The 141376-nt window shown below is 41.5% G+C and overlaps 11 protein-coding genes across 17 annotated transcripts in view; 5 read left to right on the top strand and 6 right to left on the bottom strand.

Moving 5' to 3' along the window:
- The window catches only part of rnf216 (ring finger protein 216), a 21311-nt gene extending 6733 nt beyond the window's left edge, over positions 1–14578 (bottom strand). The window contains exons 1-13 of one of the 3 annotated variants that reach the window (XM_018667680.2): positions 14449–14578; positions 13414–13561; positions 12256–12380; positions 10698–12065; positions 10474–10550; positions 9502–9610; positions 8763–8924; positions 8531–8642; positions 7936–8069; positions 6299–6349; positions 5506–5643; positions 4545–4693; positions 3560–3638 (exon numbers count right to left, since the gene is read on the bottom strand). In XM_018667680.2, coding sequence (XP_018523196.1) covers positions 3560–3638; positions 4545–4693; positions 5506–5643; positions 6299–6349; positions 7936–8069; positions 8531–8642; positions 8763–8924; positions 9502–9610; positions 10474–10550; positions 10698–12065; positions 12256–12380; positions 13414–13480 — 2571 coding nt within the window. In that variant the 5' untranslated portion in view covers positions 13481–13561; positions 14449–14578. Of the gene's footprint in view, positions 1–3559; positions 3639–4544; positions 4694–5505; positions 5644–6298; positions 6350–7935; positions 8070–8530; positions 8643–8762; positions 8925–9501; positions 9611–10473; positions 10551–10697; positions 12066–12255; positions 12381–13413; positions 13567–14448 lie in introns of all 3 variants that reach the window. The other 2 variants (XM_018667679.2, XM_018667681.2) reach the window with 2 other exon arrangements.
- A 950-nt stretch (positions 14579–15528) lies between these two features.
- Positions 15529–30523, bottom strand: smurf1 (SMAD specific E3 ubiquitin protein ligase 1). Its single transcript, XM_018667743.2, is given in 20 exon segments — positions 15529–17204; positions 17290–17365; positions 18674–18713; positions 18715–18768; positions 18770–18877; positions 18990–19110; positions 19242–19379; positions 19511–19689; positions 19796–19910; positions 20391–20494; positions 20824–21067; positions 21465–21611; positions 22104–22188; positions 22310–22521; positions 23105–23180; positions 23295–23360; positions 23499–23632; positions 23777–23885; positions 24463–24501; positions 30241–30523. Coding segments are annotated over 20 exon segments (2202 nt in total). The 5' UTR covers positions 30296–30523; the 3' UTR covers positions 15529–17104.
- Positions 30524–35186: 4663 nt separating this feature from the next.
- Positions 35187–52252, top strand: LOC108877679 (myosin-16). Its single transcript, XM_051073673.1, has 44 exons — positions 35187–35396; positions 35506–35649; positions 36419–36575; positions 37079–37106; positions 37203–37299; positions 37418–37510; positions 37641–37704; positions 37922–38020; positions 38941–39048; positions 39286–39420; positions 39727–39828; positions 39923–40089; positions 40195–40365; positions 40487–40663; positions 40843–41028; positions 41501–41588; positions 41790–41907; positions 42166–42286; positions 42551–42687; positions 42803–42884; positions 42985–43158; positions 43392–43472; positions 43738–43884; positions 44016–44120; positions 44214–44300; positions 44450–44595; positions 44804–44894; positions 45703–45759; positions 45907–45993; positions 46086–46331; positions 46433–46550; positions 46647–46774; positions 46985–47181; positions 47354–47486; positions 47750–47966; positions 48101–48237; positions 48368–48471; positions 49103–49295; positions 49403–49606; positions 49797–49922; positions 50097–50267; positions 50402–50602; positions 51322–51548; positions 51652–52252. The coding sequence occupies exons 1-43, from the start codon at positions 35187–35189 to the stop codon at positions 51517–51519; spliced, it is 5832 nt and encodes a 1943-aa protein (XP_050929630.1). The 3' UTR covers positions 51520–51548; positions 51652–52252.
- Positions 52253–53777: 1525 nt separating this feature from the next.
- wipi2 (WD repeat domain, phosphoinositide interacting 2) lies at positions 53778–60104 on the bottom strand. 2 transcript variants are annotated; one of them, XM_018667758.2, is made up of 12 exons: positions 59856–60104; positions 58936–59018; positions 58116–58285; positions 57856–57952; positions 57326–57423; positions 56924–57016; positions 56691–56761; positions 56436–56543; positions 56133–56297; positions 55768–55875; positions 55524–55621; positions 53778–55298 (listed from the first exon to the last, which is right to left on the bottom strand). In XM_018667758.2, exons 1-12 carry the CDS (start codon positions 59927–59929, stop codon positions 55186–55188), a joined length of 1278 nt encoding a protein of 425 aa, XP_018523274.1. In that variant the 5' UTR covers positions 59930–60104; the 3' UTR covers positions 53778–55185. The 2 variants fall into 2 exon arrangements, with proteins under 2 accessions (XP_018523274.1, XP_018523273.1); XM_018667757.2 differs by having other exon boundaries at positions 56430–56543; positions 59856–60102.
- Positions 60105–64303: 4199 nt separating this feature from the next.
- Positions 64304–80884, top strand: mmd2a (monocyte to macrophage differentiation-associated 2a). Its single transcript, XM_018667689.2, has 7 exons — positions 64304–64817; positions 71409–71490; positions 72106–72266; positions 73307–73381; positions 73489–73590; positions 73772–73841; positions 78759–80884. The coding sequence occupies exons 1-7, from the start codon at positions 64789–64791 to the stop codon at positions 78957–78959; spliced, it is 720 nt and encodes a 239-aa protein (XP_018523205.1). The 5' UTR covers positions 64304–64788; the 3' UTR covers positions 78960–80884.
- LOC108877600 (trichohyalin) lies at positions 73855–77335 on the top strand. 2 transcript variants are annotated; one of them, XM_051073683.1, is made up of 2 exons: positions 73855–75265; positions 75683–77335. In XM_051073683.1, exon 2 carries the CDS (start codon positions 75906–75908, stop codon positions 76557–76559), a length of 654 nt encoding a protein of 217 aa, XP_050929640.1. In that variant the 5' UTR covers positions 73855–75265; positions 75683–75905; the 3' UTR covers positions 76560–77335. Both variants share the same exon structure in this region, with proteins under 2 accessions (XP_050929640.1, XP_050929641.1).
- Positions 80885–80936: 52 nt separating the features above from the next.
- On the bottom strand, positions 80937–88476 carry ap5z1 (adaptor related protein complex 5 subunit zeta 1). 3 transcript variants are annotated; one of them, XM_018667684.2, is made up of 19 exons: positions 88327–88476; positions 87777–87914; positions 87226–87406; positions 86812–86962; positions 86539–86651; positions 86267–86441; positions 86030–86083; positions 85077–85175; positions 84545–84685; positions 84333–84370; positions 83781–83943; positions 83436–83614; positions 83167–83309; positions 82935–83053; positions 82239–82366; positions 82048–82145; positions 81804–81936; positions 81406–81620; positions 80937–81326 (listed from the first exon to the last, which is right to left on the bottom strand). In XM_018667684.2, the coding sequence occupies exons 1-19, from the start codon at positions 88365–88367 to the stop codon at positions 81074–81076; spliced, it is 2562 nt and encodes an 853-aa protein (XP_018523200.1). In that variant the 5' UTR covers positions 88368–88476; the 3' UTR covers positions 80937–81073. The 3 variants fall into 3 exon arrangements, with proteins under 3 accessions (XP_018523200.1, XP_018523201.1, XP_018523202.1); XM_018667685.2 differs by lacking the exon at positions 85077–85175; XM_018667686.2 differs by lacking the exons at positions 85077–85175; positions 86030–86083.
- Positions 88477–89947: 1471 nt separating this feature from the next.
- On the top strand, positions 89948–110167 carry card11 (caspase recruitment domain family, member 11). The gene is made up of 25 exons (XM_018667690.2): positions 89948–90255; positions 96654–96866; positions 97159–97296; positions 97563–97739; positions 99152–99300; positions 99464–99643; positions 100565–100711; positions 101243–101368; positions 101476–101685; positions 101831–101998; positions 102558–102627; positions 102732–102919; positions 103045–103151; positions 103357–103397; positions 103552–103669; positions 103767–103965; positions 104279–104405; positions 104488–104731; positions 105626–105710; positions 106446–106541; positions 106788–106905; positions 107778–107960; positions 108590–108711; positions 109208–109323; positions 109716–110167. The coding sequence occupies exons 2-25, from the start codon at positions 96665–96667 to the stop codon at positions 109918–109920; spliced, it is 3516 nt and encodes a 1171-aa protein (XP_018523206.1). The 5' UTR covers positions 89948–90255; positions 96654–96664; the 3' UTR covers positions 109921–110167.
- Positions 110168–111733: 1566 nt separating this feature from the next.
- chst12a (carbohydrate (chondroitin 4) sulfotransferase 12a) lies at positions 111734–121069 on the top strand. Its single transcript, XM_018667753.2, has 5 exons — positions 111734–112235; positions 114763–115449; positions 116430–116582; positions 116837–117016; positions 117633–121069. The coding sequence occupies exons 2-5, from the start codon at positions 115084–115086 to the stop codon at positions 118179–118181; spliced, it is 1248 nt and encodes a 415-aa protein (XP_018523269.1). The 5' UTR covers positions 111734–112235; positions 114763–115083; the 3' UTR covers positions 118182–121069.
- A 1107-nt stretch (positions 121070–122176) lies between these two features.
- On the bottom strand, positions 122177–127951 carry c1qtnf6a (C1q and TNF related 6a). The gene is made up of 3 exons (XM_018667752.2): positions 127834–127951; positions 125202–125405; positions 122177–124543 (listed from the first exon to the last, which is right to left on the bottom strand). Exons 2-3 carry the CDS (start codon positions 125395–125397, stop codon positions 123990–123992), a joined length of 750 nt encoding a protein of 249 aa, XP_018523268.1. The 5' UTR covers positions 125398–125405; positions 127834–127951; the 3' UTR covers positions 122177–123989.
- Positions 127952–132520: 4569 nt separating this feature from the next.
- il2rb (interleukin 2 receptor, beta) lies at positions 132521–140667 on the bottom strand. Its single transcript, XM_018667737.2, is given in 11 exon segments — positions 132521–134272; positions 134274–134512; positions 136343–136421; positions 136531–136633; positions 136857–137052; positions 138053–138186; positions 138456–138549; positions 138769–138835; positions 139008–139152; positions 139306–139403; positions 140305–140667. Coding segments are annotated over 11 exon segments (1689 nt in total). The 5' UTR covers positions 140310–140667; the 3' UTR covers positions 132521–133743.
- Positions 140668–141376: the final 709 nt, after the last annotated feature.

Below are 141376 nucleotides of genomic sequence, written 5' to 3'. Positions count from 1 at the left end.
ACACTTACAGATACACAAACAAACTATTGCACACATTCAGCTCTTGTTTGCACTGTGACAGCCTTCCAGTGGCCTACATATTACATTCCTCTGATTTCATGAAGTAATCATATTCAGGCCAGGACCAGGCCTGTCCAAATGTCCTCATAACCACATGTGGAATACATTAGCATCCGCTTGTGTGTGTGTGTGTGTGTGTAGGTCAGACAGAGCCAGGGGAGAGGAGCAGGAGAAAGGGAAAAGTGAGGGAGGAGAATCTGGGTCAAACTTGATCTGAACCACCTTTTGAAACGGAGGAGGAAGTGTGTCCGACCAGTGAGAAACCAGTGCGAGGGGAGTGGGAAGTGCAGCCGGCCAATGGGGCGGTCGTGTGGAAGAAGACGGGTGGGCTCACAGAAGTGTGTCAGTTACATAATGAAGCCCCTCCCTGCTGGGGAGACTGAGCGGGCTGAGGGGGCAGACTGTACAACAACTGTCTTCAACCATGCTTGTGCTGACGGGAACCAAGGAACCAAAAAAATAAATTAAATAACACACTCATTGAAGTTGGTCTATCTAATAATTATTTTCTTGTGATGATTTCGAGGGGGTTTCCACCACAGAGAGGGGGAAACACAGACTCTTCCAGTCAACACACACCAAAGCAGCCACACACTCACATCCTGATTCTTACACACATTAAAAGAGGAAGAAATTATTAGTAAAACCTAGTTTACTGATGATAAAAAAGAACATGACCACTGTTCCCTTTATAACTGAATGTCTCCACTTCAGAAAATACCATTTATATTGGCCTCTAACAGTTGACCTACATCTGCAGCTACTGGTTACTGCACTTCAGATGCCTGAGATTCAGAAAGGGAAAAGATATCTGGAGCATGTCTAACTTTTTTGTATCTTTGGGTGTGTATGAGGATGTAATAGGGTGCATATGTGCAGCTACACAGCAGGTCAGCCAATGTGAACCTCTGGCTCCACCTACAGGTGAATTGATGTAACTGCAAGAGAAAACACCCACATCTGCACTGAGTTTTTGTATTTATATAACCTCAGAGGTTTGTGTGCTTATATTCAGGGCCCTGTTCTTTCCAAACAACGGCTGAAATGACAATGTCCAACCTGATCATGGATATTATTGGAACGACAGAGAGCAGGTTGTTAATGGAGAAGCAATTACAAAGAAATAGGACTACTGTGTAGTCACAGGTTAGAGGAAGTAGAAGAGCCTGGGCACAGTCAGCAGTCCAATTACACTCTTGCAAACCAGAGACAGAAGATCTCTGTAAATGTAACATTAAACACCAACAAGCTAAAAAATAACACTGAACAGGCTGTGGCTGTGCATGCCCATCACAACCAGTTTCATCATGGAGCTGGGGCTTTATCACATCTGAATTATTGACCCGTAATACTCTCTTTGTTTTAAACCGGATAGTAAGCTAACAACAAAACCTAACTTTGTTCTTAACAGTTTCTCACCACCAACTTTTGACCAATCAAGTCAAGTCAGTTTTATTTATATAGTGTTAAATCTCAGGGTACTTTTCATGTAGAGTAGGTCTAGACTGTACTCTTTATAGTATTATTTACAGAGACCCAACAGTTCCCACCATAAACAAGGACTTAGCCTCAGTGCCAAGAAACAACTTCTTTTTAAGAGACAGAAACCTTGAGCAGAACCTGACCCAGGTGGGCGACCATCTGCTTTGACCAGTTGGGTTGAGAAAGAGAGAGAAAGAAAGAAGGAGAGGAAAAGGGAACATGGCACAATGAGATGTAAGGTAACTGACATGCCTGGCAGTTCCTTAACTATCATAAAGCGGTTTTTTTTTTGTTTTGTTTTGTTTTTATAACTGGAATTATCAGACAGAAACTAAATGAAGTCTCTGGTTCCTTTGGTTGAAACTCAGGTAAAGTTGATTAATTCCCCAAAAGGGTCTTGGTCCCTGGTAAAGTTCCTGTAGTGGAAATGTCCTGTAACACTGTAATAACTATGGCAGCAGAACTGGAGCAGTGAGGCACCGCCCAGCTCCAACTGAGGATCCTTAAACACAAATGACTGCATTGAAATTACAAAGAAATATGACTACTGTGTGGGTCCTGCACTGATGTGATGACTATTACAAGCAGTGAAGCCTGATGTCTCAGCACCATTATTGAAACTGTTGGAACTGAGTTTAAAATAGAGCTCCCTTTAATTTTATCTGTGACAATTTGACTAATACACATCTTTCTAAGTGTGCAATGTCTTGCCTGAGGACGACCTGCAGTTGGACTAAATGTTGTAAATTAAATTGAAAATAGGTGTGATTCCAAGTGTGCAACTACTCCTGATACAGCACCTCTCACACTGAGGTTTTGTGGACGTGCATATGAAAACTCACTTTGGCTGCAACTAACAATTACTTTCATTACTGGTTCATCTGTAGATTATTTTTTAAACTAACTGATTAGTTGTATAATGTACTGAATGTCAGAAAATAAGTAAGTATGTATAATTTTTCATATGATGACGCCTGACCATTTCAAAATCCAAAAATCCTGTCAACAGACTGTTTTAGCAACAGCGTAAAAAATGCACAATAATGAAAAGTATAAACAATAACTCTGCTGAACACAACATCAGTTATCAACCTCAGTCCACAGTTACAGGAGGGCTCCAGCTGATGCCAACAGGGGATATATGTATATATAAACATATTTGTTATGTTGGCATTTTGACACAGCATCATCTCTCTCCCTCATTCTGGGATAGGAGTGATAGGAGGACTGTGTGTGTGTGTGTGTGTGTGTGTGTGAGTGTGTTTGTGTTGAGTCATACAGAGACTGTGGTGAGGCAGGAGTGAGTGTGAGACAGAAGAACAGAAACAAAGAAGGAGACAAAGACACATCAGGAGAAAGAAGGGAGGGATGTGTTTGTGTGGTAAAAGACTGTAGGTGTGTGTATATATGTGTGCGTGTTTGTGTGGTGAGCGTTTCTGCCAAATAATGAAGATTTTCAACTGGAATCCATGTGACAGCCTTGGCAGACACAAAGCAACGCCTCCCCCCTGCATTCCTCAGACAGAGGGAGGAGGCCCAGAGATAAACAGAGAGGGAGACGGAGGTGGCGACCTCGCCAGATGGAACCGTTTCATCACCAAAAACTGTTCATCAATCTTTCCTCTCTCACTTATTTTGATCTCTGTCTCTTGTCTGGGCTGGACTGAGGTGATTTATGCCAAAGTGCACGCTGCACCACACACACACACACCACACACCACACACACACACCACACACACACACACACACACACAGCTTTCAGGCTTTACTGTCACGACGGACTGAATTATTCATGTCTCCTCTTGAATTCAAAACATGGCCGAATCTCTCTTTGTCAAGAATGATTTACCTCAACAGCCATATGTGATCACATCAGAGGATGTTTACACTGTCCAAGAGCCACAGTGTTAATCTACATGTGACTGTGAACATCTTCCTTTAAAGTTATGAGGAAAGAGAGCAGAAGTTCCACAGAAGTGTTTAATAAACTAGATACAGACAGGGAGCTGGACTGACCTTGCGACAGCGAGGGTTGGGACAGCTGAACAGAGACATGTCTTTGTCCAACAAGGCCGGGAAGTTGCAAAACGGACACCTGCGAAGGGTCAGAGAGGAAGGAGGGTGAAGGAGTGAAGGTGAGAGGAAATTAATGACACAGCTGAGACACAAAAAAAAACAGACAAAAACAATCCCACTGTGAGGAAACAGAGAGACATTATTTCTGCTCCCTGATGAGCGTTCACATCCCCTTCACACCATGAATTAACATGCTGTCTTGATTCTAAGTTCAGAAGGCATTACAACATTTTAGCTGGACAAACAGCTGGAATATTAACACACCGGTCCAAGTACAAGTGAGACTAATGCTGTGTCTCAATACAGGTACTTTCATACTCATATTTGCATAAGTGCGTTCATACTGACAAGTAAGGAAACAAAACCGCTAGGATGGTGCAGACAAAATGCTCTGTAAGTTGATTGTGGAATGATGGACACTTCTCAACCTTAAAGGTCGCCATCTTGGCTATCAAAAGGGGAGGGGCCACAAACCCATTTTGCTTGTTGGTGTTGCGCCAATGGCAACGTAATTTTCGTGTCGTGTGAAACAGGGGGTTCACACAAGAGAGTAAGACATTCATTTTTAAGTGAAGTGAGCAAAGCAGTCAGGGAGTATTATGGTGGGCGACAATCGTGGCAACACGATGCAATCACCATTTCAGCTCAGTGAACAATGGCCATGTTTGATTTGACACAACACTACCCTGTTGAAATTCATACCCTATGCCAGTGAGTATAATGTGTACAGAGTGAAGTATATGTAAGTTTAACAACTAATGTGAGACACAGCATAATCATGAATACAGCGCGTCATGAGGCATTAGAACTGCAACTGCTGATTATTCCCATTATTGATTAGTCTTCTGATTATTTACTTGACTTACTGAAGGGTGTGAGCACCAGCACGCCACACACACACACACACACACACACACACACTTACCGCACTAGTTCGTCAGCACAGGTGGCAGCGACCGCCTCCTCTGCCTGTCTCTCATAATATTTACACAGTATGTTCTCTGGTAGGACCTTCTCCAGCTCACACACTGGGTAGGAGCACGGGCAGCCCCCCTCCATGCAGCTCAGCTCCGACTGCAACAAGAACACACACACACATCAACACACACGCAGACAATCAGAGATGCACAGGTATGTTCACAAAGCACCTTCAGATGACCCAGTTCTCAGTCACACACATGTACACAGATACAAGTGATGCACATAACCTGAGTTATTAGATAGATTATTAGATATTCTTTCTCCTTATAGATGGAAATGGACAAAACATTACAAACAGCTTCTAATACAATCCAGTCTAACTCAGCCTTGAAATACAGTCTCATAAAGATGAAGCAGAAGCAGAGAGAGGATTTATTGCAGGACTGTTTTATAGGATTACATTAAATTATACAGGCGTTTATAACCTGACAACTCTGTGTATTTTACATGGCTATGTGCCATTTAAAACCTTATATTGTTGTTTTGAGCATGTTTTATTACAAATTGTGTATACTTTCTATTACTGCTGGCCTGTGCTCCATGAGACAGTGTTACACATTGAGGAATGAGATTGCGAATGTGATGCGAAAAATAGGCCCATAGAGACTCATAACCTGGACTGTACTAACAGAGTTTGACTGACAATATGTTCACTGCAAATTTCAAGGTGGTGAAACACATTCATTAATATGAAAAAAGCACAGAAGAACATGAGTCTGGTCTTCTTCGGCGATATGACTGAATGCCACAGCATTAACATTTGACTGTCACATCTAGACACTGGTTTTTATAGGAATAGTCATCTTTAGCTGTCCGGCTGCACTGGCAGGTTGGCCTGATTCACATCATGTGAGGAAAGCAGTGTATTGCAGTGTGTTTGTGGGAGTGTGTGTGTGTGTCTGTACCTTTCCGGAACCAAATACTGCCTCCTGAGCGTATTTGACCAGGCACTCTTTACAGAACAGGTGACCGTCTGAACACTGCGTCATCTTCTCAAACGCAAACTCCCCAAAGCAGCAGCCACACTCGATCAGCTGGCCGTCCTGGAGAAACAACGGTTTATAATCACATTTTAATGTCAGGCTGTCATGTTCAAACCCTTCTACAGTTTTAAGGTCATCTTTTTCATGAAATTAGTTGAAAGCATTAGTGCCTCAAAACGGAATAAGAAGTAAAGTTAACCTACACAGCAACCAGTCGATAAGTAAATTCCATTTTAGGGGCTTGGAAACTTCAAAGACAGGAATTATATTCAGCCATTTGACTTAACACTCATCATAACATACAGGATATATTTAAATATGGGTCCAAAAATGTAAGTTACTTAGTGGGTCCCTCATAAGTTATTTGAAATAAAAAGTACTTTCATTGTCAACCAACTGACTAGCAAACACTATCCTGACACACAACAGCCTCTATGTATTTGGTGTTTGGTCATTAACACTGTAATTGTTTTCCATCCATTAATGAGGAAAAAGGTCATGTTGTGAGTTTGTAGAGTAAGTTTATACCTTAACATTTTTATGTATCATGATATGGGACATTTTCTTTAAAATTCAATTGTGAAACCATTTATAGACAAAATGATCAGACATGGTTTGGTCAAATGAAGCTTTTTCAGCATGATCACCACCTACAGTATGGTCCATTGTGAAGGTTACATCAGTTTGGTTGAGTTACGTGTGGAGAGCTTCCTACCTTCTTATATTCATCCTCATTGACCTGCAGAGCCAGGAGGAAGTCCTCATGCTGGAGAGAGAGAGAGGGTAAGAGAGAGAAACACACAGGTGAGAGACTGTCAGACAGGGTGTGTGTATTCTCAATCATCTCCTCTGACAGCAGGAACATTTGCCTGACTGATCTCGCCCCTGAGACAACTATGTGAAGAAGGAAACAAATACATCTCCCTTCATTTGTCAAGTGCACTCAGACTGACCTATATTAAAAACACATAATAGCAGCCAATAAATCTACAGCAGTTGGGTTTGTAACAATATCAGATGAATTAGTATATAGGAGGAAGGTGTCTACTCTTGCAGTGATCCTAACCTTTGAGCTTTATATTGGAAAAAGTAAAATGATGATCACAGACTTGAGGAGAGGGTAAAGTGGGGAGCATGCTTCCGAAAGCAGCCGAGAAACAGTTGAAAATGAAAGTTTTTTTTTTTACAAAGTTGAAATTTCTTGGCACTATACTCTGCAAACTGGCAAATGGCAAAGCAGCGTTTACAGAACATAGATAGGTAGGCTGCTTATCTTTTACATTTATGCTATATGGTGTAGTTTAATATGTCCATATCTATGTGATGACTTTATTATTATGCTGTGTTGAATACTGTACAACCTTTCTGGCACCATGAGCCGACCAAGTGTCCAAGCGAACATTTTGTTCAGCAAGTTCGTAACAAAGTTAGAATTACAGTCTCGCGGTTGTACGCCTCTGCCAACCAGTCAAGCTGCAGGAAATATGGTCACAGTCTGTCCCTTTGTTCCTGAGTTACAGTGTTGAATAATGGCCAGAAAAGTGTTTTAGCAGAACATTATGATGTCACACTCAAGCTGACCTTTGACCTTATGGATATAAAATGTCATTACTTATCATTTTATCCTGTTAAGACATTTGTATTCAATTTTGTTATGGTAAAAAAATGTGTTTTGTGAGTTCACAGTGACCTCTGACCACCAAATTCAGATCACTTCATTCTTGAGTCCAAATGCTTGTTTGTGCCAGATGTAATAAAATTCCCTCCAGGCATTCCTGAGATATCACATTCACGAGAATGGGATGAATGAAGTTGAAAACATAATGCTAGCAGCGCAGAGGCATAATAAAATCAACTCAACCCAACTATACAGACAGTAGTAATTTTATACTCCATCCATCCATTATCTATACCGCTTATCCGTTAAGGGTCACTGGGATAGGCTCCAATCCATCACAGGGCCAACACATACAGACAAACAACCATTCACACTCACATTCACACCTACGGGCAATTTAGAGTCAGCAATTAACCTGCATGTCTTTGGACTGTGGGAGGAAGCTGGAGTACCTGGAGAGAACCCACGCAGGGAGAACATGCAAACTCTTCACAGAAAATCCCAGAGCTCAAACCCAGAACCTTCTTGCTGTGCTAACCACTGCACCAGCGTGTCGCCCCTAATATTATACTGGTGTAGCAAAATATAAACTCACTGCTGAGCAACAACAAAACAAAGAAAAAATACTATGAAGCTGGATAAAGGCTGTAGACTGTGAATGTAGCTGTGAGTGACCATTATGTAACATTATGAACAACTCTAAAGGAAAACAGAGAGGTGTGTGTGTTTTATACCTCTGCCCATTCCTTGGCTTTCTGCTGATAGAATGACAGCTCCTTCTGCACAGAAGCTTCCAGATTGCTGTACGTCCTGCAGTAGCGACGGTCATTCTCCAAGAAATACATCCTCTTGTCAAGCTTGACTGAGCCTGGTGGACAGAGGGAACGAAGAGAGTGAGAGCTGGATTATATTTAATCCTACATTCAGAATTTGTCTGTCCGTCTCAGTCTGAGTCTGAGCCAGTGCGTCAACAGCAGACTAAAAATAGTGTTTCCACAACATTAATCAAATTTCACAATGGTTTCCTATGATGCACCTGTGCTGTAGTTGGCAGTGATACCTTTGCAAATTAAAAAATAGAAGAAAGGCTTGATCAACAAATAAATGATTTCTAACTTCTTTACCCTGTTACATACACTAGTATGTATTCACACTAAGTAATGGACATATAGGTGGGTGCACAGGTCATATAATGTGGTGTATGCAGCTGCAGTGTCTCTCTCTCTCTCTCTCTCCTCTCTCACACACACACACACACACACACACACACACACACACACACACACACACACACACACACACAGAAAGACAGCTAGAACGTTTGCTCACCATGTTCAAAATGGAAATCAACGTAGCAGCGCTCAGAGGAGGCTCTGCTCCGTCGCCTCTTTCCTGAGGGGTCGCCTGAATCTTGCCACTTCTTCAGAGCTTCACATAAGGCCTGGGAGAGAGAGACAGACAGTGGGAGGGGGGGGCGCTAAAGAGGCAGATAGAAAAGAAGGCAAGAAAGCAGCAATATGGGAGACATATAGCGGTGTTCCTGCTGAGAGAGCACAGGTACCTTGCGTGTGATTGCATAGTGTCCCTTCAGAGCGTTGAGGGCCCATTTGATGTCCTGACAGCTGAGCATCCGGAAATCTGCCATGAGCAAGTCGGCAGCCTGCATCACAGCCTCGGGTCCCACGGTGCCCAGCTTGGAGTAGTCAAACAGGTCCTCTGTCACCTGCAAAGACCAGAAGCATAAACACAAACACCCAGACCCTTGGGTATCTGATTCACACATGCATACGGAGCTGTTGAGATTTTGCCACAAAGCTTGCTCCTGATTGTAGAGTGGGTGGGGGAACAGCTGAACAATCAGGCTTTAAGGCAGGAGAGAATGAGGGGGTCTGTTTGTATGCTGTCTGCTGTTTTGTGTGGACAAGCTGGAAAGTCTGAGGTGGGACTGTTGTTGCTCTCTGTATACTTTCATACAGTTTGTCTGTGTGTATAGTTACTGCTCCCTTTCCATGTGAAACACTCACTGTTCAACTCAAGTACAGAGTTATAACCTGGTGACAGACATCAAGAAAACATCTCTCTGCTAAGCTTGACTGACATAACTATGTAATGAGGACCAATCTCTCCTTCATTATTTATAATGATGTAACTGCTTATTGTGCACTGAACCACACCTTTATATTCCAGCTTAAGTAAACTCAAGTTTAGACTCTAAACATAAATCTTTCCCAGAGGAACTGCACTTATCAGTAACGTCTTTAACAGGTTTATACTGTTGTGGGTCCAACAGACAGACTCACCTCTGTCTGAGTGTCTCCAGACTCCAGCAGGATGCTGGTGGGAGCTGCTGCGGCTGCTGCAGTCTCCCTCCTTGGATACTCTGGGTTCTCCAACAGCAGGTTACAGATACTGGAAACACAGCAGAGGGGAGATGCAGCTCATGGTTAAACACAGTAACACTTTCAGTTAAAATCTTAAGTCAGGCACTTTTAATAGTTTAATGAAAATCAAAAAACAAAGAGACATCTAAGCTCTGAGAGGTGTAATTCATGTTAGTGAATTTATTACATGAATAAATCAAGGTATAAAAGACTCTATAACCACATTAGAAAAAGGACACAGGTGCAAATCTGGAAACCTTGTTATATGTTAAGCCATAACCTCTAGTTCAAACTGCAAATAACTCCATCTGATGCAAAGATAATTAGGACTGTATATTAACTAGGGATCCAGTAATGATTATTTTCATTACTGATTAGACTGCCAATGATTTTCTCTATTGATTGATTAATCATTTTGTCTGTAAAATGTCAGATATTTTATAAAAGCTGAATAGTGAAAAACAGTAAACCTGTGCTCTGGTAAACAGTTTACCAGAGCACAGGCTGACATAGTTATAAGTTTTGTTTAGTTTGACTAAAGGCCCAAAACTCAAAAATATTCCATATTTTGAAAGCTCTAAAAACCACTGAATTTTAAGTAATTTTTTGCTTGAAAAGTTAGTAAATGTTTCACAGATTAGAAGAATTACTTAACCACACTAAAGAATCAGTCAGATTATGTTTAAACTGGCAAAAACCCATTTTAAATCAATCACAATATTATGAACCAATGACACAGGTCAGAGATATACAACACATAAGTAAGTGTAAGTAAATCCCAGTAGTAGATCTATTATCATGGAGAACATTTTGACCAGTGTATGACTTCTTACTTTATGAGGGAAATCATTTTTGCTACAGTTCTATTTGAGAAAGGTAGGTGCTTCTTACACATTCAAGTCTTTCACATTATTCTTTTGGATCAGTTCTGCTACATAGGCGTCTTGGACATCTGGGAATAGATCCAGCTGTGGAGAACACACAGAGAGTTAAAGGGATGAAGACAGAAGGAGGGAAAGAGTTGAGACCAGTTCTGTCCAGAGGCAGTGTATTTTTGGATGTCCAGTACATTACAGCTCATGCTCTGTGTGTGTGTGTGTGTGTGTGATACTTACAACACCAGTGATGAGGGTCCTGATGTGGGGATGCTGCTCTGGTCTCTCTCGTGGTGCAGATGGACCAGGCCTTGCATCCTCTATTCGGGGAATGTCCTCTGGTGCAGGAGGGACCGCAACCAGACCGGGGGCCGGGTTGACCCTCTCTGGGTGTGGGGCCATAACAAGACGGGCCTCTCCTCCATTGTGGGGGACCGATGCTGTGGGAGCTGGAGGAACAGGGGGGTTAGAGTTCACATTATGAAACCTGATGTGGAGGCCACGGCCTGGCGGACCCACATTGGAGGCACCAGCTTGTGGTGGAGGATTGGGAACGGCCTCTCCAGGCGCCTGGCTCCCCAGAATGATCCGGTGACCTGCCTCTGGGGGTCCAAGTCTCTCTGGGGCTGCAGCTATTAGCACTGCAGGGGGGATCACCGGTATCACCTGAGGAGCTTGTGTTGCCTGGACTAGAGGCTGGGCAGGAGCCTGGGCCAGGGGCTGCGGCTCAATCTGAATGAGATTGCCCTGCATCCGATGGAGCGACACAGGCTGCAGCAGGTTCTGGGTCCTGAGCTGCAGCTGGGGCTGGGTTATCAGAGTAGAGGCTTGGATGCTCGGCTGCTGTGGAACAACAACCAGCTTCGCCTCCTTCACCTGGATGAGGTGGGGCTGTAGGGTTGTGGCACCACTGGACTGGAGCTGTGTCGATGTACCGGGCTGAGGCTGCGTCCGTGTGTGCGACTGTGACTGTGCAGAAGATGAAGTACTCGCCTGAGGATTGTCTTGTGAATGAGTACTTGTACTCGCCTGTTCTTGAGTCTTTGTAGAAGAACCTGACACAGTTGCTGCAGCTGCACAAGAAGAGTGTGCGGCGCTGGCAGAGGTACTCGCCTGGGCCTCTGCTGATACGTGTGCTGAGGAGCCAGCTAGTGGCTGTGTGAGTCCAGATGTGCTGGGCTGAGCATGAATAAGTACTCGTACAGGTGCTCTGGTTGACGCAGCGCTAGCCTTGGCATTTGTGGAGGTAGACGGGGTTTGGTCAGAAGAAACTGCATGGAGCTCCACGTTTGGATGTGCTGATGTACCGTGCTGTTGCTGTGATTTTATGTGAAATTTTGGCTGAGACAGTGTGTATGAAGAGGAGCCAGGTTGTGGCTGTGTGTGTCCAGAAGTGCTAGACTGCACTGGCGTCTGTGTTCGTATGGCTGGCCTTACTGTGGAGGAGTTGGCGTTGGCATCTCTGGAGGTAGAGGGGGCAGAGCCAGGGTCCCCTGCGGGAACCTCAGACGTTACGCTACTGTGACCTACAACTTGTATTAGGTTGTGAGAGGCCCCACTCCACTCCGCGGCTGGGCGAATCACATGTCTGCGTGCAGGAGTTTGTGGCTGCAGGAAAACACAGGAGACAAAAGAAATTGACAGATGAATGGAAACAAAGATGTTACTTCTGCAGCTCATATCACTGACAGCAATTTCTGAAAACAGTAAGAAAACACGTTTACACCTGTCTAAAGATTTAAACAGCAAGTCTCTGTGATATGCACAATTCTGATTTAAAACACTGTTTATTGGTCACCTCCAGTATGCTGATGTCATCGTCATCATCTGTGACTAAAACAGGACTGCAGGGCACCAAAGCCGCAGGCTCCTCATCTGAGTCGTCAGAAATAGTGATGAGCTCCCTCTGACGAGAACGAGAGCCTGCACAGGTACATGAAGGTGAGTTTAAAGCGGCATTTTCAGCACAGCGCATGACAACAGATAAAATCTAAGCATTATAAATATGTGTCATCTGTGGGTATTTATGTCTGTAAGGGACGAAGTGGGTGAAAGAGAAAAAAAAGAGAACATGTCAGGAGCCAGTATTAAATGTTTGTGATGAAATTATTTAAATGTTTATCTTTGTTATAGTACATTAAGAAGCAACAGACAGCCACAGAGAAGCACTTAGAGAACAGCTCCAGATCAAATGTATTTTAAAAATCTGGTTCCTTTGAAAAAGAAGTCAAAATGTAGAGTAGTGCATTGTGTGTATGAGACAAGTCAACAACAAGACCCACAGAGCACTGAAGTGGTGCTGGTATTTGCACAACTTGTCACAAATTGCTTGTTTTGTACAAATTTTGCAACTTGAATCAACTGAGTTTGGGATTTTGAACCTTGTCTAAAAAATCATTTTCGGTTTGGTCCTTTCAGCACAGCAATGTGAGGCATGCCAGTGAAACATTTTACTTATCTGAATGATCAGAGGAGATGTTTCACATGTCGGTGCCAATGTCTCTCAGAATAAATGCAAGCTTAAATGGTGATTGTGGCTTACACAGTCAGTTTACATAAACTATTTGAAATAAGAGACTTTTCAATGCAAAATAGGACAATTTGCCATGCTTTGATACAAAGATTTGATTTTTCAACATATTGTAGCTAACCTCCAGTTTATACAGGGTGCTGATAGGTTTATTAGAAAAGAACCAGGATTAGGTAGTGTTTGATCTTTTGTAATGCTGGTGGAAATATGAGAAGTGAGTTGGCCTCATTAAAAAACTACAGTGGTATGTGCGGCATACTGTAAGATGTACTGCCCCTGAATAGAGCCATTAGTACCGCTCACAACCTGGCAGTAGGATCACTGTTGATGATTAAACTGAGAGAAGGACAGTGCTGGTTTTATTTAACTGTTTACAGACTACGGTAGATACATGTATGTAAGTGTTGATATGACAGTACGTCTCACCTTGGCTGCGGTGGACGTTGAAACTTGCCAGGTGAATTACATCGTCGTCACTGCCTCCATCTGCCATTGTGAAACTACACTTACCAGCTCCCTAAAACCACCCACACACACACACACACACACAGAGTCACTGCTCAATCAGTACCATCTACTCTAAACACACACACACACACACACACACACACACACACACACACACACACACATACGCGCGCACGCGCACACAAACAACGTTAAAGTGATGGTAATTCCCGGGAATTTAAACAACTGGTTTCACTTTTTCAGTTTTTGATTAGTCATAACATTTACCAAACTCACGAGGCGTTGGACTCCACCCTATTACAATAAATGATCTGATCACACATGTAACATTATTGAACGATTATTCAATGACTAGCTCAACTGGCATGTCAGAGGAGAACTTAACAAAAAGGAAGCCCGTGAAAAAGCAGAAATGTAAAGCATGTGGAAGAGAGTTAGAGGACAAGAGTTGAAATCACCAACAACAAATAACATTAGCTAGCTAACTGAAAGTTAATTTGGTGTGATGGCTAACCTGATAGCACAACAGCATTTTTGCAACGCTGTCTTTATTAGCTTTACTTGCTAACCTAGCCCTGATCGTCCTGGATCAAAACAAACCAGGCATTAAATCAGTGTAAATCTATCGTGCTGTTTAACAGTAATGTTGAACGCTAACATTGCGAGAAGCAGGCAATGTTGACATTGTAGCTGTATGAATTTGCGTTTCATGCACTGTCTTGACATTAGCCTCTTCACTGTCATGTTAACCCGAAGTTTAAGATGCTGTTTGAAAATAAAAAAATGTCAGAGCAACAATCGATCCTCTTCGCGCATACACAGAACAAACCCCTGCTCCCATGCTAATGTTAATTAGCTTGGCTGGCTAGCTAGCCAGTGGGGTAACTAGTTAGCTCACTTCTGTCAGGATTTCTGTTCGTAACACTGCTTCAAGCCAAACAGCACAGTCTAAGACCTGTGTGTGACAAATATACAAGTAGGAATGTACAATACCGCAGCTCCGTGCTGATCAACCCAGTCCAAAACGCCTTCTTGGTGGACTGACAATCCGTGAATATCGAAACAAACTGCCAAAACAAGAACAGTGGCGACGTCACGTCGTCACGCGTACAGTGCCTTCCGCTGCGTAAGCCAGTGGTCTTCTGGGAATTGTGGTCTGACGGCAGACGGTATCTGCAGAATTGTAGTAAGAGTCAGAGCTTAGGTATGTCCCCACAGGGAATAGACTGTCCTTTACGAGCCACAAGATCACAGCTCTCCTCCCAGCTAAACTGTAGCATTATTGAGCTGTTAGTCACATTTACGTAAACAAACAAACAAACAAACAAACAAACATGAACAACATGGGTTATCCATAATTTCTGATATGAAAATCAAATGTAAAAATTATCACCAGAAAGTACAAAACCTGTCTCATCAAGAGGCACAGACCTATGTAAGATTTTAAATCCATCAGATATCAGTTACTGATGTGACAAAATATAAATGAACACACAGCTCTGATGGATTTTGGTTATTTTGGCTGCTGGAAGGTTGGAGGAAGACTGAACTACATTGTATGTAAATCACACCATACATGTAAATCAGACACCAATACTTCATGTGTATTATTACCATTTATATATAGCCAATATTTGTTGATTCTAGGGCTACAACAATAAGCCGATTAATTAAGTAGTCAGAGACTTAATTGACAACTATTTTGATAACCACCTGATCCATTTCTTAAAGGGCAAATTAAAAAACTTCACAAGGTTCAGCTTTTCAATTGTTACATTTTTTCTACGTATCCTTATCTCACAATAAACAAAATATTTTGGGGTTGTGAACAACCTGTGGACAAAAAAAAGGAGCTATTTCAAGATCTCATCCTCAGCTTTAGTAAACAGTGATGGGTATTTTTCCCTATTTTTCACATTAAAAACAAATTCCTTGACATCTTATAGTCAGAAGAAAAAGAAATATAATAGAAAATATAAAGCTTAATCAATAATGAAAATGATAAATTGCATCCCTGTGTTCACACTCAACTATCCACTGACAGAGAAAATAAAGCACATAACACAAGGCATGTATTTTCAATTTAATTTCTTTTAATATAATCTTATTTACATTGTATTTTTTCATAAATGTTTAGTACATAGTAAGTTACAATACTCTTGCATCCATTACACAGTGAACTCAGAACCTAGAAAACGCAGACTGAAATGATACTGCTTAACAGTCTTCAATCTTTAATCTTACAACGGATCCCAACATTTTCCACATTGACTCTCTCAACATTTAGGTTTTTGATTTCATTCACTTCTATGGAGAATTAATGACCGTAAAGAGACTTTGTTCATTCATGGTGGTCTTGAGGAGGATGACTACTTTTTCTAACATTCAGGCTAAAGAGAGATGGGCAGAGAGACATCCGGGCCACAAAGAAAAAAAAGTTGGTGAGATGGATGAAGAAACATGTACGAAAGGCTTGTGAGATTTTATTATACATGTCACATACAACCGAAGAATTCCTGAAAGCTGGCTCCTTCTTTCCATCCATCGTGGCTCATTTTGAATAAAATATCCAGGTCATGCCCTCGGTCCTGTCCGTAACGTCAGTAGAGTTAGATTTTAAAATTAGGCCGGGGAAAGTCAATCCCTTTCACTTCAATAAATGTAACATGGCATTTTAAACACCAACACACTAACAGTTTCCATACACTGACAAGAGTATTTCACCGCAATAATATGAATGTTAAAAAATGTAACGAAATTCAATAAAACCCACTTTGTGGATTACTTGAATTGCAAGTGAACTGACCCTTCGACTCTGGTAGAGGGGGGTTGATGAAGAGATTAGTGTCGGCTCTTTGTAGAGCATATAGCAGCTTGGTCGGTAATCACTTAGTAATAAATAATACAACATCAGAGTGGATCAGAGTGGTCGCAGATACAAACGGAAGAGACAAAAAGTTACCAAACAGAGGAGCAGGCTCATTTGATCTTTTTTTTTTTTTTTTTTTTTTTTTTTTTTTTAAAACAGCGTAACTGGGTGCCATGCCTGACACACACTCACACACTCACACACGCTCTGACACAGACACAAACATACTCTCGCCGCCTGACATGCACACACTCGCTCTGATACACGACAGTGGTTAAACATGAAGCATGAATACTAGTCAATCGATCAGCTTGTCAGACAGAAAAAAGACAGATCGGTCTCCGCCTTGTTTCAATGTCTCTGTTCGCAGGCTCGCATGTGATTGGCCGATTCTGTCTGGAGACTCGAGAGCGTCTGGAGTCGAATTTGCTGTGGTGGTTAGACATTCTGAAGAATGACATCATAGCTTGTTAAAACTGAAGGATAAAAATGCTTCTTCAAAACATTTGAAAAATTTTAAAATACTTTGCTTTTTTGTTTTTTTTTTTTGGTTTGTTTTTTTATATTTTTTCCCTCCTGCTGTGCTTCCTCCTTTAACCCCCAACAGTTCGGTGGTGAAGAGGTGGCAGGAGACTGAGTGTGTGTTCTTGTGATGCTTGGCCGCTCTGTATACTCTGTGTATACATGATATTCTGTTTATGTATGTATATGCAAAATGTCAAATAGTTGTGTGCAAGCACGAGTGTGACTGTGTGTATGTCGGTTCTGGTTGTGGATTCATCACTCCACAGCGAAGCCGCAGGTCTCCTCCACAGCCGTCAGCAGTTTCTCGTAAAGTTTCTCGTAAGACTCGTAGGGTGGGATGTCTATCCTGTTAAAACTAGAGACAGAGGAGGATCATTAGTAACTCAGTCAGACACAAACACAGATATAAGGAGGATTTTATTTCTTTTATGTGTTCTTACCATGTGTGAGCCTTGGGCAGGTTGTCTGTGTTGGCGTCTATCAAATGGATGGTAAAGAGCCTTGGTCCTGCAGAACCTGTAGAGCCTTACACACATACATTCTAGTTATCACTGCTCTACTCTGGTACACAGAGCATTACTCAGCATTTAAACAACATTTCTCATTAAAACCCAAACAAATTAGCTGATAATGGCAGAATCATTTCTTTACACTGGTATTTTACAAATGTATTTTATGTAACTACAAGTGCAAATTAAAGTGTCTTCTCATAATGTGTGGACGTGTCTTTGCATCTGAATTTCAGTATTTTGTTCATGCTGGGTGAGAAGAGAAATTCCCCAGATCCTGACCAAAAGCACCTGTCACAACACTGACCACCTGTCACAATGTGATTTTATACAAAACACAACAGGACACTACAGAGATTAATATCAGAAACCATCAAAGGAAGCTTATGATGCAGGATATATTGTCTTAATGTGAAGCCTTTTCTAACAGTAAAATTAATTGGATTTACAGACTTTGGGTTCAGTGAACAATGTGCAGCTGCAGACACTGCATTAGATAAGGATTCATTATCGACACATACACAACAGCAGCTGACTTGAATTTGAATTGGGAGTAAAAACAATAATCAGGACATTCATACCAGCAAACTCTTTATCTCTTAATGAATCTGCAGCTACAACTACTGATCATTAATCAATTAGTCAAGAAACAGAAATTTAATTGGCAACTACTTGGAAAACTGATTTATCGTTTAAGCAACTAGAAATACAGCCTTGTATGCCTCTGCTAGCCTGTGCAGTTGCAGTTAATTAGTATATGAATTCCTGAGTTATGGCCAAAACTGTGTTTTGTGCAGTCAGAGTGACCTTTGACCTGTGACCATCAAAATCTAATCAGATCATCTGTGAGTCCAAGTGAATGTTTGTGCCAGATGTGATGAGATTCCCTCTGAGTGTTCCTGCTGTCGCCAAACATTTTCTGTTTCCAGTTTCTCAAATGTGACAGTTCGATGTTGTTTTGGTCAGAAATGACAGTTGACTGAGTATCTTGAATAACTGAAGATTTCAATAATGAAATGAATTGTTAGCTGCAGCCCTACATGAATCTTGGCTGGAATATATATTAGGTCTGTAAGTATCTGTGCATTGACTCCATACCCTAGTTTTTCTTGTTAGGATGCACATACATGAGGTGCCCTCAAACACGAACCATAATTAGCCTCAAACATGCTACACAACAATCGTTTCCTGGAAATATCATCCAGGCCTCTGCTGTCAAATCAAATACACAGTAGCTGATGTTCGTACAGTATGTGTGTGTATGTGTGTGTATGTGTGTGAGAGAGAGAGATCTCTGAGCCAGTGCATGACCCACCCTGCAGCGCTTTGAAACCCTGTAGCGGGACCCTGGTGGAAGCCTGTGACAAACTGCAGCAGACGTCCTCTCCTCTCCTCGCTGAAAGCCTCCACCTGCCTGCCAGAACCACCGCACCACGTTGCTTTCACTTGTGCAGTGCTTCAGGCGGGTGTTCGTCTTCCAGTCTGCGAGGTCGATCTTCCCCAGGCCGCCGATGATCAACTGGACAAGAGGGAGAGAAAGAGATGAGGAAGAAGCAAAGGTGACCCAATGTAAACAATGTCTCATCATTCATTATGATTACTGGTTTATTGTTCACAGACAGCACATGTACCTCAAGTTCTTTATGGTCAAAAGGTTTGAGGAGGTGCTGTGGGATGAGCTCACTGAATCCCTTCTGTAGAGCCAGAAACTGGGCTTCAATTCCTCGCATAAACCTCCAGTTCACATAAAGTCTGAAAACACACAAACACAAATGATGAAGAGCAAATAAATGCACTGTAACAAACTATATATCGCTCCTATATTGTTTACATTGTGTATCTGGGCCACAGTTTGGAAAACATACTCGTCTCACTGTTCTTACCTCACATATTCTTTCTTGTTCTCCTCAGTAACAGGGATATTTCGCCCATTAGGTTTGAGTTCATGTTGTAAAAACTTCCCAAAGGCATTGTGCTCCACGCAGAACGTGTGGTCGAGGACTGAAGTGATGTCGTTCTCTCTGTGTAAAGAGCATTCGAGTAAGTAACAGTGAAACAGGGGACAGTGCACGATGCGAACTGAGGAATATTCATGATAAAAAGCTCTCCACTGTCTCATTGATTTGACTCCTGTGCAGGTGCATGCACTCACAGTATCCAGACGAGGCTCTTGTGCAACTCCGGGTCGGTGGTCTCCAGGTCGTTGAGCTGGATGGGTTTGCCTAGCAGCTGTTTGTAGAAGGGCAGCGTGAAGCTCCCATTGATGTAGTGACCGTGGAAAACTGCGAGGCCCATCACTCGACCCACAAAGTGGAAATATGACAGGTGGTCCTGACAGGAAAAAAAAACACAAAGACATGTAGACAGACAGAGAGTCAGGGAGAGTCCTGTTATTTAGCTCAGCTGTGAGGCGCTTCATGTGTATATGTGAACTCACAGGGTTGATGGAAGAGTCGGGGTTGATCTGTAGTGTGTAGATATTGTCTGTGGAGTACTGGAACAGGCCGTAATAGGGGTTCAACATTTCATGACACAGCAGGTACAGCCACTCTCTGCAGACAACCACCACATGGTTAACACATGTTCAAAAGTCACATGGAACAATCATCAATCATCAAAGAGAAAATGAAAAACACTTGATTATGTTGTGCAGTCTTGACAACAACTCAAAAGCTGACTAGAGTGTAAAAAGAAGTGATCAGACTTGTAGTTTCCTTTATTTGCAAGGATATTATGATATTTACCAGTTATTACAGCAGAGTAGTGAATGTAATGGGAATGCTGCAATATGATGCATTTTTTCTTTGTTAGTTTCACAGGCATCAACCTGCTTTGATTGCATTCAACATTTCCACTAATACCAATCGCACAAGTCAGACAGTTCAAGAAGATCTAGGAAAACCTGCTTATAGCCTGTGATTTCAGTGCCTGAGTGGAACCTCGTCTCTCCACCGCCTAACTGACACTTAAAAAAATCAATACTGTGAGTAGTAGCCAATTGAGCCAAACTGCCAAAGACAGTATGAACCTACCTGGCCACTCCACCGTAGTCCAGGCCCTCCTCTCCCCTGAACTTCACCATCAGACGCTTCTTCAGGTCTTTGGGCCTCATCTTCATAATCTGCCGATACGATTCCTAAACCAACAAACACAGCATTCAAGACATGCAGCAACAGATACACATTATCACAGGCAGAAGGAACAATAACACAGCTCTTTAGCTCAGTGATGTTCTGTTCAACTGTTTATTAATAGGCACAATCAGCGCTGCTTTTGTGTTCTTCCACAGAGAGAAGGACGCTATAAGAATAGTTTGTTGTGACTGGTGTAGGAGTCAGAGGGAGTGTAGATGTGACTGTATAAATGGAAACTTTCACAGTATCTACCAACGCTGTGTATAAGAGAAAAGAAAAGAGAGAAAGATGTTGTGATTTCTTTCCTTCCCGGCCGCAAACCTGCACCCACCTCAAAGATCTCCTCTCGGGACACCTCGATGCGACAGTGTCCTGCTTGAGGCTGCTGCAAGGACAGCTCGTGCCTGAGCAGCTTCAACTTATGGACCAAGTCTCTCTCGTAGCGTGCCGCCATGTCTCCGTCTCCTCCTCCTCCACCGCCCCCACCGCCGCCGCCCACTCCTCCACCTCCCCCCTCCTCACCCCCCACATCCATCTGGGGGGCTTGGGAGGACTCCTTTGCTTGGGATTGCTGGCTGGAGATGGGAAGAAGCGGGAGGGAGAGGAGGACGGGGGAAGAAACAACATGACAAGGGGGAAGAATGCCAAGAGAGAGATGAGTTGACAGGAAAACAGCGAAAAAAAAGAGCAGACTGTATTACTCACTGTGCGTTTGCCTGGAGCAGCTAAGCCTACATTTTTGTAAATCACACACAGTTCAGTATTATTACCAGAGCTGATGACTGTTACTGGGTCACGTTCAGATTCAGTCTGAGTTCAGCATTACAGCAGCGACAGATTAGATTAACGACAGATTAGTCTTGAAACCACTTATTGTGTCAGAGATGTCTGCCACCCAGGTGTAGACTGAGTCTGCCATTGGGGTGCACGGTGTTTGAGTGTTTTTCCATCAGTGTGTGTGCATGTCTGTACCTGATAATGGTGTGTAGGCGTGGGTCTGTGAACTGTGTGGTTCGGTTGTTGTGGTCCACAAAGTAGATCCGTCCAGACACGGTGCTTCGGACCTCCCAGCCCACTGGCAACGGACCGAGCTCCTCGCAGCTCACGCTGGCCAGGTCCCTGCACCAGTGACAAGTGACCAGACTGAGACAAGTGTGCTTTCAACCAGACTTCTCTCTAACACTTCTAATCCTACGTACTGTATGTTCTTAACCCTTCATACTGACCCAACCCTAGAAACAGGAGGCCCAAGGAAAGAACCTGAGAAGTTTCCTTTAATCTGTTGTGTATAATTAGTGCAGAAGAAAATAAGGACAACATGGACTTTCTGTCTCTTTAGTCTAAATACAAACAACAGGGAAGGATGGTGCATTAAGTGACAAATGAAGACCCATTCTCATACATGTCTTGACTTGAATGTGACATTTCACTCATAAAAATAGAATAATCTGTTAAGTTACACAGCATTACAAAGATGCTACTGTATGCTATATCTCATGTATTATCCTCTGCTACTGCAATGACCTAGTTTCTCAGCAGGGTTGATTCAAGGTTCATCTCATTTAAGGTTATGCTTAGACTAGACATAAGTGAAGTGGGGCGTGATCGTACCGCGGTATCCGAGGGTCGTGCCAGGTGCTGACGCCTGTCTGCGTGTGAAGGAAGTACACCTGGCCCTGAACTGTTGTTCGCTGCTCTGTTTTGACAGGAAAACAAAGAAAGATGTTTTGTCACTTTTCAATTCGGACGTGAGAGATTTAGGCCAGAGAGATATCCAGAGAAAGAACAAGAGTTGGTCAGAGAAGTGTCTGACTGACCGTATCCCTCTGGTAGGTCAGGTGGCTGGTGCCCGTGAGGTCTGTTCTGGGGGGTGTGTCCGTGGCCTCTGGAGTCCTGCCCTCTGATTCGCTGGGTCTGAAGACGGCTCTCCTGACTGGGCGAGTCGAGCCGGCAGTTCCCTCCCCCCGCTGCGCCAGTGGAGTCGGAGTAGGGCAGCGGCTCTTCACTGAAACATCCCTCAAACACAGGCCTACACACACATCGAGACAAACGCACACACACTCCACTGAAGTCCTGTTTTCTCAGTTTCACTGGAATCACATGATAGGTCAACTGATTTTTATTTTGAACTCACACTAACAAACAAACAAATAATGATCATGACTAGACTGAGATGCACTGATTGCTGCACTGACATTATACAAACAGATAAAACCTGAACCTGGATAATTAAATTCAGACATGACATTCCATAGGACACTGGTGGGGTGGGGTGGGGTGTCACTGACTGGTTTAATGAGTATAAAAATGACATGAAGTGTATGTGGTGGACTGTTCAATCCCTCATGAAAATATTAAGTATTTTGAAACTGACTAAAGTCTAGGCTGATATTTGATGGTCTTTTTGTTTTGTTTTTAACAGTTGTCACTTTTGCTTCATTAAGAAAAGCCCTAAATGTGACATTATCATTGACCAAAACAAGAATCATCTGAGGAAGCAATGCACAATAATCTGTGAAACATATGTAGACATTAAATAAGGTGACAATAACTAATGGTTTCTCTAAATGTTAGTGTGACTTTGGCAGCATAATGTCTGGTGACACACTCACCCATCATTTTCCAACAGTCCTCTGCAGTCCACCACAGGGCCTCCGCTGCCGATGCGGTCTCTTGTCTGTAAGCTCACTGGAAACAAGCAGGAGGTAAAGGTTAGAGTGATGACAGTGTGTGACAGAGAGGGGAGGAAGGTGGAATATGACAGAGTGAGAGACACATATTGCATCTGTGCGTCCGCCTTACCTACGATCTGCCCCCGTACTGCGTCGCTGTCCGAGGGGTTGAGCTTACATAGATCTAAACGCTGGTCTGGAAGGACAGGGGGAGAGAAAATTTTTTGTTTAATTTCTCACAAAACTGTGCTTATAAACAGTGCAGCTGGACAATTTGCAGCATCTATGAGCTTGTGTGCATTTAAGTCTGTGTAAAATCTAACAGAAAACTTACATCCTGTGTCTTTTAGCCTGCTGATAGCATTAGATAAAAGTCGTATGCAGCCCAGGAAGCCCGCCCCCTGTCGTTTATGGATCTTTTTGTGGTTCCATATACTGATAGTGATGGAGTCTGTCTTTCCAATGTAGCTGAAAGAGAAGACATATTAATTTATTATTGAGTTATTAAAACAACCTTTATTAAATAAGTTAATGCAGCTTAACATCTGTAATAGCATTTAACGTGTCAAAGAGAATCAAAGACTAGCTGTGAGTGTGGTGCAGGAGACTCACAGGTCGTAGTGCTGATTCCATTTGGGGTCCAGTGTGCTCTTGACTGTGTCTGTCGAGTGGCATTGACCTGATCCGTCCACCACAACTTTGGCAAATGGATCTGGCAGGCCTGCATGCACATAACTCAAATTAATTGTTTGCATCCACTAAATTAACTGAACAGAATGCTGCGTGTCAACACTCTACACAACAATGCTCAGATCTCTATTACTGCAGACATTAGACTAAACTTTATTCTTAATGATTCTTCCTGACACTGGCCTGCAAATATCTGTGGTTATTAACAGTACCTGGAGTGCACAGTTTAAGCACAGGATGATGATAGTGGTAGAAATGAAGACTCTGATTCTGGCGGTTTTAGGTGGACCAACTCCAATTTAAAAAAACAAAACAAATCTGGCATGCTCACAGAAGCTTTGAGAACATGAACAAACGCCTGATTGTGGGTCGATCTCTACAGTGTGAGCACAGGCTGGCCAGCCAAACCTGTTATTATGGTGCTATCACAGGTGGGAATGCATAGTACGATCACAGCACAGCAACTGAGCAACACCAACGCCAATTTGTTTACAGCGTTGCCTTTCATGGTGATCGCAGATCCTTAACGAAACACAAATCATCACTTCAATCATCATGATGTCAGATTCATGCACGCACGTGAAAGTGAGCACAATAGAGGTACTTACGAAAGAAGTCTTTCTTTGCGAGGTTCTTGGCACATAATACTGCAAAACAAAAAATCATTATGAACAAAATGCCACACACACAAATATGTAAATGATCTCACAGTGTGTAGGCTGCTACAAATGGATGCTGGTGCAGATAAAAAAAAAAACCTCTGAGGAGGAAGAAAGCTGGTTAGGATAATATATGAATGCCAGAGGATGGTAATGAGCAGGGAAACTTATGTGACGTGCAGGCCGAGTGAGCAGTAAAGTATAGGGCTAGTGTCAGCGCCATTGCGCACACACACACACACAAACACACACATACACAGGCCGCCCACAGTGAGAGTGGCAGAATGCCTTCTCTGCCACATCATCTCTGTGGACTCAAGACAGCAGAGCTCAAACTGACCAAGACTGTGAGTTTGTAAGTGTGTGCTAACTGTTTAGTTTATTGTGTGTGTGTGTGTGTGTGTGTGTGTGTGGTGTGTGTGTGTGTGTGTGTGGTGTGGGTGTGTGTATTTGTTTTCCAGACAGCCTGTGTGATGCGACAGCTGGCATATGTCACTCTAGGTTAGCTCTGCTGCAATGTTAAAAACAAACAACTGAACCACAATAAGCTAATTTTTAGAAACACGCTCATGTCCAGTCTGTCACAAATACGAGTCTTGATTACAGGGCAGCTGTGGACACATGGAGCAAAAACAAGCTGCTTGTTTGTATTCAAGGCTCATGTAATGCACTCAAAACGTGACTGCAACACAAGGTGACATGAAAACTACAAACAAATATTTACACAGCAGGTCACAACAGCCAATTCTTCAATTCAGAGAATTCATGTAAGCATTAAATGGCAGCAGATTTAGCTGTTTTTAAAAAGCAAAGATATTTCTGAAAGACTGATTCCTGAAGGATGCTGGGATTTCTTCTGGGAATCTGAAACCTCTTAGGCCACTAAGAGAGAACAAATTAATTCCCTTTAAAACTACAGAAGGTAACTGCCATAAAATAACTCTGACTGGAAATTAATTAAGATAAATTGGCATGTTTTGTAGCCTGAAGCAAGTGGGAGAATGCAGGCTCCCACTTTTGTTTTCAGAAATGCTTTTGGCCCCATTTCTCAGCTCCTCTCTTTCAAAGTAAGACAAACGGGAGCACATCTGAGCAGTGAGGTGGAATGTGCAACTATACCATGTCAATCGCCTGTATCCAGTTGGACGGGGGAAAGATCGGGGATTGGAGTGGGTAGAGTGTCTTTCCATACATTGCTTGACTCTATTTCCTCCTGTATTATCTCTTGAATACAATCAGTCAATACAATCAACCAATCGACTAATTATTCCACTATTTTCCTAATAATTTGGTAACTTGGAAAAAAAGTGAAAAAATGTGCTGGTTCCAGCTTTTCAATGTGAAGATTTGCTGTTTTTCTCTGTTTGGTATGACTGTAAATTGAATATCTTTTAGTTGATTGAATAAGACAAGCTGCCTGAATATGTAACCTCCGGCTCTGAAAAATTATAATTAACAATTTTCTGACATTTTAGATTAAACAATTACCAGATTAATCAAGAAAATAATCTTAGGATTAATTAATAATGACAGTAATTGCTTATTGCAGGCTAAAGTACAACCTATGCTAATTGAACAATGGTGGGGTGATCCTGGCAGCGATTCAGAAATGAAGATTTATGGTGTTGTCTTGGCGCAGAAGAACAAAAGCAATATCACGATCCGTTCAAACTGGTGCTAACTGATTTGCCACACTACTGAAACCGTTATCATAGCTTAGAGATCCAATTAAAATCTGGAATGATTTGCTCTGGCCCAGACATCCATCTAGGAGGTTAGTCAGCCAGCCGGTGGTTTCGGATGTGGTGACTGTGGTGGCGTAGATGTGTCTGGTGTAGCCTGCTCTATTTCCTGTGATTAACCCATGGAGAATGGCTGCAGGATATCCTTCCCTCTTCCTCATCAAACCCTTCTATTCCTCCTCCTCCTGACTCACACATTCCACACAGAGACCTCATCTTTTCTACACACACAATGAGAGAAACCCAGCAGCATAGAGAGAGAGTCGAGTTTCTAGTTTGCCCCTGCCTCCTCTTCCAGACTAGCAGGAGAGGACTTCCTCTGTCACTGTCACTGCTGTGCTCTCCTCCCCTCTCACCCTCCAATCTCTTGCCAGAGACGAGAGACACCCCTAATTTCATCCTGTCTCTCTTATTTTTTCCGCCTCTTGACCAGCTCCTCTGTGGCACTGAATGTGTGACAGGCCCTTTCTCTGCATCTCAGGAAATTCCTCATTCTGCCAAGGTCATGGCTGGTAAAGACACACACACAGCCACAGCTCAGCTGGTTCTCAATTTCCCCCACTGCTGCTTTCTTTTTTGGCATTTATGTCCTCTCTTTAAAAAAAAAAAAAAAACCCCGAGAGCTTGGGAGAGGCAGCGGGGGGACAGATTCTATTCATCCAATCTTGAGTGAACAAGCAGAAACAGTTCAAGGGAGATGATGAAAAACGGAGCTACTTCTGTACCAGGCTAGCAGCTCCTCTAGGAATCTGAAGTCACAGCACGTCTGTAGCACAATCAACCATCTCTCACAAATATTTCAAGGGTTTGCAATTTTGCTCTACTCTTGCACCTTTAACAGGGAGAACACTTGATATTCTTTAGCTAAATGACAAGAACCATAAAACTGTAGAAGCTTAGAAGTTCATTAAAACTTCTTAAATCACAGATAATGGTCAAGTGCTTTGGCAAAGATGCCAAGGAGCTGTTCGCTTAGATTAACAACCGGGGTCACACAGCTAGCAAAAACTGAAGAATACTAAAGTCCTTACAGAGCTGACTAGACTTTGCTGTTTTAAAATGCACTCATAGATTTACAAGTGAAGTAGAGTGACCTATTAGAGATTACAACAATGTTATTTCCTGCTGTATAACCTTTTTTATCCTTTCATTCTATTTTCCCTTTAGTTATTCCTCATTCTCCCACTTCTCTGCCCTCTCGCTACCTCTCCCCCTCCCTCTCTTGTGAGTGTCACCTGCTGTCCTGACATTGCCCTGTGTTGTTGCACGGATAAGTCAGTGTTCAATCCGACTACCTGGCACCAAACCCCCAGCTGCACGTGTTGCTTCCATGAGCAAATTAACATTATCCCACTGAATTTGTGATTCAGGCATTTTTCACAATAAAGCTCATTTATTTCAAAACAAAAACACCTTTTTTTCACTTATTTTTTTTTACCCATTTATTTCCTGCATTATGCATTGTCCTGACCATATCCCTGTATTTAAACCATACTGTTCACAAGCTCAAAAATCACAACCATACTGAGGGTGGGTATCATAGATTTTCTGACACCGTGCATAGATCAAATTTTGGCAGCAACATCAAAACATTAAATGTCAAATGTCATCAAATGTCTTAACACAAACAGATCTACAATAAATATTCCCTAACAACACAGCAGAATATATATTACATGACTTAGAATGGACAACGCCTTAATAAATAAACGGGACTAGGAAGCCGATAAAACATTTGGTTCAATACACCCTGCTAAACAAGATGTGCAAGATTCAGCAAGTGTTTCCCTAATAAGCCTTATGGAGTCTATTCACATCTCACTAGGCCGTAATACCTAAGGTAAAAGTGACACTTTTCTCATACCCGGGGCGCTTCTCCTTCAGCTATTTTAATCTTATCCTCTGAAAACTGAGGACAGAGTCAGAAAGACACAACATGGACCTCTTCAGTTAGCTAAACCACATCTCTATAAACACAACCCAATCTCTGAAATGTGAACCAATGTCAAACTTGCCTGGTCTTTGTCTGCGTCCCTGCCACAGACACACACAGGCCTTTCTGATGTAGGCCAAACAACCCCTCTCCCTGACAGACTAAACAAGAGCGCCCTGGCCAGCCAGCCAACACCGCGCTCCCATTGGCTCATCGCACATTCCTCACCCAATTAGAATTCCACTCATACCTGTGGGGGCGGGACACAGTCAGGGGCAATAACCTCTGTTTGCATCCAAGCTGAAATAATGAGTGACTGGTTTAAACACACACAAACATGAACACACACATTATTATTGGACCTATTATAATTGTGATAGATTAGAGCACTATTACTGTATTTAGTAATTGGGGTTTCAATGTATCAATCAATATATATTATCATTTCAATTTGTTCTACTTATTACTTTCTTGATTAATTGTTTGGTTTACACAATGGGATCAAGTAGTGAACACATTCTAAAAGCTCATGGTGATGTCCTCCAGTGTCTTGTTTTGTCTGGCAAATTGTCAAAACCCAGAAAGTCTATTATCTTCACTTCTGCCTGTTAGGACTTCTCAATCCGTTTGCCTGCCTTTGCATTTGTCTTCTGATGTTTTTATCAGTTGTCCCTTACTGTATGTTGTTATGTGTTAGATGGGAGTTTTCCTTGTCCTCATAGAGGGCTTAAGCTGGATCAGGAGCTGAGGTTGCAGTGGGCCAACTGAGACACTATGTGATACTAATATAGATAAACTTAAAATGAAAAGAGCAAACAGAGTGATAAGTGAAGAAATGCGTCAGATCCGTGAATCTAGCTTGTGTCAAATATGATGCCTGCTCTGCTATCTTGAAATCCAGTGTCTCAAAACAAGGAACAGAATAGAAAAATCAGTAACCAGCACTGAGTGGACATTTGTAGACAGCACTTCAGGGCATCAAGGACAGCACTTTTACTCAAAACACATCCATCATAATCATACACTTCGTGTGCCTTCCTACCCCTGGTTCATGCAAACCACATCAAGTCTGCCAGCAAGCAAATTTTGGTGTGTGTTTGCTCAGTTTTGAATCAGGAGAAGGACAGGGCGTCTGCCCAGCGGCACAGAGTGGTCATTACCATTTGAATAGAAGCCCCTGGATGCCCAGTGGGGTCACATTAGCTACAGTAAAAACCATTGTTCCAGCTGTGAGTGTGTCTGTGTGTGTATGTGAACGTGTGAGTGTGTGTGAAAGAGAGAGACTCCTATGTGCCCTACAGAGGAGAGTCTGACCCAAAAACGAATCAAAATGTTTGAGTTGCGAACAGTGTACACACAGAGCAAACGTGTCAAGCTTCTCTGGGGAAGGACAAGTTCAGTGAGTCAGACATTTGTCTAGCTGCAGCTGACACAAGCAGCGAAATGCCAATCAATACTCATGGGTAATCTGGGCTAGCATGTCAAATCTACCGACAGATCGATTTTCAGAGAGACTGTTGTTCGACATTTACTTTCATCCTTGGTACAGAGCTCGTCGCATTCAGGTCGGGCGATGGGTTCGGCTGGTGGTCAGCCCAAAAAATGGGTGTATCGTTAGCTAGCAGGCGTTAGCGGTCAACATTGCCTACAATGTTACTATTAGCTATCGCTAGCTGGCGAAGAGGCAAGTGTTAGCAGCTAATAAAGTTTCTGAACATGGCTCTCGAGTGCTGGTGTTTCCAGTGACCCGAAAACAGCTGACCAGTCAGACGTATGAGCACTGAAACCCACAAGACAGAGGACTGCTTCTTTACTGTCCTTTCGGTAATTTGGTTAGCATCTCGGCTAACAAGCTAGCACTTGTGCTTCTGTGTTTGCCACACAAAAACCGGATGTTTGGGCAAACGACAACCGACAGCCCCAAAGACACTTGGCGGTGTCTTGTTAGGTTTGCTGATATCAACACTTCACAATAATGGTTTGTGGGTAAAACATTTAAGCTCCGGTTAAAACATGCACCGTAAGCGCTTTCTTTCGGTCTCGTTTTTTTACCTGTCAGTCGGATTTTGATGCTGGACCCGTTCCTCCTAGTCCCAGGATTCGACATCACTCCGGGAAAAACGATCACACAAACTTCCCGTCGGAGTCTCCCAAAAACACAGTTTCACCACTTAAATGGGAACGCGAGTAACTTCAGTTTCAAATCATGCGGTTTGTTTTTGTTTTCCTCACGGGCAAAAATGTATTATTTCATGGCAAAGTCCTGCGCTCCTTCGAAACCCAACAGCACGGGAGAACATTTTCGGGCAGGCTCAAGCACGTACTGACGTCATGTTCTTAACGGGCATAACGTTACGTGCTCGCGTCTGGGAAGCGTGGGCGTGCCCGAGGAGACCAGGTACTTCCAATGGGACATTCAGACCTTCGGTTTTACTTTTATTTTCGATAATGTATCCTATATTACACCAAGAACAAAAATCCCCCTGCTTAATCATGTTTACTGACATTAACTGACAACGTCTGCTACGTTTTTAGGAATTAAAATCATACTATAAACATATTTTGACTGAGAAATCATATAATTTTAGCCTATAATAAATAGATGTGATGGGAAATCAATGATAACAATTAAATGCATTTTGTTTCTCTGTCATGTACATATTCACTCACACATTTCTCAAATATTCATTACGTTTGTCTTTTAGTTACCCTCTCCCTTTCAAATAACTATACCCTGCTAGCTTTTACACCAGTATTGCTTTGTGATTTCTACTTCCCAGCAATAACTTCTTTAAAATGACCAGCTCCTGGATATTTTCTCTCAAAAGGTCATAGTCCTAAAGATATTGATTTGTCTGGCCCTGTTCAGATTCCTCCAACATGACTAAACTGAATTGTAAAGTATTTTTATGTGAGAAAAGAAAGGTCTAGGATATTATATGTTTGTTTTTTTTTTAACAGTTCTTGTCCCACATAATCTTCAATAGTCAACAAATATCAGTTGTGTAGATTCTTGTCAGTAATCTCTCTGTTCAAAAGAGCTTGCTGTTGTCAACATTAGCCCTCCCACATCACCACTTTTAATTCAGTTTCCCATTATTTAACTGCTCAAGTGCAAAATATCAACAGTAGTTAAAATGGGTGGATGCCCTTAGAACACTGTTTGTCTCATTATTTAACTTTTCCTGGCAAGCTCCTTAAATATCCACCATTGCTGAAGCTTTGTAGACATCATCAGGACCAAAACTGATAGTAGTGATGCTGCTGGCAAAGTGAGTTCATTTGAAAACTCATCCATTCGTGTATTGAAGTGTTGGTGGAAACCTCAAACATACAGACTGTGAGTTTCCTCCAGCAGGTTTCTGATCTTTAAGATCAAAACAGATCAACTATAAGACCATGGGGACTTTGTGAAGGTTTGTGGGATTTTAGCAGCTTCTTGGATTAAAAGGTTGATGCTTGGTAGAGTCTGTATTCATATTCAATTTGCACAGAGTGATGAAATAAAGGGGAAGATGTCCAAAGGCAAAGCTGCTTTGTCTTTCCCTTTTCTGTACATTTATCCCCACCCAAAAATAATTTAGTATTTATTAAATCTTTGTTCCAGAACCTGTGTGGGAAAAATAGCTGATTGGACTGTTCACTTCTCTAAGCAGATGTTAGGTTGTAAATACGGTGCTATATTGCCAAAGGAGCCAACAACCAGAAATAAAGTCTCAACCTGCGGGAACACACAATGCACAGTTTACCAATAACCACTGTACTGCTTCTTAATTAAGTAAATGAGAAATCACATACAATAAAAACGTTAATGTTTACATAAAGATAGACAGATGCTGGAGCTTCCCACAAGCATGTGATGAAGATAATTTACACAGTACTCTGTAGTGACCTGCAGATATGAACTCAGAATGGTGGCTACATGGCAGTTGATATAAATTCTTGACTTTATCTAATATGATATGCTTTAAAAACTGTTTGTCAGGAATGTGAAGTATAGTGAACAGCGGGGTAAAACACTGGTACAGTCCGAGCTGGACAGGGATAATGGCTGGAGGGATTTGGCTCTTTAGCAGCACTGGGTTTAGCTGCATGGCTGCAGTATTAACTGCTGGAACAATGGACCCTCTCACCAGCCTGTTTACAGGGCACAGTAAATCCACATAAGCAGCGAAACAGTTTGCCGGACATTCAGCTAGGCTCACAAAATACACACTTTGTCTCACAAGCACAAACATGCAGTTTTAATCTTTGTGACCATTTTTGTCTGTGGACCTGTCTGAGTCTGAAGATGATGATCTCATGATCTTTCAGACTTTTTCTTCTTCTTCCTCTTCTTCACAGAACCATTTTTTTCTTTTAACCGATCCCTCTTTATAGTGTCTTCTTCCCATTTTTCATCTCCAACTGCACTACATCTGTCTAATTCCCTCTTGTGTTTGTATGTATTTGTATGTTTAGCTATGTCAACACTCCACAGGTGGCAGACACACACAAAAACACACACACTCACACACACAAATTAGTCTATCCCTCCAAAACGGTCATGTACAGCTGTTAGTATGATTATGTGATTATGTGTGTGGTTGTGTGTACGCATGCACATATATGTGTGTGCATTCTTGTATACATGGTGTGTGTGTGTGTGTTTTTCAGAGAGCCCCTGAGACCAGCTGAGTGTGTTCACCGCTACTTAGATAATTCCAATCATAGAGACAAACTTAGTTATACCCCTGGGAACACACACACACACACATACACGGTTAATGAAGATGAAGTCATGTACCAACAGTTGGCAAATACCATTAGGTGGTGAAAAGGGTTTTATTCTTTCACAAAGATATTTAAATAAAAGAAGAAGAAAATCTGCATAATGCCAGAAAATTCACAATGACATGAATATAGTGACAACTGTTTAGAAGGACATAAAAATATGGACTTATTATAGTCAAACCAGTCTGTGTCTATCAGTGCCCCCTTTGGGGAAAAGAAGCAACAGCTGCTTCAGTTCTAAGGAATCTACATTCTGGATAAAATCAAGGCAGTGACTGTGCAAAGTATCCAAACACATTTACTCAAGTTCTGTACTCAAGCACAGTTTCGAGATACTTGTTCTTAACGTAAGTATTCTCAGTTTTATGCTACTTTAAAATTATACTTCACTAGATTTCAAAAGAAAATACTGTAGGCTATTTTTACTTAACTATATTTATTTGACAGACACAGTTACTAATTATTTACAGATTCAACTTGTACATAAAAAACAACACATGATAACCTTATAAAATACAGTACTGTATTAAAGGAGCTATTTGTAAGTTTTGCTATTGCTACATGGCCAATGTTAGCATTAACAGCAGTTCAGTTTTCCAGTCTTAAAATGAGTTCAGCATCAAACTTCATTCCTTTACTTGCCAAATGCTGTCTCCAGTGGTGGAAAGCAACAGCAATGTTTTGCTTCCTGGCCCGGCCAACTGGTCTCATCACTTTCCAATAGCAATTCACTGTAGCATCCAGACTGCCCTTAAGAAGTAGACCTACTGCTGCTCAGGAGATGTATTCTATCTTCTTGTATTGTAAACACAATGATGACTGAAGCTCTTGACAAGCGTCCATCACCACCACCTGCTCCGGGCAAGATACCAAGTTCAGTAGCAGGGAAAACTTACAAATAGCCCCTTTAAAGTTTAAACTAGTGTTTAAGCCAAACCCTTACAAAAAATGTGTGTTTGGGCACATTGTTTCAGATATCTGTAAGCTGTCAGGAGTTCCACCAAAGGGTGATTTCCTCTTCAAACTTCTCAGATGGTTTTATATCTAGAACTGTTTGAGGCCAGGAGAAGTCAGATTATCTAATATTTCACAAAAATAAGCTCAGACAGAAGTCCAAGAAATTAATTTTGTAGTAGAACTTTGTTTTCTCTTTTTCCCTCTCTCACTCAACATCTCATGACCCTTTAGATTTATCGTGGGACTCTGAGCCCCAACCTCTTGGTTGAGAACAACAGGACTAAGCTATTGACATGTATACAAAATCACTACAAACAGCTCCTCCTTGACCAGCTGCTACAGTAAAATGCTGCACACACTGATACATGATCAGTAATCTAATGTCATTGAAAAGAATTAAACTGATGGGCAATTTTTCTGCATAACAAGAACTTTTACTGTTGATGGAGTATTTTTACATTGTTGTATTTGTACCTACAAGCTGTGGTGGAAACTTGAATTTTCTTCTCATCTTCTCTGTGTGATTTACTTCAGCAGGAATCTATTTATGTTTCTACCCTGCTCTGTGTAGTCCTACAAGGGATTATGTAATGACAACATATAATACACATGTCCTGTCATGTAGGAGGAGTAATAATTAGTCCTAAAACATATTGATTTATTCAACAAAAATTGGGATTGGAGTGTCTTTAGAGCAATAGATGAGGATTACTTTGAAAATGAAGAAGATATTAAGAGAAAAAATGCCCACTCTGTCTCTGTGTGTCAGTGGTTTTAATTTAAGATGCCTTACTCATCCCAAATCCCATCAGGCACACAGACAGACAGCAATTGGTGGGATGAAAATTGAGGTGTGGAGGGGCGAAGTAGATAGATTGAGTGCTGGGGTGAGGAAAGGAGATGGTTTCTGCCTGAGTGATGGCTTTCCAGGGAAGCCCTAAATGGAAAGAGGCAGACTGAAGAATTCCCAGATCCCAGACAGATCAGAGGGATGAGACCTCAGGGTGATGGCTGATTTTAGAGTTGTGACCATATCAGGAAGAAGACCTGATATATAACAGCATGGCCCCAACACACACACCCATAATCCTCCTGAGCGTACCTCTGCCTCCTGCATTGGTGAGTATCAGCCTGCTGAACCGACAACCACTGTTCTTCCTCTTGCTGCTTCTAACAACTTTTTTCCCACTTTCTTAGCCTCTCTCTGCAGCAGCCAGTAGGTGAGTGAGAGGGTCAGTTAGTGTGTGTTGGCAGCAGCAGTAGCAGCCATGCCGGGTGCTTATAAAGGGGAGTGCGGGGATGATGTGGACCCCATGCCGTTCCTGGTTCCCTTGGAGAAGGAGCGGCTGGATGCTATGAATAAACCATATGACATCAAGCGCTCCTGCTGGATCAAAGATGAGAAGGAGGCTTTCATTGCTGGGGAGATTCAGTCTGAAGATGGAGACAAAGTCACCATCAAGACCAGAAAGAACACTGTAAGACTAAACCAGTGCATTTTCTCCTAGATATTTTCTTTAACTGTAAGTGAACAATCATAATAATAATTAATAAAATATTGACTGAGTGATTATTTCCTCTGATCAGACTGTGACTGTGAGGAAAGATGATGTTCAGCAGATGAACCCTCCTAAGTTCTACCAAGCCAGCGACATGGCCGACCTCACTTTCCTAAACGAGGCCAGCGTCCTGGAAAACCTGCGCAGCCGCTATGTCAGCATGAGGATCTATGTAAGCCTGTTACCTCAACACAGACGACCCTAAAAACCTACACAAAACCATGTCCTCATGACAGCTCGAGGACAGTAGAAAGAACTTTGTTACATTGCTATCATGGTGCTTAGAAAGAAAACCTGGCTGGAGTCAGTTGAGTTATGTTTGCGATGGGTTATTAAAGGGGCATTTCACAGATTTTACACATACATATCAGTTTAATTGGCATGGGGAGTAACCTACTACTCAGCCTGTGAAAACAATCAAATAACGTCCTCTGTCTGTGGATGAGCTTTTTCAAGTCTGAGAAAATGACCCCGATGATGTCATAGTGACATCATCAGGGTTAACTCAGTTTATGGTCGTAAACTATAAATTTATAACAGACATCCTGAATTACTAATGTAGGGTATGGAGTTTGAAAGACAGAGACATTTACCATACAGGGAGAGTCTAATGAAAAGATGCTATTGAGTTGCATTGTGGGAAAAGTGGATTTTAAAATCTGTCTCTTATAAGTCAACAAACTATGAAAGTGAAATACTAAATCAGCAGATTACTCCTATAAAAGGCATTGTGGGAAAAGTATAATTGAGTCAAATAGAAGTGCACATCTAGCAGACGTAAAGTAGAAAATACACAGGAAATGCAGGATACACAGGAGGAAAGGGAAGCAATGACATTTGAAGGTGCCTATGAACCAGATGTGTGCTCGCATTACTGAAAGTCGTCTACATTACCCTACTGCCAACCCTTAGAACCTCTTTATTTCTTCCCTCCAACGCAGACCTACTCGGGCCTCTTCTGCGTGACGATCAACCCGTACAAATGGCTGCCCATCTATGGCGCTAAAGTGGCCCAGATATACAAGGGGAAGAAACGCAATGAAGTTCCTCCCCACCTCTTCTCCATCTCTGACAACGCTTACCACGACATGATGATGGGTGAGGAGAGGGGGCAATGGTGGGCTGTGGAGAATAAGATATTGAATCTAGGGCAATGAGGAGAAAGACACAGAGGGGGCTTTGAAGAGTAAAGGGAAGAGTAATCAGTCATAGGGCATTGATGGGTGAGGGGAGGGAGGTAAAGTTGGCAATGAGGAGGGGTAAGCATGCAAGTGGTATGTGGTGATTTGGGATACCTCCCTTGAGATGAGTTGCCTGAAAGTCATTACACAGTTATATGTGGAAAGAGGGAGTGGGGCAGTTGCTGGAGGTTTGTAATCAGTGTAGTGTGTGGTGATTTGTTCAGGGAGTAGAAAAATACTTTGAAGCCATTATGTGGCATCAGGGGAGAGCTGACAGCTGTCTGTGTTGTTGGTACTGCTGACAGGGAACATCAGCAGTCCTCTGATCTGCTCAGAGGGAAATCAGCAGTAATTATTCTCGTCTCACTCACACTCTCTGTTTCTCTCCCCTCCTGCCCTCTTCATGTCCTACCATTGCAGAGCATGAGAACCAGTCTATGCTAATCACGTAAGGACAGCATATTTTTTCCCCCTACAAATGATGCATACCATGTAACCTGAATGTCTCACTGTTATTAACTCCTTATTTGTATTTTTCCTTCAGTGGAGAATCTGGTGCTGGCAAGACTGAGAACACTAAAAAGGTCATCCAGTACTTTGCCAATGTTGGAGCCACTGGGAGCAAAGCCTCAGACTCCAAGGCAAGTGTGTTTATGCATGAGTACATGATTCATATGTTGCTTTTCTTGTCTGACATAAATCATGTACATTTCTCTCCTCTCCTCTCCTCTCCTCTCCTCTCCTCTCCTCTCCTCTCAGGGCTCTCTGGAGGACCAGATCATTCAGGCTAACCCAGTGCTGGAGGCATTTGGAAACGCCAAGACCATCAGGAACAACAACTCATCACGCTTTGTAAGGACACAATATGTGATCATGGTTTACATGTTAAATTAAAGAACACAAAAATTGTTAAAACCTAAAAAGCACCAGAACAAACATTAAATCAATAGGAATCACATTTATGTATCTGTCTCTGCTTCAGGGAAAGTTCATTCGCATCCACTTCGGGCCGACAGCTAAGCTGGCTGGTGCTGATATTGAGACTTGTGAGTGGATTTATTACTTTATTGCTTCAGTGCTGGTGAAGCTGAGGCTTTACCAATGCTATTGCACCTTGGTAGAACACCAAGTCTTCAAATATAGATCCGTAAAAACAACATTAGCCATGACAGGAAAATGATTTAAGTAAGTGGATCCATATTAATGTGTGTGTGTCTTGGTGTGTTTTTTCTGTGTCTGTTTATATGTGTGTTTGTGCATCAGATCTGTTGGAGAAATCAAGAGTGATTTCCCAGCAGGCTGCTGAGAGAGGATACCACATCTTCTACCAGCTTCTTTCTGGAAGGAAGCCAGAACTCATAGGTGAGTGACATAAAGATTCACTGTCACTGCTTAATATTGAATTAAAGTGAATGTACGTAGAAATAACAAAGTAGAGATCTTTTTCACTGCTGGAGACACCTTATTACTTTAACAAACTTTGTGTAGTCACCAAGTGTTGTGTTTCCTCTTCTTTGTAACACCAAAGACAGTTTCTCTCATCTGCATTTGATGAAGGAAATAAATTATTATTTGCATCGCATGACAATTTAAAACAAATTTTGTCTCAAAATGTGTTGAACATAAAAGAGGCTGGTTAAATACAGAATGGTGTTCTCTGTTCATTCCTCAATGTTAATTGAATCCCAACCAGGGTACATGTGCCTCAGCAGACAGCTCTGCAGCTCAACTAATTAGAAGAAATAGAAATAAACATATACACTTATGGTGTTAACTGTAACACCTGAACACTACGTGTTGTTATTGAGCACACTTGAAAAATAGTTAGGAAGAGAACAGGTCACAGCCGTTAGCTAAAAGTAATGGACTAACAGTTAAAACAGAAAGCTAAAAGAAATTCAAAAAGCTAAACCTAGTGGATGAATTACTAGGTAAAAGTAGACCATAAATAAATGATGGAAAATCTAATAGTAGTTGAAATGTTAAGCCCCTGCCACTAGTAATAGCTATAAATACAGTGAACATTTTTTTAAATTATTCTAAGATATTGACAAATTTTGTAAAATCCAGTTCAAAATCAGTTCAGATGAACACATTTGGAAAATACCAGGTGGTTGATGAAGCGCTGCCTGAGTTCATCGTACGGAGTTGTGGGGCTACATCAGGTACAGACAAAAAATGGTCTTAGCTGTTAATAAAGATAAACATCCATTAAACAGTGGTTTTGCTATCAAGGTGACAACTTATTGTCTTATTATTATTTGAAATGCTGTGTTGTCCAGAGGCTCTGCTGCTGAGTCCAGACCCCAAACAGTATGTGTGGGTGTGTCAGGGAGTCACTGTGGTGGACAACATGGATGATGGAGAGGAGCTGCTGCTCACTGATGTGAGTCAACATTTGCTCTCTCGCATGTTTTGATTCATAGCTTCTGTGTGTAAACTGAGTTTTCCATGCTGTAATAAAAACTGAAATACTTCCTTGCATGACCCATTAGAAGTGTGGTCATATAAATTCATTAGTCTGTTGATGGTGCTGTTGCGTCTTTTTGTGTAACTTTGATGTGCAGCACAGATCATCTCTTTTCTGTCCTCTTTCTCTCTCTCTGTGCTCATGTGTTCACAGGAAGCCTTTGATGTCCTGGGCTTCACTCCTGAGGAGAAGATGAGCGTGTACAAGTTGACTGGAGGCGTAATGCACTTCGGCAACATGAAGTTCAAACAGAAACCAAGAGAGGAACAGGCTGATGTGGATTCCACTGAGGGTATAAAAAAGCCCACCTCTCTTTCTCTCTGGCTATTCTCTCTATCAACATGCCTCTCTATCATCATGCTACCTCTCTCTACCCTGTCCATCAGGCTTAGTTCTCTATCTTTTTAACTCTCTTTCTCTTCTGACATTTCTCATAAAGCCTGCCCTTTCATTCTGGTGTTTTAGCTCATATTTTTCAAACTCCATATATTGTTTCTTCCATCCATTAATCCCTGTCTTACTTGTGTGTCCTACTCTCGCTGCATGCGTTACAAGACAACGTTAATTCCTTGTCCCCTCTCCTCTTCCCATCCTAAAGTGGCTGACAAAGTCGCTCACCTCATGGCCATCAACTCTGGGGAGCTGCAGAAGGGCATAACACGCCCCAGGGTCAAGGTTGGAAATGAATTTGTGACCAAAGGTACTGCAAAGACATCACTAACATGATGCAAAAAAAAAAAAAAAAATTGGAAACAAAACCCTTTGCACTTATCCATGCTCTTATTTGAACTCAGGTCAGAACCAGGACCAGTGTGTGTACTCCATTGGTGCTCTGGCAAAAGCCATCTATGACCGCATGTTCAAGTGGATGGTGACCCGGATCAATAAGACCCTGGACACCAAGATGCAGCGGCAGTACTTCATAGGAGTGCTGGACATTGCTGGGTTTGAGATCTTTGAGGTGAGATGCAGCTGGATCAGATTGGGTGTGATATAACTTCGTATTTCAGGTTATTTCATCTCATCCTCTCACGTCTAATGATCCAACTCTGTCTTTTGTCTCCAGTTCAACAGCTTTGAGCAGCTGTGCATCAACTTCACCAATGAGAAGCTGCAGCAGTTCTTCAACCACCACATGTTTGTGTTGGAGCAAGAAGAGTACAAGAAGGAAGGCATCGACTGGGTCTTCATTGACTTTGGTCTGGACCTGCAGGCCTGTATCGACCTGCTGGAAAAGGTAACACGCTCACATGTGCACAGTAGGCTTGAAGTACACAAACACGGATGTACAACATATTGTATGTTCAGTATATCTCATTCTTTCTCTTTCTACCTTCCTCTCTCTGTCTTTTCTCCAGCCTATGGGGATTTTCTCCATCCTGGAGGAGCAGTGTGTGTTTCCCAAGGCAACAGATGCAACCTTCAAAGCAGCTCTGTATGACAACCATCTGGGCAAATCCTCCAACTTCCTCAAGCCAAAAGGGGGGAAGAAAGGACCCGAGGCCCACTTTGAACTGGTGCACTATGCCGGCACTGTGAGTACTGGATTGCTGTAGGACCACTTCACATGCACATAGATGTTAGGGGACTGTTATGTGTGTCTGTTTGTGTTGTGTAGGTATCTGTGACATCCAGTCTCTATACAGAATTTATAACAGGACATTTCATTTTTATGTGTACACGGGTGCAGTTAAGCTCTTCATGCCTTTCACAGGTGGGTTACAACATTGCCGGCTGGCTCGAAAAGAACAAAGACCCTCTGAATGAGACGGTGGTGGGACTTTTCCAGAAGTCCTCCATGCCCCTGTTGGCTCTGCTCTTCAAAGAGGAGGAGGCCGCTGTAGGAACCAAGAAGCAGAAGAAAGGCTCTTCCTTTCAAACTGTCTCCAACTTCTACAGGGTGAGTGACAGATGAAACACATTATCTCTGCTAGAAAGTGAAAGTGTATTTCCCAAAATGTCAAACTTTAAAGGTGCTATATGTAAGTTTTTGTTATTGCTACATAGCCAGCGTTAACAGCTGTTTACTCACCAGTCTAGAGGAAATGCTGAGAGTTCATGATCAAACCTCATTCCTCATTCCTTGCCAAGAGTTGTCTCCAGTAGTAGAAAGCAATAGAAATGTTTTGCTTCTTTTCATCTAGTGATGTTAGCATGCTAACTAGCTAACGTCAGCCCAGCTGGCCTGTCTCATTACCTTCCAATAGCAACTTACTGTAGCGCAGAGACTGCCCTAACTTGAGTCTTGAGTCAAAAATAAGTTGTCAGTTAGATAAAAGTAATAAAACATGCCTATAAAACCACATGCTGAGGGAAATCTCACAATAGGCTCACTAACTCAGTGGTGTCTGTGAACTATTTATGCTCAACAGGAACAACTGAACAAGCTGATGAGCACCCTGCGAAGCACTGCTCCCCACTTTGTCCGCTGCATCGTACCCAATGAGTTCAAGAAGTCAGGTCAGTGGGTGAAGACAGAGTGTGATTTATTGTTAGGGGAGGCCATTATATGTTTTTGTGGAACAATGTATCTCAAACAGTAACAATTTGTTCATTATATTAAGAAAGTATGCAAGTATTCTTTTTGAGATGAAATATTCACAATTAACCTGGAAATGTTTGGCTTTGATAATCACTTTTTCTCTCCTTCATGATGTAAAGGTGTTACAGATAACTACCTGATCCTGCACCAGTTAGCCTGTAACGGTGTACTGGAGGGCATCCGAATCTGCAGGAAGGGATTCCCCAACAGACTACAGTACCCAGAATTCAAACAGAGGTCTGACTCCCATTCATTATTCCAGAAACCATCCCCATTTTTTAAAATGTTAATCTGTACATTTCCACATAGTTTAATTCAGTCCTGTGTGTTTTTTATGGCTTTTTCATTCTTTGTTTGCCATAAACAAGGACCTAACACAGAGATTATTTCCGAAGGTTGTTTTTTTGAGGAATTATATGAATTTTAAACCAAAAAAAAAGATCTTTGTCCACTTTTTCATGTCATCCTTTTTCTCTCCATGTTCTTATTTCCTAGGTACTATATCCTCAACCCCAATGTCATCCCTAAGGGATTTGTTGACAACAAGAAGGCCTCTGAGCTCATCTTAAGCTCTGTTGGCCTGGATAATATGGAGTACCGCATTGGCCACACCAAGGTACTGACAGTGATATTCAGGGGTGGAAAGGAACTAAATATACAGTATATAGTAAATGCTTCAGTACAGGGCAAATATATCTGAGATATTCCACAAACAGAATATTAAATGTACAGTCTGTCAGTATAATACACCTCTACATATGGTATAATATGTATATATAACAAACTAAATTTCAGCTGTAATTATCTCGTGCACAGAAGTCATTTTTCTTCCCTTCCTCATCTTCTTCCCTCTTTCACCTGTTTGCATTTTCCTCTCCAGGTGTTTTTCCGTGCAGGCGTCCTGGCAAAGCTGGAGGACATGCGTGACGAGCGGCTGGCAAAGATCATAACCATGCTGCAGGCTCAACTGAGAGGAACTCTAATGAGGACTGAGTTCAAGAAGATGGTGGACAGACGGTCAGTGTGTACACCTGTGTTTGTGTGTGTACGCACAGCATGTTTTTCCTTGAATGGTGACTTGTATTTGTGAGCACTAACAGTGTTTCTGCATTTATGTGTGTGTGTGATGCAGAATTGCACTGATGGCCATCCAGCGCAATGTGAGGAAGTTCCTTCAGTTGCGCTTCTGGGGCTGGTGGAAACTCTACACAAAGGTAAAATACTGAATTCCCCCTCTTGACAAATGATAAATTACTTTAATCACTGCCACCCTCATCCTCGTCATCATCATATTTCCTGCCTTGGCTCCCTCAGGTGAAGCCCCTGCTGATGGTCGCCCGACAGGAGGAGATCTTCAAGGCTAAGGAGGAGGAGCTGAGGGTGGCAGTGGAGAAGGTCAAGGAGCTGGAGGGCAAGCTCAAAGATCTTGAGGGGAAGATGGTTACTCTGTCACAGGAAAAGAATGACCTGGCCCTGGCACTGGCTGCAGTAAGTGCACATCTGCGCACGGTTCAGTTTACATGGGACCCTTGTGTAAGAATGATGTATGTCTCTTGAAATTGTTTTGGGCGTACTGAAAGTTCTCCCAAGCTCTTGTTGTGGGTTAGTGGGCAGGCATGGCACACAATCTATTTGTAAGACAGAGCTTTCTCTGTCAATGCACTTGCATAATCATAAACACACACTATGTACTCACAGATTATCTCCTTGGTTTCCTGCAGGAGCAGGACACACTGGGTGATGCTGAGGAGCGCTGCACCCAGCTGATGCACCAAAAGGTCCAGCTGGAGGAGTCTGTGCAGGTAATTCACCCAGTTAACAGTGAATAAAAGTTCCCTCTAGGCATGTTGTGATGATGTAGAAACACAGCAAGCATGATTGCTACAAAACTGACACTGTACAGTAATTACAAATAGTCTTGCTGACAATGTGTAAGATTTACAGTTGACTGCTTTTAAATGATAACTGATTATATTGATTGCATAATGTTTATTGCATGCACAGGAATGTTGCATGTCCTGAAAACAAAGATAAAACAAACTGTCTCTTGACTAAATGGAAATGTAGGATCTGCGTGAACGCCTGGAGGAAGAAGAAGGCAACACAGCCTCCCTCCATGGCCAGAGGAGGCAGCTGGAGGGGGAACTGAATGAACTGAAGAGAGACCTGGAGTCTCTGGAGTCCACTCTGGCCAAGACAGAGAAGGAGAAACAGGTAAAGAGGAGGAGGACGACGCTGAGGAGGGAGGAAATTAAGTAAAGCAGCTGTGGATATAGCATTTATTTCACTAGAATATTTCTAGGCATTGCCTAAACCACTGACTTCTTGTCCAATGATGTGTTTAGGGTCTGGACTTCAAGGTGCGGACTCTGACAGGTGATGTGAGCCAGAGGGACGACCATATCGCCAAGCTGCAGAAGGAGAAGAGAGCTCTGGAGGAACTGCAACAGGTAGACAAACACATTTTGTTATGTATTTTTTCTGTGTATGAGTTTGATAGAGACCAACATATAGACATATAAATATATTTATAATTTATTCAGAAAACTCTGGAGGATCTCCAAACAGAAGAAGACAAAGTTAACCATCTGACCAAGACCAACAGCAAACTCAACACCCAAGTGAATGAGGTACGAAACTCCTCGCCTCCATATAAAGAGACTGTCTGAAAGACTTTTTATGAAGCAGGAATATGTGCAGACCTGCAGCTGAATATACTCAGTGTTAGTGCCTTAATCGTGTATTGGTCTGTGTATGTGTGGGTGTGTTTTGTGTGTAGTTGGAGGACAGCTGGGAGCAGGAGAAGAGGATCAGGGCAGAGGTGGAGAAAGCGAGGAGGAAGGCAGAGGGAGACCTGAAGATGACCATAGAAAACCTGAATGAGATGGAAAACGCGAAGCTCGATCTGGAGGAGGTCATCAAGAAGTGAGAGAAACACACACACACACACACACACAGAAGCTGACAAGTTCATTAAAGTATCTTTCACTAAGCAAACTCTCATACAGTAGCTTTATATCTGTGAATGTACCTCACTCTTTTTTAAACACTGTCACTCTCAGTTGATCCTAATCTCCTGCTGTGTGTATGTGTATGTGTGTGTGTGTGTGTGTGTTTGTATGTATTCATATAGGAGAGACTTTGAGATCAACAACATGAATGCGAAGCTGGAGGATGAACAAGCTCTCAGCTCCATGCTCACTCGCAAACTCAAAGAGCACCAGGTTTGTGGTTTGATGTGCGAGACTCCGTGCTAGCTGCATGGCTCCAGGGATGACAGTATTCGGTCGGTTGGTCCACCACTTCCCTCTCTGGTTCAAGCTGAAATATCTCAACAATTATACGATGGGTTACCATGACATTTGAAACAGGCAATCAGCTCAACCTTTCTGGTTTTGAGTAAAATCGTCTCAGCAACTGTTGGATGGCAGAGAATAAATTGTAGCTGTGGTGATCCCCCACAAACTCTCCTTTAGTGCCATCGCAAGGTCGACATTTTGACCTAACGTTAGTGATTTACTGCAATGATCCCAATATTGGTAGTCTGACATGACTGGCTTTTCACATTAGTAAATGTGACATGATGAACATCGCCTCATTTAGTTTGGTTTGCACTTGTTTGTCAACCATGTACTGTTGTGGCTCAGGAGGTAGAGCAGTTGCCCACCAACCAGAAGGTCGGTGATTCGATCGCCGGCTCCTCCAGTCCACATGCCGGAAGTTTCCTTGGGCAAGATACTGAACCCCAAATTACCCCCAAAGTGTGTGTGCATTGGTGTGTGTGAATGTGACATGTAGTGTGAAGCGCTTTGAGTGGATGATATGATTAGAAAAGTACAGTCCATTTACAAAAAATAGTAATCTCATACAAAGCAAAGATGCATTGATTTGATGCTAGATTTAGTCACTATCTAATTTCCACTTTCGGTCTCTAGTGTGGGATGAACAAAAGGAGGATAGATAACAATGACACAAAAAAATTTCTTGTGTATGTTCAAGCACATGTTCATCCATTTTGTCTTTTTCTTTCAGGGCCGCATTGAGGAGCTGGAGGAGGAGCTGGAAGCTGAGCGAGCCATGAGAGCCAAGGTAATGATTGTATCTCTAACAACTTCCTCCATAGTTTCAGTATAATAACTGAAGCTGCTTTAGTTCAAAAATGACTCACTGCTACAATTATTCATTCACGTGTCGACCAGTATAAGTTGAGCTGATTCTCTCTCTGCTCTCTGATAGGTTGAGAAGCAGAGGGCAGAGCTGTCACGAGATCTGGAGGATCTCAGTGATAGGCTGGAAGAAGCGGGAGGAGCCACCGTCGCCCAGGTGAGTGTGTCTCAGTCAGTCAGAGGTTGACTCCCAACATGACCTCTGCCCTTCTAACCTCTACAAACCCCCCTCTGTGCTCGACGCCGCAGATTGAGCAGAACAGGAAGCGGGAGGTTGACCTGCTGAAACTGAGGCGGGAGCTGGAGGAGGCGGCGCTCCAATCGGAGGCCACGGCGGCCGGGCTGAGGAAGAAGCACTCAGATGCGATGGCGGAGCTGGGCGAGCAGCTGGAGAACCTGACCAGGCTGAAAGTCAAACTGGAGAAGGACAAACAAAGCATGAAGGCTGAGATCGAAGACCTCAACGTCACCATGGAGGCCACACAGAAAGCAAAAGTATTTGGAAAATCTCAATCACAACAGCACACATCATGAAAATAAACTCATACAAACATTTGTATGTAACTTTTTTTACTTCTCTGTGTTTACATGCGTAGATGAACTCTGAGGCTCACGCTCATAAGCTGGAGGACAATCTGGTGGAGGCCAATGCTCGGCTGGCTGAGATGGAGCGGACACAGACTGAGCTCAACACGGCCAAAATCCATCTGACTGGTGAGAACACACAAGCACAAACACAGTTCCTCAGAATTTGTTGTAGCCCTGTCTTCTATTCTTTTTTTTTGTTTTTGTTTTTGCTTGTGTGTACAGCGGAGAATAATGATCTGAGCCGGGAGTTGCAGGACGTGCAGAGTAAGTTGACCCAGGTGACCAGGCTGAAGGCCTCGCTCACCTCGCAGATCGATGAACTCAAGAGACAGGTGGATGAGGAGAGCAAGGTACAAGTCAACACAAATACACACACACACACACACATATTCTCCCAGTTGGTTCCCAGATGGAGTTTTCAGTTTCAAACTCTTTCTCTGACCTTTAGGTGACCATCTGTCCTCTAAAGTTTTATTTTTGTTGTCTTTAAAACTTGCTTGTGAAATCATTATCAGGCCTCTAGTAAAACCAGGAGCTTAGACCACTCTACCTCTCTATAGGGTCGTAACACAGCAGTGGTGGGCCTGGCCAACGCCCGCCATGACCTCTCCCTTGTGAGGGAGCAGCTGGAGGAGGAGTTGGAAGCCCGCGGGGAGCTGCAGCGCCTCGTGTCCAAGCTCAATGCTGACGTCACCTCCTGGAGGACCAAGTATGAGACGGACGCCATCCACCGCACTGAGGAGCTGGAGGAGACCAAGTAGGTTTAAATAGAGCTAAAAAATACAGTAACTATCTCTGTAAATAAAAAGGGAGCCAAAGTTTTAGATATTGTTCCTATGTGCAAATAAACTAGAGGTGGTACTTTTTAATTTAATCCCACGGTTTCTTTCTCTCTCTCTCTCTCTGTCCTTCCACCCACTCTCCTCCAGGCGCAAACTTGCAGTGCGTCTCCAGGAGGCTGAGGAGGCAGCGGAGGCGGCCCAGGCCAGAGCTGCCAGCTTGGAGAAGGTCAAGCAGAGGCTGCAGGGTGAGGTGGAGGACCTTACCATAGACCTGGAGAAGGTATACATACACATGCAGACAAATGAATGTCTGTAGCTCACACAGTCCAGGCTTCAACTGTCTACAGAGCCATTCATGCTAAAAGTGTATTCTCTCATAGTTGTGTAATTGGGCCATTATTGATTAATCTAGTTATTTATAATTGAATTAATTCATTAACCATTTGTAAAAACAAATGGGCATCACAAGTTAAAAGAATCCAAAAGTGTTTTTGACCAAGCTGTAAGATACAGTCTTGTTTTTGTCTGCATTTGTGTGACTAGTCCAACGCGGCAGCAGCAGCTCTGGATAAGAAGCAGCGAGTTTTCGACAAGCTGGCGGCCGAGTGGAGCCAGAAGAACGAGGAGCTGCAACTGGAACTGGACAACAGCCAGAAGGAGAGTCGCTCCTACATGACGGAGCTCTACAAGCTGAAGACAGCTTATGAGGAGAGTCTCGATCAGATAGAGACTGTCCGCAAGGAGAACAAAACCCTCTCAGGTGCCTTCTGCTGCACAACAGATCATAATAAGAAAAGTGTGCAATCCCCAAAATGCACCAAGCTAGATAACAAAACCAGAATATAAATGTATAGTAACATGCTTTTTTTGACAACGTACCCCCTCTTCTCACAGAGGAAATCAAGGAGTTGGTTGACCAGCTTGGCGAAGGAGGCCGCAGCGTCCACGAGCTACAGAAGGCCAAGAAGAAATTGGAGGTGGAGAAGGAGGAGTTGCAGCTGGCTCTGGAGGAAGCCGAAGCTTCACTAGAGGTGCAAAGAGTTCTTAAGGCCAAGAAAAATCTTGCCATAATGAAAAAAGACTATGTATGTGCAGACTTTTAGGATTTGATTAGGAAAGGTGAAAGTTGTTCAAATGTGGTGTGTGTGTGTGTGTTTCCAGGTAGAGGAAGGTAAGCTGGTGCGTGTACAGCTGGAGCTGGCTCAAGTCAAGGCTGACATTGACCGCAGAATCCATGAGAAGGAGGAGGAGTTTGAAGTCACCAGGTTAGACTGTAACATACTGTAACACATATAGGGGTCATTCCTCAACTTACTAGAAATGTGTTGATGATTTTTCTAGCAATTAAAATTATAGACCTTAAAGGTGCTATATATAAGTTTTTACTATGGCTACATAGCTAACTTTAGCATTAACAGCTGTTTACTCACCAATCTAGAAAAAACGCTGTCTCCAGTGGTGGAAAGTGATGCCAATGTTAAGTCTTGCTTTTCCTTTATTTCTATCGCTTCTTTTCTTCTTCTGAAGTTAGCATGCTAACAAGCTAGCTTTGTCTCATCTTGTAATGATATTGTTTGATATTGTCACTGTAGCGTCCCATCTGCACTCAGTCCAACAAGTCTTGTCAACACAACAATGGCTGAAGCTCTTGGTTAGTAAACAGCTGTTAATGCTAATGTTGGCTATGTAGATATAGCAAAAAACTTACATATAGCTCCTTTAAGTTACCCAGTCATTCATTACTTCTCCACCACAGTGTATCCAAACTGCATTTACAATTGTAATTGATCACTGTTATTCACAATAAGGTCATCTGTATAAGTTGGACCAGCCAGCATTAGTTTGTATTTATAACTATCACTCCTCATCCACAACCTGCATGTTTTTGCTGTCTAGAAAGAACCATGCGCGTGCAGTGGAGTCGCTGCAGGCCAGCCTGGAGGCAGAGGCCAAAGGTCGTGCTGAGGCTCTGAGGATGAAGAAGAAGATGGAGGCAGACTTGAATGAGATGGAGATTCAGCTGGAGCATGCTAACAGAAACAATGCCGAGCTAGTCAAAACCCTCAAAAAGCTGCAGCAGCAGATCAAAGTAGGAGTTTTATTTGATCACCAAGAGGCGGTGGAGTGGAAATACTATGGCTTGAAAACTACTACAGCAATAATCTTTGTGTCCCACCCATCTTACCTCTAATCTAGGATCTCCAGGTGCAGATGGATGAGGATGCTCGTCAGCACGAGGAACTGAGGGAGAAGTACAGCCTCCAGGAGCGCCGTCTGTGTCTCATGCAGGGGGAGATGGAGGAGCTGAGAGGAGGCCTGGAGGCGTCTGAGAGGGCCCGCAAACAAATAGAGCAGGAGCTGGTGGACATGACAGAGAGGTTCAGTGAGATCAACATGCAGGTAAGTAGCTGCACAGGAAGGCTACAGAGGCACACACACACACACACACACACACACACACCACACACACAGAGACTGATGGTTTTAATGGTTTTATAACACAGTTTTCCAAATTATCGTGATTCTCTTGCTACTGTACTTTTCTCTTGTGGATTGTGTAATCTAATATCATCTATTTTGCTCACACTAGAACCAAAGTCTGACTATCCTGAAGAGGAAACTGGAGGCTGACCTTGCCCGACTGTCCAGTGAGAATGAAGAGCTGATCTCAGAGTTTCGTGCTGCTGATGAGAGAGCCAAGAAGGCTGTGATTGATGTGAGCGACCTGACCACACACGACAAAAAAAACAGAAAGTTTTACTAGAAATATGTTTTGGCAAAGTCATAAAACTTAAAAAATATAAATGATTTGAATTGATAGTTTGACCTGTTTTGCACGAGGCATTGAGGTCAGAAAGAAACATGCAGTGATGTGTGCATCTGCGTCCAGGCAACTCGGCTGTGTGAGGAGCTTCGGCAGGAGCAGGAACGGAGCGTCCACCTGGAGAAGATCAAGAAGAACCAGGAGCAGAACCTCAGAGACCTCACTCTGAAACTGGAGGAGGCTGAGCAGCAGGCTCTGAAGGCCGGAAAACGTGTCATCCAGAAACTGGAGACCAGGGTGAGGAGTTGGATTTACTGAAAGATGGTAGCAGTAGAGAAAGAAGAGATCACACACCCATATTAACAACACACCTGAGCCAAGGCCTCTCATCCACATATTGCATTATTTCCTCCCCTTTATTATCCTACTAGATCAAGGAGTTGGAGAATGAGCTGGACCAGGAGCAGAAGCGCCATGCAGAGACAGTGAAAAACCTCCGTAAGGGAGAACGTCGGCTCAAAGAGCTGATCTTCCAGACGGAGGAGGACCACAAGACCAATCAGCGCATGCAGGAACTGGTGGAGAAACTCCAGAACAAGCTCAAGTCCTACAAACGGCAGATAGAGGACGCTGTGAGTACCAGTGGTGACACTGTTCATTTTATTAGCTGCACACAGCTAAAATTAAAACTTCACCCCATTTATATCAATGAGGGTAGGAACAACTTTATGCATAATGCAGTACAGCTCAGCTGCACCACAGGCTACATCCTCTAAAATTACTGTTAAGTTGAATTCTCTCCAAAACAGATAGAACAAGAACTTTAAAACAGATGGTTAGCTTAGCTTAGCTTAGCTTAGTATAAAGACTGGAAATGGGGGGAAACAGTTAGCACGGCCATGTCTAAATGTAGCTAAATCTGCCTATCAGCATCTTTAATTAACCATTATTCAACATGTTTTTTCCTGTTTTTTGAAGCTGTAGAAAAACCAAACTATAAAAGCCACATTGTGTCATTTTACTGAGAGTTATTTTGAAGACTGTTTCTCAGTTGGGAGCATTAACTTCCTGGCTAACAGCCAGCTAATCTTGTCTAACTGTCTACAAGAAAATGAATGAGCAAAGTGTGGCACTTTTAATTACTCTACTTGGTTAATGAATCCCACTAGAGCCCTCTATATTCAAAATTATGTCAGTCAAAAAAATAGGACATTTTCTTTAAATTCCTCAAAAGCTGACAGGTTAGAGAGCATGCTGAAAACATCTTCTCATCTTCTCAATCATCTCCCTCAAACAAAACTGTGTGTGTTTGTTTAATGCTAAGACAACTTTCTTGTCCGTATTGCTGTAGGAGGAGCAGGCCAACAGCAGCCTGTCCAAATACAGGAAGACGGTCCACGAGCTGGACGATGCTGAGGAGCGTGCAGAAATGGCAGAGATGGCCCTAAATAAAATGAGGACCAGGAATCGAGCCTCAGCCACTAAGGGCTTCACCTCGGTGGAGATCGTCCAGGTCACCAAGCCCTCCAGTGGAGGACAGGACGGATAGAGGGGAACAGACACACATATTGCTAGCAGGTGCACATGTACACACAGAACAAGAAGATAAGTTGCCTGAGCATGTGCTTTTACACTTGTATGTGTATCATTTTTAACACACATATTGTTTCTGCTCCCACAGTGACACACACTCATTCAGCCCTCCAGAAGACACTTCACTGAGGAAGTGCGAGCACAGGCACCCTGAAGAAAGTCTTAAAAAAGCCCAAACAGAGCTCCTTAGAAAGTCTTAAATAATTAAATGAGTCTTTAACATCACCAATAGTCTTAATCAGGGTAGTAATAGGATTGGTCACATAGCCTGTTCAAGTCCAATTTAGCCTGCACGCTAAGTATGTTTTACTGTTAGTATGCCTTGAATGTACTGTATGTGTCTACAGCTGAGGGAGTTTTTGTGTGGAGCTGTCAGGGATGAGGTTTTGGTTGTGTCTGACCTATGTTCTTGTGGGTCTGTAATGTTCTTTGGATCCCTCATTGTCTCTTAGTATGTGTGAAAGAGTTTGTCAGATGTGTTGACATGTGCGTCTGTGTGTCTTGCATCATCCCAGTTAGTGTCAGACTGGAGGGAGGTGTGGGTGAAGCTGTGCTCTCATGTCAACGATAGAGAGCCCACCTGTGTGTGTCACTCCTGTACGTGTTCTAAACGTTTGTGTAGTGACCTGCTACAAAGTCTTAATAAACTACAAGCAAATGACAGTGTCCCTTATTGTTTGTGCAAACAGGGAGGTCTGTGGTTTATCCACAGGAAAGGGGTCACACTTGACGAAGCACACATCCTGCAACTTTAGACTTAATGTTTTTGACTCTACAGCCTTTATCTGCATACAGACTCTAGATATTCTCATACAGTCTCTAAATAAATTTATATCCAATCTTGATGAGAGACCACATCAACAGTGTTCATGCAATGTACCTACACAACTGTAAATGGAATGTACTTACATAGCACTTTTCTAGTCGTATCGACCACTCAAAGAGCTTTATACTACGTGTCACATTCACACAGCGCTTGCACTACTACAAAGTAGCTCTAGCTCTAGCACATTCACACAAACAAACATCAGGGGCAACGTGGGGTTCAGTATCTTGCCCAAGGATACTTCGGCACAGAGGAGCTGGGAATCGAACCGCTGACCTTCTGATTAGTGGGCGACCCGCTCTACCTCCTGAGCCATAGCCACCCCTTCAGTTGATACCAAAATGATACAATCATGAGGGCACCCCACAGTCTACCCAAGTTGATTTATAATAATGTGGTGAAATGCAACTTTATTTGAGAATATTTGCGTGTAGGCATAACATCATATATCTAAAGTAATATAACTAGATTCTGACACATGGCCTCTTAACAAGACTGCATTAAAACTGCTCTAATCATTATTCCTCTATTAATAATGGCTCATACATACACATGTAACGTGAAAGGGCTTGTAGTTAAAAACCCTAACGTTATTATCTGACACTGCAGGTACTCATAGCTCTGTGGAGGTTTTTGCCTCTTTTAGCTCATTGTTGTGATTTTGTGCATCACTACTTTTCTGTTTAGGTTTCAGTCTTCTCTCTCCTCTCCCATTAATCTCAGAAAGGAGAGCAAGAAAGGTTTGATCATGAAGCATTTAGCATATTTAAGTATGCGTACATAGGCAGTGGTTTCCTTATATCAACTTAAAAGGTGATTCCAGTGTTGTGTTTGCAGCTTGTTGGGCTGCCTCCAATTAACCAAGAGGTTTCTTAATGTAGGTTTAAGATTAGCTCGAAAGGCAGAAGCCACTTAACGGTACTTCACATTTCTGTTTACATCATGCTCTTGTGGTGCATACTATTGCAGATATGTGCAATTAATTGAATAACCACATTACCACAAAGTAATTGCCTGAAACTGAGCCCACCGAAGGTCTGAGGCAGCTGGTAATACAGCCATCATCAAGAAGTGTGACACTGCATCTCTGGAGTGCTGTGGCTTGCAAATCAAGCTTCTGCTCAACAGTAACTCAGTCATTTACATTTTAAAGTTGGGATAGTGTGCTAAAAATGGCTTGTGTTAGCTTCATTTTGAATCATGTCTATAAATGAAATTGCTAGTGCTAGTTTTTATCACTGTTTCTAATCTTCAACATCAAGATCATAAGGTATTGTTGTAAATATTAAACTTTAAATTTATATCTGTGATAAATTAAGATAAAGTTTTCTGGTATACACTAAGTAATGAATTTAAAATACCAGTGTAACAAGAACAAAAGGCACCTATCTCATACATCAACATGGAATTTATTTTCATTTTAGTTTCAGATGAATGTTTCACATTTTATACAAAATCATTAGAAAATGCCTGACACTCCAAAAATCCCATGGCTAATCCTTATTTAGTGACTTCAGACACCAAAGGATTAATGGGGAATCATGCAGCATCCTGGACCAGTTGTTGAGGCTCAGCCTGAGCCTCCAATCTATCAAATCATAATCCACAGTTTACTCAATGGCCACCCGCTATCCCAGAGCCTTGAAGTCATAACCTGACAATATGGTACAGTGATATCTTGCCACATCTAGTTATTACAGAGTAGAGATACAGTAGGATGAGGAGTAAGAGGAGTCTGTCACTGAGGACCTGTCACTGACAGCTTCCCGCCTGTCTCCACTGATCTGCTGCCTGACTTTAACTGATCTTCACCACCCACATATCTCTGATGTATGGACACAGTAGCACATCAACACCACCATGCATGTTTTCATACGCATGACACATCATTGGTTATGATTATGTAGATTTTAAAAAGATAATTAATACCAGAGTTTAAAATCAACCAATGACTGCAGGCCTGAGGAGGCGGGGGAGAGGGCGGGGAGCTCCACCGAGCCTCTGTTTGGATGAGGTAAAAGTGAGCAGGGAGAGGTGGAGGCTAATTACTCACTGTTTTGCTAATGTACATGCCCAGCAAACACACACAAATGAGATCTCAGCATGAATGCACAAACACACACCCTTGTTCACAAACACCTCTGCCTCATGCCAAAAGCTTCTGAATCATTCTTTTAAGGGTAAACTCGACTGATGCCACACTGTTCGCAGGACAGTGTGTGACTGTATGCGAGAGAGGAAGGGGTTAGAAAAGATAGTACACACCTGTCGATTAAGATCCAACAACTGAAAATAGGTTTTATTAAGCCAATGCAAAGAGATCCCCCTCTCAGACAGACGAAACCATGACACTGGGGCAGAGAGGCACTTACACAATCACTTTCATTTTACACAGTGCTTGCATCTGTGTGTGTGTCTTCAGTGGAGACACAGCTACATTTTTTTTTTTTTTATGATCAAATGTCCAATATGCACACACACAGATACTCGTTTTCACATTGGAGCATGTTTTTAGCGGTTGGCACGTTTACATGCAAAGCTTCAGTTTGGCCTGCGCAGGCGAAACTGAGGGAAAAGGAAGCGAAAGAAAGGAAGGAAGGAGGAGGGAAGAAAAAGATAGACATGGATGTGAACAGACTAACTCACAGAAAGACTGACAGGCTCTTGAACGCTTTCAGCGTTTAAAAACACAGCCCCCCCTTTCGTCTTTGATCCTGCCCCTGCCCCCCCTTGTGTCACATGTTCATAGCAGCACCAGAGGAGCCCTCTGATTGGTGGGTACAGCCGTTCGTAAAGTCAGTCAGTTTCAAGGATGAGTGGCGGTTGCTCATTCTCTTCCTCTAAGCGCAAGTCATTGAGGTCATCCTCTAGGCCTGCACCTCCTACGGCGCCCTGCTCTTCGCAGTAACCTAGGAGACAAGAGGTCAAAGGTCAAATATTAAAACAAAAAACCCGAGTGTGATTAACATTCTTTTACAAAGTCAAATGTCACAACTACCTGCCCGACACTATGGCAAGATAATGGGTGATGATAATCAGAATTTTGAGCCTCTTACCTTGCCATACTTTTTTGGATAAATGGCCTGGAAATTAAAGCGTCACTAGAAAAACTCATGAATATTTGTGTGATTTACCTTTAGTGACAGCAGCACTGTAGGTTTGGGCCACAAGTGGGCGGTCATGTGACCCCTGCTCAAGGATCTCATTGGGTGCTTCAGCACTGCCGTCTAACCTGAAGTCAAGCATAGATTCAGTAACGGAAACTCTCCATGTAACTGTCAAAAGTGTTACCCTGCATGTGTATCATTCACTCTGAATGGACTGTGTGTGTGTGCGTGCGTGTGTGTGTGTGTGTGTGTGTGTGTGTGTGTGTGTTACCTGTGCTGCTTCATAAGTGTGCATTCCCCTCCTTCTTGTGGATCCAGGTTGTACAGATACAGGTAACCGTCAGCCGCTGCAACCAACAACCTGGGAATCTTCTGAATCCTGATTTAAAACAATAAAAACAAAAATTCACAAACATTTTACATCAGAAAAAATACATGAAAATAAACAACATTCTATATATGCTGAGATGATCAAAACAACCAGAGCCAAAATAAAAAAGAACAGCTATCACATATGACCAAATCAACCTCTAACATCAGATGCCAAACAATGCAAACTGATTAAAAAGCACAACACAGATTTACATGCCCTGTCTGTGTATGTAAATGTGGCTCAGACAGCAGACTGACACTCACACAGCTAAAGCGCAGATGTTCTTGTGTCCGCAGAATGGCAGACGTACGGTGGCGAAGGCTCGCCCCTGGGTGAACATCTCCGTGACCTGGGATGGTAGGTAGGTGGTGGATGCCATCAGGACCTTGCCCAGGTAGCCTCCCCATGTGGTGGGCTCCTCCGCAGGCCTACACACAAACGCACACAGAACGTGAGAAGCCTGTGTTTCTCTGTTTAACATGAACAGGAAAACCCTGCTCAGCCGCCTCAGGAGTCTTTTAGAAGCTGACATAAAAAGACGGAGACAGGAAGATACGTACACATACTTCTCCTTCTGTGTTTCTAATTTGAAGATGTGGACCGTCTCTGTGTTGCTGGAGGCTGACAGGTACAGGCCTTCCATACTGAACGCCAATGAACAGATGCTCACACACCTAAGATAAGAAGCACAGGGAACCAGATGAACACAAACATACAATACATATAAACACAGAATCACAAAATAATGCTAGCCCATCACAATAAAACCATTTTCACTTCTGAAAAACAAAACTGCAGTGAGACAATTAAATATGTTCTACCTTTTGACTCCTCGCCGAAACTCAAAGAGCTTTTGTCCCTCTGGGATAGAGAAGACACGAATGACTGTGCCCTGGGAGGAAGTGAAAGAAACAAGATACACAGGCGATGACAACACTTGAAGAGGAAGCAATGGCAAGGATCCGCGTTTACTCAAGCGGAAAAAAATATCACACACAAATGAGCCACAAAGATAACAGGCCAGTTTGTTGTGGTGTACAGTAACTGTTCCTACCTTCTCTGAGGCTGTGGCCAGTTTTGTTCCACTGGCATCGAAAGCCAGAGCCGCTAACGGGCTGTCGTGGGCTGGAATCATATTAGCTGCTCGCTGGAAAAACAAATACACACACTGGTTAGAGATGTGCCACTTCAAATAGACAAGTTAAATAATAATGATATGCTTTGACTGATGCTTTCACTGCCTGACAGAATAAAGAGAACAGAGTCTTAATGAACAAGATTTAGCTTTGGCTCTTTCTCAACATGAAATACAAGAAACACTATAGAGTACAGTAAGCAGGAAGAACAATGCCCTCGGTACACATGCTGAATGAATTTGTTAAAGATTAAAAATAAGAACTCTATTATGAAGAGACACTGTGAGGCAAAGGGCTTTACTGTGCTTGTGCTCACTTACCAGGTTGACGGTGTCAAACACTTGAACCTCTCCTATCGTAGCACTGCCTGGGTACGCCAGGTAACAGTTATCATTGCTGATGGAAAGGGCACACAATCCTGGAGAAATGTGTGCACAAATAGAAACTAATTAACAAAGAAAAACAGACAAAACAGATCACAGCAGAACCACATTTATCTGAACTGAAACTGAAACAGGAATAATGAATCACGTGCATTGGGAGACGTTAATAACCATAACATTTATAATAATCCTGCCAGCATCGGTTTTCTTTTTTTGTTCTGTGCACATTATGGAGCTTAGTTAGTGGTGACAGATTTCAGCCTTTAGGGCAGGAGCAGCCAGACTAGACATAATGATGAACAGGCTGTAAAACAACATCGTTAACTAAAAATAAACTGAGAGAAATGAAAGAAACCTGAAAAAAAAAACCTGAAAAACCTCCCTGGTTTCAGAATGAACATGCATAGTGAGTGTCCCTTGAATGCCACACACCATACTATGTTGAGATTGTCATTCTTCAGACTCACCTGAAGGGTTAGGTGGAGTCTCTCTGATAGTGTGCAGCACTTTCATGTCTCGGATGTTGTGAATGTACAGTGACTCCTCCAGACACACAATCAGTCTCTGCAGAGGAAAAACAGAACATCAACAACAACACTACTTAGACATTTTGCCACACTGATTCATTAGCCAACTATGACATTTGCTCAAGATACATAAGTCACTGGTTGTTTGATGAAGATGCAACTGCAGACAGACAGGTGTTTCTTTGCCCTTGTCTTCCTACCTGTCTGTTGAGTTTGACAGCCAGTATGGTGTTGGAATAGGAGTAGTTGCAGATCTCAGTTCCCTTCTTGAAGTGACAGACTTTGAGCTTCCTGGGGGCCTTCAGGCTGACAATGGCCACCAGGCTGCTGGAGAACAGCCGCTCCACAATACACACATCCTCTGTGTCCGCTGCAGAAACACAAACACACACACACACACACACAAATAAAAAGATTCACTTCGCACCTCTCAGTTGCATCCTCTCATCTTTTATTAGCTGCCTCCCTGCTGTAGCCATTTTTAACAGTACAGGGAATGAAACATCACATGGAATACAATGACTGTTTCCCAACTTTCTGATGGATGCCAAAAGTGGTAACACATTGTGTCACTCATTGTGAATTTTGTTGTACCTGAACATACAAATGTAAAGCCTTAGGCGCACTGTCCAAGTTTAGGTTAGTGTTAAGGTTAGTGAATTACAGTTGATAGGGCTTATTTGACTATGCAAGTTGAGCTTGACACTACTTACTTTGCTCTGGCTATTTAAATCTAACAGCATCATCAAAAAAGTACAGGTTAGCTCACCACACATGGACGATGCAGAGATAATACTACATGTATAATGTATGTAAATCCAATATGAAGAGGAAGCTTGATGTTAAAGTTTATGGGAAAAGTGCTGACAAACTATTAATATTTAAAGTAAGAGTAATCCTCTAATGGTACAGTGACTATATTCTGTCTCGACAGCGTGCATTTAACACAACTCAAAAAATTATGAGTAAGCAATTAGAGCACATAGTGATACAGTTATTATAGAGCAAGAAGTTACTTACTACATTCATATATCTGCTCCAATTTGTCCACAGAAGACAGGGAGAAAAACTTGTATCCTGATTTGGTGCCAACAGCTAAGGACCTGAGTACATGAAAGAAACAGACACAACAGCAGCATTGGTGAAGCGTTGCATCAGCGGCATATCACACCCATACACGCACTGAATACTGATAGAGTCCAGTGTCGTTATTACAGCTCACAAAGGCGTTTCAAACTGAACACTGGGGGGGTCAGGCTGTTAAACTGGTCTCAGCTATCTCAGTGTCACTGGATGCATCAGTCATATCGTGACCGTGGTCACACGACTGGAGATGTTTTGCAACAGCACCAGGCCTCTGTGGTCAACAACAGTACTACATTTAGCGGAATAACCGTCCGTACGTTGCAAGGGAAAATCTACAGATGTTACTTAAGTTTGCTAAAAAAGAGAGTACAGTGCCCAGAGACTTCTGCAGAATCGTCAAACAGTCCTCCGACTGTAGCGCTTGTCCAGAAAAATATCAGTCGGCCAACGCTTCTAAGTCGAACAAAATCACTTTAATTCCGGCTAACTCCATCTACTGTTAATACATTACTAATACTAAATTTCATCTCTGCCACCCGAGAAGTTACATGACACCTAACCTACATGTGTATTGTGGCTAAAGTTAGCCTCGGAACACACAACAACACGTTAGCTAAAAAGCTATGCTAGTGACGGGACAAATTAAACATATCTGGACATTTTAATTAGCTAGCTAACACCACCGTGCCTTGGTAGCAATTTCTAATGTGAGAGATCACATCCTGGCTTTTTCACATCGAGCCCTGTCACCCCAGTGAGACGCCCAGACAAGTCCACACTGAGCTAGCTGCCGTCAGCTAGCTTGACAGCACAGGCCATCGGATCCCCAGACACTCTCCCCGGCCCTGTCTTACGTGTTGTCCTGGTTAAAGTTGGCGAAGAGGAGCTGGCTACCGCCAGCGTCCCCGCTTTGACTGGCCAAGTTCATGGACTCGGCACCATCGACATATAAAGCTCCGGTAGAAATAGCAGCAGTTGAGCTGGGACTGTGACTGTGATAATGGCCAGAAGTGTGGGGCTTCACGGAGCCATCACTTTTCCCTGGCCCTGCTGTAGTGATTGTTGTTGTTTTTCATAGAGGCTGTTGCTCCCCCTACTGCGCATGCTCCGACGACGCAGCATGAGGTACCTTTAAAGGGACAGGACCGTTTTTCTACGTGCGCTGACCTAATGATAAGAAACACAAGATATAATCCAATGCTGGCAATAGTGTTCCTGTTTGTTCCACGGGAGAGAGAAAACAGGAGCCAACATGGACGCTGGACAGTTCCTACTCATGAGTTGATCTAACAGCACCCTCCACCGTCAATATATGCAAACAACATCTGAAATGAATGGGTGACTGTGCCTTGATTGTTATGTTAAATATATATTTATTGAACATATACTGGATAGTATAGGGCATCAGTCGTGGATGAAGTATGTAAGAAAAATATAGCTACTTAAAGTATTAAAAATAACGGTACTCGATGCAGAAAAATGACCACTTCGCGTGTTATACTGTTGTAAAGCTTATCATTAGGTTATTATTACGATGCATTAAAGGATATGTCCACATTTTTTTTAGGCCTGTCTTAAAGCAATAGTCCGTTGATACAGTCTCTTTTTTTGTTGTAATCATTTATCTTGTTCATACTGGTCTTTAAAAGTCATCTCCTAATGCACTTTTCAGTGTAAATGTTCGGGGACATTTTTCTCACTAAACCACTCTACAAAATATTGAGTGAAACTGTGGAAGATATCCACTTGATTTGCCCAATGCGGACTGATGAAGAGTCATAATAGCTTCAGATAAACTGTTTTGAATGTTTGTTCCCCATCACTGAAACTGATTTGGGAAGAGATTGCTTCAGGGCCAGTATGAACAGGAGGAGCAAGCTATTTATATATACATATGGGCGTGCACCTGAGTATTGTTTAAAGTCAGACCTCAAAATTGTGAACCTATCCTTTAATGTCTGAGCAGCATTTTAGGGCTTTAGTTGGTTGAAGTGGAGCTAATTCTTAGCTATTTCCTATAAGGTTTTAAACAATGATTGTTTTCATTGTGGATTAATTTGCTTATTATTTTCTTGATGAATCTAATTTATTTATTTATTTTGTAAAAATGTATAAAACAAGCCACAAAATTATTAAAAATAAATCTGAATTATAATTAAGCAGCAAATCCTCACGTTTAAGAAATGTCAAAGCATCAAAAACATGCACACAGACTACAAATTTAAAAACATTTATCTTTGGAAACATTTTCGTTTAGTCTGTAAGACTGTGCATAACTCTGTGCACCAATATGTATCTTAGATAATATATGATAAAATTATAGACATAATAATTTAATTTTTAAGTATATTTGCAAAACAAACCAAAAATTGCACATGTGCTTCACTGTCCCTGTGGTCTACTGTTATGAATCACTCTGTACACACCTATATAAAGAAATGAGCACCTATAAGACATGAATAAATCAAATTTATATTGAATATGGGGGTGTATATTACACAGTATATTGAACAATATATTATAAATACATGTATGCCTTCATAAATATTGTAGTATTTGAACAAAACAAATATTTCTGCCACATTTTATTACAAAGTTTTTGATAATGTGAAACATATGAAATCTAAATCTATGTCCCTTTATGTAAAAGTTCATACATGTAAATGTATTGGCCAAGTATCAGATTTTATCTGTTAGTTGCATGTAAGTTGTATGAACTAAAAATTACTGCTAAAAATGAACAAATGAAGGAAAATAAATTCATTAAATTGCATTAATTTCATCTTTTGTGAGCGGCATCCATTCATTTCAACAGCACTGTTGTTCAAGGGGGACGAGGTCTGAGGTGTGGGGCGAGTGGGAACCAGTGAGCGATGTTATATGTTGACTGAGGTGTAATTTGTGGTGTGAGTCACAGGCTAGTTTCACTGCAGTTTCAGGTGAAAGTCTGAGCATGTCGCAGCGTGATCGTGATCGTGATTATCCACTGGATCTAACAACATAAAGCTTAGCAGTTAAGATGTGGCTGCCTGAGACACACTCCACAGGCAGCTGCTGCTCATCCTGTGTGTGGATCTCACAGAACAAAAGAAGGATATAGAGTAGAAACACTGTCAACTAGTTGGCACAAGAATAAAAAAGCAAGAAGAGAAACAACAAACCTGAAAAAACAAAACTACACTAAGAGGAAATCAGTCCACCTTGATGAACCTTTACCCTGATAAATGTCCCTAGTATTTTGTTAAATGAAGTGGATTCAGTGAATTTTCTGAATGCCCAGTGATAAGCCTTGACACTGTCACATCACTGTTTTTCATTTACACATAAGTTATTGCTCAACACCTTCTAGGGGACAATATAGTTTCACTTGTTTTTAAATTTCATCTGTAAAATTACCACAGTGACTCCATCCATGCATCCACTTTGGATTCATTCTGCTAATCAGAGCATTTCAGTCCCTTGTTTGCTCCCATGCTGCTGTGATTCTGTGTCAGCTGTGTCCTTTGGATCATTTGACTGTTTTCAGGGACTGAGTGGCTGACTGTCCTCTAGGGGTCTGTCAGCACAGGCAGAGGTCCAACACTCTGTGTGCTGGCCTTTGGTTTACACAGGTCATAGCTTCCAAACAAACATGGTGGAGAGAGAGACAGGGCAAGCTCTGGGAAATAGATAGAAAGGCTTCAAACACAGTTTTAGAATCATCCTTAATTACTTTTTCATTTTATCTTAAATATAATGATAATGATAAGATGCCAGCATATGTGACTTTTGCCTACACAGTATATTTTGGTTTCTTAAAATACTTTTAATATGAAGTAAATCTACATGTTCAAAAACACTTTTGAATGTTTGTAGTTACATAGTTACACACTAAACATTTACACACACACACCACACACCACACACACACCACACTGTTTATTTACAGTGTATATTTAGGGGTATTATTTACCTGTACAAATATGTGTGTGTGACCACTGTCATTTATATTCTGAATGTTATCTCTACACACAGCCAAGGGGGTAAATGTGTAACATGTTTTGTTGGAGTGGAAACTGGTTTGGATATGTGTGTGTGTGCATGTGTGTGTGGGTTGGCATAATGTATCTGTTCTGTTTCACCCAGCTGCTGCACAGTGCCACAAAAGGGCTTCTGGTGGCCATTGTTATTGTTGGACAATATTTAATTTTCCGTTCAGTCTGTAGGTGAGTGTGTATGTGTGTGTGTGTGTTGTTTGAAGAGAAGCATGAGTGGAGCTGCAAAATGAAGTTTAGTGACACACACACACACACACACACACACACACACACACAGAGATTTACCTTTTTATTAAGACATAAATGCAGAGCTGGAGGTAAAGAGGAGCCGTGTCTTTTAAAATATAAATGTACGTATATGTTGTATACAGTACAGTATATATGTTACTTAAACCATCATTTCAGAAAGTAAACAATACTTTTTACTGTACACTGTACACCAGTGCTTCCCCTCACTTTTAGCTTGTAGATCTTTGTAGTAAGGCAGTGTTGGATGGAGCCCCTGTTCCACCAAAGAGACATACATTTCCCCTCAAAACATATCAGATAGTTTCATTTAAATACAGCAAAGTGTATTTAAGTGTAGTATTTCACAAAAAAGCAAAAAAAAAAAAAAAAAAAAAAAAAAAAAAGAAGCAAAGATTAGAGAAACATCCAAAATATTAATAGAAATCTGTGCAGTAGAATTTTATTTTTTCTTCTTTCCTACCACAGATTTATCTTGTGACCCTTTGAGAGGCCTGACCCCTCAGTTGAAGTGCTACACACACACACACATATATATATATATATATATATATGTGTGTGTGTGTGTGTGTGTATGTGAAGTATTAAAACTGGATCCACCTTTACCAGCCACAACAGCAAAAATACTGCTCATGCTTTGGTGCATTGGTATTAACGATCTAATAATATTATATATAATAATAACACAGTCAAAAATACATTTTGTAATAAATAACAGGTAACACAGTAGGTGACAGAATGAGTAAGAATTAAAAAAAAATGTTGAGTTGAGTAAAAACATTTTCCGAGAGGGTGTGTGTGGTGAACTTGGACTTCTTAAGTCATGGCTCTGTCCCTGTGTAGCTGACAAATATTTCCCACCTTTCAGAGGTAAGTTCCTTTTACATTATGTTTTTCTGAAAGTTTTCTCTCCCCTATATATGAAACAACTCTCATTTTCCGTTTCCTGTATGTTCCACTCGGGTTTCCTTTGTAACATAACTGTTCACATGCCACACCGCAGGGCTAACGTACAGCCAGTTGAAAATGAAAAGGCAGGAGAGAGCGTTGTTGTGTTGTGGGGAGGGGTTGGTGTTTGCTGGTGTGTTATCATCAGCCAGGAGAGGGGAAAGGGGTGGGGAGGAGAGGAGAGGAGGGGTTACAAGCCCAGTCCCGCGGAACATCCTGCAAACACATCTGAGACTCGGAACAAAACTCTTTTACAGTTCCCCCGTCACTGCGAGCTGCGGCGCACATCGCCTCCGCTCCACCGGATGGCTCGTTGTTTGATCTCCAGTAAAGCTCGAACTCTTTAGGCAAAAGTCGTTTAGTTGTTGTTGAATAGTTGACCGACTCTGCAGGTCGTTGCCCCCGGTGGACTTATGTGTTTATGTTTGGACGCACGGCGGTGGGACATCCGGAATGGGGAATCCGTAGGAGGGGAGGACGCTCACTGGTGTGCCGCTGTTGGTAGATAGAGCGCGAGCGCACCAACGCAGTTGCGCGCACACGGTCTACGCACGAGATGGACCTGAAGAAGACGAAATTTGGAAGGTAATCTTACTTTTGTCAGGGAAGATTGACCGCTGATATCTGCACCGTACTTTTCATGTGTTACAGATCCTCTGCATCCATGCGCAGTGACGCTGTGGCACAGGGACAGTCACAGGGATGTTATAGATTAGTTTGTGTGTGTGTGTGTGTGTGTTGGTGTGTGTGTGTGTGTGTGTGTGTGTGAGAGAGAGAGAGAGAGAGAGAGAGAGAGAGATTAGGGATCATTCCTATTCCGAGACCTAAAGACTGAAAACAGCTGAAAAAAGCACCGATTAACAATTTTATTTTCAGTTTTACTATAACTATCACTATTTCATGCACCAGGGTTCTGTGCACCGTCAATCTCTCTCACGAGGCTCCTTTAGACTGTAGTTGCCTGGAATTTTTAAAAATAAAGTATTTTAAAAATGTGATTTATTTTAAAAAATATATTCACATATTTGTCTTAAGAGCTTAAAAGCAGCCAGATGGGGTCACAAATTGGTGTGATACTAATCATTGAGAGTGCATGAAAACGTGCTAGCTAGAAGAGAAGCTAGCTAAAGGTAACAGATAAATTGGTAAAATTGTTAGTTAAAAGCATAGATAACTACTTAAAATAGTTAGCTAAAAGCAATGAACACCAGTTAAAATAGCTGAAAGTAATGGACAAACGTAACATTTTTGCAAAAAAAGACAAAATACACTTAGCTAAAAATGTGAGCCAAAATTTACGAATAAATAGTTTGCTAAAGTTAATGAATAGTAAGATAGGTAGATAAAAGCTATGGATAAACAGCTGAAAAAGTAATGGCTAAACCGTTAGCAAAAAATAATGAACAGTTAAAATAGATGACAGTAATGGATAAACATTTATTTAGCATAAAAGAAAATACTTGAATATGTTAGCTAAAATAACAAACAAACAACTAAATGAAAAGTAAGATAGGTAGGTAAAAGAAATGGATAAGTAGTTAGCTAAAATTAATGAACAGTTGAAATTGATTAAAGTAATGGATAGATAAAGTAAACAGATAAAATTGTTGCAAAATAGAGAAAACACATGCAATTGCTAGCTAAAAGTAACCAATACATGGTTAAAATGGCCAGCTTTAGCCATTGCAAGTGGTACTAGTGCAAATGCAAACTTGACCAAAGCAACATGAACATTGACAATTCAGTTGTTTGAAAAATATATATTGTGACAACAATCACTGTTACATAATTCATAATGTTAAATAACATCTGGTTTATAATCCATTCAAAAGAGCATATTTGGAACATGACGGGTGGTGTTGATGGAGGGAGGTATACCACGCTGAATACTTCTTGTGCGCATTCATCAGTTTGCGTGTATGTGTGTGTGTCATTGGCTGTTTATGTGAGTGTGTGGGAGCTAGAGATAATCGTGAGAACCGGAGTTGCAGTCCCAGAGGAGATGAACTTGATCTTTGCTGGAAAAGGAATAGTCCTGGAGTTACAGAGTTACAGAGTGTATACAAAGACACACACACACACACACACACACACACACACACACACACACACATTCCTATGGTGTACACTATCACTACCAGGATCCAAAGTTTCTGATCCTCTTAGATGCAACCGATCCTATTAATGTATGGAATGTGCTTTAATGGGCTTTTATAACTCAACACTTGCTTTATGAGGTGAAAACATGGGTTCCACTTAAGGCACACACACACACACACACACACACACACATATAGGAACATGTACTGAACCATAAGAAAAACAACTGTGTGGAAAGACAGAATCTCAATAGAAAAGTGGAATATTGTGCCGACAACAATGTCCTCTCTGATCAGAGCCTGTGAATCCCTATCCCTTCCTTTCAGCTCATTAAACACACACACACACACACACACACACACACACACACACACACACACACACACACACACACAGGGTTCTGTCATAACCGATTAGAGGACATCAGAGTGCCACATTCAGGTTCATTGATAGCCCTACAATACCGCAACAGTACTCAGAAAAATACTGTTCCCTTGTTATGCACTTGGAACAGCCATTAGAGCTGCAGGGAGAAAAGAAGAAGGAATAGCAGCCACACAATAATCTAATGTTATCTCACTCTCTCATTACAGAATCCACAAATTCTGTAATTTCTCTATCTTGAGAAAGATAGAGCATGTGACGTGCTCGATGGTGAAAGCATTTAATTTGTGCAGTCATGCAGACATTCAAGGTGATTATGAGTCTGTATTACAATAATAAAGTGATATGACGTCCAGAAAAGTTTATTACATAAGAGCAAAAAAAGACCAGAACAAATCACTCTTGATATCCCATAATGTAGGTGGTGGAAAAAAAAAGAGAGGAAGAAAGAGATACGGAAAAAGAGGTGTGTTAGAGGAAGGTGTCCTGTGCTTTAGAGAGCCCTGATATCTTGAGCAGCCAACAAGACCCACAACAGGAAAACACGCTGACATTTCTGTTATGAGGGTTGTGGCGGTGAGTGCACAAAGACACACACACTCCTATCTATGTGGGGCTGATTTGAGTTTTAGACCTTGAGAATGAGGAATGTTAATTTTTGGAAAGTAAGGACATTTTGGCCACTTTTAGGTCAACTGTCCCAGCATGTATTGTAGGTGAGTCAGACAACCAGGATAAGCTGTTATGCTTAACATATAAAGACATACAGTAAACACTGTAGATATATGTTGTAAACTCTTAAATCAACCCATTTCTTATCAAACACTACTGCCACCTCTGTGTCAACACATACACTTGCTGATGATAATAGTAAGATGTTGATGCAGTTACTGTTTTATATTCTGTCATCATGGTCGTCACACAACAACAGTACAGCAGATTGGAGGTGCTGAGGATCGCTGATTACAGTGACTATACATCTTACTACTACTTCATTCCACCAGAGATCCAATGCTCTCTCAATGCTCAGGGGATCACTGTCCCCCTGGGGATACGATGCAAACAACGGAGGTACAGGAAACAAGAGGGGGGCAAGAGAGCAGGGCTACAAGCTAAGCCTCAGGCTAGAACCTTCGTACCTGCCATCCCAAGTCTCTTTCTTGCTAAATCCTGGTCATTCATCAACAAAAATGGACACTTCACACAAACTGGATTACAATGTGATGATAATAACGGTGGACTTGGCTGGACCTGAACCCTCTTGATATTGCCATCAGGGAGTTTACATCAGTCATCATAATAGCTGTCTGTCAGGCTAGCGTTATGTTAGCTACAGGATACCATCAACCACCAGCTAACAGCACACAGGTCAACACCAGGTCCGATCCACCCTGCACTGGTTTGACGTTGGCAAAGGACCAAGTTGGACTCTCCAGATGAGTACTGAAAGCCTGTGCAGACCAAACAATAGCCTCCAGCTGGAGCAAGTTGTAGTCCGCACCTGCCTCAGATCAGCCGTAATTGTCTGGTGCCAAGAGGTTAGCAGTGAATTGTCTGAATGACTGTTTGCCAGTTGCTCTAACCCCCATCATCACCAAGTGTTTTGAGAGATTGATTCTCTCCCACATCAAGGCTGCCATCAACAGCATCAACTGGTGTATGGGACCAATAGATCAAAGATGCAGTCATAACACACAACCCTTAAACATCTAGAATAGCAGAACACACAATAGGATGCTGTTTAGTTCAGCATTTCATAAAATAGTCCACAACATACTAGTCAAAAAACTGCATGACCTGGGCTTAGATAATTCACTGTGCTCAGGGATTAACAGACCCCAGAATGTCAAGATTGGAGGTCACACCTCCTAAACTCTGATACTGAACACAGGAGCACCGCAGCGGTGTGTCCTCATCCCCCTCGTCTTTACACATGAGTGTTCTCCGCTGATTCCTCCAGCACCATCATCAAATTCGCAGATGACACCACCAAAGCAGGACCGATAACAAACAAGAAGTCAGCCTACAGGGAGGAGGTTGACACCTGGCTTACTGGTGTTCTCATAACAACTTGAACCTCAGTACCACAAAAACTAAGATGATAACAGACTTCAGAAGATCAAGGTAAATTGAGGACTCTGCCCTGTGTAAACGAGAGGGGGTAGACCTTGTGTGGTCTGTACAGATTTTTCACCAGATAAAGAAGGCCCAGCAGAGACAGTCCCAGCTAGTCTATAAAAAACAAACGAACAAAGAATGATGACTTTCTCAAAAAAAAAAAAAAATTCTTTCAGAGCTCACAGAGCTTAAAGAAGTCCTGGATGTTAGCATCTGTGTGATGAGTGACGAGTTCCTCCCTGAACCTCAGACCTTCAAAATCCAGGAAGAAATCCTGTCGTCCCCTGAAGAAAAAGACTGTGGGAAAGAATCTCTAGCTTCCTGACAGAAATAGCAGAAGATGGAGAGAAGGAACCAACAAAAAATGTTACTTTATTGGTACATTACAGCATATTCAAAATAACAATTAAGTTTTACTGTCTGTTTCTTTACTTACTTTTCCTCAAAGCTGCAGTGTGTGTGTTAAAGAAATACATTTAGAACTCCAGAAAAAAACTTTATTGTCACAGGAGGTTTAGCACTGTAAAAAAATACAGTTTGCACATTTTAAAATCAGATAGCTGTTTGCATCTGGAGAGGAAGTCTTTTATCACATAATGTCTCAACTAGGTTTCCTTCTCACAAGATAATATTTACTGCAGATACTCCTTATCAGCCAATATTTGAACATTTCTTACTTTCAAAGGATTCATACTAGTCACATTTTAGACAACAATTTGTGCAGTTTGAAAGGTTTGGACTGTAACAGTGAGGGTTTTAGGCCAGATGTGTGGCTACTGTGTTATGTAAGAATTTTTCCAGTTATATTACTTTTTTAAAATAGTTGGTAACTCACATTTCCCAATACTAAGTTCAGTTTTTTCAAAACTCTTCACACAGTTCTCTTAACTGATGTACAGACTGATACAGCAGTAAATCTCACATCCAAATGCGAGTCTTTTGTATTCGGCCAAGTTCTCATCGACATCACGTCCAATCACATTTCTACCATGCCAGCATATTTTGACCAAGTTGAAGCCAGCCTCATCCACAAAGATGAATATCTGGAGCGGTGTCTTGGCCTCAAGATCCATGGCTCTCTAAAATAAATCTGCAAGGAAACATAAGGAAAACATTGCAGGAAACATTGCAGTAGTTTACATAATACATAAAAATATGCATATGTCTGTGTATGGTTTGGTTGTGTCCAAAACCATCTTATGTTGTGACATCTGGTTGGTATCTGAGCTCCTCAACATGATCAGAGATCTTTTTAAAGGGGACAGTGAACTGTTGATCTGATGCTTTTTGAGTTACTCACACAGAAGTTGTAATGCTTGAACTTCCAACATTTCCAAATGTGGTGTTGACTGCCAACACTGTCATGAATTCTTCTGAGCTTTATGGTACCAGTGGCATGACCATATCAACCACTGCAGTGTCCTGCAACAGTAAAGATCCTTCCTCTCAACCCAGTGGGAGATAAGTGTTCGGTCCTAAAGCATAAATATCAAAGCAATACACATTTTACCTACATTTCAGACAGGTGATACCACTGTTAGGTGTTGACTCGGGCTGTGTCGAAGCAATGAAAAGTTTAGCCCACACTGACTGCTGTGTGCTAACCGTGTGAAGAGTTTTGAAAAAGTGAACTCAGTGTTAAGAAATGTGTGTTTTGGCAATTTAAAAAAAAAAAAGTCACAGGAGGGTTTTGGTAATCTGGTGTTTGATAGACTTTTATTAGGGGATTGTGACAAGTTGTAGTGCTTTAGCTCATCTCCCCTTTATCTTCCTCTCTTTCACTTCCTCCTGATTGCTCTCTTCACTGTGCAGAATTAATAGACTGTTGGAACAAACAGCAATGGGAGGAATGTGTGTGTGTGTGTGAGATGAGCCGTTGGCCTAAATGTGTAATCAAATAACACAGCTGACCGACAAAGACACACCTGTGGCCCTGCGAGGAGCTACATTCAAATTAGTGTGTGTTTGTTTGTTTGTGTGTGTGTGTGTGTGTGTGTGTGTTCATCTTGACGTATAAAATTTGGTTTCGTAACATCTCCAGATGTGTTTTTCCCTGTAAGCTGGGATTGAGAGATTTACTGCTGATTAAATAGCCTACACACACACACACACACACACACACACACACACACACACACGTGTGCATGCACACACACAGTAACACGCACTCACTCATGTAGTAACCTTTTCCAAGTATATGGCAGCATCACAAATGATGCAAATGTAGTTAATGGTTAGTGGTCAGAGGTATCCTGTTGTGGTGGTGCAGACACTGACATCACTGGGGGTGACCATAGCAACGCAGACAGTTGCCCCAGTAACGATGAGACACACCAAAATTCAGACAACGTGATGTGGATTAGAGACCTTTAAATCCCCCAAGAATGACCATCACACACACACACACACACACACACACACACACACACACACCACCCACCACTGGCCTTCATGAGTTCAGCACACAGTAACTTATTAGCTAATAAAGCAGTACCTTGTTTTGCCTCAGCACTCTTTCCCTTTCTCTGCCCCCCTGTTCTTTCTTTCTTTCTTTACTCCTCCCCTCTCTCTCAGGTTCATGAATTGCAGGGTGCCAGCCAGTAGGAGATACCAGCCCACTGAATATGAACATGCTGCAAACTGTGCCACACATGGGGTGAGTCCGTCACAGAAACATACACACACTTTCAGTGTAAAAAGCTAGTGCCTTTTTTAGATGGTTTACTCTCTCTATCCCAGACACCCCCTGTGTTTTCTAATGTTTAGTGAGTTTGTCATTTAGGGGAAACCTCTGAAAAGATGGAGAGGATTGCGAGGAATGAGGCAGAATGGGAAGGATTTTTGGCTGAGCGATAGAGCTGGTGGGCTATAATCTGTGATTCAGCCTGTAGCTTTCTCTAATCTGCTGTAATCCCTGTGCACTTCTGCCTCTGAGAGAGAAAGACAGAAAGTGAATGAAACAGACAGATGGGAAGAAAACAGAGAGAAAACATGGCCATAATCACTGTAAAGCCTCAAACAGGGCAGGGTTTTCAATTATCAGTTCTGTCTATGATGCATGTCCATTCATTCATCATTTTTGAATTACGTCATGCAGTTGTTAACAGTGAAGTACATTGTCAACAACATAACATGCATGTCTGAAAAGGATAAACCTCAAAATAGCAAGATAAGTCTAAAGACAACTCTTAGGCAGTATGAAATGCAGTGTGTGCGCTGTGAGGAAATTATAATAACGTGAAACCATGGTTTTGTGTTTGATCCTCTCTAGTTGTGGATTCTTCCCAGTCTGGTGGCTGGTTCGGTGCTCTATTTCTTGTCTGTGGACCAATGGCATCGTGTTGCTGCCTGGCTCTATGGGAGCGGTCTCACCGGCCTGTTTGTCACCTCAACACTCTTCCACACTGCTGCCTGGAAAATCAGCCACCTACGGTCTGTGTGTGTGTGTGTGTGTGTGTCTGTGTGTGTGTTTGTATAGCAGAAAATACTGATAGGGATTTGGCAGATGTGCATATATGTCCTTGTAGAGGTTTACATCACACTCAGACATACAGTTTGCTAATTATGACAGAGCCAGAAGGCCAGAGACCAAACAACAGATGTGGCATGGTGATGAAAATATTTCACATGATCCTCTTCAGCTCATGCCCTCTGAAAACAACTCTTACATGAACAATCAAACACTGTCACATTAAAACAAACTTAGTCTTAACACATTAAATCTCCAATTAGCAGGGAGCTGCTGGAATACCTCTGCCTCGACTGATTTGTTTGTGTTATTGTGTGGTACTTTTACTCATATATAGGATCTGAATACCTCCTCCACCACTAAAACTCACTCAATAACACAAACTAACTAACAGATGGAGGCAGTGGTATTGCTGGGTAGAATTTCAGCTTTTGTCAGTGGAGTCTGGTAGTGATATATAGTCATGTTTCTGGTTAAACAAGAAGGATCGTACTCTTTAATGAAAAGGTCTATCTCTGTAGGAGTCCTATCTATAATGTTATCAGACATGTCTGAGCCTGTCAGTGGCAAAACAAGCTCTAGTGCACTTACTATGACATGGACAATTGCCCATTGGATTATATTACAGCAGCTGTTCATGCTTGCTGGATATATCATTCTTACTCAATACTGCACCGACTCCAAAGATTTTTGTCCTTATCAATCACATACACCCAAAAACACAGAACAATAAGGTTTTAAAATACCAGAATTATCCTTTGATTTATTTGGATTTTTAAGTGTATTTATTATTAGATTTTATTAAAGTATATCCATCTAACTTTTAATAGTGACATGGAATTAGTAAAATTACGCCAATGCTTTCCCAATAATCAGTGTGTTTCCTAACATTTTTCATCATATGTAATAAATCAAAGAATTCATTTGTATCTGAAACTTTATCACGTAGACTACATCATGTAGAAGTGAGCTCTTATTTCTTCTTCTCTGTGTCTCTGTGTAGGAAGGTGGAGCAGCGTTTCCACATGTGTGACAGAATGGCCATCTACTTCTTCATTGCTGCCTCCTACTCTCCCTGGTGGGTCGTGTGATTGCAGCTAACAAATTAAACACAGTCTGATGGACAACGAATCCAGTGAGCAGGAGCATAGTGAATAATGATGTACGTGTGATGTGTTCCCCCAGGTTGATGCTGAGGGAGCTCGGCCCCTGGGCGTGCCACATGCGCTGGCTGATCTGGGTCATGGCTTGTATAGGATCCACGTATGTCTTCTTTTTCCATGAGAGGTAACACAGTCTCTCCTTCTGTCTGCTCTGCTCTGTCTGTCCTGGTTTAAAACAATTAACCTGAAACCAAACTCCCATCCTCAAGTGTTTACAGCAAACACCAGGCTGCTGTTTGAAGCAGAAACAATTACATGGAGGGCTGGAGGTATTATCTTTTCATGTCCCAGTTCTCTGCCTGCAGGTACAAGCTGGTGGAGTTGATGGGATATGTGGCCATGGGGACTGTTCCTGCTTTGGTCATCCTGTCCATGGTAAGAACAAATCCTTCCTGTTGTCTTTCTCTGACTCTAAGGACCAAACAAAAGCTTTTTCCTGTAAGTCATTGTCTGCTTCAACAATCTTCCTGTTACAATGTGGGAGACAATTTAAAGAACCAAACCAGAAGTCTTGTTTGGTTCAGCCCTTTACCTACAAATCACAACTAGCAAATATAACTGCCAACTATTTTCCAAAGCATATGTTTTAGATGAACACCCTCTCCCCTGGAGAGTCACTGATTCAATTCAAGTATGTTATAAAAATCAACTTACAGAAAATTAAAACCTTCTTGAGACACCACATTCTGTCAGGTGGTCCAACATTTTGGTCCAGACTGAAATATCTCAGCAATTATTGAGTGGATTGCCATAAAATGTGGTTCACTCATTTATCTTTCTCAGAGGATGAATCCTAATGACTTTGGTGACCCCAGACCTTTCCTCTAGTGCCACCATGAGGCTCACGATTGCAGTTTTGAGACAAATGTCTTGCACTATTGAGTGGATTCCTATGCAATTTGGAACAGACATTCATGTCTCCCTAAAGATGGGTTTTACCTTGTGTCACCATCTGGTCAATCTGTCAGTTAGAATTTGTTCAGTACTTTGATTTGATCCATTTGAAAAAACAAATTCAGACAGTTAGCAAATGTTAGCATGCTAACACACAAAAGTAAGATGAACATGATCAACATTATACCTGCTCAACATATGGATGTTAGCATTTTCATTGTATGTTACCATGCTGTTGTTGGCATTTAGGGCAAAGTACTGCTGGGCCTAAGAAGCTAAGAGTTGTGAGCATGACTGTAGCCTTGTTATTCTGTATATTTCATATAATTTAAAACCAAGACTGAAAATGCGATACAAATGTCCACAATCTCGTATCGACATTGCGGGAAGACCTGTTACCCCCTACTATCAAGAGAAAAAAATCAGTTCACTTCTTGTTACCAATAAAGGATGTTGGTGATTTTGTGCCTGAACTTATCAAATGAAAATGTAGTGTCAACATTTTCTCATAGTGCTTTTACCATTTTACCATTACTTAATGGATGTTCAAAATTAATCAGATGTGAGTTGTAAAATGCCATCACCAGCTTAGTTAGAATCTTGATGAACTAGAACTAGAACAGATGATGAGAATGTTCAGTTATCACATCATCACTCTAGAACTCTGACAGAATACTGTACATTCTGGTTGAAGCCTGGATCTACAGAACAAACCTCATTTACCTTCATGATCTTGAACCGAGTACCGTCTCTGTCTTTGGTGAACGAACGTACAACTGTTATAGAACGACGACAACTGATATTCGACGACCACTATTTTAACTTCAACTTCTACTTCTACTTCAACAACTGTGACTGCTGTCTTTGCTGCAACTCAACAACAAATGGACCCACAAAGACACCTGGTAAGATTTTCTCATTTGACCTGGAGAAACTTTTTTTTCTTCACTGTGCCTCTGATACTTGGCAGATTACATTAGATTAGATTCAACTTTATTCTCATTGCACAGAATACAAGCACTGAGACAACGAGATGTAGTTAAAGATTGAACCAGAAAAACAGTGAAGTGCAGAGTAATGTGCATATGTATAGAGATCTGTAAATAACAGTGGGGGGTGAATATGAATCGCCTAAAAAATGTACAATGTGAACAGTATTAACAGAATAGCAGTTCTAGTGCAGTAGCTCTGTGTTGAGGAGTGTTTCCAGGAGTCCTGTCCTTAGACTAAAGTAGATTCAATTGTATAAATAAGTGTACATGTTGTGTTAAGGTGTGACTGGACTTTTAGCCTTGAACTACATGTATGTTTCTATTTTTCAGGCATTTGGACAAATGCCATTCACTGCTCCCCTTTACAGGCGAGTCGCTGCTCCCCTTTACAGGGCAAGTCGCTGCTTCCTTTTACGGGGCAGCACAGTTCAACCCTGCTGTAGTACAGCTGCAGCAGACTGTACAGGGCCTAAGAGATGCCCTCTACTCCGCCATCTCTGAGATAAAGGCTGTGAAGGAAGAGAACAAGGCTCTTAAGGAGCAAGTGAGGAAGATGGAGAGGAAGCACAGAGAGGAGCTGAAAGAAAAAGATGAGCTCCTTAACAGAGAAGTCAACAAAAGGAGGGCTCGTACTCAGGCTTATGTCAACTGCCTGGACCTGCTCAATAGACAAGAAAAGGCCCTTAAGAGTGCAGAGCTGAGAGGTAAAGCTCTAGAGTCAAACCTGAGATGGGAGCTGACTCTCAAAGAAGAGAAACATCAGGAGGAGAAGAAATACAAGGAGGAAGTGGAAGAGGAGACCAAGAGGAGTGAGGATGGTTGGAGGAGAATGGAGAGCCACCTCAGAGAGGAGCTCAATCATAAAGATGAGCTCCTTAAAAAAGAAACCAAAAAAAGGAAGGCTCGCACTCAGGCTTATGTTGACTGCATGAACCTGCTCAGTCAAAAAGAAAAAGATCTGAAAGAGAGTGAAGAGCAGACACATGACGCCTTAGAGAAGAGTCTAAAACTGGAGCTGGCTCTGAAAGACCAGAGAGAGCAGGAGGACAAATACAAAGAGAAGGTGGAGGAGGAGACTAAGAGGGCTGAGGATGAACTGAGGAGGATGGAGAGCCAGTTCACAGAGGAGCTGAAAGAAAAAGATGAGCTCCTAAACAGAGAAATCAACAAAAGGAGGCTCATACTCAGGCTTATGTTGACTGCATGAACCTGCTCAGTCAAAAAGACAAGGAGCTGAAGGAGAGCAAGGAGCAGACACGTAAAGCTTTAGAGAAGAGTCTGAGCCTGGAGCTGGCTCTGAAACAACAGAGAGAGCAGGAGGAGAAGAAGAGCCAAGAGAAGATGAAGAACAAAGACAACGAAAAGCTAGAGAAGAACAAAGGAGGTGACGATGGTCATAGGAGGATAGAGAGCCAGCTGAGACAGGAGCTGAAAGAAAAAGATGAGCTCCTGGAAACAGGAATTAAAAAAAGGAAGGCCTGCACTAAGGCGTACCTGGACTGCCTGGTCCTGCTCAGTCAGAAAGAGAAGGAGCTTCAGGAGAGAGAAGAGCAGAGACGAAACGCCTTAGAGAAGAGTCTGAGACTGGAACTGGCTCTAAAACAACAGAGAGAGCAGGAGGAGAACAAGAGCCAAGAAAAGATGGAGAACCAACACGATGAAAAGACGGAGGAGGAGACAGAGAGGAGTGAAGCTAAAGAGATGAATGAGAAAAAAGAGAAACCAAAGAAGAAGAGGGGGAAGAAAAAGAACAGGGGTTAGCCACAACAGAGGATCCCTCCCTCTGAAACCCCACCTCTTTCCCCCCATCTTACCTTACCCACTCCCCTCACCCTCCTTCCCCTTTCCTACCCTCTCTTTCCCTCTTACCCCTTTCTCTTTTACCCCTTTACCCCTCTTTCCCCTCTCTCCCCCACCTCTTTCCCTCTCCCTAAAACAAACCCTTCATGTCTTGTTTGTCATGTGTGTTAAATATATGTTTTCAAATCATTTGTGAGGACTGTGATGTTTCATGTCAACTCTTCAGTTCAGTTCTGTTGAAGTGAATTACTCTACATCTGCCTGTGTACACCTTTCTGAATATAGATACAGGATTCCTGGCTCTACAGTATTACAGTATATGTGTTGGTGGAACAGATCAGATATGATCATCTTCTCTTTTATATCTTTAAATTTGTTGTTTGTTTTAGATGTCAAGTAGAAAACAGGAGTTAAATCAGTCTCAATGCTCTAAAAGATCACTGGGTCTGCACAGTTTACTCAACAACAGAGAAATAAAATATCATTTAGATGATCTGATTTAAAAAGCTCTGTCCCTAATGGTAACACACCTGAATCAACTGTGTTCACTGTATAAAAAAAAAACAACTTCCACCTCTGGCCATCAATGACCCAAAAGAAATATTCCATAAAATAATACAGCACTGTCCACATGGTTTGGCTGTGGTTTTGGTTTTATACCCCTCAGTTCAAATTTAGGGAATAGCCCTTTAATGGCTAAAGACTGCCAATCACCTTTGTATAAAATTGCTCAAAATATAATGAGTGGGTTAATGTTCGAGGATGGACCTTATGTAATGTCACAGTGTTAACTTTCAGACCAAAACATAAAGATAACTGCTGCTAAGAGGTTGGCAGAGGAAGGAGCAGACTGTGTGAGGCCTATTTGTTAAAACATACTGAATCTTCAAACAAAACTTATTTTATACCTGAACTTACTTGTTATAAATGAGTCACACACAAACACAGACACACACGATGGCATTTCGCTTCATAAACACTCACGTCAGCGTTAAATGTGACACAACAGCATTTGCACTGAAGAAGAAACTTTTCATGCAGTATAAAGCAGCTGTGGACGACAGATACTGTGACAATCACTCAGAATAATTTATAGATAAAAGCAGACTGATTAACTGACGTTCCTGCTTTAAACACAATAAACTTTAACTTTTTAATGATGATTTAGACTCTTCTCCTCTGGTTGGAGAGTGGTTAACTGAAATAATTTATTTGCACTTTAAGCAGTATGTCATTATTACTGTGCATTTGCTCCATGTTTGCTCTTGTTGATAAAATGAGCAAAGTCATTTCAGGCAAGTCTCACCATGCAGCAGCCATCTTGTCAAATCCCTCAGCCAGTCATTTGGGGTGACTGAGACCAGGTTCCTATTTAAATGAATGAGGAGAGAGCCATAACTTTGCTTTCAATGGTCACCAGGACATTAAAACTACATGTACAGAATCACCAGTCAAATTTGATTTAAAAAAAAAATTGCTTCAAAAGTTTGGTGACTTTTCCCCAAATGTCACTGAAACAGGAGTAATGAGGGTGAAGCATGTGTTGGGGACTATTTCCTGCAGATTAATTCACATACTTTACTTTTTTTCCTCTGATGTGTTACAGGTGGAGCGTGCAGGTGTTTGTGAACTGGCAGTGGGAGGTGTCTTCTACATGGTGGGGGTGGTCTTCTTTAAGAGCGACGGCCTCGTCCCTTTCGCCCACGCTATCTGGCATCTTTTTGTTGCAGCTGGAGCAGGCGTCCATTATTACGCCATCTGGAGGTACCTGTACTTACCTGAACCGCTGCTGCAGACAGCGAGGTGACCGGCCCGAGATCTCACCTGAGATCACGTGGTCCCACATCAAGTGTTTTGACCAAGACGAGTGTATTTTAGTCGTGAGATCACAACAACTAAACTGATTTGAGGTTACACTGTCACTGCAGACTGCTGAGGATCAGATGAAATTCTCCTCAGGAGGGACCAAACCCCTTTACTGTTTATTATATTATTAGACCAAACTTGTGATGACCACATGTGATTGTGATTGTGATGCCAATCTATAGAGAAAGAGTGGATATTTGGAATATAATTGAACAACTCTGGGTATGAATCTTAATTTATGCTCATCACCTCATACAGACACAGACAGGGCAACACATAATGTGCCAGAAAGTTTATATAACCATTGTTCAGTAAAAGGAGTAGTTTGACATTTTGGGGAATTTGTTTCTGTTTTCTTGGTGAGTTAGGTGTTCAGATTGATACCACTGCTCATGACTGTACGCTAAATAAGAAGTTACAGCTAGCAGCCTGTTAGCATAGCTTAGCATGAAAACTGACACCAGGTGGGAAACAACTAGCTCTAACTGGCTCTGAACTAAAGTGACAAACTCAACGTACCAGCACCACTAAAGCTCTAACCTTGTGTCGTTTGTTTAATTTGTGCAAAAACAGACACGAAAATGAAGCACTGTGACTTTGTCTAAGTGTCTTTTCTTCACCATGGGGTTCGTCTAGCAACCAATGGAAGTTACTGCCGCTGTGCTAAACTAAGCTAAACATCTGCTAGCTTCATATTTACTGTCCAGAGATAAGTGTGGTATCAATCCTCTCATTTAACTCTTTACAGGAAAACAAATAAGTGTATTTCTCATAATGTCAGTCTGTTCCTTTAGGCATGCATCTCTGTAACTGAACTGTTGTCTGTGACAACACATATTCAGCTTCCTTAAGCTTGTAAACCACCCTTTCTGTAATCCAACCACCAGTAATGTGCCAAAACTTACCAGACACACATTCCTTCACAGTGGTGCTAGGAGCCAGATTTCAATAGAGGAACTCAGTATCACAATTGCACTGATTTTGTTTTACTTCTTTCCATTTTTGAACACCTTCAAAAAATGAAAAATGTAGTCAGCCAACAAACTTTTCAGTTTAAGTTTAATGTTAGGGTTTAGGTCAATATACTAAATGTTTCTCTGAGAGGATTTGAACTTTATCTCTCACTGTTGAACATATGAGCTACCACTGGTCTTAGGTTGTCATAGACTGACTTACTACAATATGCAAACTGCTGACAGACTTAAAGTTGCCAATATCTGGGTGACACGCTGATGTGACTTCATCCTGAAGAATCAAACAGGTTGACCATCTTTAGGTCAAGATAAAAGGCTGAATGATTACAGGCTTCAGTAGAACTGGCCTCAGATGTGATTCTGTTGTGATTTCTATTTATCCTAAATAGCACAAAATAGATTCTCATGGTTTACTGTAATGTGATTTGAAAAGTCTAATCTGAGATTATCATAGAGCTAATGTAACACTGACAAACTGTATTCTGGGTCAAATGTTGAATTCACAAAGAACATCAAGGCTGTATGCACTAATCATTTTTTTAGAGGACTATGACTGGCAACTGATGCACACTTATCCTCCTGCACTTTTTTTATCGAACAGCAGTTGACAATTTAAATAGATTTTGCTGAAATCCTCTGAATATGACAGAAACAGCACATGGGGATTGAATATATATAGATTATATATGCAAATTTCCATTTTTATTTTCATAGTTTTGATTTTTATACTTCTTCAAGCACTGTATAGGTCACACTTTCAGATCTTCCCTAACCTCTAACAGAGCACTTACTCAGGAAGTGAACTTTTTTTTTCTTTTTAAATCAAATGATCTATTTTGTAAAATTTTATGTCTGTGAAATCACTGAATTAAAGAGGAGATGCTATATTACACAGTGATGGTCTGTGTATTTTGTGGATGCTAAATATGCTTCATCACATCAGGTTTCAATCAAATAATATCATTTATTCACAAAAATAATGTGTAAAAATCAAACGAGGACATTGTCTTTTTTTCTTTTCTTTGTTTTCATCTCTAAGTGCCATGTAAGATGATGTGTGGTGTGCATATGATTGTGTGTGTCACTGTGAGTGTGTGAGGCTGGTGAGGGTTCGCAGTTGCAGTGGCATGGACACGTTGGTGTCTCTGTGCCACTGCGGTGTGGTGACATGCTGAGGTGGAGTCAGGACACTCTGGGCCACACCAGGGGTCTTCAGCAGCGACCACAACTCCTCCCCTCGCGTTACTATGGCAATGAGGTCTTCCTCATCTGAACACCAGGCCACTGACCCCCCTCTGGTTACTGTTCTTAGCTTAGAGAGAAACAGAGACACCCTACAACAGACAAAAACACAGTTACACTACATTATAGACACCTGGATGAATGAAACAAGTGTGTATGCCTGTCAGTCACCTGGGGATGAGGTCATGTGACCTTGACGCTAGTTTAGCAAGCGCACTCATTAGAGTGGTGACGACTCTTGGGGCAGGGCAAGCTGCTCCAGGTGGTGGGGCGGATGACGTAATCTCAAATAGCACTGCCTCCAACGCCTCAAAACAGGAAGTGATGAGCCTCACAGAGCAGCGAGAGTCACATGACACAGAGAGGTACTCTCCCAGCACCCACACCTGAGAGCCAAACAAGTTAAATATTATTTTGGTGTTAGGTTTTGGCATATGCTGTTGTCTTAGTACAATGTTTTAACTTTATTTAAGAATTGACAAAAACTTGAGATATGAGATACAGTGGGTTTTGTACGGCATCCAAAATACACAGAGGAAACACACACACGCGCGTCGCAGTTTCATTACCACATGTGTGTAGATTTCTTCTTTGCTGTAGACGTTGGCTGTGGTTCCAGCGAACTCCAGCAGCTCATGAGACTGGTCCACTACCAGAGAGGGGTGGAGCTTGCACAGCCTCAGCAGGTGGCAGCTGAACACCCTGCAGACAGAAAGAGAGAGGGATGGAGCGAGGGGACAGAGTGAAACTAACACAAAGCCTGTGAGACAGACAGTAGATGCACACAGTTCCACAGTATGTGTGAAGGTATACCTGTGTATCTCTTTGATGTATGTAGGGAGGTTGAGGAGGAGGCTGCTTCTCTCCAGCATCGCCAGAATCAAATGAGCTAAAAGCTTCTCGTCAGCGGCCTACACACACGTACATGAACACACAAACTAAACATCCAGCATTTAAATGTATAGCAGTTGCATGTGTAATGAATTTGTGATTAATCTGTTCACCGTAACAACTGTGTTGAAAAAAATGTGCAACAGCACAGGGACTGTCTGGGCACACTGAACAACTCTCTGCCAATCAACCGCCTCAGCTAGCAGCTCATGGAGCGTGCTCAGTCTGTCGATTGTGTCACCTGTGGAGAGAGAAAGAGAAGCACGGTGGTTTCACAAGCTGTGTTTGCCAAAATAAAAGCCAAAATTCAACAGCTGCTTCTTCCAGCTGCTGGTTAATGATAGAAAACAATCTGCCACAATGACCAGAGGAACAGACCATTATCAACATTTATTCAGCAAGATTACTGTAACTTGTGGCAACAAGTTCACCATAATGAAAGGAACGGAAAAACTATCATAGTGGCATCAAATTCACATTCATATCCTCATTCTGTGGCATGAATAAAAACTTGTTTCAACAACAGGTTTTAAAACCACTGTCTGGAAATAATAGCTCAACATGTTGGAAAAATATGCTCATAGTTTCTCTGTTACCTTTATTTATAATAAGCTAAGCTAAGCTAACCAGCTGCTGGCAATAGTCATATGAATGTCAGATATGTTCAGCATATTGACATGAGATTGATACTGCTCTTATTGTAGTTACATGGACTAGATACTGTGAATAGACTATATAAATGCAGTCCATCTAACTCTGTGAATAAGTGAATTTGCCAAAATATTGAACTATTCCTTAAATTGTGTTACCTGATCCTGCTTCTGCTCGAAGCAGGAAGAGGAAAAGGCCTCTGAAAGAGGGACTTCGAAATGCATCCAGTGACAGGAGGCCGCGCCCACCTGACTCAGAGATGGGCGAGCATGTTGACCTACAACACACACAAATAAACAGTGAGACGATTGTAAAAAATCTGAACGCACTGTGTTTTAGTCAGGGTGGTAGGCAGTTTTGACAGTTTTGCTCTGATGTGTGTGTGCACACCTGAGCTGTAATACCAGCGTGGCAGAGAGACAGGGCAGGTCCAGCAGAGTGTGGAACAGCTCCACTGCAGTTTCAGCCGTCACCAGAGAGGGCAGCAGGTCCACAAAATCATCCACCACTGCTGGGCTGTCCCACGCTAAGAACTACAGACACAGAGACAGAATGTAAGCAGAAGGCTTGTGCATCCCACACGTTGTACAACATGTACTCATCACTAGTTTACAGTGCGTATGTGTCATGAGTATGGATTCATTTTCTCTGATCTTGACCTTCAGCAGGTTTGGGAAGGAGCGGGTATACTGTGGAACTCGGAGCTGCAGGCTCTCGAGGTTCAGTCGTAGGAAACGTAGAAGCTCATGAGCCAGGAAGGGGTCGTTGAACAGCTCAGCAGGGAACTGGCCAAACACCAGCTTCCACACACTCTCACAGTCCACTGCTGCCATCTCACCTACACAGGTTTAAGTGCTCATTTAGCCACTTTAAAACTGAATCAAAGAACTCAACTGTATGTGTGAGAACTTATATATTTATATCCATATTTCCTCTTGCTGTATATGTTCAGAGAAAGAGAGAGAGTTATGTGAAGTTGAGCACATGTTGATGTGTATACACACCATGGTTGAGGTAGAACTGTGCTATGGGCAGCAGGACTCTGGCAAATGTCAGGTCTGAGCTGAGCCGACCGAAGAGCGCCTTGACGCACGGGAATGTTCGGTAGACAAGTGAGGCATCCTCTACGCACACACAATCCAGGATACACACTGCCTCCACCAGGCACTAGGAGAGGAAACAGGACAGACACAACATCTAGTTTACAATGGTGCATGGAATTATAGGAAAAAACGTGTGTGCTATATTTTATTTCCTACATCTTAATTCAGCTTTTGTATGTGTGTGTGGTGTGGAAGATCAATGGCAAAGCAACAAAAATCATGAACCTCACGTTTGCTGTTATTTTTTTCAGTGTGCTTTAAGTAAGAAAAAGCCCACTAAGCAGATAATCACTGGTTTGATTTTAAGATATTATTAAATACCAAGTGCTTTAAATTGATCTGATTAGTGCCATGTAGGAGGAGGCATGTTAATACCAGAAACTGAACCAGTCTACTACACAGCCCTGCTCTGTGTATGACTGTACTGTATGCATATATGACACATGGGCTCACCGCTTTCTGCAGCTCTGTATCTGTCCTTTTGTGTGCCTCTGAGACAAAGAAAAGAATACACATCACAAATGTCAAATATCACTCACACAGTGTAACATATAATGTGCAGTTAAAAGAGAGCAAACGATTTCACATATACAAGTTATTGTTTCAAAATCTGCATTAGCACTAATTTTCAGTTTTTCTTGCCTAACACACAAACACACACTCACTGCGATCGCTCTGTTCAATGAGGCGTAGGCAGTACTGGAAAGCCTTCTCCCTCAGACGCTCCTTTGGAGGCAGCAAGCGGCTGGAGGAGGAAGTTGCTGAAACCATAGAAACCACTGACCCGTCCACCTCTGAGCGGTCATCTGCAACATGAGAGGTCAGGAATGAGAGAGGTCACGATTCAAAACCATTTCAAAGTATGATTTATGACAATTAAAGTCCCCATGATATATTCTCCAAATGTGAACTGAGGTCTGTTAGAAGGTCTTTGATTACATTAAATTAAATTATTGGATGCCTTGATTAGCAGAAAGATCCGTTAAGTACTGTTGCAATGTTGCTATGAAGAGAAGAGTCATTCCAGGCAGCGGAGGAAACCAAGAGGGATCAGCAACCACAAGATACAGTGACAAATTTTGTGTTACAGTATCGCTTAAAGAAGTACTGTGAAGCAGAGACAAGATGAGACAGAAAGAGATATAAAGTATCATGAAAGATTTTAACTTAAATTTGATCTGTTTTTGTCAAAGGTACCCTGTGGAGTTTTTGACCATCCTCCCAATGTAATCACACGATTCCACTGATCTACAGGTGGTGGCAATGCACCTAGAAATGCAGCACTGCAGAGGAAGTCTGGTGGCAAATAAACATGGATGTAAAAAACACAGGTTTCAAATTTAAAAAAGGGCTTTGCAGGGTTTTATGAGGAAGGACATACATTAAATAGGTTTGTCTGGCCTCAAGGATGCACATGATGCGTTCAGTGAGTAACAGTGAAATGGTAACACAACCTTTGTTTTCAAGAAATCTTCACAGAGCAGCTTCAAATTAAAGCTTTAAAAAGAGCTGGAATTTGAGGTTTAGATGAAAGATTGTTAGAAAGGTTTGAGACGCAAGGTCCATCTTTGAATCAATCAAAATCCCCTTAAAAAAATCAATCAATAGAAACTGTTCATTACAACCCAACAAGAGTGAAAGTGTGGAGTACAAGAACCATGTCACAAGTTGTTTCACAAATGAGTAAAAATCACATCTATATGATTACATAGTGTGTACAATGTAATTTGATCAACTTTGGTCTGAAAATCACAAACATTCAATCAAGGAAGTCAATTTATCAGTTTATCATGAGATAAAGAATCTGGTTTTCTACACACCACATGCAACATGTAATATGTTTAGTAAAATAGTATCTCATTCTGATCATGACCGCTGTCAGAGCAGGTTTTTAGTTATTTTTTGTGATTCGTTCAAGTTTACAAAGTCAAGATTTAAGGTAAGGCACAGACACCAGTGGAAGTGCAGATTAGAAGCCACATATCAGGAGATCTGGTTAGAGATGATTTGTTAAATCAAATGTGGTCGTGTGTCATGATCATATCAGGTGCTGTGAGTTGTCCTGCCCAGAGCTGAACAGAACATGTAGGAGTTACGGCTTCTTAGATGCACATGCATGCAGGGAAGGTCCACAAACTCACATATCTTACCATTAGAAAAGGAGTGGGAGTGGGAGAGGGAGAGGCTGAGCTGTAGCCTGTTTGCTGGAGATGATGAAAACAAAGAACACGTCATCTCACACCAGTGATATAAATTATTTTCAGCCTTCACAGCTGATTCTTTTGAGGCTGACGTTCCTTGTGCGTACTTTGTGGCTATGAAATGAAGTAATGAGCTTCTCTCGCATGGGAAGGAAAAAGGTTAAGGTTTCTATCAGCAAGTCATACCAGTATCAGCTGCAGTGCTGCCACTGGAAACAGAGTGGTAGGTGAGAAGCCAGTGGCGCAGCATGGAAAAGGAGTAAACATTCATCCACTGGTCCTCAGTGAAGCCTTGGCCCACACACAGCACAGTGAAGAAATCCCCAGACACGGTCCCATCCAGCTCTGCTATAGGCACCGGCTGATTAGAGAAACAAACACACACACAAATGAACATTGTTGAAATCTCACTAGTGTGCTTTGAAGACTGGTATTAACTATGAGTATAGATTACTTACCTGACGTGATCTGGGTCCTGTGAAGAATCCTCCTGAAGAAGCTCCGCCTCCCTGCGTGATGCTTGCGTAACGCAGCCAATCGACAAGCTTTTTACTCAGGAGGGTCAGGTGATCTGTGGCAAATCAGGTAGCGAAGGAGGAATAGTGCGAACACTTCTTAGCATGAGCACGGCTTTACAAAACACTGGCTGCAGAACGGCCTGATAACTGATAAACTATTCAATTTAGCTCTCTGTTTTAATGTTCTTTTAAATTTGCACTAAACTTTGTTACCTTCAGTGAGGCACTCGGGACTGTGTGTGAGGATGGTGTTGAGGATCGGCAGTGTGTGCGCGAGCGAATGAGCTGGCCCTTCTGACTGACGGCTCTCCAGGCCTCGAAGGAGTTGAGCACATAGAGATGACAGATCAGCCCTGGATCCAGCCTGTAGGGGTCAAAGTGCATGAGAGACAGCGTTTAGAGATTAGCTCTGGAAACAAAACAAGCTCCTTTAAGTGTAAATATGTGACTGTGTGCTAAAACCAGTGAAACCAAATAATGCACTTTTTACTCTTCCACCTTATAGTTGCTGCAGCAAAAATGCAAAAATGACTACTTTATTAATCCACAACATTTTAAGAGGCATCAAACAGCCTCTTGTTATGTTCTATGTCTCAAAATAATGATCAATTTGGTTGAACAAAACACCTGTGAGAGCAGCAGGGCAGCAGTGTGGGTGTTGAGCGGACCCATGTTCTCCTGGTTGCAGTGCAGTTCCTGACCAGGGAGAGGCAGTGTCTCTCTGAGCACAGCTGAGCCCAGCACCTGAAGCTGCTCCGCCGGTGACGAGAGGAGAGATAAAAGCCTCTTTTGTAGCTCCGCAGGCAACCTTTGGTCAATGACAACAGAGGTGACATGAGGCGACGGGCTGCATGAAGGCAGAGGAGGTTGTGCATGACAGCTCATGCTGGATATTAAATAGTTTGGAGCAGAAAAAGACAAAGGTAATCTGTTTTTTTTTTTTTTTTATCAAAGAACACTTCAGTGCCAATGCTCTTTGATTGTTTTGTCATCATCAATATGTTGAGAGCTAATCATAAAAAGTAGTCAAAGAACTGTTAAGCTGCCTTATGTAGTGCAGACAGCCCAGCCGTGATTGAAAGGTTATTGACAGAGCAGCTGAGGGACTGTGGCTCGTTGTGAACAGTAATGGGAGTTAAGAGAGAGAGAGGGGGGGGGGGTGAGGCTGGAGCTCTTACGTCCTGGTGTATTTGGTGGCAGAGAGGATGAGGTGCAGTCTCTGCAGGGAGTCGATCGTCTCATGACCGAACTCCTTCCCTTGGAGCAGCTTCACTAACCTGCTGTAAAACTTCTGCAGCTCAGGCTCCTGTATCTCCCTGAAAAGAGCATGACACATCGTGTACCTGGATCTGCAAAGTCCTCTGACTTGTCGTATGGTCGTTTACCGACTGAGTGTATATATGTTAATTTAACGAACTTAATCAATATTGCAGGTTAGAGTCTCACAAAAGTTAGCTCGTTTGTCGCTGCTATAAACATGACATTTTATGGAATAAATACATTGATAAAAAATACAACGGACGTGTAGGAAAATTAATTATTCGTTGCCGATCTGCCTGTTATAAAGGACAGTTAAAATAAATCAACGTAAACACAAAAAATGAACGACAGGCTAGCTAGCTTAAGCCTCGTTCTGTTAGCATAAGAAATGATTACAAAACTGTGTAAAACACATCAAGGAGAACAGCTAAAGACGGGGGAGAAACTTCCCCTCTTATGTTTTCTTACCTCGCTTGTTTAATTAAACTTTCTGAGCCGTGTGAGTACATTTTGAGAGAGAGAGCCGGCAGTCCCCTGCTACATCTGTCTGCTGCAGCGGAAGGTAAACAGTGCGGTCCTCAATCAGGTCCTGACTGGAATCACATGACATGACTTTAGTTCCGCTTTCACAAGCCAGGAGCCATGGAGGAGTCTGTCAGGATGGTAACTCACTCAAACCAAACACAGATAAAACCTCAATTATGTTTACGTTTGCAGACGTAACATTCCTGTTATACATTTATACTTACATTTGATTTAACTAAAAGTATCCCCCAGGCTGCATTTTCTTCATCACGAGGACCGTAACAGCAAACTGTAGGCTATTTTACAGCTGGTTATTTTATATATACTACACTAAGCCTACTAGCTTTACTGCTACATTTAGTACTGATACAGACTTTTTTCACAACAGACATTCTGACAGTTGGAAGAAGACAGTTATAATCAAACACATTAAGAACAACTGCATCCCATTTAGATTAACAGCTCTGTGGCCCTGCTATTGTGCATGCTGGTTCACTGTCATTACTGACTGGGACGCTTGATGGAGCAGAGCCATTGTTGATGTTATTAGTGACACTCATACCTGTTACTGCTATGACAAGTCAACGAAAAAAAGGCCTATAGAGGGGTAAAATAAAATTTATTCTACAGGTTTACAGGGGCTACCAGAAGCAATGATAAAACTGGGCTGAACTATATTCAAGAATTTAAAACTCTGAGGTACTTGCTATCATTACTATTTCCATTTTTTGATAAGCCTACTGTGTTTCAGATGGAAATTTTTGCTTACTCACTGTTCACTCCCCGCTTATCTGACTGAAATATTTTACTATGGGATCTGAATGCACCACTGCTATTCAGCGGTGGGAGAAATATTCACATCATTTACTTAAACCACATTGTCAGAAAACTGACCTAGATTAAGTTGCAAGTAAAAAAAAAAAAAAAAAAAAAAAAAAGAGAGCCTGCATTCAGATTTCTGCACAGTGAGTAAAACCGAAGCTCAGTCGGAACCAAAGTTTATTTTAAATATCAAAAGTGAAACACTCATTATGCATAATGCCCTCTTTCAGTATCAGTGGCGGAGGAAGAATTCAAGATCCTGTCAAAGTACTGCAGTGTAAAAATACACCATACAGCTTTCAGGGTTGAAGGTGTAACATTTCCCTTTGAAATAAAACCTAGTGAGGTGGAAGTGAGGGAGTACAGAATTGCAGTAGTGAAGTGAAGGACAGTTGTACTTCAGTATCATATTTTAAGAAAGATTTTCCTGTCATAGGCTGTTGCAGCTGAAAGAATGCAAACAGCGAGTTTATAACAGATAGGATAAAATAAAAACCAATACCATCTATGGCGTAGGAGACATTAAACAGTCTAACACACTTTCTGTGAACTTTACAGAAGTCCATATAGCACTGTGTGAGCATGATCATATTTGGTCCTTTCATTGGCCCGTATCTGAAAGCACAGAGTGAGACAGGTCACAGAGGCTGCGGGGTAGCGCTCTTCCTCACCTCACTGCAGTGAACTTGTTATTTCCATCTGAGCTCACACCGCCCGCCTCCGCTCTCTCTCTCTCTCTCTCTCTCTCTCTCTCTTTCTTTCTTTCTCTGTCTGTCTCTCTCTCACACTATCTATCTATATCTCAGGCAGTGAGTCGGGGCCACAGCTCCCATGCGCTCCCCAGCCTCTCTAAAACCTCTTTCTTCTGGATACATGGAGACAACCTGAACCTCTGAGGTTTTTGGGTGAAACAACCGCTTTCGTGATATTTATACAGATATTTTGAAGACAACAAGAAGAAAACAACCAAAAACAATCAGACTACCGCGCCAGGGGCCAAGTTTGATTTCCCTCCGACACTTCGGATCATACTTCTCCGCCGCATCTCAGGTAGGCAAAATAACTGTAATCGTGTTCCCATTGTGCAGGCATGCGAGTGCTGATCCTTTGAGAAATAAGGAAATGTTTCAGAAAAGTTGTCGAACAGGCTTGTGAACGTGCGCCGGTTTAAGTGGAAACGAGAAGTCACATAGACTATTACACCTCATACAGACTATCACCGCAGCGGTGACAAGCCTGTATGTGTGTGTGTGTTATCTAGAGTAATGTCATGATTCAAAAAACACACACTGCGCATCCAAAACAAGTCACTTAGACTTTCAGAAGAGCTTCAGCGACTGCGTGTTTGTCTCTCAGATACTGTGCAGGCTGCTGACTGCGATGATTAATAAGGAAGATGTGAGAAAAACAGTTTTGTCCTGTCTGTTTGTATGATTGTTCATTTCTATCAGAGGAGCCCGTGGTTTATGAAAGTTGGTCTTTGCCTTCACTGACACGCTCTTGGCTGCTCACACATGAAGAAAGTTATTAGTTTGGTAACACAAGAGCTGAGTTTCTGTCATCCCCGGGGCCATTATCTGGCATTATCAAAATGTCTGGGATTCCAATAGCAGGTGCAGGGACACAATGGGATCCAGTGAGAGGGAGAATCAGGGAGACGCAGAGAATACACAATGTGATGTGATTGCATTCTGCTCATTTATGTGAATGCATTGATTCTAACTTTTTAAATGTTGGTTTTAGTGAAACTGTAGTCAACTGTGACTGATGAGAAACGTGTTTTAAGAATCAGGAGGATCCCCTCCTTTTGAACATCATGCACAAGATAAACTATACTTGCCACTCCAGGTTACAATCAATGTGCATTCATTTATTGAACATGAAAGTATTTTTTATTATCAGAAAGCGCTCTGCAAGGAGACAAACTCCAGTTACTCTCAGGAGGCCAACGCAACCTCAAAAAATGGTCAAAACTGGAAAAGAAGAATCATCAAAATGTTAAATATAAAATGGTTCATTACAGCGTCCAGTGGACACACCTGTCTACGCCCTTCTTTTTCAAACTTATGCAAATTGTACAAACAGCAGACTGGAGGCAACATACAGAGCACACAAATTCCTATAGGCTTCAGCGATTCAGCTGGACAATGGAGCCTTTATGGTGGTTTGTGCACCTGAACAAATCATATCTGTCCATCAGCCTGCTGGCCAGCCAATCCAACCCCACAAAGTCCTTATATGATCTCTGCACCTTATCTCACTCTCATGGACTGGACTGTGAATTGACTGAATCTGTGTGAAGCTGTAGAGAGATCAAACTGTTATTTTTTTGATTGTGCAAAACATTAATTAATGTGCTGGAACATGATGCATGTTGAAGCTCAGTGATTGTGGTACTGAACTGGATTGACTGCACCATGATCTGCACTCATTCACAGTCTGTGAGTCAGTGGCACATGACTAGTGGTAGATTAGATTTCCATTGTGATGGGCAGTTTGGTCTCCTTGACATAAATTCTGAGTTTATGTGTGCAAAATATAGTTGTGGTTGGCTGAGGGTAAATAAATCTGGGTCACAACGATGCACACAATGATGTGAGGCAAATTCGTACATGTTTGGCATTGTGGTTTGTGTACATTTCAGAGGAAACAAAGAGGAATTTACTGATACTTGTCTCACAGTAATTCAGTAAAACAGATCTTTTGGGCTTTTCATTGAGTGTTAAATTGTTGGCAGTCGTCATAAGAATAAAGTGGTCACAAACAGTCTGTATCACACCTACACATGCTGTCTCTTTGGTTTAAATTATCCGATCAACAGCTTGATTAAAAGGCATCTAGATTAGCTGCAGAAGATCATATCAGCACAATGGAAAATCAGAGGAAATCGGTTTGTGTTTCCACTAAACCATTCATTATTCATAACTCACACAAAGTAACAAAGGTGAGTGCAAAGAAATAAAAGCCAAATCTGAAAAATGTTTCCTCTTTACTTCTTATATCACCTCCAAAACACTGAACCAACAATACGTATGTTGCAAATATACCAAGTTATTTTTGCAGCAAAAGAAATAAACTATTAAAACAGTTTGAAAAAAATATATAAAATCAGAAATGAAAATCATCAAAATAATGACATAACAGTGAAGCATATGTTGCAATGTTTACAGAACTCCAGATGTTACCAGCAGTCAGAGTTGATTGTTTAAATATTGATGCAAATGCAATGGGGATTCAAGGGAAGCTGCAGGGCACCAACGATGCTAAGACAGCATCATATCACATGGCTGTTTATTTACCATTTTGCTGCCATGAGGTTTAATGGGTTCTTTCCAAAATGTAATTATTCCATGCTTATGCAAAATGATCTGATATTGGAAACCTGCAGCTGTAATCTGTCACAAAAATGAAAATATTTAGCTAATTGGTGAAAACAGTAGGAAAAGCAAGATGATTAAAACACATTTTGTACTTTTTGTTACTGCGGTCTTGAATAAAATATTTTAATACTCTCAGTTGACAGTTGCTGCTGTTGCCTTGTGCTTGCTCATGGTGGGAGTTGTTGGGTCTCTCTCTGTAAATATAATAATATAAAGAGTACAGTCTAGACCTGCTCCATATGAAAAGTGCCTTGAGATAATTTCTGTTGTGATTTGGCGCTATATAAATAAAACTGAATTGTGCATAGCCTTAGATTTATGCACTTTCCACTTACTAGAGATTTAGAGACTCAGAAATGCTCACAGTGGCACTATTTTTCATCTTTAAGGGGTTAAGCGCCACCATCATTGGTTCTCAAACATTAAAGGTGCTCTATGTACATTTTTGCTATTGCTACATAGCCAGTGGTAGCTTTAACAACTGTTTATCATCAGTCTAGAAGATACATTCGCAAGTTCAGCATCAACCTTAATTCCTTTACTCACTAAAAGCTGTCTCTAGCAGTGGAAAGCAACAACACTGTTAACTCTTATTTTGCTTCTTTTTCTATAACTTCTTCTACTGAAGTTAGCATGCTAACCAGCTAGCCCCGTCTTGTCTAATAAAACAACTTTGTGATAGTGAATCACTGTATCATCCAGTCTGCCCTCAGTCCAATGTCAGAGGATATAGCACTGTCCATGTTATAACCTCTTGTATTTATGTATGTAATTAAATTATTATATTAGTTATTGTAATGTTAATGATGATGTGGTCTCTGTAAATATATAACTGCAAAAATGAACATAATAGCTCCATTAAACATTCATATGTGCAGATTTGACTTGGTGTGTATATGGCCTAATTAAAAAGCCATATGGGTTTCACCAGTAATTTTAGAACATAGTGGACAATGTGCTGCAAAGTAAAAACTCAACAACTGGCATTTTAAAATACAAATGTGGGCTCTGTTTTAATTCAGAGTATTGGTAAATTAGGGATCTTTTGCAGTAATGATGCATTTTCAAAGATAAAATCCATCCTGTTTAAGTTTAGTCACACTGTAAATTGTGCGCACATATAATATTCGAGTTGTGGACTACAACTGGATGTCTTTTATTGACAAAATGATGGTCTGCAACACTTTTGGAAATTTCATTTTCTGAATATTACATATTTAAAGTATGACTTTGCACTGCAAGTAGCAAAATAACAGTCTGTATTGTACCAGTGTTATCAGTAGGTGTCCAGTAAAAAGGATGTACAGTATTACAGACATAAAGGCAGAGCAAGGCAGCGTTAAACAGTTCAAGTTCAAGGGTGTGAGAAAATAATGAAAACGAGATGTGTTGCTCAGTGCATCAGAGTCCTGCAAGAGGGTATGTAGTTGTGTTTATGTGTCTGCCTCTGTGAAATCTGCAGTTGCTGAAAAAAAGGGGAAAATGCAAGGTTTAGTTTGGGGATGCAGACACATACACAGTGCACTGCTCTAAAAAAGACAATCAACTCCCCTGACCACAATACTATAAACAAAAGCAGCCGACTGAGAAAGGCTAAAAGAGAATAGAGGAAGAGAGCTACTACTCACATCTGGTTTGAAAAGGAGGAAGCAAGGATGAGCTTTCTCGGTAATGAACTCCAAAATAAGAGAAGAGAGAAGAGGAAATATGTATGTGGTTACTGAAGAGGTCTGTGTGTGTGTGATGTGCGTGTGATTGTGTGTGTGTGTGAGAGTGTGTGTTTTCACTGTGTGTCTGCATGCACTGTGTACTTCTGCATGAGTGCAAGGGTGTGTGTTGGTCTGAGTGCCTGCGGTTTCATCATCTGCTGTGAGTGTGGCAGTATATACACACTCTTGATACAAATAATAGCTTCAAGTGTTGAAAGAGTGCGATATTTCTGTTTGCCTCTGACTGCCTTTGAAAAGTAGCTTATCATTGATTTCGTTCATGGGCTGTCGTGAGTCTGAAAGGAGCTGAATAGGAGTTAGTTATCGACTTGCAGAGATTTGGTAGCAATTTAGAAGCCTTAACCTTCAATTTAACCAGTATCTGTATGTGTGTTTGTCTGAAGCATGAAAGCACAAGCTGAAGTTTTACATGCATGGTTCAGATGACAGTTGTATGCAAAGGTGTGTGTGATTGTGTGTGTTTACATGAGTAATGGCATCAGATAGCCTTGATTTGCCTAACTGTAGCCTGCAAGTCACAAAGCAGGATTATAGGATAACACCTACTGGCCAGACAGCATGCAAATGCTAGAGATGCATGGACAGCATCTGTGTGCATATGTGTGTGTGTGTGTGTGTGTGTGTGTGTGTGTGTGTGTGTGTGTGTGTGAGAGAGAGAGAGAGAGTGCAATGATGGAGAAAGGAAAGCAAGTGGGAGTAAGAGGAAGATAAAGAGAGTAGAAATATGTCTCTGGAAAAGTAAAAAGAGACAGGAGAGGCAAATGGAAAGACGTCAGTTGGTTAAAGTTTAGGTGTTTTGTAGGGGAAACAGCTGAAGTGGAGAATGTGTGGGACCCAAATGAGCAAAATCTCACCCTGGGTCTGCTTTGTTATACTTCATGAGATCTCACATGGTTCCTTTGCAGATACGTGTAAATTATCATATTACATAAGGCACATCAGGTGTAAATGTAAAGCTGTGTTTTGATAATACCCACTTGTTTCATCACCCAACACCAAGTTAGTCACTTTTGCCACAGAGATGACTGTGTAATAGTGATCATGTTATTCCTTCATTGTACACACTCATTAGTACATACTCTGGGAGTGGAGTACATCCCATACAGTATTCAGTAGGTGGAAGTCAACATCCTACATAATGCCCTGCACAGGTTGCCTGTCCATAAAAGGGATCAAGTGCTTGGAAGCAGTCATTATTCATCAGATAGTGATGATGACTGTCACATCATCATTATCTGATTCATTTGTGGATTTATGCTTGCAGCTTATCAGTGGTTTTATTTGTTGTTTGTTATTGTTGTTTTTAACTTTTTACATTAAATACTAATTTCAGAATGCTCACATGTCCATAATGACAATGCAAACAGGCTGAGGTTTAATGTTTATTATGTTCACCCTTAGAGACTGATAAACTGACAGGCCACTAAGTCCAATATTGCAAGTATTTTGGTATTGATGTCTAATAAGACTGATATGACTGATAAGTAACAAGTAATTGCAGTATACAAACGCCAAACTAGGGGTGTCCTGGATAGCTTGATGGTTGAAGCTCATACCACTATATCACATAACCACAATGTGTGTTAAATTTCATGGTAAATTATCCAATAGATATTGAGACATTTCATTCAAAAGCCAGAAATATCACCTTTATGATGTTGCTAGAGGATATGTCAGGAGATTGTCAAAAGCCTGTAGGATTTATCATCTGGGCACCATGAATGTTTGTATAAAATTTCATGGCACTCTGTCAAATAGTTGTTATTTCAGTCTTGAAATATCTCGAAACATTTCCGCTAACATAGCTAAAAATATAGTCATATGCCATAAATGATGGCAAGTATTTCTGGTGTTGTGGGGGGAAAAAAACATTATGAAAATAGCTCAACAGCTTGTTTTAAAACAACTGTCTCTAATTATGTGAGTGTGGTTACCTGAGCCTGCTTTACCTTGAAACATGAAGAGGAAATAGCATGGCAAACATATCAAGAGCTATAAAAAGTATTGCGGACAGCTAACCACGTTCTCTAAGACAACATGATGTCAACTTGTGGTTCCTCAGAATCCTCCCTACCCCTCTCAGAAAGTTTCATACATGTGAAATCCCACAGACACCAACCACAGATGCCAGTTTCTCCAGTTAATCTAAATATAGTATAACGCAATGCCCTTCTATTATCTGATTTCAGAAAGATGCATTTTAATAGTCAAAGGCAGACACACATACATCATAGTGCCTTGCAGTGATCATCTCTTTGATTCAGCTGTGGATGCAAAATGACAAATTAAATAAACAAACTGCACAGCCAATAGCCCTTGTTGGTTTTATCACTTCTAGGGGTGGACGAGATGGAAAACGGGACATCTTCTGGGATGTCCGATGACGTGGAGGCGCTGTGGGAGACAGTGGAGAGCAAACGCTATGAGCTGTGTCGCACCATCTCCCCAGCAAAGCTCACTCCCTACCTCCGTCAGTGCAAAGTCCTGGATGAGCAGGACGAGGATGAGATTCTCAACTCCATGCTGCTGGTCTCCAAAGCAAACCGCACAAGTAGGTAGAAGTGTGTGTGTGTGTGTGTGTGTGTGCGAATGTGTGTGTTTGTGTCTTCACTGTGGAGGTGGAACTCTCGTTTCTTTTTGATGTATCACTCATTTCTTTTCACACACCAGGCTGTAAACTGATGAATGATTTGCTTCTCTGTTCATACAAAGACTAATTCACTTTGTTCCTCTTTATCTGAGGCTGTGCAGTGACATGTTTGTTTATTCATAAAAAGTAAGGTAAGGGTCCTGCTGTGTTTTTGTGAATTGAACTGAAAGCATGTTAATCATTCCTCCATCAGGCCGTCTACTTGACATCCTCCACACTAAAGGAGAGCGGGGATATGTGGCATTTCTGGAGAGTCTAGAGTTTTACTACACTGACCTGTACAAGCTGGTCACTGGGAAGGAACCAACACGACGCTTCTCCACCATCGTAGGTAAGAAACAGACATTTGGATGCAGCACATATGCATGAACGTTTTTTAATGGAAAATAAACTCTGTTCTGAAGTGAAGCAACCAATGATTTGGCAAAGTGACAAGCAAAAGATTCTGATCACTGTAGGCACTTTTAAATCATAATTGGATGAGTGAAATCCATTTACTCTATCTAGAGTAGATTTTATAGAATATATCGTGCTCAGTGATGTGTCCCTTTTTTCTCACTGTCTCCTCTATTCCTGCTGCCTGGTGTCTTGCCACAGTGGAGGAGGGTCATGAGGGCTTGACCCAGTTTCTGATGAATGAAGTGGTCAAGCTGCAGCAGCAGTCCAAAGTCAAGACCCTGCAGCACGTTGAGCTGAGCAGGAGGAACTGCACGCTGGAGGATGAGCAGAAGAAGCTACGACTGGCCAATCAGGAGCTCCAGGCCTTCCAACAGAGTAAAAATACACATTATTATTTTAGATAATAAAACCCCCTGCATCTCTGCTCCTGCGCTGAATTCGATTTATAAAAATAACAACAGATAGAACAAAAGAGACTGTCACCCCACCACACATGTTTGGTTTACCACAGTTGAATTTATTAAGGCTGTGTTGCCAATCACATGTCCACCACACATTTACCAAACCCTGTTCATGAAACTAGGACACTGCGGTATTTGTCACCATGTCCTGTGTAGTTAAATTCAGGTACACCAGGCACTTTCATGTTAAAACAAAGGCTAAAAATAATTTGACAATACTCTTCAGGCCAGCTCATGTTTCTCTGACAACACTTTGTTGTAAACTTAAATGAGGAAGAAAGTGTATGTTGGCATGGCAACTTTATTTTGTTATAAAATTTCCTTGTCACGGTGAATTCGCTAAATCTTATAATCTTAAAATCATATCTGCTCCACCTGAAATTTTCACTGTAATATGTCCAAATATATAAAGGTTCAACAACTTCTTCTAAAAGTCAGTATTCATTCAGTTTGGCTATTCTGTTACATATGTTAGGAATTCATAAAGGATAGCCATTGATTTTGTCTCCATTGTTCAGGTCTAGTGTTTACTGATAATGTCCTCTGGATAGAGATTTGTATCATACTGTGGTTTTTGTATCAATTTAGATATTCAAAGTGCTGTGAAAGCTTTGGGGAACTTCACTGAATCATTCCTAGTATTATTTTAGATGTATCTGAAATTCTTAAAATGCTTTAACAAAACCTTTCTAAATGATATTTAAAGTTCATCTAAAACTAGTAGTGTGAAATTAGGTGTTAGAAAACAGAACCAGAAAAGCACTGTGAAACTCTGTGAAGTTCACACTGTGAAGTTCAAAAGGTCAAGACAGTGTCAGGTGTCCTGCCTCTGCAGGAAAGGAGCTACATGTATGTTTTGCTAAAGCTACATAGCCACATTAGCGTTAACAGCGCTTTACTTATCATCTAGAATAAATATTACAAGTTCAGCATCATCATTTCATTCTTTTAATCACAAAGCTGTCTGCAGCGGTAGAAAGCAACACAACATTTTACTTCTAATTCTATCACTTCTTTCTTCTACTGAAGTTAGCATGCTATCCAGCTGCTGTCTCATCACTTATGATAGAACTGCATCGTCCAGACCTGAAGAGTACTCTGTTCAGAGAGTTAATTATAACCTCTTATGTTGTTCATGTGATGATGGTTGAAGCTCTTGGCAAGCGACCATCACCACCACCTGCTAGCTGGCTACCACATTTTGTGGCAGAAAAACTTACAAATAGCCCCTTTAACAGCAGTTACAGTTACAACTGTCTAGGACATAAAGTATGTGTGCAACAGGACAACACTGACCATGTCCTTTAAATGACTGTGGTTCTTAAGGATACAATAAGTTGAGAGAGGAGAGAAACACCTGCAGCGATGAGCTGCTGAGAGTGAAGGATGAAAACTACAAGCTGGCCATGAGATACGCCACACTCAGTGAGGAGAAGAACATGGCGGTGATGAGGAGCCGAGATCTGCAGTTAGAGGTACTGATGAATGTCACTACACTGTGTTTCAGAGTGTAAGAAATAATACAACACTAATAATAACTAATAATAAAACACTGACAATGAGCTTTGAGGAGAGTTGGGGATTTGGAGGCATCAATGAGGCAGTGCATCCACATGTTATTATCCACTCTCTCTATAGATTGATCAGCTGAAGCACAGGCTGAACAAGGTGGAGGAAGAGTGTAAGATGGAGAGGAGGCAGAGTCTCAAGCTGAAGAACGACATTGAGAACCGGCCAAAGAGAGAGCAGATCTTTGAGCTGGAGAGAGAGAATGAGATGCTCAAGATCAAGCTACAGGAGCTACAGTCAATCATACAGGTACAGCCTGTCTGACACACACAGGTTCAGTAACCAGCATAAGAAGTCGCCCAGTGAATAGCTTTTGCCTGCTGCCATTTTTGCATTACACTGCCACGCTTACAGCTGTGGGCTACTAACAAGCCATCCTTGGCACAGTGGCTGGTTTAGAACAACCCTGGAGGTGGTGTGCATTACAGGGCAGCACATGTTTCAGCAACAGAAAGCTCAGTGGCATGTCCCATGGATGGAAGAGCTGGTACAAGAGCCCATCTGAACTCTGCCATTTTATTCAGTAGCTGTTTAATGTGTTTGCCTTTATTTTATTAAGATTTGCAGAAAAAAAGGAAAAATAACATTGTACAAAGTACTTTCTGCACATTTCTGCTGAAGAACTACTAGTTTTATTCTTTATGTTAATATATGACAGCATGCAGTTATCTACATATCTACTTACATCTGCAGTATTAGATTTTTCAGCTACTACAGGGCAGCACAACAAGCTATAAACACTTTGATAAAGCTAATATTTGCTTATCTGCACATTCAGCAGACATGGGGTAACATTAACATTAATTTGAAGTCATGTTTCTGGCTAGCTAAGAAATGTAAGTCCAATATTCAGTCTCCTTTATGCTCTGTTTTGGCTTTTTAGCTGAAGGTTTGGTTAAATGCTCCGCTAGATTGTTGTCTGTCTGCTGAAATGAAGCTAATGAAAATGGTGAGAGTGAACAAAAACAGTAAAAATGTGGGCCATATTGTCAGAGTGCTACAATGCTCTGCAGGGTAGCTGCAAAGTCTGGCAATGATTCTCTGTGGGTTTGTCACTACTCATTTTTTCCATTGTGAATGATGCAGCTTTTACAAGGTTCGTTCACAACAGTGTGTGTGTGTGTGTGTGTGTGTGTGTGTGTGTGTGTGTGTGTGTGTTTTTGTATCCAGCCTGGTCCCCTACCTGCATCAGACAAGGCCATCCTTGACATTTTAGAGCATGACAGACAGGAAGCACTAGAAGATAGACAGGATCTGGTCAACCGTCTCTACAACCTGCATGAAGAAGTCCGACAGGCAGAGGAACTACGAGATAAGGTATCAAAGACAGACCACACACACACATACACACACACACACACACACACACTCTCACACTCACACACTTACACACACACACACACACACACACACACACACAGACATGCAAGTAAGTGCCTAAGGAGGCATCATATGCGGAAGTGGCCTAATGATTGAGATAAGTGGTCTAATGACTAAATGGCTTGTTTGAATCCATGTCCCAAAGTATGATTATGTGGATCAGTATGAATATGAACCACAGTCAGACGCTTTGTGAAAACACACTCAAGAAACACAAACCCATGACCAGAGAGCCTAATGCCCATGAGACCATCTGTGACAAACACACCCTGTACAGAAAACCCCATGTCAGGCCTCTCTCTCTATGTAACTTGGTCTTACTTTGTCTCCTTCTTTGTTTCTCTTCCCCCTTTCTGCCTTTCTTTGCCAAATAATCTCTAAATAACTCCACTGGTGGTGTGTGTGTGTGTGTGTGTGTGTGTCTGTGTGCGCGTGCGTGCATGCTTGTGTTTGTGTGTGTGTATGCAGTATCTGGAGGAGAAAGAGGATCTGGAGTTGAAGTGCTCTACCCTGCAGAAAGACTGTGAGATGTATCGAAATCGCATGGACACCATCACCATACAACTGGAGGAGGTGGAGAAGGAGCGGGATCAGGTGAAAACACACAGTCACACTATTCCCATTCACATTTTGCCTGTTTTTGTGTGTGATTATATGTGCATATTTTGTTGTTGCTTATTTGCATTCCACCATTGCTGCAGGCGTTTCGAGCCAGAGACGAGGCCCAGCACCAATTCTCCCAGAGTCTGATTGACAAAGACAAATATCGTAAGCAGATCAGAGAGCTGGAGGAGAAGAGCGATGAGCTACAAATTGAGATTGTGCGCAAAGAGGCCAAGCTGGTCACCCTGGAGTCTCGTCTACGACGGATGTCCAAGGACAGTGTTTTGGACCAGGTTACACAGAGAACAGTAAATAAGTGTACATGGTTACTGCATATAATCTCAGTATATAATCTTGTATAATCTGGCATTTATTTCTTTTGTTTGAATGTCTAGTTTCAAAAAGTTGCTGGTGTTTTCAGGAAATGTTTCTATTTTTTTTCTGTCTTTTTAGCAAAGTCTGCCCAGGGACCTGCCTCCGACCATCATCTCTGAGGGGGAAGAGTTTAAACCTGTCCAGGGCCAATCAGAATGGTCCAGTGATGAGTCGCCAGAGGAGAAGTTTTTAGCTGAGGATAAACCTTTGCCACGCATCAAACGCAGACCTAACCTAAAAGCAGGGGTCAGCCACTGTCTGCTACTCACTCTCACTTATTTACTTATTAGAGGATATGGAAATGTCCCTTACAAAGTTTTAGTGCAACCCTCAAATGATGGTTGATGGCTAATCACACATATGCACCATGCAACTGTTTACCCAATACTGTTCTACTGACAAGAACATATGTATTTTTTTCTTAATTTCTCCAGTGGCAACATACATGTGAAATGAACTGCAATGTAATTTACTTATAATATATACATATATGTTACATATATATGTATGGAAATATATGTTATGTAACAGGAAATTGGCTGAAATGGAAACAGGAAAGAAAAGTTCCTTTTTGAAGAAAATCTGCTGCTTGTTACATCAGACAAACCACAAGGACAATTTTGAAACCCACTCACAAGTGCAAACAATGAAAATGTGTGGAAAGTGATTGCAAACAAAATCAGTGCCAGACTGAGTTGTGTTGTCTGCACCACATTTACATTGCAATTTGCCATTAATTAAAAGAATGTTACTAGTAAAATGTTTTTTGAGTCTGACTTAATGACTTTTATGTTTTGTCTTTTAGCTCAGAGTTAAGTCTCCAGTTTGTGTACCCAAAGACAGTCAAGCCAACTCAGAGGCTGCCCACTCTGCAGGTCATAAATTCATAAATTATATATATATATATATATCATATCATATATTGCATATATTTTCATTCATATACTCATATATCGTCTCCTTTAAACTTTCAACTCAGTCAACGGAGGAGATTTCCTAGAGATTCAGACTGCAAACCGGCGCCTCAACAGCAACTCCCTCCCTTCCTCCCCCAGCTTCCCCATTTCCCCCACATATCCCCCCTGCTCAGCTCCCCCGCTCTCCTCCTCCTGTCCCTTTCCCTCACCACTTCCTCACAACATGGAGCCGGGCACCAGGGCAAATATGGTGAGGTTCAGAGTTTTATCTGTCAGATCAACGCAGAAGAAAGACACATCTCATATTACCAAGCGATTGCATTTCCAGAATCAGTAATGTCAAACTCTGCTTTGACTGCTTTTTAAAATCTCCAGCTGCGTTACCGTAACGACAGCATCCTGTCCACACTACCTGAACCACCTGAGACAGGATCCTTGTACCGCAGAGAGAGGGAGAAGGAACATGACTTCCAGCCCCGCAGGTAGTCACAGCCTTTTATCACATCCGCTGATCAAAGCTGAGCACAGAGAGTATATAGTATTTAATAAATCAGTCATTAAGTCTTTATCATGTAGATGGACTTGGTTAAATGACAACATATTTGCATTCTTTTTATGAATTTAAACTGTAGTGTGTTGACTTTCCTGTTATGAAATACTTCAAAATAGTCTGATGCTTGCTTTTAGCCTCATGGACTTTGATAGTGACAACATGGAAATGGAGTTCGGTAATGTATACTTTTACACATATTCCAAAATGACACTAGTGATGGCTTTTGATCTGAGCATCTGCATTTATCTTCTGTTTCCCTGTTTTTTAATGAGTCTCTTTGTTATTCTGAAACTTTCTTGTTTGTTTCTGTCTGTTTCTTTTTTCCTCAGGGGATGAGCGTGGACCTCCTTCAGTCCACTCATCCTCCTCCTCCCATCAGTCAGAGGGAATGGACACTTATGACCTGGAGCAGGTCAACAACATCTTCAGGAAACTCTCTTTGGAGAGGTACACACTGACACTCATGTGCTCACATATGCAAGAATTATCGCAAGTCACACATACATATAAGCACCTTTCACCCTTTGTCTGTGTCTGTGTGCAGGCCGTTCCGTCCGTCTCTGTCCTCCTTCTCTAGGATCAGTGCGTCCCTGAAGCCGGTGCAGGAGCTGTCGTTGTCAGGCGACAACCTTTTGAAGGATATCACTCTGGTCGGAGGCAATGACAGCGGGATTTTCATCTCAGCCGTCCAGTCTGGTTCCATTGCTGAGAAGGCAGGGCTGCGAGAGGGTCACCACCTGCCTGTTGGTATGTAGTCTACAGCTGAAACATCAAACAGTCGTGCTCACTGCATGGGTTAAAGCTCAGGTTCACACAAGTATGTTTTTGTCCAACTGAAACCATTGGCTGTACAAAAAAAAAAAAGAGAGTATGAACCTAAAACACCCATTTATGTTTTTTATATGTCCAGATATTTGTTTGTTTTGCTCGCTCCCATGTATAATGCCCATCTTCTGTAAACAAGGGATTCATTTGCAAAGGTTTCAAAATAAGGTACAATACACTAAAAGCATGAATGCATTAATCATCTGTCCTGTGCTGTGATTGGCTGACTAGCTTGAGGGTTGTGTACGTGGGGAGAACCAAAGCATTTCATTGGATACCAGCACTCAGGAAGAGGCCCACTGGACGCTGCAGCACTGCTCTGGACCAGTCCGGCTGCACTATCGAGCCAACTTTGATGGTAGTGTTGTTTTTATTGGGCTTGTGTATTTCTGCTTATGTAATATTCATGTATCATAAATACAAATGTGATTGTTTTTCAGCTTACCGTCGTCTTCAGAGGGACGTGGCAGATGGCACGCTGGTTTCTGGCGACTCCTTCTACATACGGGTCAATCTCAACATCTCTGGGCAGTCAGACAGCTGCTCTTTGAGTGTGCACTGTGACGAGGTGGTGCATGTCCTAGACACCAGGCACCAGGGCCGCTGTGAGTGGCTTTGCGCCCGTGTTGACCCCTACACTGGCTCCGACCTGGGCGAGAGGGGCACCATACCCAGCAACTCACGGTACAGAGAAATTATTTTAGAAATAAAAACACGGACAGTTCTGATATATAGGATGAGAGTTTGATGAAACTTCTTGTTTGGACCTGTGCATTTAAAGCACATTACAAACCAGTGTGTTGTCATAGACCATTTAAAGGGCTATTCGTAAGTTTTCTATACTACAGAACATGGTTTCTTACCGGGAGCAGGTGGTAGTGATGGTTGTTTGCCAAGAACTTCAGCCACTGATGAGATGAGGACTACCTTTTCAGGGCAGGACACTACAGTGACTCAAAATCAGAAAGTAATGAGACAGTTCAGCTGGGCCAGGGGCTAGCTGGTTAGCATGCTAACTTCAGTAAAAGAAAAGAGGTGATAGAACTAAACCATTTGTGTTTCTTTTCACCACTGGAGTTGCTCTTGGTGAGTAAAGGAATGAGGTTTGATGCTAAACTCACTGGGTTGATAAGAAAACAGCTGTTAATGTAAACGTTAGCTATTGTGGAAATAGTAAAAAAAACGTACATACAGCACCTTTATATGCTGGAAGTGATTGATTACCATGCACCTGTTCTGCTTTCATGATCCTGAGCCTGATGCAAAAATGATGAACAGTTTAGCAACACTTGAGCAACCAATGCAAGTTTAAGGGGTCTGCTTTCAGGATGTAGAGTCTCACTAAATGTCGATGATGACGAACTGGGAACATTCGGCAACATACACATTCACACAATCAAACCTTTGCACATTTCTCTCGCCTGAAGCCCACAATCTGTTTGTCTACAACAAGAAGCACAGGAAGCAGCTTTGTGGGCGAACAGACCCTTAAATGATAATAAATGTTGTTTTTACTTTTGTCATTGTGTCAAAATGATGTGTTCAACAAATTTATGAGGACTATGTGTTTGATTGCAGGGCCCAACAGCTGCTCCTGGTAAAGATTCAGAAGTTTGTGTGTCGAGGGGGGAAAGAAGAAACTGAAAACTACCGCAACAGCAGGGTAAGAAACAGAACTATTTTATCTTTTCTTTTCTTTTTTTTTGCTGCTGAAAAATATATACATATATTTGAATCTGTGGCATTAATGTACTGACACACTCCTATTAAACTAAAGCAAAAATACTCAAGCAACTCCTCTGAAGCACGTGGTAAGTGCAGTGGTCGCAGTGTTTGCAGGATGTAAAGTAGGTGAGGGAACTTGTTTTTGTGGCTGTGTTAACAAGTTCCTTCTCATTACTAGGACACCAGGATGGAGGGGTTTAAACAGGGGGCGAAGGTGCAAACCTCAGACTCTCTTTCACATCTCTCAAATGTGGTGCATTGCACTGTGCGATTGTTTGCACAAATAACATTCATGCCTAAAGAGTCCACTATACAGCAAATAAGGAATGAGTTTGGGCACAGAAAAGGGCTGCAGTGCATGAGTAACTGGTTATTCTGCACAAAGCAGAAAAATGAAAAATGTTAAACAAAGGCTTTAAGGTGACTGGATATGTTCATAGGTATCCAATGTAAGCGTCATTGGTCTAACACATAAGGAGTGTCGTTAGATTCTTCATTTTATACCAAATTATTGCATCTCTAATTTCTCTGCTGTCAATCATAAATTCTGCATTACGTTGAGTCAGAACTGTGCATTGGTGTGAGTCTGTGACAGCCCCTGTGCATCTACTGAGCTTTGTTCCGAAATGTTTTTAACATGTAACTGCTTGTCTGTGTCTCTGTGCTGATGCAGAGCAATTTACAGCCAGAAGAAGCCAGCCCCTTGCCTGATCCTAAAGCCAGTCCACGCTTGTCAAGAGCTAGCATCTTCCTCACTCAGATACTACAGGTAATGAAGTACAAACAAAACCTCCAGTTGTTCAGTGTCTGAGTCTGTTCAGTGGCAAATGTGTGCTACAGCCTCTAGTCTCAGGCGCCTGTAACATGAATATAGGCTCATAACCTTAAAAGGTTGGTCTTTTGAATTCCAGAAAGCTGTTTTCCTAAAATGAATTTGTAGCATTGAACAAAGCTGCGTGCGTCTAAGATGCCTCCAATAATATGGTACTTTTCTTTGTATGTTTTTTATGTTCAGTTTGTCAGCAGAGTGGATATCAAGTACAAGCGAATGAACAGCAATGAGCGTGTGAGGATCATCAATGCAGGCAGCACAACACTATCCAGACAAGGCTTTGAGACGCTCAGACGAGAGGGTGGGTACAAAGTGATGTAGAGGTGACAAAACTCCATGTGAGCAACCACAAGAAACAACTAGAAAAGGCTACAGTTAAAGAAAAAATTTACGTGTTTGCTGCTAAAATTTACCACTGCAACATCTGAAATAGTAGTGTAAACAGTTGAAGTTTTATTTAAAATGTAGTTGACATACAATTACTGAAAGAAGTTTAGTTCCTAGTTAAAATGGAACTGCTGAAATAAGTGTAATTTTCAGTTTAAGTGGAAGTGCTGAGTGAAGTTGAGATTTCAGTTTAAGTGAAAGCTTTGAGGTATGTTCAGAGCAAGCAGCTTAAGCATATGGTATGAAAGTAGCTGAGCTGTCAGTTGAAGAATAAAAAAGCAAAGTAGAAGTGTCAGAGAAAGTGCAAAGGTGTCAGAAATCACCCCCAATATAAATGACCTGAAAGAGATGAACATTTTAGAGTTTGAATGAAGGTTCCAAAAAAAAGCATGAGGAAGTTTGATGGATCCCCAAAAACTATCCAGAAGAAACATATGAATGAATGAATAAATATGAGAATCTACTTGTACATTGCTGAAGTACATTATGTATATTATGTGATAACCATAACTTTTTATACTATATATGGTCCTTAAACAAAGTAAATTTTGTGTAAATATGCTGTCCAACTCCATCTATATGATATGTTATGGCTTTAACATGTAAATGACTTAGCACATACAAAAGCCAGGTTAACTAAAACCTGGAATTTCTTGATCAGGGGATTCAAGTGGATGATCTGCTTAATAAAACACCTTGTAGACCTTTAAACTATCTTGTCTTTCTAACCGTGGGTGTATCAATGTGTGTCTCTTTTTGTATGTGCGGTGTCTCGGCTGTAAACAGATGCTGCTGACCCAGACAATGAGCTGAGCAGGGGATTGAACCTGATTCCCTACAGTCCCGTCACCCCCCAGAGGACCCAGAGGAGAAGACCGGTCCTATTCACTCCCACCGCTCTGGCCAAAACCATTATCCAGAAAATACTCAACATGGGAGGAGCCATGGACTTCAACATCTGCAAACCAGGTCAGTTTATGATGGGAATAAGTAAACCCACTGCATAACATGGCATCTTAATGTGTTCATAGGGAACACCACCTCGGTGGCGTTTTCCCTAGTGCATTCACCTATTGTGAATCAAAGATAGAAGAGATAGTGGATAACTAGTAGTTTCAGAGGGAGAAGGAGAGAGAAGGAAGCTTCTATTAGGATTCAGGTCAGGTATTGTACCTCACTGTGGTGTAAATGTTAAAGAGTGTAACCAGAGAGACAGCGGGGGCAGGATGGAAAATGGCCTAGTTGGGGAGGAGGTTAAATATCCGTTTAGAGATATCGGTAATAAGAGTTGGTTGTACTGTCAAACCTGCAGAGAATCAACCCTCCAGTCTCATGACAAACCAAATGCTCCCAGGACAGGGGGGTCAGACAGAGTCGAACATCTGGCAAACCAAAGAGACTGTGCAATGTCTTGATTATGTGGACATTCCCCAGGGCCACAACCTCAAAAGTTTCTGTTCCTCTTGTGCTAAATGTGCAGTGGTGATCATTAACATGTGAGCAAATTTTTTTTCCTGTGCGTGTCTTTTATAGCCAAAAATTTCTCAACAAATTTAAGAATTTAAATAGTTTTTCCCTTCTGTTCAACTCTTGTGCAGATACACTGTCCAAAGAGGAGTTTCATCTCAAACAGAATGTGGAGCCCTTTATTCACTACAAAGAGAAACAGGCCACATTTGAATGCATCACCCGAGAAAACATAGAGGCTGTTGCCACCAAGGTAGGCTATTATTGATGAGTGCACGGTTGTGTGTGTGCTTATTTGTTTCTTCACAATAAGAAGTTTTTGCACTTGTACAGGAAATATGTAACTGGATTCCAGCCACTGGCTAGCTTAGCTTAGCATAAGGACTGGAAACAGCCTAGCCTAACTTTGTCCAGTGGTAGATTTTAAGAGAGCTTTATATGTGCTGGTAGGTGGGTTTTATTACCATTGCAGAAAAGTAGACTAGCTGTTTCCCCCTGTTTCGAGTCTAAATGCTAAGCTAACTGGCTGATTGCTCTAGCTTTATATTTACCATAGACATAACAGTAGTATCAATGTCTTCATTCGAATACTCAGCCTAATCAACAAGCAAAATCCTTCTGAAAAATAAATACTTTTTAGTGTGATACAGTACAGTATGTAAGGTGTTGTGTTCCTCTCTATGTGCTCAGTCATGTATGCATGTGTTGATCTATTTGTCTGTAAATCTAATTTTTCCGCCCGTCACCAGGGCAAACACTGCTTGCTGGAGGCTGAGCTGAGTTGCGTCAAAGACCTATTACGGAGAGAAATCTACCCGATCATCATCCACGTCAAGATTTGTGAGAAAAATGTCAAGAAGTTACGGTAAGCCGAACAAAACCTCACTTACTCTCACATGTTTACCCAGCACCTTGTAGCCACAGCTGCAAACCACACTTCTTTTTCCAAATGCAAATACACGTCAGTCCTGTCACGAGAACCACACATCTTACCCAAAATACATCAGATTTTATGGCTTCATCTCAGCCTGGTCTTTTGTTTGATAAAACCAATTGGAGACACATTCTTTCAACTCTTTAAAGAGAAAGCCAGTATGTAAACCCAGTATTGTCAGTGTAATCTTTTTGAGAATTACAACAAAGCACACAGACCACTGCTGCAGAGTGTCTACAGAATCTCATCAGAGATACTGGGCTCCAAACATTACCGCACTCACTGCCACAGCGCTGCTTCCTTCCTGTTTCCTGTCCACACAGGAAGTTGTCTCTGCGCATGGAGTTGGAGGAGGAGTTTATGAAATCATATCGGTCAACGGAGAAGGAGCTGGAGGGCATTCCCTGCCTCTACGCCAGCCTGGAGCCTGACGCCTGGGCAGGCACGGACGACCTCATCAGGGTCATCAAAGACCGAATCCTAGAGGAGCAGAGGAAGACGGTCTGGGTGGAGCAGGACCTCCTGTAGACAAACACACACAGACAAACACAACGGCCTGTAAATGAAAACAAATGTATGTAGCTGAGCACCATAAAACACATTAAAAAACAACCTTGTACATGATGCTTTTATGCAGATTACGGTATATTTATGCTCAGACTCAGTAACGGACACTGAAATTGTTTTTGACTTAATATAAATGCATTATATATTTTGTAAATGTGTGCCTTTTCTTTTGAGAAATAAACAGATTGAGAACAATTTCTTAAAAGCACCTCTGTGAGCTGAGGTTTTATTTCCAGTCCTTAACCTAAACTACACTGACCTCTGGTGGCTACAGTTACAATGACAATGTAACTGACAGATTTAAGGGTTTTAAAAGTCTGATTATGAGTATTTTTTTTTCTCTTCTGACCCATCATATAAAGCAATGTCTCCTTGTGAACCCTTGTCACCAGTTGAACATCTACATGTTGTGAGCAGTTCAGTCAAAGGGTGAATTTCTCCACTCAGATTTGAATATTTGAGCAATTCTCATAGTTTATTAGTAAAGCATTTGAGAAAGAAAAAGAATAACACGGTTTTGTTCAGCAGATTTTTATTTATTATTTTATTTATTTTTGGTCTAATTTTCTACCTAGGTGATCGTCTTGTGACATCTGATGGGGGTCCTCACCCCCAGGTTGGGTACCACTAACGTAAACCAACCGTTAACTCCATTAGAAAGCTTGTACTCTACACATTACCTGAGATTTAAGTTGCTGACTGGTGTTTGTCTGTGTTTTAAAAGGCCTGTCAATCAATTTTGGAAGTGTCAGCAGGCTCCTTTCATGTGTTCTGAATTTTTGTGGTTGGGCTATCATGAGTACTGCCATTGAAATCCATCTTTGAGAATCTTTACTCTGAAGCTGTTTTTACTGTTCATCATGTGAATGTCTCAGATTCATTATTCTAAGATTTAAATAGGCCAGCCAGCCGCAAAATATCCTCCAAGCTAACTCATTTTAAAACTTGTCCGCTGTGACCTGATTGCCAGAACTGACCATCACTTATCTTAATAACACTGCTGAGTAAAACCCCTTCAACTGTGGGACATTGGCTCATGTTCTGGCCTCACTCAGCAGCGTTCAGTAAACCTGCTTACGCTCCGGTCACTTTGTGGATTTCTACAGCTTATAAAGTAGTGTTTTTTTAAAGGTGACCAGAAGGCTCATTTTGACATGTGTGTGCAGGCCAGAAGGGGATTTGGAGTGACCTCTTTCATAAGGGTGCTAGATAATCTCCTCATCTGCGAGAAGAGACATGCTTACACCAATATGGAGTAGTCTTATAAATACTCATATCTGGCACATCGTGTGCATAAGAAACCAAAAACACCTTACTGTAGTCAGTGCTGGTGCAGTGTTGATCCTTACAATGATTGATTTGTGCACACTATTTTGTACAACAACATGCGATAAACACCATAAAAAACAACTGTAAACATGATAAAAATGTTATATGGTTATATATACGATATATATAAATATAGGGATAAATCTGTACCCACTTGTTCATCATCTCACTGAGTGCCTAAAAGTGATGTTCCAAATAATCTCCATCGCACCTTTTTTTTCCTTCTCTTGAGATTTTTAAGTAATATTTCGTACTCTGGTGTGTTCATCGTGCTCAGTGTGTGTGTGTTGTGTGTGTGTGTGTATGTGTGATCAAAGCAGAATGACTGCCAGGGCACACAGCTATATTAAGCAAATTCATGAGAACGCAGCGCTGTGAGTAAAATCAGGAGTGGGGGTGAAATATGTGATGCTGATTGAAAGCAGATGACAGTGTGTGTGTGTGTGTGTTGCAAAGTGAATCAGCTGCTCAGTAGGGGCTCCTTGCTACGTTTGATGTCACAGGATGAAAAGGGTTCACAAATAACAGGATTTTAACCGCATCAGCCCAGGCAACACAAATAGACACAGATCCCCCACAGCCACATTTCCTTATTATCATTCTTTTACTCTAATTTTTTCTGACTGAGGATGACATTTGTGTTTCGCAGGTACCGCAGGTTATTTTCAGCACACTGCTCCTGTGGGAGGAGAACAGGGGAAGGGAGAGGAGGAACGGGCTGTCTACATAAATCATCCCAGAGAAGAGACATGTTATGCTGGAGTTGACCCAGAAAAGTGAAATTTTCCCCCCATGAGCTCACTCTGCAGAAACCTCCAGCTCCAGCTTCAAACTCTCGCGGTGCTTCGCGTGCTCCCGCTCCATCTCCCAAGATAAAAAAGAGGGGCTCGCATCATCACAGGCAGGCTCAGCTGACGCGGCGCTGGGAGCTGACGGCCACAAAAGAGGTGAGAAGGTCCTGTTCTTTCTATTATCACAAAAAAAGAAAAATCAGAAAAGTAACGGAACATTTCACCTCTCGGTAGCAACAACATTTTTTTGCACGCGCCTCTGCTCCGGCAGTTGACCACTACTTTGACACCTAGATGCCACTAGGCATACTGGCAGCGTATGTTGATATAACCACAGACAGTACGGAAGCTCATTGTTTTCTTTTGCTACTGATCGTTATCTCCACGTAAATGTGACTACGAGCTCCGCGCGACGCTGTAGTGAACCGAGCCACATGCAGAGAGCTTCCCGGCGCGAGGAACAGCCCGTTCCCGCGGCGTTGCTCTCCCGTCAAAGGCTACATTGTGTCCGGTCTGGCATCCGCTGGCGGCTGCTGCGGACAGGACGGTGTGATTTATCTGCCGCTGGCTGAGCTCAGGCTGCACGGCTGCTTTTATGGCGTTATCTGTTGTTTACACAACTGGTTTGACACCAGCGTTTACGTGGTGGTAAACAGAACTCATATAGGAGAGCTATGAAGCAACTAACCTCTAATATATGTTGTTTTACAGCCGCTTGCGTGACTTAAAATTGCACCGAGACTTCTTGACGCGATGAAGGCGCTGAGAGAGTTCGTCCAAAAATTTGTGTCAACAGAGATAAACCTGTGCGTGAACCGTGAAATGAGCATTTTAAAGGACTGTTTAGTCTTTATATCCCAAAATATTGATTTAATGCTTCAGCCTACTGTCCTTAGCCACTGTACACAGTAATGGAGGACGTAATCAGATTTTTAACTTCTATGAAAGTAGCAACACCGTAGCCTACAGTAAAAATACTCCATTACAAGTATGACACTATTATTAGCAAAATATGAATAATCTCTCAAGAATAAATATACTCAATAAAGAAACATGGCGCCTTAAAAAAAACATTATTATAATTATATATTCTATTCTATTCTATTATATTATTATAATCATTATTTATTATTTTGAAAATAAAAGGTTAGTTTAGGTTTTTTTTTCCAAATATGGAAATGTGCTGCTTTTATTGGTCTTACATTATTTAATAATTTAATATTTTTAGATTTTGGACTCTTCACACTGGGTTTTATATTTCATTAACCCAACAATTTATTGAACAATTACGTGACAGATGCGCATCTTATATTGTGTTATATTAGATGCATTGAGATTGAATTAATTTCAGCTATTTTATATAGTATTTATTCTATAGCAATACATCACTCTTTATAGGTCATTGTTTTGTATGTAAAATCTTCATATTTAAAGTAACATTTAACTTAAGCTGTGGAGTAAAAAGTACAGTATTTACCTCTGAAATGTACTGTAGTAGAGATACATAGTTGTATGAAATGGAAACACTCAGTACCTAAGCATTGTACTTAATTATAGTACTTGAGTAGATGTACTTTATTCCACCATTTACAGAGGCTTTTACGATTTGCTTCCCCTGATATGTCTGATATCATGTACATGATAGGGTGGCAGTTAGATTCGTTGGTGTTTAGAGGGGAGGGAGGAGGAATGGGGAGGAGAGAGGGGAATGATGATTTTCCATGTCTGTGGTCCACTCTTAGCTTCAGGAGAGAGGAAATAATGTGAGGACTGTTGCATGAGAGCTCCAAATTTAGAAGTCTGTTGGAATGAAAAAGTGGCTCCCTTTCGACTTTGAAACGCGACAGGAAGGAGAAGATAGACCGGAGATAAAGTGTAATTAAGAAACATTAATTGTGATTGAGATCAGCCACGGGCAGAAACACACACTGTGTGTTTGTCTTCTAGTCTACTTCAGGCAATCTCTGCAGCTCTCCACAGAGTAATAGGCAATTTTGTGGACTGCATGAGCACAGTGAGCTTCAGTGTGTTTTTGTACACACAGAACGTATCTTGGTTAGGTGTGTAAAATATTTGCTATTGGCCCTCTTTCAACGGTTGCCAACATAGAGCTTTTTATTACCTCAGGGGTGCTCCATATTAAAGTGCTCCAATGCTGTACCATAATCCATAGGAAGCCTGGAATATGTACAGCAGGACACTTGTACTATGCAAAACTTATCATTTTATAGTATGCAGAGCCCCCAGGCATGCAGACATTTGACAACCACTTGTGATTCTGCTGCTGGGAGTGGGAGTTAGGTCAACTCCAAGAGGTGAAGGAGAAATTCAGCACATGCTTTGTCAAAAATTGGGCCTAATGAACTGTCTCATTTCTGAAAGATTTCTGCCCAAACCTGCATGCTTTTGTAAGTGTGATACTTCACCTTGGTGCTTCAGTAAGGAGGGATTTAAATAAGACGAGGAATTCAGCAACAGTTTTAAATGATAAATCAGATAAAGTTCACAACCTTTGTCTTTTATTATGATTTACTTTCAACTCTGTTTGCTATAAAATGTTTTTTGTGCCAATATGCTAGCCAACGATAAGACGGGCACATAATCTGCTCTCAGGAATGGGAGTGGTTATCTAAGAAAGATGGAATACATAATGGTGCTTTTCTCTCTCTGTGTGTTGTCTCAGGCATGGAGCAGAGGTGAGTGTTAATCCATGGATGGCCAGTTACACTCCTGTGCAGCTCACTCCTGCAGTGCACCAGCATCATGATAAGCCCAATCCTATCACAGACTCTGCTATAGCTGCCGTTTATCTATCGCCATGGTGAGAGAGAGTTTCTGGACCTTGACTCTGTTGCCATGGTGACCCTGTAGCAAGAACCCTGGCTATCACATAAAAAGATCCAGGTAACTATTTCAATCTGCTGCCATGGCGATGCTGTAAAGACGCCCTGTATACTCGTAAGTCTGTTGCTATGGTGACCCTGTAGCAAAGCAACAGTCACCTATGGGAACGTCCAGGATGTTCCGCATCTTCATCGTCCTGGGCTCGGCCTTCATGATCCTCCTCATCATCATCTACTGGGACGATGTCGGAGCCTCTCACTTGTATTTGCACACGCCCGTCTCACCGGGCCCCAAAATCCCACACCCCCCACCCCAGCAGCGGCCCCAGACCTCCCGAACTCCGTCCTTCCTGTCTGATATCGATGCCTTCGTTAACCAGTTCTTAGAGCCGGGAACTGGTGAGCCCACAGACCCCGTCCCCGTCGACACAAGCAACCAATCAGAGAAAGCAGAAGAGCGGTACATACCACGGCGGGAGTGGAAGATTCACCTGACTCCAGTGGCAGCGGAGCTCCGTGAGAGACAGGTTAATATCTGAAATTATTAGCATATTATTAGTAATGGTAATTCTAAAAGTTTACAAGGCCTTTTTCTCTGCAACATTTTGATATGTCATTGTAGGAGAAGCACAGGTGTAACTGTTCCATTAATGGCAGCAGCCAGCTTGATGCTTACTTGGCTTGGTTTAACAGGATGTTTAATCAGAACCACCAGAGCCATCATCAATGTTATTGCTTTCACCTGTGCTTTTCCTCCTATGACAAGTCAAAATGTCAGTCATTAAAATGTCCTGTGGGCCTTTGTGGTCACATGAAGAACAGTCACATATCTGGATCCTGATTGGTTGACAGCCACATCTCCTCTGATTAAAATGATGTGAACCTTATACTCCACACCTGTGGTATTGGAAGACACCAGTTTAAAGGAGCCAATGGAGACTAATGTCATGTGTGGTGGTATAATTTGAAATTAAACTGGATTAGCTTTCTTTTTCTTTCTACTTGTGATAGTGGAATTTTGGTACATAACATCCACCAAATTATCGACCATATTTTGAATGTCATCTTTACACAGTCCTATAAGAACTTTGCTAAAATAAAACACAGACAATTATTTAAAGACCCTTTGAATGCCATGGCCCACCCACACAAGTGTTTTCACTTTTGTGTCTATTTAGGCTCCCTCTGTTATATTGACATTTCAGTGACTCTGGTGTTAGTTTGTTGCACCTGTCTGCGTTGGATAAGTTGCAGCCCGTGTAATTCTAGTATAGCTCCACCCAGCTTCCTCCTGAGCAGTGATGTAATCAGCCAGATCAGGTTCAAACACCTGTGTAGGTGTACTGGGCCTGTAAAAACAAGATGATGAATCTGACATTATTTGATGCCACTACTCTGTATCCATCCATTTATATGTGCACAAAAGAGGGAAAAGAAGGCGTACTAAGACAAAACTTGATAAAATCGCTTTAGTCGCTAATGATATATTTGTGTGTGCTTCATCCAGGAGCAGCGGCGGAGGTTACTTCAGGAGATGTGCGCTAATGACAGCATGGTGTTTTCTGGCAAAAACCGTTCATTTGACGACATTCCCAACAAGGAGCTAGATCACCTCATCGTGGACGACAGGCACGGTATCATCTACTGCTACGTCCCTAAGGTACACCTACACCTGCATTGTGTTACTGCTTTGTTTGAATCCATAACATCAGCTGTGGTTTTTCATATGACAAAACCAGACTCAGTTTCGTCCTGTCCATGTCCTGTCCAGTCAGTGCACACACTCATATACAGTTGTTACCGAGCTTATGTTTTTTATGTCCACGTGTTTCCACTAGTTTCTCCTGGGCTTAAGTAAAAACTTGAGACTTTACTTTTTACCCTAACTGTATATGTGTTCCCTGCCCCTCTCAGGTGGCGTGCAGTAACTGGAAGCGGATCATGATAGTCCTTAGTGAGAGCCTGCAGCAGGATGGTGTTCCCCAGAGAGACCCGCTGGCCATCCCCAGGGACCTGGTCCACAACAGCAGCATGCACTTTACCTTCAACAAGTTCTGGAAACGCTATGGCAAGTTTGCAAGACACCTCATGAAGGTCTGTTGAAATACTGTACTTTATTGTGCCCTGTACTTTATGGTTATAATGATAGACACAACATTGCTTATTCATTAACTGTATTAACTGCTTTAATTATTTGTTAAATGTGTGTTGACATTTACTTTGTTGATGCTGCATGGTGAGGCTTTGTGCCTGACATTTTCCTCCAATGCAGAGCTTTACCTGTTTGATATTTTGGTGAATTATTGTGAACTTTACTGTGACACCTGCTAAACCATTTAGTTCAGCATGACTGGCATGGGATGCTCTCATTTAGCTTTTGCCTGATGTTTTATTAACTGTTTTTCAGAGCTGCATTTTAATCGCATGTTTTTGACACAGACACATCTAGTGAAGCATATTTCTGTTAACGCCACTTCAGCATTTGGGGTTTAACTTATCTCTGCTGGTATCATATAGTGATATCGGTGTCATATTATCACATTTGCTGTGTCACTGTGTGAACTGTTGTTTCTCTGAGCTACAGAGCCATCTGTTATGTCCTCGAGCATCATATTAGTCATTATGTTGATTGTTTTCAGTTGCCTTCACCATCTCAATTAATTGTCTGTTATACTGCATGTGTGATAATAATGTATGTTCACTTTTGAAGGTTAAGCTGAAGAAGTACACCAAGTTTCTTTTTGTCCGGGACCCCTTTGTACGTCTCATCTCTGCCTACCGGAATAAATTTGAACTGCGCAACGAGGACTTTTATCGACGCTTTGCACAGGTCATGCTGCGCCGCTATGCCAACCAGCCAACACCCCCCACCTCTGTGGACGAGGCGTTTGCTGTGGGTATCCATCCCTCATTCTCCCACTTCATTCAATACCTCCTGGACCCTCAGACAGAGAAGGAGATGCCCTTTAACGAGCACTGGCGGCAGGTGTATCGGCTCTGCCACCCGTGCCAGATTCAGTATGACTTTGTGGGCCACTTGGAGACGGCAGAAGAGGACGCCGAGCACCTGCTGCGCCAGCTGCGGGTGGACAACGTGGTGGAATTCCCCACCTCCCATAGGAACCTCACAGCCAGCAGCTGGGAGGCCGATTGGTTCAGCACAGTACCTGTGAAGGCACGGAGAGAACTCTACAAGCTGTACGAACCTGACTTCAGGCTTTTCGGCTACGACAAACCGGACTCGATCCTCAATGAGTGACTCAAGTTTCTACAGGACTGACCATGCCACACAGACAAAATGTTTTTTATGTCATGAAAAAATGCTACACTCCAACAGCAGTGACACCTCCCTTTTGTTCTGGCCTTTGCAGTTGCGTTCTTCACTCTTGTCTGTTCTACACTAAATGTGCACATCATTAAGGACGCTCACTGCTCTAAGGAAGCACACTAGTGAGGTGAAGTCAGGTAACAGCCATTATACATTATTGATTTCCTTTATTAAATTACAAAGATAATGAGAAGCACACAAGTTAGAGGACAGTTGAAATGAGGACTGTGCAAAGGGCAGGCATCCCTAACATGTTACATTCAGTGTAGTCTGTAATTCATATTTCCATGATGAGTCTCATGCACTCCCAAAGTTGATGTCAACCCACCACCCCCCACCCCACGCCTGTGATTTGTGATGTCGCAGCTCCGTTGTGACTGTGACGATCAAACAGGCTTTGTAGCAGGATGTTGCAGAAAAACCTTCGCCGAAGTGATGCCGCAGAGCCATTCCCCTTTTGCTGTTGTGACGTCAGCACAGGTGTGGCAGTTTTGTAAATGTGGGCGACGAGTTAAAACAAGGTGTTATTAGATCAGTTTAAAAATGTAGTTGCACTAGAGTGTTAGTTGTCAGCTAATTTATTTCACATTGTGTAAGTGCAATGTTTATGTTGAGCATGAAAGGGATTTTTATGTTGTTTAAAATGCTAACAACAGCTGTCAACATCAGAAACAGGTAGATTTATTTTATACCTCATACACAGGTGAAGATATTCACATAACACACATACTGTTCCTCCTCAACAACAAACTGCTTCTTCAGACCTCGCTACATTAGGTTTCAGCATGGAGAAATCCGTTAAATTATATTTATGGAATAATTTCTGATAACATTCTAGCAGCTCGCTTTATTTGACAGTTTCAGAGCATGATATGCAGTAAATGCCTTATCGTAGCCTCGTCATGTAGAAGCACAGCAGCTCCACAGCAGCTGGATTTGTCTCAGCTCGTCTTTGAGGCATAAAACTGGAGTTTCAACATTCTTTTGATTTCATCTCAGCTGCACATGCCCAGGTGAGCCTCTGTGCATTTAAACAGACAGTTTTCTAAAGGGAACATCTTCTTTTATTGCTGTGTTGTTACCATGAGATGTTATCATCCACATTTGATCGTCCTTGTGTTCTCATGCACAAACTGCAGTTACTAACACTGAACTATACTGGGTTACCCTGGAGACTGCAGCAGTGTTGTTGTGTGTGCCCCCCTCCCTCCTCCCCTAAATATGCTGAACATTTTTTAGGGCAGCATTTTCATGGGATGAAGTGTTTTGTAGCAAGGAGCTGGACACATTACACAAAGACAGCAAAGAGTGTGTGAGTAGGTACGATGCTGTGCTGTTGCGAAGACACATAACTCGCCAAGTCGGGTTGATGCTAGCATCTAAAGTACAACTGTAAAGTTGGTGCAAGACGAGGTGTTAGTCAGTATTAATGTCAGAGTTTCCAAGTAAAGGCTTGCTTGTGGTTAGAGTCAGGATTAATCACATCACGATCTCGGCAAGGACTGGTTCATATGATTTATATGAGAGGAGTGGGAAGAGAAGATAGTGCCTTTGGTTGCATACGTTTACACAGCAGAAAAAAAAAGTATTTTTGTAGAAGGACTTCATTTTTACTTAGAACACAATACAGTGAGAGCTGTATGAAGCCACAACAAGGTATATTTGATATACTGGGCCTTGTTTACCTTGTGTGATTATTATTTGGGACAAATAGGAAATAACAGAGCCCTTAAGTAGAATTGTCTGACTGTCTGGGAATTAGTATGATTTGTGATTCTGTGAGGACTCTGTGAGTGTGCTTTTTGACGTGGTTGTGTCCAGTGGATTGCTCTGTGTCATTTACCACATTGGATTACTGTGTGGTTTGTACTGTACGTGATGTCATAGACATGCTTTGTGCCACATTGTTCTGCAAGTCACTGAGATGTTACATGTTCACACACTATTGACTCAGTGTTGTCTCGCTGCCTTTTGGTTTATTTTTGTTTTTTTTAATGAGTGTGGAACATTTTGTCAGGGGAGGAAACTGTATTGCTTTGTTTTTTGTTTAAAAAAAGCAGACTTTGACTGAATGGCTTAGTCCACACCTGAATAGGACTGAATTATTAAGCATCAGTGGTTGTTTTTTCCTTCTCACAGAAAGGTAGGTTTATGCAAAGAAAAAAAAAAAAGAAGAAAACACACCTAGTTATCCCACACTCCCACCTTATCAATGTACCAATCAAGTTAATTGTATTGTCATATCTCTTTTGTATTTTTGTTATGTTCTTTTACTGTATTTTCTTTTGTGGCTGTCCATAAGTTTTTTTTCTTCTTTTTTTCCTTTCAAAGTGCAAAACAACAACAAAAAAGCCAGACATTAAGAGAGAAAAATTTTGTAAGGAAAAAAGAAACTTTATTTATTGGCAGAATAAAACCTATGAGTGCATTCTGCTTTTGTAAGGGGGGAATCAATCTTTATGGGCCTTTATTAAAGCTTAGAGTTTGACTGCTGATAAGCATATTTTTTTCCCCAGTGACCTGACATCACCACAACATTACTGCTTTGAACAGCTTAAATGTTTGTTGAAGCTGCAGCACCAAACCTTGTCCTACATTTTGACCTCATTCCATTTCCTAGCATCACATAGTGGCACACACCGAACTCTATTTTTGAGATAGATGTTTTTTGTAAAACATGTATTGTTCCATCTCATTGTTCCATTCATGGGAAAAATGCAAAACTATTCACTCAGTTTCATTATTATTATGGTGTCATGCATCATCTCGTCTTTGTACAAGAGAAATAAAGGTGGTGGGGCATGATGGAGGATTTATTATCTCTCTTTGTGCAAATCATTTGTCTCAACTGAATAAAAGAAAAAAGATCAATTTATTCATTGAGTTTTATATGGTATAATGGCACTGTGCAATTCATATTGAAGATAGATGACACTGGTACAAAATTAATATTGCCATATTAATTGCCTGCCATATTAGCATATTATCAGTTAATGCTCTGAGGAAAATTCATTGTGGTATTGTCTCAACATCATGAAGCAGAATAATCACTGTGTGGTAGAGACTGACATGAAGGAATTGGAGAAGTGGGGGAAGGAAAAAATGAAAAAAACATTAGTGGAGCACACAATATATTAACAGGAAATGACGAATAGAATAAACAAATACGGACTCCTCTGGATGACTGAGCTTGAAAAGTAAACATGACTGTCACACACATATTGTCTTTACGATATGTATGTGAGTAACTGTCATCTGGTCAAAGAAAGCAGAATTTTTTCTAGTGATGCAGGCTAAAGCTACAACAGCAAATGTTGGCTTTGGTGAGCAACTACCCATGACATCCTCAAGGTGTCACTGTGTTCATGTTTATCAAAATCCTCATGGCAACTGGTGAGTCAGAGTAGACAGACGAATCTGTGAGAGCAGTAAACTCTGTAGCAAGAATCTGATCCCTCACTGGCTTCCCATCCACCAATGCTGCCAAAGGTCTTTACACTAGTGGATGAATCATTTATTCCATACACACTTATGTGTCTTTATGCTAAACTAAGCTAACTGGCTAGTACCTGCAGCTTGGCATTGTATATTACAGTAACAGTAATATACCACCAGAGTGGTATCAATCTTCTCATCAAATGCTGAGCGGGAAAGTGAATTAGTACATTTACCAAAACGTAACAACGTAACATTATTGCTGTAATAATTTTACCTTGAATTCAGGCTGAACTGACACAAATTTATAATTATTTCTAACTATTAGAAATGACGGTATGCCATCATCGTAAGTCAAAACACACTAAATGCACTGCGGCCAGAGAAACATACTAACATGAAGGTAAATGTATAGCCATCATTGTAGCTTTTCAAAGTATTAGTGATGGTATTGACAGTAATATAAACCTTCAAATAAACAAGAAGACCTCTTTCTGTTATTCTTGTTTTATTTTGAACTTCAGAGGTGTGTGTCTTTGTTAAGGTTGACATGAGAGTATTAGTGAGTGTTCACCGCCCCCCAGAGGTAACAACAAGGAACTATATTCAATTCATGGCTAATACACAATTTTAGTGCCAGTATAATTATTATTGTGCCTAATACAATTAAAAAATACTGTTATATATTTTAATGATTGCAATAATAAGAAGAATTTCTGGTAAAAATTTTCTGCCTTTGCTATGCTGGAGCTTAATCACAAATGTTTATTGCCCTCCAGTGGTCACAATGAGGAGCTACACCAAGGCAAGGCACGTCAAGGTAGATATATTGTTGTGTTTTTTTTTTTTTTTTTTTTTTTTTTTTTTATGCAGATATTAATGATTAATCTGATGTATTAATAATGACATTTAAAGTCATGTTAGTACTAGTGCTAATAATGTTTGTAACTGGCAGTGACAGTTAACATCACTTTCACTTTTCATTTCAGTGAGAACAGATAAAGATAACACAGCAATTTTTTTTTTTTTTTTTGGCACAAACCATTCAAGTACAAATAGTAAAGTCAGTCCAAAACATTAAATCTCACTGGCAGAGAACTTTATGTTTCCTGTTAAACTGCAGTTTCACAGTTTCACAGACTCAAATAGGCTCAAATTTCAGTCCATACACTACAAAAATTCAGTTAGCACCATGTTTTAGCACCACATATAAAACCATTGCTTTGTCTCTTTGTCAGAGTGACAGTAGCAAATATCAGGCATCTTTCAGTTTTCATTTTCTGTTACAAATTATGCACGGCATATTCTTTATAGTCTTTTTTTTTCTTTTTTAAATCAATAATCGTATTAATATGTGGGACTGAAAATCTCTAAAACACTATTATTTTTTAATGCATCCAGTTTTACTCTAGGTTGACATGAGGAACATAAGCAGTTCTTGTTTGGCATTTTGTTAACCGTTGTTCACCGTTGTGTAAAAACTGATACCATCCTTGTGTCTGTATGCTTAATATGAAGTAACAGCTAGCAGCTAGCAGCTGGTTATCTTAGCTTGGAATAAAGATTGGAAACAGGGGGAACAGCTATCCGGAGGTTACAAAATCTAATCAGCATCTCCAAAACCTCACTAATTGACATAATGTTTACAGCTGTTCTGTTTAATTTGGACACAACCAAAAGTGTAAAAACAACAACAGTATACATGGGGCATACATTTGGAAACTCCCAGAAATCACTGCTCCTGATCAAAATACTCCGGCACATAACCACCCTGTAAGACAATGAATTACTGCTTTTACGTTTGGGTTTTGTATTAATTAAACACACATAATATAACATGTTAATTACTGAGCTTTAGAGGTGCGTGTAGATGGATTTCAAGCTAAGCTAACTAGCTGCTGGGGTTAGCTTCTTATTCACTGTACAGATGTGTGAGTGATAACAGTCCTCTCATCTAATTCTAAAGACAGGCAAAAGAGCTTGCTTTCCAAAATATTGAATTATTCCTTTAACACAAGATGTTGTCATGACATCTAACCAGAGATATAGAGAGAATGGATCCTCTGTATGTATTTTCACATTTCTGACACTTTTCTATTGGGGTAATGAGTGTATTCGGTTTTTAGTATCACTGTTGCAAGAGAACAGTATCAGTGTTTCTCTTGCAACAGGTAGGATTCTGACACCACAGTGGAGCATGCTGGATTTACCTAAAACTTTAAGGAGGAAGAGAATAACTTAACTATTAACTGTTTTCCCTATTACTGAGCTCAACAGTCAAATCCGCAGCTTGTCCTCTCTTATTTATTTTTCCTCCGAACTAGCTTTGATGAGGTATCCATTGAAAGTAATATAGACATCTACATCATCACTGTAAATTGCATTCTCCCTCTCCCTCTTGTACAGTCGCACCCATACCTCATCTTTCAGCTCCAGCTCCAGCATCAGGCTCTGACTCTGCATGATGGAGCGGTCGCTGGGCTGGGCATACACAATGGCCTTCCCTATGTCATTTTGCATGATGTGTAGGTATGTCTCCTTGAAGTTCCATGTGTGAATGTTGACGTTAAAGAAGTAGATGCCCGGGATGTGGCAGAGGAACTTCCCACTGAACATGTCAAAGTGGCCGTCAAGGTTGACGAAGACTGTGTCGAACACTAGAGCCTGGTAGGACTCCAGGCTGTGGAGGGATTTACGACGGCCGACAGAGAAGGCGGAGTACTGGATTTTGCAGGGGTCACCTGGAGGACCTGCCTGGCCCTTAGCACCTTTTGAGCCCATGGGCCCCCTTGAGCCTGGAGGGCCTTCTTGTCCAGCTTTGCCTGGTGTCCCTCTGTCTCCACGTTCTCCTTTATCACCTACACAGAGTGATATTAGTCATACTTCTTTTTAACATCAGGCAGAAAGAAACTATATATAAGCTTATAAGAGACAGTATGTTTGAAGAAAAGATGAACGGAGGCTAATATTTGACCACTTAGCTACCAAAGCTACATTTTCTCCCTGAATCAGTTCAATTCAAGATAACAGATGTTTTTTGACTCAACTGTTATAGGAACTTTCTATAAACAAAATAAACTGTTAAGATACTCAGAGACACTGGACCTGTTGTGCACACTTTGGCTCTGATGTCCAACTTCATGTCTAGAATAGGAGCTGAAGCTCTCATTGTACAAAAAACAAGATTCCTTCCAACATTTTTTATTCCATTTCAAAAAGTGATTGCTAAGCTTTGTCGCTTTCTCCAAATTTGAACATAAAAAGTCCTACAGGAAGTTCGGTGTCAAGTGAACCCAAGTTGCTGAACCTGTATGAAGGATAAAAAATTAACCCCCAGGCACCCATTCTATGCAATGAGTGTAAAACCGGTACAGGAGACCATCCTTAGTGCTGATTTTAAACCTTAGGGAGAGTAAGCAAGAGTATTTTTGCTGTACTGTGCTTGAAACCTTCTAAAACCAGTATGTGTGAATGTCTAAAGCAGCACGACACAACTAAGAGATGTCCTCTGAGTACCTTTCAGGATGGTCATGTTGATGTAGGTGCGGACCTCTGGCACATGGCTGAATCCTCCTGTGGGTGGCGGAGCTCCGCTGCCCTCTGCTGGCTCCAGGTGATCACAGCAGTGCTTGCAGACAGCGGGAGGATCATTTGGGGGAGGCAGCGGGGCCACCAGGGAGGAGAGGGACAGAATGAGGAGGACACCCAACATGGCTGTGCCTAGAGGAAGAGCAGGGGAAACTACCAGATGACTGACACTTTAGCTTTCATTTTGTTAGCATTTCTGCTGGTGGCTCTGGTTCCTGGTGACATGGGAAATTTATTTTACTTGACCAACTGTGATCTGGGTTGATCTGGGGTAGTGCTACAGTGATGTGAAGTGCCCCCGCTTACAACAGAGGATCTGTGTACACTTTCCAGGTTACTGAACACTAAGATGCAAGGTGTTCCACAACACTTAGCATCCAGTGGTAATGTCATTCATTCACATAAATAAAAGTGAGAAATTCTCTTGTGTAAGTTGCAAGCTGCACCACTAGTGATGAGGGAATACCATTGATGAAATATCAGTTGTTCAGCAGCTGCTCAGAAAATAAGATCATTTTGTGTTCTAGATGTCATTCCCAGAACAGTGGAAAAGAGAAAGTGGAATCTTCTACGCTGAGCCAGAGAAAATAATTATTCCCGCAAGAAGAAGTAGAAGAAGCAGAAGTCAGGAATTGTGGGAAAACAAATAAAACAAAGCCTTCTTGCAGCAAAATAATCTGGCCAAATGGCATTTCAGTGGTTGTTAAAATGAAATGCTATGGAAGGTTTCCGTACATACATACATGTCCACAGGCTCTGATTCTGAGAGGTCAAATGGTGCCTCAAAGACTCACTAATGCACTCCTCGTCCAAATCCCAAAAGTGAGGAAAATTACATAATAATGGGCTAAGGCAGTGCTACAAGGATCATAGATCATCTGGAAAATGACTCTGCAGACAGCCCACAGTTTATCAACAATTGGCTCAGGAAGGTTGACTCCTCACAATGGTGTATTTAACCCAAAGAGAGTCAGTGGAGCAGCTTTTTTTTAGACAAGAGAGCCAAGCTGACAAAGTTTCAGTGGAAAAGCGATGGCTGTCTGCCAGACTCCAGTGATCAGCCAGTGTCTGTGTACTATAACGGGAACAGTGTGTGCTTCTGCGTTTACATAGGACAGCTGGATCCATACTGACAGTTGCATCCTTCATACATTATACAGATGATCAGGACACACTCAGATATTCTAAATGTTAAAAAGTTTTACGGTGAAAGTTTTGCTTTTATGAACAGAAGAAAAAACGTTTCTTAGCAACACAACTCCAATTAAAACAGTCTGTAATCACTTGTCAGTCATGTGCTTTTCATTGGTTGTGTTTGGTAGGAGCATATAAACAGAGGATGTTAAACCAGTGACACCAGTTGCTATGTTGTTTATTTGAAATGACTGATTATTTATTGTTGGAGAGTAAAACAAACAACTACAAGGAGAAACAAAACAACTGGAAGGAGACACAAAACAACCACAAAGAGACAGAGAATGACTACAAAGGGACATAAAAACAAGAGGTAAACACAAAACAAATACAAAGAGATGCAAAATGAGGAGACAACATGGATGTGTGCAGTCATTTCAGTGGGGGGGCATTATCTGATTATCCTGCTGTGCCATTTGTTCTCCCATAGAGATTGTCCAGAAGTGCTATTTTCTATTTCTATGGAAGCCCATTGCCACCAATTTAATGGAGAAAAAAAGACCCCATAATTCACTGCAATGAGAGACTTTCTCTAAGTAATGACTTTGAGACACTAAGTCATTCTTTCGAGAAAGTTTCTCATTATAATGACAGATAAGAACTTTGTTTTTTCATCTTATTGGTGGAAATGGGCCTCCATAGATTTCTCATTTACTCTAATGAGCTATCATCATCTGTATACTGTACGTTTACAGCACTGTCACAATTGTGCACACTGGCAGAATGTATGCATTTCAGTGTGTATTTCCAACAGCAGCAGTTATTCAATGAAAATATTATTGTTGGTCCTAATGGTGTTTTTTCTAACGTCATTTATCTTACAGTGCTTGTGTCAGGATTCTGTTGACATTTCCAGACTGAACCACAGATGGTCATTCAGTGAGTTTCACATGGCTCATACACTGACCAAGAATATTACATAACTGGTTTTGGTGGAAAAACCTACTTGAACTGGAAACTTGTACATTAAACATATACAACTTTGAATTTTCATAGATACCTGAAGAACTGTCTCGAGGCATCTGTGTACACGTTAATGTATTTTCACTAAAATGTTTACATTTGCACGTGCATATTTATAAAAGAAAAATGCAAAAATACAACAGCCAAAGCCAAAGTTTAGTCAGCACAAGCAGGGATATAACACGAGATGCATCGGTGAAAACAATAAAAGTAATGGACATTTTGCACACTGCCATGCATTAGACGATAGAAGCGCGTTTCTACATGGTGCAGTACATTATACTGATCGAAACTCTGACGATGTCGCAATCAGAAGTTCGTCGATAAATAATCTAAAAATGAGTCATGCAACCAGCGCAGAGGCAGCTGATAACTGATATCTTTTTATCTGAATGAACCTCACCTCGTTCACGTCTCTGCAGCCGCTTCAGTCCGCTGAGGAGACAGAGGACGGAGGAGAGAGAGAGAGAAGAGAGAGAGAGGGAGAGATTCCTGAGTCTCCCTCTCTCTCCCTCTCTGTGTGAGTGAGTTGTTTCCTATAGATCCCTCCTAGTTTCATGCAGACAACAAGTCTGTCTGTTTATTTGATTATAAAAATCAGGGGGTGACAGTTAATGTCTATAAATGAGGGGACGGTAACTATGCAAAACTTATGGAACTGTTAAAGCAGAAAATATGTAGTGTGCGTTTCAGAAATGACAGGGGGTGTCACTGTGCAATGTGTATTTACAAGTCATGGAAAGTCCTGGTCATTCGCCCCTAGGTCTGCATTTCCGCTGTGCTGAATTCCTCCATACCCCCCATCTGCTGCAGCTGCGAGGGAGAGAGAGAGAGAGAGAGAGAGAGAGAGAGAGAGAAAGTGACTATATTCTATATTTCCAGATCTGTATCAATAACTTACTGTTCTGCTTCAGGTTTGTTTTTGGACAGTGAGAGATGACATGACAGACAGAATTTTAAGAATCACTTAATATTGACAGAGGAGGAAGGATGAACTGAGAGAGGAATGATGGACAGAAACTTAAAGTGAAACTGATGTAAAGAAGGAGAAGAGGAAGACCCTCCAGGCCCTGGACTGTGATGGGTGTGTGTTGCAGGGTGTTTTTTTATACAGATACCATGGACTGATCCTTTGATAGATTATCATCAACATCAGTGCTGCTAATGAAAGGCAAATTAATTATTATTATGAGGAGATTTAAATAGACATCAGACTTACTTAATTTCCCTGAGAATAGGGATCAATAAAGTCTAGTCTAAGTCTCTAAGTCTATACATTATTAAAACGGATGAGAGAAAAATGTGTCTGTACAAAATTGACAAATTAAAATCATGGAACTGCTTGGCTTCAGATGCTCCTGACAAATTAAATCAAAACACAAATCAACCCACACCAAATGGTAGATTATCTTCTTGTTTTCTCCTAATATCTGTAGAATTTACAGCTAACTGGGTCAAATTTTATCTTTTTAGGCAGCAATTTCTTATCTGTTTGATTTGTGACCCGAAAAAGGAATTTCACATTTGGCCTATTCACTTTCTTTCAGAGGAGGAAGGTGAACACCACTCTTACACCACTCTTAAAAATAAAGCTACTTCTAGCAGGTTAGCTTAGCATATAACATACAGCTGGAAAAAGCAACTAATTGTTTTCACACTTTAGGTTTGGATGGGTTAAACAAAGAGGATATAATGCTGTACTGAGTGAAAGGTCAAAGGTTTGTTGACTTTGTGGAGTGAGCTAGCTGTTTCCTCCTGTCTCCAGTCGCTATGCTAAGCTAAGCTAACTGGCTGCGGATGATTGCTTCATATTTACATTACAGTTTTCTGTTTCCTTAAAGTGAGGTAATGTCTGTTTATTGCCTCTTGTCACAGGTTGTGTGTATGAGCTGTCAGCAAAGCAACCAAAGAGTGACTGAAGTGACTCAAACAAGTTCTCACTCATCCACCATAAGTCCTAATAACTATTTCATGACCCATGTTGCAGTTGTTTGCACGTAGAACATAGTCAGAGACCAAGTGGAGGTTGAAGCAGGATTTGTGCACACGTGTAAAATGAACACAGCTGTTGAACATTACTGCCTTTGGGTCCCGAGGGTTTAGGTTTCATAGACTGTTCTGCTGTTATATCAGGAGAACATTCCTCTGTTTTTCTGCCCAATTTAAACTATTACGATACACGTGTTAACCCACCCCATGCAGTTCTTGCTGCCTTCCAGTAAACATATACTATCTGCTGTCTTCAGGAATCAGACTCTCATTTCCCAGTGCACCTCATAATTCTGTCGTCTGTCCACTAATCCTCCTCTGGTGTTCTTTCAGGTGGTATTTTATTTGGAAGCACTGCAGTCTTAAATCAGGAGTCTCATTTATCTCTCTGTTTGGTATCTAGTTTATGAGGCTCCAACAGCAGTATCATCATCTCATTGTTGCTGGACACATTTAATTCTTCCTCTCTCTCTGAACCCAGGTGAACAATTTGCCCTTACACACCTGGATGTGGTGACCGCAGTGTAGCTGCTCATTTTTACAGCTCATAAAACTGACTTAAACCTCACACGAAAACCAAGAGTGACTGTGGGTTTAAAGGAGATCAGGGTTTCACATTCATGTGCAAACAAATCAAGATTGGAGACTTTTGGGGCCCCAGGCAGAATTGCTTTTTTTTTCACTCCCACAACCCCATCCGCATTTTCAACATATTGTTAGTGGCTGACATAATTATGGGGAATTGCGTTCAAATTAGGATACTGGAGGTGTGTTGAAATTTCAGACCTTAAAGCATTTTTGTGGTTTATTTCAAGAAAAACAAAGAAGATCCACAGCTGGTTCACAAGCTACTCAGGATCTCAAACAGCTCATCTCCCTGACAAACTCAATGCTCACAAGATCATGACTCACTCATATGGTTATAAAGCGTTCTCATGCAGTTTCAGTTTTAGCAACAACGACTTTGTTTATGTTTTTTTTTTTTAAAATGATGTCTGGAAGTCATTTTGCACACAGCAGTTTAATGCTGCTGTAATGCTTGTTTGAAGCAATAATTGGACATTTTGGAAAATATGTTGCTTTTTTACTGAGAGTTACATGAATAGATTGAGATCACTCTTGTGTGTTGAATATAGTTTTGACGAGCAGCTAGTTAGCTGGAAACAGGGAGAAACAGTTACCCTGGCTCTGTCCAGTGATTACAAAATTTGCCTAGCAACATCTTTAGAGGTCAATAATTAACACATTTTGCTTGATTCCCATCCAATCAATCCAACAATTTGTTGTTTTATATGGATTACATGTCAGACTTTTTCTTTGCAGGGATCCATAACATCCTGGAGTTTCTGCTCTTTGTTTGTTTGCTTTCACATAACCCCTGTAAAACAGCAAATTCGCATTTTTAAACTACACAAACAAGATAATAAGTGACCTGGCAGATTAGCTGTTTCCACCTGTTTCCAGCCTTTGTTCTCAGCTAAGCTAATCATTGCGTGCCTTATCCTTCTACTTATTGTTTTCAAAAGAAACAGCAGCTGGTAATCTTCAATTTGCTGTCCAAATTCAACATCAATTTGACTAAAGAAGAAATAACAGACTTCAAAACAAGCTTGTGGATCAGGTCTTGTTGCTTTGGCTCAACCACTCTCACTGACTGCTCTGCTGTCTCCTCCTCCTTCTGATAGTGATGGTCTCTGTTTCTACTCAACATGAAGAGGGTGAAACACTTGGTCAGCCTGACCTCCCATTCCACTGTGGGTTACAATCAAAACAAACTCTGTGGTTTTTCAGATGAATTTACAGGGTATTGTTTTCATTCTCTCTCACCCTCTGTTTAATGTACTCTCTCTCTCTCTCTCTCTCTCTCTCTCTCTCTCTCTCTCTCTCTCTCTCTCTCTCTCTCCTTGTCTTCTGGCCAGCTGGGTTAAAGCTTCCTTGGAAATTAACAGGTGAGACAAAGAAATCTAAACAGGCTGAGACACCAAAGTCATCCAGGCTGGAGAGACACTTGATGGACACTGCTGGCAAACTCAGAATATCAAGATAATTATTATTCTAACATTATAGTAACCATTATTAAGGCATAGAGAACTGATGTAAATCAATTATGATGTTATTTTTTTTATGGTACAGACGACAGTGCCACCAAACAAATGCCAGAGGAGGAGGAAGAAGAAGAAGAGGACGAAGAGGAATCCCTGGTTTAGTGTTGTTCTTTTTTCTAATGTCACCTAGTGGTGGAATGAACGTAGTACATCAGACATACACATTCATACCTATTCATAAATCAAACATGAAAACAGTCATTCACACTAAAAAGTGAGACAAAAGTGATAACACAGACAGAATACTGGGTTCATTTTACTCAGTATTCATGGGTAGAAAACCATTTGGGGAACAATCAAAGACAATGGGTTGTTTTGACCCAGAGTTAATGCTGTTTTTTGATATTACTGTGTGGTTGTGAACTGTTATAACACACTCCAGCTCTTTTTAAAGGTACACGTTACTTTATTGATTGTTGATAATATGTGAATCTTTTACAGAAGTGATGACTGTATATGCAGATCATTGTGTACAACTAACTATGTATTTGTGACAGTTTTAGAGGTAAACTTTGGTTGCAGTCTCTAACACTGGATCAAAGTAGCTGTATATTTTTTAGTAGTAATATAAAAACTCTAAAACAATGGGTGTGTACTCTGATGGAACAGCATGATATAATTTGGGTATGCAGCTTAATGTGTTAAGCTGTTGTGAAATGGAAAGAAGAGTTTGTAGAAACGCTGATGAAAAGCAACATCTTGTGTGGTTTCTTACTGACATGGCTAAATATTGTAAATTCTCTGTGAGGTGAACGGATGTTGCTGGTTGTGTCAGAGTTAAATGTCAAACCACACTCTAATACACACGCTCACTCTCTCACACACACACCACCACCACCAGGACCACCTGACAGGACATGTAAACACTCAAAACAACACACACACACACAAACTCACACAAAGAACTGAGGGTGTCTCTCACACTCCTCCTCACATCGGCTCATGTGCCCACCCCTCAGCCCTCATTCCACACCGACACAGGAAGTCAAAGGGTGACCCATTTCTACCAGAGCTTTTATTTTGTTTGGTCTCTGCACAGATGTCACTAAGTGCAACGGAAATATACTGCATGTGTAGAGACAAGAGTAGCAACATTTATCGCTGACCTCATTGATTTACATGAATGTAGAATAAGCAGTGCAATAGACATTGTTCCAAATCTGCTATGCACACACACAATCCTTTATTGTAGACAGCAAGGTTTACCTGGTGCAGCTATTACTGTGAATCTGCTTCTAAAATAATTAAAAATGATGATTAAAGGTCGTGATTGATGTAAAAATGCATAATAAGACATAAGACAGACAGAAACATCAGTGGCAAACCAGTTGCCTTTCCTTTGACAGTAAATCAGTAGATAGAGTCAGTGATGTAGATGTTTAACTGTTGCGATAGAGTTGGTTAGTTTCATTCACTTAAACATCAACTTAGAGCAATAACAAGCGATAACAGCTTCATACACTATAATATCTCCTCATGACTCCACTCTGAAGTAATGCTTATGTACCTTACTTAAAGCAATTAATCACTATTCATATAATCAAAGCACTTGTCACTTTCAAAATCCCAGATCTGCCTGCAGGAATGAAGATTTTTTTAAAATGTTACTAGTAGTTTTCAAGAGCTCTCATAAGAAGTCTTTGTAAGATATAAGTTAAAGTAATAAAAAGCAAAACTGCATTTTTAAAGACAGCATCATTAATAACTGACGGTTGCATTTAAGTAATGTCTACTTTAATGCTCACTGAAACTAAAGAATGGATAGTTTAAAGTACTTGTTAAGAGTCCAAAATGTAATGACACCTTTAATGGTGTTCATTACTGGTGTTAGTGGTGAGCTCTGAAGTAATTCTATTGCTAATGCTATTTGAGTAGCACTCGCTAGCAAACTACATTAACTGTTTTGGATGATGTAAAATTATAAACAATAATATTAAAAATCAAACTTATTTTTTCCAGAAACAATGAACTAAATGATTACATGTAATGTGACAGGTGTTGTTCATAGGAAAGAAAAGATAGAATTATCACGTGACCTTGCAGTCACCCTCAGCTCTATGTAGCTTTTTAGCCTCTTTTAGCTCATTGTTTTGGTTCACGCTCAATACTCTTATCAACCTTGTTTCCAGTAGCAGCAGACAGCTGCTACACAATCAACCCAGAATATACAGCAATTTAAAAGATCAGACAGGGATTCCACCAGATACAGACACACCTTTTCAAATGGATTTATTGCTGAAAGTGGTCTGTAGTTCTTTGAGGGTGAGATAGCCTGTTTTAGAGGGCTCAACAGGCATTGAGGAAGACCTGCACATGGCACCAGCCACAGGCCAGGCTGCATAGCTACCACAAGCTGCCACCACAGGTGCATCATCCACCTCTTGGCTATCAGAGCATATCTGAGTTAGACTGGGAGGATGAGGAGGCAGTAGAGCAGAGGAGGGAGGGCACACCCAGGAGGGAAGATGCAGGGGGAGGATAAGAAGAGGCGACTTCTGGTGATCATCTGAAACCTCTTCCCCTTCTACATCCACACCCTCTTCATATTGCCTGTCCTCTTCTTCCTGTTCGATGCCAAAACCAGAGTCTGGGCTCTGTGGCTCCCTCTTCAAGCTCTCATAGGCCCGGGACAAGGTGAAGGAAGGGCAGAGGGAGAGGTGAAGGTTGTGGCTGTTGTGCGGATTGTGGAAATCGTCCTGGTAGGTGAAATAAGCAGGAGTGGGGTCAGTTTGAGGTACGCTAGCTGGAGGAGCTGGACATGAAGTAACCAATGTTAGAGAAGCCAGAGGAAGAGGAGGAATTATCAACAACCCCGCTGGTGTCTAAGCCAGCAGAGGGGTAGCTCCTGAAGTTAAGCAGAGCACTGGTGGAGCTGGAGGAGGGAGAGCTGGAGAGGACCACATCCCAGCTTTCACACACCTCCACCGGGGAGATGTGGTCGCATGGCTGAGTCGTGAAGAATGATTCAGAGGCTGGATTTAGCCATTTCTGGGGAAAAAGAAGAAGAAATTTAAATGAAAAAATACACCCGAGAGTAGAGTATATTTCACAAATATGTAGTCATGAATGTCCTCATTATGTATGTGTGTGTGAGTGTGTGTGTGAAAGTGACTGGAATACAAGCAACAGAAAAACCACACCAAGAAGCGTGTTCTTTTGTGGTTTAAAATTTTATTTCTCTAATCGGGGACAGACTGTGGCTGCAACTCTTTCCTTTTTCTTGGTAATAAGTGGTGAGAAGTGAGTGACACGACCTTACTTCTTATTAACCTAAAACCAGAACTGCAACTGAAAATAGGTAAGAATGTCATTCAATAGCTGAGGGCCTCCAGACAGAAAAGGCTCCACCTCCTTTAGTGTTCAACCTCCATGAGAGTGGAGTATGCAAGATCCTGCTCATTTGAAGATAATTGCAGTAGACAGGCAACGTTTCTTAAACATTTAGAAATTACGAAAATTTTTTAAATTTAAAACATTTGCATTACCTTGCTAACCTAAATTTTGAAATATTAGGATGGGATCAAAACACTGTTTTATGTTTACAGTAATTACAATACAGTGCTACAGCAATTCCATAATTTTGGGAGGACTCACACACAGATTTTTAAAAGGTATCATTAAAATTGAAGCAGCATAGACTGAGATATCCTAACCACAATTCTCTAGCTCAAGCTCTAAAACTCTGGATCCTATGCAGCCATTAACATCTTTTACTTATACCCTTCCTGCCGGGTAAATGGCCCCATCCGTCAAACGGCACACTTACTCTTGGGCTTTCTGTTATAAGTTCGTAGTCTACAAGCCCAAGTTGAAATAACCCTAATGACATCACTAGGGTTATTTTCTCAGATTGGAGAAACCTCATTCAGACATTATACAAGTGTTTTCACAAGCTGAGTTGTACTTGTCAAGACTAGTAAACTGACCCTCAGGTGTAAAGTTATTGGACTAATGACCAAGACAAGACTAAATTTGAGTGCAGCTGAAGAGGATTTCCTCTTTATAACAATTTAACAGATGCAATTTTTATTATGTAGGGTAGGATAGGTTTGTAGAATGACTAGTCCTATCTGCAAAGCTGACAAGAGTAAACATATAGAGAATAAATTTGGGCCAGCATTGAACCCTGGAGTACTCCATCTGGGAGAGGGGATACATGGTTCCATTAGATACAAAAAATCCTCCTGGTGTCCCAAATATCCCATTGCCTTGCCTTGGCAAATCCATTTGACCACAATCGCATGCCATCAGCTGCACATTTTATTATTGTAACCATGACCATGACCATTTTGATCCAAAGCGCGATGTTTCCCTTACCCCAGAAATGTATTTAGTTTAACCTAAAAACATCATCTTTTACCTAAACTTAACCAAAACCTTGACCACAGCAAACAGATCTGCAGTGATTTGTAGCAGCTATGGAAGGCACAGAGAATGACAGTCGTTCTGCTGATGGGGCCATAAGTAAAGAAAACATTTCTATACGTCATTCTAATTTTGGAAGACTTGTCACCTTTATGATGGCCAAGTCTAGCAGCAACAACACCGTGATATGTTTGCCTCTCATCTACATTAATTAGTTATGGTTTGTGCTGCTGCTACTAGCTGAATATTACTGAATACTGACTGAACATACTTTCAACATACTTGAATGTTGAAAACCATTTGAATACCACAGAGCTATGTTACCTGGGCCTATAAATAGTTCATGACTTTTTGTGGTAACACCTGCAGTCTCTGAAGCATGTGTCAAAATGTTCCATGTGGTCAGATACAAAGGTTAATGTTTGGCGAGAGCTTTTTTTTTTTTTTTTTTACCTTAAGATTTCCTCCATGGACAGAGTGGAGAGTGGGGAAGTATTTGGAAGGGTTTGGTACAGGCTTCAGTTTGAGACGCCTGAAACAGCATGAGGGAGCCGTTACATTATACATACTGCATGCAAACACACACACACACATATATATATATATACACACACACACACACAAGCCCACACTATACTCACCTCTTGATCATGCAACTCATGTAAAAGATCAGCAGTAGAACAAAGAGAGAAAAGCTCAACATCACTACCCATACAGCCAGTGATGTCTGATCCAGAAACCAATCTGAAACAGAGAGGTGACATTTCAGTGTGTGAAACGCAGGTATTTCCCCCAGATCACTATGACAGCCTACAAGGGCGCAACATCACATGTTGCTTTTCCTGCCTATGTTTGGTAAAGAACTTGAACAAGACTGGACAGCTACATGTTCCAGCTGGTCCAGGAATTGTTATCCTGTAGTTCTTTGCAAATGTGAAATATGTATTTATGTTTTTGTTGTTGTTACCTTGATCCCGTGATGTTGTTGCCTCAATTTTCCCTGCCCTCCAGGATGTTGTTGGACTCCAGTTGCTCCAGTGTGTGCTATGGCCACACGTACTCTTGTCACTGGGCTTGACTCTCACCCTAACCTGGCAGTGCCCCTGTAGCTGCCAGGAAGGTATCAGTAGCTGTTGTTCTCGTAAAGACAAAATATTGACCTCCTGTTAACAGATGAAAATTTGGCACAAGATCAAACTTACAACCAGACAACCAGAGTCTCAAATTATCATTAGTCAGAGAGATGTTCAGGAGCAGCGTTGGTTCTGTGGCATTTGCATTTCTATGACATATGTGTGAAACCAAGTGCTGCTCTGTCTGCAGGGACCAGATAAATATATACGCACATTAACACCAAACTTCAGTTGAAGAGGAAGTGACTGGTGTTATACTTATGAGAAGAGCAATTTATTACAATGAATATGACATGAATATTTGCCATTGCACAAGAAATTGACGATAAATGGTGACACAGAGACCTTCACATGCTTTTTAGCCATGCTAGCATAGTGGCTTTCGGGATGATGATGTCAATCCACCACTTTGGTCTAAAATATCTCAATAACTACATGGATTAACTGTCATGAAACAATAATGATTCCCAGATGATGAATATAACAGACTTTGTTGATACCCTGAGGTTTCATCTAGCACAACTGTGAGGTTCACATTTGTGGTTCTTGGTAACATGTCTAAACAGTTAGATGAATTGCCTTGAAATCTGCTATAGATGTTTTTATCCCCTCAGGATGATTGGGTAACAGCTTTGGTGATCCCTTAACTTCTCATCAGGTCAACATTTTAATTTGTCCAGTTCTTTTGTTCATAATTAACTACATACACAATAAATGACATTTCCATTAACCTCAGCTGTCCTTTGTGTTTAGTACTAATTAGCAAAGGTTAGCACACTAACACACTAAACTAAGATGTTGAATGTGGTAAAAATTAAACCTGCTAAACATCAGCATGTTGGCATTGTCACTGTGAGAGGCGTCTGTGCCTAAATACAGCCTCATAGAGCTGCATGTATGGCTGTACTCTTGTCATTTTGTGCCAACAATTTAGTCTTATACTCCAATAGCATGTTATGAATGATAATGTAATGCAGTAAATACATGTTGTATTTTCATAAAATGTCCATGCATGTGCATAGGCACTCACCCTCGTTTGGTTGAGCTCAACTTGGAAAGCAAAGGATGCAAAGAAGTCAGAGACGCGGCTGCCCGGACTCCATGATATCAAGGTCTCATTAGCAGCAATACTGACATTGGGATTACCTGGAGGATTCATTTTTACTATAGACACACACATGCAAAACCACAGACAAACCCACATGGACACACACACGAAAAGACAAAAAACACAATTATGTAATTCCTGATGTTTAAAAAACTTGACCATTTTTTTTCTGAGCACTACTTTTCTGAAAGCCTGTAACATAAAGTGTAACAGAAGTTGCATTTTTGGCCATACAGTGTTTCATATGGCCTCCTAATGAAAGATAAATTATAAGGCTTTTATTACCAGGATAACAGTTACAACTAAAGAAGCAAAAGCCACTCACTGTGAAAGCCTGGGTCATAGTTTTCGAGGCTCCCCAACAGCTCGCCATTACACTTCACGCTGATGTTGGGCATAACATCATAACAGTTGAATTCCTGGAGGGACCCATCAACCATTAAACAGTGAGGACAAAGACTGTATGTGTAAAGCAATAACAAGTAGTGACAGCACTGATTGCTGGATTTCTTTTTTTTAGTTCTTCATGATAACATTTTGGCTGATCTAAATTAAAAAAAAAAAATCAAAGTGATTCAAAAGGGAAAGATACTCTTGACATCTTTACTTGTTATGAATTATATATATGAATAACTTACTTCTTTGTCGAAGACAAAACTGCAGCCTGGAGGAGAGGTTCTGTGTTGTTTCAGCTTGCAGCCTCGCCTAATTGAAGAAATGCGACAGATTTGACCGACAGGTGTATGATAGGTGGTGCTGTTATCATGTTTTAATCTCCAAAGCCCAGACTAGACCAGTTCATTTTCTCTTTGAGGAATCTCCAAGAAAATGAAGCAAGTCAGTACACTGGCAGGATAAAATGTTTTTATTATCTTACGTAATTATTCTGTAAACTCTTTTGTTTTCTTCATAGGTCCAGGTTTCCTTTGCACCATAGATCCAGCAGTCCACACCTGGAGCCACCGCAGTGCTGTTCCATGTGCAGCTGACGTTGTTGACAAAGTCATTTACACAGTAGAGTCCTTGAATGCCAGAGACACAACAACGGAGAGAAAGAAACAGATAAGGATGGTATCGTTGGGTTTGTCCCTCAAGTGGGACATTCAGATAGACCCCTTATATACACACTTGAGTGGCTTTTGCAAGGTTAAAGTGTAAATGGACAAAATTCTTACCTTGGGACTCTTTTTGGCAGTGAGCTGCAGGAGCCGAAAACAGAACTACCAGGACGTATGAGGGCCACAACATCACCACAGCCATGACCACAATATGACTGCGAAGAAAGAGGATCCATACACATCCCACATTAGAATGAGACTATGAATCAGTGGTGTTAAACACATTAATATATTCAACAGAAAATGTTCACAAGACAAGAAATTTAAGAGAGTATATCTGAGTAAAACTGGGTAATATGCATAGAAATCAAAAGCTTTTAAACCTTTTTTCCTCCACTCAGACAAAGTGATGGTAATGATAAGAATGTGTGAATCTGATAACAGCTACTCAAGCTTCTATCGCTTTATGATTTAGTTTTTTTTTCTGAAATGGATAGAAACTCATTTCTGAAACTGTATTAACCATCATCAGCAGTGAGAAAACAATACTAGATCCACACTGAGCATAACACTCATCTTGAGAAGGCAGCAGTTACAAGTGAAACTTGACTGAAAACACTGGCACCTGTGCTGCTGCTGCGCTACAGAAAATATAGTGTCACAGTAAGAACTTCCTGTTGGCCACACTGATAATTTATTTGATTGCAGCTGACTTGATGTGTTATAGCCTGTGTAATAACAAGCGGTCATACATGTCTGCTGATAAAACTAAAAGTCACACATTTTGTCCCCAGTTTGAGTCATCAGTCGTTGCTGGTTTTTCCGTCAAAGCCTGAATAAAAGGTATAGATGTGTCACTGTAACTGATGTGCGTGTTGTAAAATAATTCACAGTGGAAACAAAACCACTTGTTCCTAATAACAACAGCAGATCAGGAAACCTACATAACACCTACAAATGAACAGTTAAAGGACACTGTAAGAGATTAAGCTATATTCAAAAACATGAATGTATAGACTTAAGCTGTTACAAGAATGTTGCACATTATTTTTCTATTTTTATTTTTGAAAAGGATTTGTTAAGAAAAAGAAAAGAAAAGAAAAAGTGACACACTACCTCATTAGTCTTGGTCAGCAAAGATAGCAGGTGGTCCCTGAGAGGAAACACATTGTCGTCTCCTCCTCTGGACGGGCAAATTTAGAGAAGATTTCCTTTTCCTCTATCTCTTTCTGTCCCCCCTTTCTTTCTACTCGAACATCACTATCTCACTTTCTTGAGCAATCTCCCCCTCTCCCTCTCTCTCTCTCTCTCTCTCTCACTCACTCTCTCTCTCTTTCTGTCACTCACACTCATCCTTCTGTCTCCCCATTCTCACCCCGCTCTCTTCTTTTAAGTGCCCAGTGACATTTTCCACTTGTAACCACAGCCTATGTGTCTGGGTCTTACAGGAAGCCTCTTGAAGCTGTGAGTGACAGAGAGAGAGGAGAGAGAGAGAGAGAGAGAGAGAGAGGGGACGATGGCCTGCGGTGGGGAGGAGGAGGCAAGTGAGTGGCGGGGAGGGGGGGCTCAATTGTAGAGAAGAGCACCGCCCCTCCTGCTCCACACGCCAGCAGCAGCTACCTGGACCCCGTCACAGCTTTTAACATAATAATTATACTGAAAACAAGAAATACACAGCAACACCACATCCTGTTTCAATCACAACGTGAAGTGGGTTGTATAAAGAGAAACTCGCACGTTGTCCTATGAAGTGGTTTATGTCAATGAAACTCTGTTTAAACTGAAGATTCGGAGGATTAAAGAGGGCTAAAGCTACCAGATTTAGAACCCTTGGGGGTTATTTAAGATGCAAACAAAACACACAAGAAAAAAGTCGCACAGCACCAAAACCACTGCTGTTACAGCCGCAACCACTGCAGACACATATGTATACTACTCAAGTGCGTCTATGGAGGAAAGAGGATTGAAAGTTAAAAGCAGCAGCTCACTCAAGGTTCATTTCTTTAGCCACAGGCCTCGAAAGATTTCCCCTCATTGTTAGTTTGTCCGTCCGCTGCTATTTGCTGATGAACCTCAGATTTAAGAGACAACTGTGGAAGGAGAATACATTTAGACAATTACTGTGAGGTCATAAAAGGGTGAGGGTTGATGTATTTTTTCTTTTTTGCAAAAAGTAGTCAGATTTTTT

This window comes from Lates calcarifer, linkage group LG11, assembly GCF_001640805.2.
Source record: "Lates calcarifer isolate ASB-BC8 linkage group LG11, TLL_Latcal_v3, whole genome shotgun sequence".
In the NCBI taxonomy this organism is placed as follows: Eukaryota; Metazoa; Chordata; class Actinopteri; family Centropomidae; genus Lates; species Lates calcarifer.
This window is presented reverse-complemented; position numbering and strand designations above follow the sequence as displayed.

Coding starts and splice junctions, on each gene's coding strand:
- wipi2 (XM_018667757.2), bottom strand. CDS start 59,929: ATGAACTTGGCCAGTCAAAGCGGGGACGCTGGCGGTAGCCAGCTCCTC. Junction 57,424..57,855: donor GACTCCACCTAACCCTTCAG/GTGAGTCTGAAG, acceptor ACATTTCTCCAG/GATTGTGTGCCCTTTCCATC. Junction 56,298..56,429: donor ACACAGAAGGAGAAGTATGT/GTACGTATCTTC, acceptor GTTTGTGTGTAG/GCCTGCGGAGGAGCCCACCA.
- ap5z1 (XM_018667684.2), bottom strand. CDS start 88,367: ATGTACTCACACGGCTCAGAAAGTTTAATTAAACAAGCGAG. Junction 86,084..86,266: donor CAGCACTGCAGCTGATACTG/GTATGACTTGCT, acceptor CATCATCTCCAG/CAAACAGGCTACAGCTCAGC. Junction 81,937..82,047: donor TACATCAAAGAGATACACAG/GTATACCTTCAC, acceptor TTCTGTCTGCAG/GGTGTTCAGCTGCCACCTGC.
- LOC108877679 (XM_051073673.1), top strand. CDS start 35,187: ATGCCGGGTGCTTATAAAGGGGAGTGCGGGGATGATGTGGACCCCATG. Junction 42,688..42,802: donor AAGAAGATGGTGGACAGACG/GTCAGTGTGTAC, acceptor TGTGTGATGCAG/AATTGCACTGATGGCCATCC. Junction 50,268..50,401: donor TCCAGAAACTGGAGACCAGG/GTGAGGAGTTGG, acceptor TTATCCTACTAG/ATCAAGGAGTTGGAGAATGA.
- card11 (XM_018667690.2), top strand. CDS start 96,665: ATGGAAAACGGGACATCTTCTGGGATGTCCGATGACGTGGAGGCGCTG. Junction 99,301..99,463: donor GCCGAGATCTGCAGTTAGAG/GTACTGATGAAT, acceptor CTCTCTCTATAG/ATTGATCAGCTGAAGCACAG. Junction 106,542..106,787: donor TCCTCACTCAGATACTACAG/GTAATGAAGTAC, acceptor TTTTATGTTCAG/TTTGTCAGCAGAGTGGATAT.
- LOC108877600 (XM_051073683.1), top strand. CDS start 75,906: ATGGAGAGGAAGCACAGAGAGGAGCTGAAAGAAAAAGATGAGCTCCTT.
- c1qtnf6a (XM_018667752.2), bottom strand. CDS start 125,397: ATGTTGGGTGTCCTCCTCATTCTGTCCCTCTCCTCCCTGGTGGCCCCG. Junction 124,544..125,201: donor CAACATGACCATCCTGAAAG/GTACTCAGAGGA, acceptor CACTCTGTGTAG/GTGATAAAGGAGAACGTGGA.
- chst12a (XM_018667753.2), top strand. CDS start 115,084: ATGGGAACGTCCAGGATGTTCCGCATCTTCATCGTCCTGGGCTCGGCC. Junction 116,583..116,836: donor TCTACTGCTACGTCCCTAAG/GTACACCTACAC, acceptor TGCCCCTCTCAG/GTGGCGTGCAGTAACTGGAA. Junction 117,017..117,632: donor TTGCAAGACACCTCATGAAG/GTCTGTTGAAAT, acceptor TCACTTTTGAAG/GTTAAGCTGAAGAAGTACAC.
- mmd2a (XM_018667689.2), top strand. CDS start 64,789: ATGGACCTGAAGAAGACGAAATTTGGAAG. Junction 71,491..72,105: donor CAAACTGTGCCACACATGGG/GTGAGTCCGTCA, acceptor GATCCTCTCTAG/TTGTGGATTCTTCCCAGTCT. Junction 73,842..78,758: donor CTTTGGTCATCCTGTCCATG/GTAAGAACAAAT, acceptor GATGTGTTACAG/GTGGAGCGTGCAGGTGTTTG.